Genomic DNA, 119,965 nt, shown 5'->3' on the forward strand with positions numbered 1-119,965 from the left:
GGATCTGCCACGTGGCGCGACGCGGCACGACGCGGGACGGACGCGCGGTCTGCGGCGTCCCTCCCGCGTCGCCGCGTCCCGCCGCGTCCGTGCATCCCAGCTTATGACACTCGCCCCACTCCAGCCAGTTGATACTCACCACTCAGTCAATATTGTAGCAGTTGCAGAGTTAAGATGTGGGCTGCTATTAGTTGCAGTAGTCAGTTAAATTAGGTGCAGAATGAGTTATGGCTTTTTTCCTTTGACAAGTAAGTTATGGCTTTTTTTCTAACAATTACTTTTGGCTTTTTCCTCCCACGCGTTTTCTTAATATACGTTTTAAATACCAATAGTTTTCAGATCATATGCTGAATTATTCTTCTGCATTTAAGTCTCTCTTCGTTTTTATCTTTGTTTTCTGCTTCTTCTGGTTCTGTACTTACTGCTTCTGTGATTCAAACCTCTGTAAACTTTCAATAGGATCCATGGATTATATGTCAGTTTCACAACAAAATGCCAGAGAAGCGCATAAACAGATGTCTTAATTACTTAGATGCTAGATAAGAACTAGCTATGATGGTCAATCCATTCCCATTAAAGAAAATACAGAAAAAGCTTATTAGTTTAGCTTTAAAGCACTCAAGCAAGTAGCAACTATGACCCCCCAAATGGTACATTTACTTCTAACAGCAAAAAAGATGCCAAAGACTCTAATCCCAAACACACCCCTTAAACCCAAATTGATAAAAGTATAACTTTTACATATAACTCCTCAGTAAGCTATTTATGAATTCCTATCTGGCTTCCGGCATAGTTATAGTCACCACATTTTCTATGCTGGATTCTTCATTTCTTGATGTTGTACCTGCATTGCTAGAACTTCTCTCTATGAAGAAACCAGGCTGCTTTGGCTCAGGTAGAATCACTTCTGCATTTGTTAACATAGAAAGCACACAAGACATTGTCGGCCTGTCTTCAGGGAACTTTTGAACACATAGTAAGCCAACTTGAATATATCTTGTAAGGTTGAATTCATTCAACCATCTAATTGGCTTTATTCCATGCCAAATTTGCTTGTAATTCAGCATTTAGTAACCCTGTATTTAGGTGGGTTTGTTGTAAGGGTAGTGAGTGAGATAGAGTGAAGATTGCTCAAGAGTGTGCAAGAAAACAGAGTGTCGCGGCTGGGACTCGCGGGTGGACTCGCGGCTTCAAACCGCCAGAAGCTGCACACGTGCCAAGCATGCTGGAAAATGAACAGTCATGCTAGCTGGAGCACTACAGGACAAAACAAGACAACTGGCCATACGGTTATCTCGCGACTGGATCTCGCGACTTGGTCAAGCCGCGAGGTCAAGCCGCGAGCCACCCCTGTTTTACCAAAACCTGACGTTTCACATTCCTCTCCACTCTAGTATAAATACCCCTTTAACCCACGATTAAAAGGGAGCTTCCAGAGAGAATTTTGAGAGAAAAACCAGATTGTTTCACCCACAATCTATACCTTAGAGTCTCTTCAAATTCCCTCACTCTCTTCCTCTCCATTGTCAAAACCTTGAGAGGCATTATACCAAACCTGGTTCTCACCATCATCATCTCTGTGAGACAGTCGTTTGGAGTTCTGGGAAGCAGTTAGGAAGGAGCCAATCTTCATTGGTTGATGCTACGGTCTAGTAGCGGAATCCGGGAAGCTAGAAAAGAAAAAGGTTCGGCGCAACCTCGTTGGAGCAAGAAGCTTGGAGGGCTTAGGTGCACTGGGTAGATTAGGCTTGGAGGGTCTATTGCTGTCCTTGTATCCCAACTGTATTTTCTAGTGGATTGATTACCGCTTGGAGGGCGGCGGAGAGGTTTTTCGCCGAGGACTTCGGTTTCCTCTTCGATAACACATCGCGTGTTGTCTTTGTGTTTGCATCTTCCTTCCTCTCTATCTTTGCCTTTATATTATCTACTGTGGATTTTATTCTGTTATGGCTTAGATAGTATTTAACCTATTTCACATTATAGCATATGTTAAGTTTCCGCACACTTGTTGTTTGACATATTGCTTGTGTTGGTTAAGTTAATTTTTGGGGGTCTAAACGTTCAAAGGTGTTTTGTACACGTTTTTGAACTTTCAATTGGTATCAGAGCGGGTACACTTCTGTTGGTTTCATTACCATTGTGTGATCCTTGACTCCCTTTTTGAGATGGATAGGTCTCAATCCCTAAATGCCCCTCCGTATTTTGATGGTAGTAATTATGCTTTTTGGAAGGTTCGTATGAGAGCTTTTCTGTGTTCTATTGATGAATCCGTTTGGGATGCTGTTGAGATTGGTTGGACCAAACCTGAGGCAGCCAAATCCACATGAGATAAGGCAGCACTTGCTGGATCTAATGCTAACAGTAAAGCACTCAATGCTATTTTCTGTGGTGTGTCTCCAGATGAATTTCACAGGATTTCTCACATTACCATTGCCAAAGAAGCATGGGAGATTCTGGAAACCACTTGTGAAGGCACGAAGAAAGTGAAAGACACCAAGTTACAAATGCTGACCACTTGGTTTGAGGAGCTTAAAATGAGTGAGGATGAGTCTTTTGACTCTTTCTATGGGAAACTAAATGAGGTGGTTGTCAGTAAGTTTAACTTGGGGGAGAAAACGGAGGACTCAAAGATTGTAAGGAAGATCCTTCGATCATTGCCGAAAAGTTTTCGTGCTAAAGTGACAGCCATTGAAGAGAGCAAGGATCTTGACGACATCAAAGTACAGGAGCTGGTTGGTTCTCTGCAGACTTATGAGATGTCGCTGCCCAATCAACGGAAGAGTAAATCCCTTGCTCTAAAGACCATTAATGAGAAGGTGGAAGATCAAGACTCATCGGGAGAAGATGTGGTTGACAAAGATGTAGCCTATCTTGTTAAAAATTTCAGAAAGTTTTTGAAATTCAAAAATAATGGCAAATTTGATGATAAGAGAAAATTCCAAAATTCTGGAAGGGAGAAGAGGGATTTCAAAAAGAAAGATGGAAAAGAATCCCAATCCACACAAGGTGTCACTTGTTTTGAATGCAACGGGCATGGACACTTTAAGAAGGAATGTCCGAATTATTTGAAATCGAAAGGCAAAGTGTATGCCACGACCTTGAGTGACTCAGATTCGTCTGACTCAGAATCTGAAGAGAGCTGTGATGGAGAGGGGAACTATTCAGCTTTTATGACTATTGCTCATGTTGAGTCGTCGGATGAGTTGAATTTGCTTGTACGAGACCTTGGAGAACATAGTGATGATGAATCACTAGGAATTGTTGAAGAATCAGAAGCTGAAGAAGAAGAAAGCACAGCAAATCTTCAAGAGAATTATAACTCACTCTTGGAGAAGTCGGGTGAATACACAAGGGTGGCCAAGGCTGCTGTGAGAAAAATGAAGAAGGCTGAGGAGGACTACAAAAGTCTCCTAATTCGATACAGGGAAGCCAAATGTGAGATAGAAACACTGAATGGTGAGTTGTCCGAAGCTTACACTAAAGTGAGATTTCTTGAGAATGAGGTTGTGCAAGCAAATGCTAAAATAGAGAGGGTCACCACCAAGAAGCTAGATGATGTTATATCTTCTCAAAAGAGTTTTTCAGACAAATCCGGACTGGGATATACCGGAGGAAGTAGTTCATCTGGAAATTTCACTAAAGAAGTGAAGTTTGTAAAGGCCAAAGATCCAGTTGTAGCTGACCTTACTGGTGTGAAGCTCGAGGTGGAGGAGAAGAAGAATGTGGTGGACCAACGGATGCTGAATCATCGTAATCAGTCTGTGGGCAGGTCTGAATCTCGTGCCAAGTCACGTCCACGACCACAAAGAGGTCCTAGAGGAACGTATGTGTGCCATTATTGCGGACTTCAAGGGCACACTCGACCAAATTGCCAAAAGCTGAGAGCAAAGAACAGTGCAACTCCTCAAAGGTCAGGAGGACCCAGAAATGATAGAAGAATTTGGGCAGGTGATCAATCTAGAGGTCAAAATGGAGATCCCGGAATGATGAACGTTATGAAAATGATTGGTGCATTCACCAACTGCTTGGAAAGCTTCTCACGAAGGTTTGAAAGCCCTAACTCCCGTACCCAATCCTATAAGGAAATCACCCCAAACGCAAGTGACGTGCGGGTGAATAAGGGTACTCATGCATAAGCATTACAACATGTCCATGTATTAATACTTCCTATGCTTTGTGACTATGTTTGTTTGGTATGCTTGTTGTTTTTGATTTTGGTTGTTTGATTATTCTCTTGTGAATATTTCTTAATTTTGCTTTATCATTCTTTTTGTTTCTTGTGTCAAAAATCCAAAAATCGCATAAAAATTAGAAAATCAAAAAGCTTGATTGACTTTGTTGAGTTTTGTCTCAAAACTTGTTTTGCCTTGTACCTTTGTGCTAATGGCTTTGTGCATTTTTGAGCATTGCTTGTTTTCATGCACTCATATCACTGTGGGAAAAATCTTGAAATCTATGTGATTGTTGTAAATAGATCTTCAAACTTGTCATGAATGATTAGTGAATGGTTATGTTGATCTTGAGACATGCATAGACTTGTGTCTATATATCTTCCCACTTTTTATTTTTGTTTTGCTAAAAAGAGCTCACCAAATGTAAATCTCCAAATGAAAAGAGATATTGAGCTGCAAAAGCCTGTCGCACATTCTAGTATTTGACTAGGAAAAAGGGTAAGCGACCTTATATTAAAAGTGAATGTTCATTCAAAAAGGCCAAAGGCCTGTTCTTCAAAGAGAAATGTTATATATCCCTCTCACAATGAGAGATGATTGCCTCAAAAGATCAAAAAGATCAGTTGTTATGATTGAAAGTGGAGTCAAATGAAAAGCTCCAAGTTATGTTATCAAGATGTGTGGGAGGTCATATATTCATATTTCTATAATTGAGATTGGTCACATGATCTAGTGCTAATTGTGTATGCCTTGGTTGAATTGATCATTGAAGCTTCACATTAGACAAAGGAATATCTCATTGTTGATATCCACACACAACACACAAGTTTATGTTCAATAAATGCCATATTCATTTGTGTGATTGTACTTGATAAAATGCGTTTTCACATGCTCAATATTTGTTAATTCAAGCACAAAAAGATTTTTGAGTGTTTTAGGTGTTTTTGGAAAGTATTTTGTTTGAAAAATCTGAAAATTTCAAAAATACTGTTTTGCCCTGTTTTGGCGGCTCAGTCACGGGTATGTCAAGTCGCGAGCCTCAGTCGCATCTTCGCTAGTCACTTTTGGCGACTTGTTCGCGAGTGGAAGGCCCAGTCGCGAGGTTCACTCAGAGATTTTCGCGGCTCAGCTCGCGACTCACTCGCGGGTAGACCTTCCAGTCGCGAAAAACACTTAGAAAAATTTTTCAAAATTTTGTTCTTGAGTGCTTTGGCGGCTTGAGCTGGCGACTATGTGGCGACTTAATCAAGTCGCGAAAATCGCGTGTTTTGCAGAAACAGGAGCAGTTTTTAAACCTCTTTCAGTTTTCCCTCGAACTTTTGTAACTGTTCATCTTCCCTTTAAACTGTTTTTCCTTCCAAACACTTCGTGAATCCATTTTTAGAACCTCATTGGTGCTTCATTTCTTATCCAACTCATCAAGAAAAGGTATGGGTTTTGCTTTCTCAATTTTTTTCTTTTTCTTGCATATTTCTGTTTCTGTTTGGACTGGTATTGTATTCGTTATACTTATCTCTATGTGTAATGGGTATGGAGTGTCTTGTTTGATATTGTTCTCACCTGTTTTCATGCTGAGCAGTCACAATGTGTCTTTCATTGTTCTGATTTTTGCCTATTATTGAATCTGAGAATCTTTTCTGAAATGGGTTTGGTGTCTATTTGACTTACTCATTACACTTGCCTGAATATTGATGTTGGTGTTTGGTTTTGGTTTCTGAGTTATTATGATAACATAATGTATGTTTCTCAACCACGTGCTCCAGTGTGGATGTTTGGTTTCTTCATGTTGAAATATTTTCCCCTTGTTCATGTCTCTGATGGAGTGATTTTTGTTATCTACTCTAAATGTTCAAATGCTGTATTTGATTCATATCATGGTCATGTTAACCTGTCTAAATGACAGTGTTGTCAGTTGTACTTTCTTTCTATGTTTTGTTGCAATATCACCATTGTTGCTGCACACGTATTCGTTTGTGCATCTGTGTATTGTTGGAAGTTTTGGTTGGGTCTGTACTATCTTCAGTTTGTGGTTATATATTGAAATATTATTCACACTGAACCTTGTTGACAATCATCTTGTGGGGTATTGTTGTTTGGTTCTTTGCTGTTGGCCTGTTCTCTTGCAGATGTCTCGTCGATCTTCCAGGGGTAAAGATATTGTTGCTGACGAACCAGCAACACCAGTTGCTAAAAGGACTCGTCTATCATCTCAGGCATCTCAAGATCCCAATGAGGATAGATTCAGAGTTCCCCTTAACTCACACGCCTACTCAAATGTGTTTGACAAGTCAACCACTATAGTGGAACGAGTAGTAGAGTTCAACACCTTAGGGACTACATTCATCCCTCGAATCTTTGAGAAACGAGACTGAGCAAACTTGTTCGGAAACTTTGATGATCCAATGGATGAGCTGGTCAAAGAATGCTTCTCCAATGCAACTGATCTTGGACCTCACCTCATTTTCTGGGTCAGAGGAACAGAGTTTTGTGTTACCCCAGACTCCATCACAGATCTTCTCAGCATCACCAGACCTCAGAATGTGAATTTAACTCCCTATGATGAACGAAATCCAGAGGTTGGTGAAATTTTACAAATCCTAGGACACGATCATGAGGTATCCAGTGCAGGAACTTCCATCAGCACCGCAAAGTTTGCACCTGAGCTGACCACACTGAAGTTGATCATGTTCACCAATCTCTACCCACTGTCCAACACTACATTCATCAATCTTGGGAGAGCTATATTTCTGTGTGACCTCATTACAGGAGCCCCCATTGATATATGTGCTCACATCTACTACAACTTGAGGAAGACCGCGTGTCGATCTACAGCTCGAGGAATCATTCCATTTTGCAGTCTCGTCATGAAACTCATTCTTAGTGCAGGCATTATTCCTCCTGCAGATGGTAAAATGTTGACTCGTCAACGTCCCATTTCCTTGTTCACTCTTCAAGCGAGCAGAAGTCACTCCTCTAAATCACCAAGAAGTGCTCACATCTCTCTGGTTACTCCATCTGCCCCTAACTCAGAGACACCTGCACATACCACATCTGCATCACGTGCTGTTCCTGAAGCTTCACCGGCTGGTATTCCGCAAGCACAAACTGCTCCTCATACTGACAGAGTCGGCAGTGTACTTGAGCACATTCAGAAACGCGTTGATGAACTTGTGGCACTTCTCTACTCCACAAACAACCATGTCCAGATGTGCCTCGAGACTATGGAGAATCAGCTAGATGAGATTCAACGGAAGTTGGACGAGAGTCTTTAGCTATTCGTGACAAAAAGGGGGAGAGCATTCAGTAAGGGGGAGAAAAGTTCAAATGGAAGTATGCATAGTGATAGGGGGAGTACACACATACTTTTGTCATACTTTTGGTTTTAGTCTTATCTTTTAAACTTATGGTTTTAGGTTTATGTTTGTTGGGTATTTTTTAGTGTTTTTATGGTTTTTGATACACTGTGTTTTGGTGTATAGCTGTTTCTAACTCTAAACTTATACTCTTGGTTTAAACTTTAATATATGTTGTTGATGTTATTCAGGATATTGTGTGTTTGTACCCATGTGCTTTTGTAAGCTTTTAGGGTTATTGTTTTATGCATAGTTTGTAGGCTTTATGGTGTGTACCTTGCTTAAGTGCAGCCTTTATGCTATGTTGAAATCAGTACTTTAATCTAAATGTTCTGCATTTTGGTTTATGTACTGTCACTCTTGTGCCCTTGTAGGATTGTTCCTAGATGCATATGCCTTGTGTGCTATGCATTGGTTGAGTGTTGAGCATACAAGTGTCTTGCCTTGTGCTTGTTAACTTGTATGTCCTTGTGTTCATTCCAAGTGTGAATGAGCACTGTGATCACTACCTTGTGGTGTTCACTTGGTTGATCAAACCATGGTTTGTTTATTAACTCCATCTTTGCTTGATCTCATATTGCCTGTTTCATATGCATTTATAATTTTCTGCTTACAATGATCATGGTGTATTGTTGTGTTTCAGGAGTTTATGTTCATATGATTCAAGTGCTTCACAGCTTCTAGAGTTAGGTGTGAGTGAGTTTTGTTCAACTGTTCCCAACTCACATGTTAAGTCTAGAGTCTGTTTTAGGGTTTTGTCACGGAATAGCCAAAGGGGGAGATTGTAAGGTTGAATTCATTCAACCATCTAATTGGCTTTATTCCGTGCCAAATTTGCTTGTAATTCAGCATTTAGTAACCCTGTATTTAGGTGGGTTTGTTGTAAGGGTAGTGAGTGAGATAGAGTGAAGATTGCTCAAGAGTGTGCAAGAAAACAGAGTGTCGCGGCTGGGACTCGCGGGTGGACTCGCGGCTTCAAACCGCCAGAAGCTGCACACGTGCCAAGCATGCTGGAAGATGAACAGTCATGCTAGCTGGAGCACTACAGGACAAAACAAGACAACTGGCCATACGGTTATCTCGCGACTGGATCTCGCGACTTGGTCAAGCCGCGAGGTCAAGCCGCGAGCCACCCCTGTTTTGCCAAAACCTGACGTTTCACATTCCTCTCCACTCTAGTATAAATACCCCTTTAACCCACGATTGAAAGGGAGCTTCCAGAGAGAATTTTGAGAGAGAAACCCTAAAGAAAAACCAGATTGTTTCACCCACAATCTATACCTTAGAGTCTCTTCAAATTCCCTCACTCTCTTCCTCTCCATTGTCAAAACCTTGAGAGGCATTATACCAAACCTGGTTCTCACCATCATCATCTCTGTGAGACAGTCGTTTGGAGTTCTGGGAAGCAGTTAGGAAGGAGCCAATCTTCATTGGTTGATGCTACGGTCTAGTAGCGGAATCCGGGAAGCTAGAAAAGAAAAAGGTTCGGCGCAACCTCGTTGGAGCAAGAAGCTTGGAGGGCTTAGGTGCACTGGGTAGATTAGGCTTGGAGGGTCTATTGCTGTCCTTGTATCCCAACTGTATTTTCTAGTGGATTGATTACCGCTTGGAGGGCGGCGGAGAGGTTTTTCGCCGAGGACTTCGGTTTCCTCTTCGATAACACATCGCGTGTTGTCTTTGTGTTTGCATCTTCCTTCCTCTCTATCTTTGCCTTTATATTATCTGCTGTGGATTTTATTCTGTTATGGCTTAGATAGTATTTAACCTATTTCACATTATAGCATATGTTAAGTTTCCGCACACTTGTTGTTTGACATATTGCTTGTGTTGGTTAAGTTAATTTTTGGGGGTCTAAACGTTCAAAGGTGTTTTGTACACGTTTTTGAACTTTCATATCTTAGTACTTGAGATATGGAATCTGAATCCTCTAAACAGGTAAACAGTAGTTCCAACGCCCTGCCCTCCTTCCACAGCAACCATGCCTGGAACAATTTCAATCCAGATACTCACATAATTCACCAAGAGAGAGAGAGAGAGAGAGAGAGAGAGAGATAATTTTCCACTTACATGTCCCAAAAGGTTATGGCGGTGATCTGGATGAAAAAACTTTCTGTTTTTCTTGCCACTCATTATCTCTAACATAAGCACACCCAAGCTAAACACATCAGATTTCACTGAAAATGTTCCATCAACTGCATATTCAGGAGATATGTAGCCGCTGCATGAAACCATCAAATATAAGTTTTATTATCTTTATTGTTGTTGTTGTTATTGATAAGTTGCATGTCAATACATCTTTAACACATGACCTTACCCTTCACACCATGTTTATGAGGAAAGGAAGGTCATTTGAGTCAGAGCACATTGATGAAATATTTGCTATAGTATGACAAACAAGAATCTAGTTCCATTTTTACATTACTTACTATGTTCCAACAACTCTATCTGTCTTCACTTCACTTTCATCTCCTCCAAAAGTTCTTGCTAAGCCAAAATCTGATATTTTTGGGTTCAAGTTGATATCTAATAAAATATTTCTTGCTTTCAGATCCCTATGGATGACTTGAAGTCTAGAGTCCTGGTGGAGATAGAGAAGTCCTCGCACAATCCCAACAACAATCTCATAACGCTTTGGCCATGCCAGCATTGCACTTTCATTTTGTTCTGCATATAATTTTGTCCCTTGTTACCATGACTTCATCTATGACTATTTTTAGTTCTTTTTGTTTGTGAAAATCAATTGGAAGACTATCAGATACATAATAGGCAATAAACACAGGTACACAACATATAAAAGAGGGAAAGTAATTATAACACATAAAGGGTCAGGAGAATTGTACCAAAAATGAAATAATTCAAGCTTTTGTTGGGCATGTACTCATAGATTAACATCCTTTCATCTCCTTGAATGCAGTAGCCTAAAAGGCTGATAAGATTCCTATGTTGAAGTTTGGCAATGAGAACAACTTCATTCTTGAACTCTTTGAGACCTTGTCTTGAATCCTTTGACAGCCTCTTCACAGCAATATCTTGTCCATTACATAGATTTCCCTGCAAATCATCACATAAAGATGCATGTTTTTTCCTTTTGAATTTGCATAATATCACCATACAATTTGTGACCTGTATAACAAATTCAGAATCCTTTTTACCTTATAAACAGGACCAAATCCACCAGCTCCAATCACATTTGCTTGAGAGAATTTGTTTGTTGCGGTAGCAATTGTTGTAAAATCAAATAAAGGTACCTCTACGTCTTCTTTCTTTCTTTCACCTATTGAATCCATATATTACCTTGTCAGGAACTGCTTTTTAATTTTAGTCTAAGCACCCTTTATTATGCCCTCTTTAATTGATCTTGCTTTGATGGATGAGTGTATATATATATAGGAAAAATGGATGAGTATACTTACATCTTATATTTGTTGTTTTCCAAATACAACTAAAAACCAACCCCAAAGTAAGCAATCCAGAAATGATTGATACCATTAGGATGACCACCAGCCTTTTCTTCGTATTAGATTTGTGGATTGATCCTAGAACGGACAGCAGTTAAGAATTTGTTCATTTTGCTTGATCATTGATTACACTCGTCAGGATTTATTATAAGTCAGTTGAGAATGCTTATGAAAGCATGAACAAAACTATAACCTGGGAACTTAAACTGAACTGTATTCTACTACAGATTATAAGACTTTCTGCACCATGTTGGCCAAGGCTTTTACAAAGCCTAAATAAGCTAACATGTGAGAAGCTGTGTTATAGAGCAGATAAGTGCACTTACTAAGTTCTGAAGCAGGCAGTCGAATATAGATGTCTTGCCCAGGATTTTCATCTGAATACCCACTAATATCATTTTCTTCGCTGTACCCCATAATATCAATCAAATCCCCAAACCAGATCAAACAACCGTTGCCTCCTCCTCTAATATCTGAATTTGCATATGCTGTACAGGAACAGTTCTTCAAGCACTCCGCCTCGCATTCCTTGGTGCTCATACTCTTGTTTAACCAAAACTCCAACAAGTCAGGCAATTTCACCCACGCAAGCTTTATGAAACCATCTTTCCTCTGGCATTCCAGTGGAGTTCTCCTCACACATCCACTCGACCAAATGAGCTGTTTCCATTCTTCTGGTGATTTGGGGATGAAACCTTCCAAACACTTGCAGATTGATGATTTGTAACTTGTGCAAACACTATTGGCACCACACTGCCCATAATTGTCACACAAGTCATTTGGAATTGCATTCATAATGGTCCATTCACTGCTTCCTTCCTTCAATAAAATGCCTTGCAGGATGCCGGACTGACTCAATGTTATCCTCATATTATTCAACTTGTCTTTAGGTTCATATAAATTTCCCACCACGTCCTTTTGAAGTCCTAATATGGGAACAAAATATTGATTAACAGGCACAGGAAGACCACCAAATCGAACTCCATTCCATAGTCCAGTGCGGAATTTTTTTACTGACCCCCTTCTAAGAATTATTTGAGGCAACCCCTTATAATCAAATTTGTATGTAAAATCTCCAGGAGATGCAATATCTGAGTCTCTGCAAGATGTCAAAAATCGGTCTACTCCATTGTTCATGTCCTTTCCTAATGTCATGCCTGGTAACCATGTGTTAAGTGGGTAATCAAAGCTCTTCCACAGATAGCTTTTAGAGCTAGATGTAACAGTGTCTTCAAGAACAAGGTTACCAGAATCTAAAAGCTGAGCAACTGGTGTCTGTGCGACCCTGGACAAGTTGGAATACCAGATAGTGTGGTTTCTTTGGTTGAGAAGAGTAAGCGTTCCATTGTTGCTGATAGTGAAAACTCCAGATGCATCTGTGAGTGGATTGTTCTGGTTCGCTATCCACACAAGTATCCCTGGGGTCTTCTTGTACCATATGCCCAAGTATCTGCTCTTGTTGTTGCCTGAAGAGAAGAAGCCCAGCTCAAAAACTTGGCCTGAGGAAACTAGAGTCTGGTTACCGCTAATTGATTGCCCAGAACTAATGGTGTCAGCTGCAATGCAGAATTGCAAGAAGGTTGAGAAAGCAATGAGACAATAAAAGAGTGAGGGAAGAGCAAGTGTCTCCATTAATTTAGGCTCTTTTCCTTTTAGTTTCGCTGAAAAAAAAAATATTTATTTATTCAGCCAAAAGCAGTAGCAAACTGCTGCTTTCTGTAGAGAACTGCAAAACTATAAGCAACTCATCACTGCCTAAAAAAGGACTTTATATTTCCAGTGATATTTATTTTTGTGTCCACTGCTTATGTGGAGCCATGTCTTCTTATTCCTTTTTTTTGTTTTTTTTTTTTTTGCCCCACTTTTTGGATAAATTTAAACAAGGGAACCTAGTTTCTCTGCCCATACATCATGGTTCTAGATATAGAAGGACTTGGAAAAGAAGTTGTGCCTGCTTTCAATTGTGTTGATGTGAGAGTAACCTACAAGACTGAGGCACTGACATTGACTAATGATGATAAGAAGAATGTGGACTAGTATTGTTAAGATTGTGAATATAATTCCGTATGGCTTGAGCCTTGAGGAAAACCTTGGCTTTTTGGCAGTGACCAATATACATGTTATAGTACCACTTTAGTCTAAATGAATATTACGGTCTTTTGTAATATATATGATGAATTTTAATATTAATTGATAAAGGAAATGTAATTTTTTATTATTATTTCGATTAAAGTGGGTTGGGAGATGAAAATGTGTAGAAATTTGAATTTGTTGTTGGAGAGTTAGAAAATATATATATATATATATATATATATATATATATATATATATGTGTGTGTGTGTTAATACTCTATGAATGCAATAATAATTTACCCTATCATTTTACATAGTGGTGGTCTCACTACCTAAATTCATAGTGGAATCTACTATTCATGTGAGATGAGGAAGTGTGCCATTATTTTACCCCTAGGTATCTAATAATATAACATTAATGTGAATTCATAAGTAATAATTTTGATTTAATTTTGTGTGAATACATGTCAGCCTATAAATTCACATTTTGCACCAGGACTAATCACAACAATATAATTTTTATTTTGATAAGTTCACAACAATATAATTTTTATATTAATATATCAACTAACTTACCTATAAATAGATGCATATTTGAGAATATTTGAGCAAAGAGAGTTTTTTTTTTTTCTTTTGGTGGAGTTTTGGGCTACGTTATTAGTGTAGAGTTAGCTTAACCCACATGACGATTCATTTGGGATATTAGATCCTCAAGGACAAATCAAATGAAAATCTATTGCATCGGTTTGTAAGTTTTGCCAATTGCAAATGGCTTGAATCTCTTTTGGAGTTCCAAATTGTCACAAATGAGTCATTGGTGGGAAGATTGTGTAGAATTCCAAAAATTCTACAATCGTTGTGTTGTAAGCGGGGTGTTTGATGTAGGAGGAATCAAACCCCAAATCTCTTATTTGATAGTAAAAGATTTTATCAATTAAGCTAACTGAAACTTATAAGTGAGTTACTTGCCTAATTACATATAATTGAGCTATGAAGTTTTGAAAGTAAGACTGGTAACAACTTACAACATGTAAGTTGTTTGCTTGATTATGTATAATCGAGCTATAAAGTTTTGAAAATAAGACTGTAACAACCTCTTTTATTGTGGATTTTCTCCAGTGATAGTTTACCACTTTACCTTGGAGTAGTTTTTCTTTTGAAGAAGTTCTTCAAAACTTTTTAAATACTTGTGTTTTTTATTATTTACTTTTATTGTTATATGAATTGTGGTGATATATGTGTGTTTGATTTACAATTGTGAATTCCAGGCTTTTTTTATTGATCTTGTACGAACTTGATAATCAAAATTGATTATTTAAACAGTTAGCAGTCAAACCTGATTTATTTCTTTAAAGAAAATAAAATTTTCATTTAACATATTTAGAACCCAAAAGAAAAAAAGAGAAAGAAACACTTCCTTTTTCTATAAGAAAGGGGTAAGTTGTGAGTTCCAGTTAGCTCAATTGGTAAAGGCTCTGATAATTATATAAGAGATCTGGAGTTCAATTCTCATCTACACCAAAACTGATTGGTGTCTTGATATGATAATAGAGCTATTATTAGGAGCGGCATGTGTATATATATATATATATATATATATATATATATATATATATATATATATATATATATTAACTGTTTCTCAAAAAAAAAAAAAAAAAAAAAAAAAAAAAAAAAAAAAAAGAATAGACTAATAGGTTAATCTTAATTTGGCTGATATTTTCATGAAAATTGTATGCCGCAGTTCTTTGATTTTCAACTTGCGATCAGCCAATCACGCTCTCATTGCCTTCTCTCTCAAAAAACCTATTACTTTTCTCTTTGATTTGAAAAATCAAATTAGAAAAAGAAAAGAAGTGATGAAAATGCCGAAATGGAAGCTACGGTGAAATGTGTTGAATTGAAACGTCTAGGGGAAAAGCGACGGAACCAAGGATTTCTACAAAGAAATGTTCTGTAGTTGTATTAATGTGAAAATGAATGTCAAGACTCAACTAATGTAATCATAATTCCAACTTCCAAGTCATCCAGCTAAAAAAAAAACAAAAAATCAAAATCATAAGTCCAAATAAACTCCATTAAACACTTCAAAAGTAAATGCCTCAATTGAAACAAATGAAAATGCGATATAAAGAGCCAAAACATACATTGCATTTTCCAGCCGAGGAAAATGATATGAGCCTGTTTTTTCTAGCATAACCCATATATTGAGTTTTTGACTCAGAAACTACCAAGAAAATGCTGTGCTCTCGCGAGCTTTATCTGTATAAGACTGTATCTCACTACAATGCCTATTTACGTAACTGATTATATATGCACTCAAATTTCCACAACCAAAATTGTATTGTTCATTTTTTTTTTCTCCTCAACAAATTGACTTCCCTGACACTACAGCGACAAAGCTGTGATTTTTCTCCACAACGGGTGCAAACTCTAATTAAATAAGAAAATTTAAATGAATTGTTTTGATATTATTTTGTAAAACAAAGGTAATTGCTTCAATAATCATTCTTTGATAACTTTTTGGTTCTTCTAGGACCACAAGTATTACCACAACATAATATTATATGCGACTGTGAGTGATAAACTATTACTTTTACATAGACTCATAATTTTTTCTTTGTCATTTGCGGCTGCACATGTCAAGGTTGTGGTAAGAGTTGTGTTGATAGTCCATACTCCATAGACTTTCTCTAACAGTTTATATTTTGAATGTGTAGCACATGTAATATAAATTTTTTTTTTTTTTTTTTTTTACAAAAATTGATTATAGAAATAGAATAATATGAGGGCATTTTAGTTGAATTGCTTTTCAAACCCTTAGGAATGTAGGCTGTGTTTGGTTCTTCCATAGACTTTCTCTAACAGTTTATATTTTGAATGTGTAGCATATGTAATATAATTTTTTTTTTTCTTTTTTACAAAAATTGATTATAGAAATAGAATAATATGAGGGCATTTTAGTTGAATTGCTTTTCAAACCCTTAGGAATGTAGGCTGTGTTTGGTTCTATGTTAATGTTTTCCAAGTGTAAAATATTTTCAGGTGAAAATATTTTTCGGAAAAGAAAATATTTTCAGGTGTTTGGTAGTATTTTAAAAAATACTTCAAAAAATATTTTTTAGTGTTTGGTTGTGTTCTTGAAATTACTATAGAAAACACATTTTCTACTTGTTGCTCACATTTTCTCACATTTTCTTAGCTTCCAAACAAATATATAATATCATTTCTCAGTCCACAAACACAAAAGAAACTAAACCCAAAAAAAAAAAAAAATTCATCAAATCCAATAAAATTAAGAGAAGAAGGAAGAGAGAGAGGCAACTGGGTTCGATCTAGAGGCAAGATCGCGCAGCGGAGGCTAGATCACGCGGCATTGAATTCAATCTTAGCTTGATCGGCGCGGTGCAATCGGTGCGGTGCTACGATCGACGAGACCGGTGCGATCTAGTGTGATCAGTGTAGTGCTGCGATCGACGAGACTGGTGGAGTGTGGGTCGTCAGACTGGAGCTCAGTCTATTCTTGCTCATCGTTTTTTCTCTCTCTCTCTCTCTCTCTCTCTCTCTTTGCGCATCTGAAGCTCGGTCCGAAAATGGTTTGAAGTGAAAATAGAAATGTAAAATAATTTCTGAGTTAAAGGCTTCTTTTTACGGTCAAATGAATTGTAAATCCGGAAAATTCTATTTTCCATGTGCAACCAAACACAAGGTTTTACGGAAAATGATTTCCTGAAATGGTTTGAAGCCAAAACAAACGCACCCGTAATCTATGAATCTACCTATGTCGGTACTCCTTGCTTACCATATCTACTTAACCACACTTATAAATATTATTTCGGATATTGTCTCTACTTGGTTAGGAGAATATGACGTAGAACAAAAAGTGTGATAGGGGTTAGATGTTGTTCTAACTTTATGAAACCCTTAAATCCATACAGAGTTCTTTGAATCCATGCGAAAACATGAAATCCACCAAAAAATGAGAAAAACCTCACTAAAATTTTATTAATGAAATTCTGATCTTTGATTTTTTTTGTTTTATATATTGCATAACTATTTAAGAGCATTCTCGTCAAGACTTCTAAAAATTTTAGCATTTAACATCTAAAAACCTAACTTTATAGCATTTATTACTGTACCCTTAATGACAATGTCAAAACTTTTTTTTTTTTTTTATCATTTCATTTAAATATTCTTTTTTTTTTCATTTTTTTATTCTTCCTCTCTCTCCCATAGAAGAAAAAAAAAACATTAAAAATTTATAAGATCTTGCTAGAGTGCGCTCTCAAAAATGAAAGCTCACTGTAACAAGATGTCAAATTTTTTAACATATGGCATTTTTGATGGAGTAGGTTTTTGTGGTTATAAATGCTAAAAATAGCATTTTAGCATTTATAACACTCTTGATAAGAATGCTCTAAAGGCTCAAAAAATAAACCTAGTTTTTCAAGTAAAAATATTCCTAAAGTGATCTTATTTGATGCCTGACCGAAATAGGACTCTAATTTGAATATGAAAATCTTATATACACTTAAAATCAATGAATAAAACTCTAAATGATAAAATAACGAACATGACATAAATAAAATAAAAAAAATTTTAAAATTAACAAACAATATAAATTATCTTTCATATTTTGTCCTACATCATAATGGAATATTTATAAAATTAAAATTGACTTCATCAAACCCATCATTATATTATATTATATATATATATATATATATATATATATATATATATATATATATAACATATCTTTTCAATTCAAAAAACCCAAAACGTATGATTTTGTTATATGCCTTTCGTTTCTCCAGTAAGACTTTGTCATTTCTTCTACTTTGTTATTTAATCTTTCTTAAGGACTAGGTAAAAAAAACTCTCCCTAGGAATTCTGAAACGGCAAATAATGTTCTTTCAAACAAAGCTTCTAACGTTCCACTCGGTAATTTTTGCCAATGGCTCTGCTTCCACCCATTTGGTAAAATAATCGATCCTTACCACCAAGAACTTCATTTGTCTCGTCATCATGGGAAAGGGACCAAGGATGTCCAACCCCAACTAAGCAAAGGGCCAAGGGACCACCATTGGAGTAAGGTACTCTAATGGTCGCTTAGGTATATTACTGTAGCGTTAACACTTTTCATACACTTTGACATAGGCTTTGGCATTTGCTTGCATGGATGGCCAATGGTATCCTACATTGACTATCTTTTGGACAAGGAATCTAGGTCCTGAATGATTTCCACAGGCTCCTTCATGGACGTCCCTCAAGAAGCATTGGGACTCATTTAGAGTTAAACACCTTAAATAGGGCTGAGAGAAACTCCTTTTATATAACACCTTGTCCATAAGGACGAACTTCGTTGCTCTTACCCTTAGCTTTCTTGCTTCTTCTTTATCCTCTGGAGGAGCCCGTCTTAGAGATAAGATACGATTGGGGTGGTCCAGTTGGCAACTCCGTCTACCTGATTTACTTATAGAATGTCAATACTTGGGATGTACTGGATTTTCATTCGATGACCTACTATCTCGTCTACAGATGCCATCTTGGTTAAGATGTCCTCTTCTGCATTTTCCTCCCTTAGTATCTGTTGAAACTGAGTCATATTGAAGCCTTTAATACATTGTCTAACTTTGCTCAAGTACCTCGTCATCCATTCCTCCTTAGCTTCACCTTCCATTCACTTGGCCTATCACCAAATGTGAGTTTCCTTGGATGAGGACTAAATCTGCACCAAGTGATTTAACTAACTCCAAGCCCAAAAGTAGAGCTTCATATTCTGCTTCATTATTGGTTGTTTGGAACTGTAGACGGATGGCATACTCTAGATAATCCCTTTCTAGTGGCTATAAAACTATCCAAATTCCTCCTGCATGCTGCGTGGACAAACCATCCACACAAACGACCCACTGTTTTTCCCCCTAGTCTTTATTTTGCTAGTCACTGGTAGGAGTGAATTCGGCAATGACGTTTATATCAATCATCCAGCGACCTCCAACTTATTCATGGCCTTCTTTAACGAGTGATCTGTTAGGATGTTGATTATATGAGCTTGAAAATAAGGCCTGAGCTTTCTTGCTACTGTCACCAAAGAAAATGCAAGCTTTTCCATGGGCGAATATCGTCCTTCAGCTCTCCTTAAAGCTTTGCTGGTGTAGTAAACAGGCTTATGTACCTTTCCTTCTTCCTTAATCAAGGTCGAACTCACTGCATGAGGGGACACCGCTAGGTTGAGATACAACTCTTCACATAGTTTGGACGGGCTCAGCAACAGAGTTGAAGTGAGATAAGCCTTTAAGCCTTCAAATGCTTGTTGGCACTCTTCCATCCATTTGAATAATTTTCTTAATACTTTGAAAAACAGTAAACACTTGTTAGTAGCTTTTGAAACAAACCTGTTAAGGGCAGCTTCTCATCTAGTGAGGCTCTGAACATCCTTGACATTTTTCAGGGCCTCCATATTCAAGATTGCTTGGATTCAGCTTCATCTTGTAGCGTCTAAGTGTGTCAAAAGTTTCTTGAAGGTCATCCAAATGTTGTGTCTCCCTTGCGCTCTTTACTAGCATATCGTCCATATACACTTCAACATTTCACCCAATTTGTGGACAAAACATGTGATTAACTAGTCTCTGATAGGTAGCTCCTGCATTTTTCAGACCAAATAGCATTACTTTGTAACAAAACAAATATTGGCTTGTGACGAAGGATGGTTTCTCCTGATCTACCTCGTCCATCTTAATCTGGTTATATCTTGAGAATGCATCCATGAAACTCAGCAGTTGGTGTCCTGCTATTGAGTCCACTAGCGGTCAATGCATGGAAGAGGATAGCTATCCTTGGGGCACACCTTGTTTAAATCTATGAAGTCTACGCACATCCTTCATTTGCCATTAGCTTTTTTGACCATCACTACATTAGCTAGCCAATCAAGGTAGTAGATTTCGCGGACGAACTCTATAGTTACCTATTTTTGAACTTCTTCTTTGATGGAATTATCTCATTCTAAGGCAAACACTTGTCCGAATCATGTCCATGTTCTCAATGAAAATGAAAGTACTTGCTTTTGTTCTGCTTGCTATGATCTCCTTTCATCCTCTCAGGCCATTTCAAGGACAGGTCGTCATTAATCTGCATCAATACTTGCTCAAGTGAAGTATTTAGGGAAGTGTAGTTGGAGTATTACCTCAAGGACGACCCTGCTTTCTTGCCATCACAATCCTTTTTCTCCCCTACTTTGGCTTTCTTTGGACGAGAATTCTACTCTAGATGGTGTACATAACCATTTTCTAGTCGTTCACCTTTCTTCTTTTTCTTAGCAATAATCGTGTCTTCTGCATTCATGAAACTTTAGGCTGAATGTATCAACTCTGCCATCGTTTGTGGCTCCTAATCATACGGCTTATGGATGAACAAATCTAAGCTGACTCCATTGTAGAAGGTTGCTAAAAAGATTTTATCATCCATCTTATCCACCAACAAGGCTTCTCTGTTAAAACAACTAATAAAAAAATGTAGACTCTCATTCTCTCCTTGCTCTATGCTTAACAAACTAAATGAGGAACACTTTTGCCTCTGACCTCCAACAAAGTTGTTGATGAACAACTTACTTAACTTCTAGAATGAAGTTATGGTATTTGGTGGTAGTTTACCAAACCATACTCTGGCCGGGCCTTTCAACGTGGTAGGAAAGGTTTTATACATGATTTCATCTAGTACACCTTGAAGATGCATGGTTGTCTTGAACGTGGCAATGTGATCACAAGGGCATCCCATCATATGAGTCCAGGGTAGGCATTTTAAACTTAAAAGGCAGGGGGTGACTAATGATGGACACAATAAAGGGGGAATCAGTCCTGTGGACAAGGTCATCCATATGATTTTCTCTCCTCATGGAATCCTTCATCTCTTCCAAGGCTCTTTTCATCTGATCCATCTCCCTCTCCAAATGTGGCACCCTACGAGTAACAGTAGTTCTAGACTGATCTCCTTCAACATTATTCTCAGCCCCTTCATTCTCTGAATTTTGTCCCCGTTCTTCACCACATCACTGTTGACGCTATCTATTAACTTCTCTAGTTAATTCCTAGTTCTGTTGTGTCAATTCTGCCATCGCAGTTGCCATAGACTGCAACTCTTGTTGGACAGTCATCAGGGGTGCTAATGCACGGTTTGGGTCACTGGAGGCATTTCCACTCTCTTGATGTCCTGGACTAGTGGTCATCGACCTAATCCGAACCATGTAGCCTTTTTGTCTTAAAAAGCAAAGAAGTTAACACTTAGAAACTTTTTTATTGTACATTCCCATAAATGGCGTCAACTGATGATACACGAAAATCAATAGGCTAAAATGCTTCAGGCTATGGTGATGATTGTAGGTCTTGAAAAGAAATAAAGAACTGTCAAGGGTGATCGATGTAACCTGGCCAAGGACCTTCCGACGATTAAGTTAGTTTTCTCTCTAGAACACATGGAAGGGAAATAGTGAATGGTAGAACTCACCCTGAGTAAATAAGACTTGCTCCTTTTATAGAGAGTCAGAAGTGGGTCTACTTATTCGGATCCACCACCATCATAGGTGATGTGTGTGGTTAATGGAGAAAATGGGGTACGTGGAGCGGATTATGGGGAATCCCCTCCACATTGTAGAAGTAGTGCTTCATGGTCTGATTATACAAAGCTTTTGGAGAACTTTCTCGTAGAATTCACTAAGTGTCCTCTAGTCGTCCATGCTTTTGGGTCATGGACGACCTTCTTGAAATTGGATGACTTTGTTATCTATGAATGAGTTGTATTTCCACCTATGATGCTCATCCTAAAGTTCCTTTTCTCCACAAAGCTTTCTGGACATGGTCTAGTTATGGATGACCACTATGGACGAGTTGACCTTAGATTGATCCCCATCAATATTCATACCCAATAACACTTATGATTTTTTTTTTTTTTTTTTTAATGAAAGGTTAGAACAAGGGATGTCATTGTAGAAGTTGAGATGTAGTCACCGTCGGAGTTGACAGAGAGAATCTAAGGTGGCAGTTGTCAATGGAGCACTTCATGCTGCAGCGGATCTCGTTGGTGGATATGAGGCCATTTTATCCTGGTCGTAGTCGTAGAGGAGCTCGTAGATTTCGTCGTCTCGAGAGCCAGCGTTGCAGCTGGCAATTTGGCTTCTCTTAGGTGAATGCGGTTGCTCTGATGGGATAATGTGTTCACACAAAATCACAGATTGAGATAGCAGTAGTTTTTGTTTTTTTTAATAAACATTGAATCATATTGGTTTTCGGGGGATGTTATTCATTGAATCAGGAATCGTGTTTTTATGCGAAAGAATTTTTTTTTTGAGAATCTTATGTGAAAGAATCTAATGTGTCAACAATGTCTGATTTGAGCAGGTATATGGTGTACCCAGCATATATGCCGGGTCACTCATAGACTGGCAAGTCCCACACACTGTGGGGCCCGCCTATGTGTGAGAGACCCAGCATATATGCTGGGTACAACATATAATTTTCGGTCTGATTGGAGGGAGTAAATAAGAATTTAATCTCAAACATGTTCTATATCATAATGGGACACATCCATGGATTATAAATCATTGTCAAGTAAATCGTACTCCCTCCGTCCCACTTTGTTTGTCCTCTATTCCATTTTGAGATGTCCCAAAATACTGTCATGTTTCTAAAAATAAAAGTTATTAATTTACTAATATTCCTATTATACCCCTATTAATTTACTAATTCAATTTTTTGATAAATTTATTTAAGGGTAGTTTTGAAAATTTATATATTTTTAAAAGATAGACAAAACAATAAATGATGTTCCCTTAAAAAGTTTGATTTTTCAAATAGGACAAATAAAGTGGGACGGGAGGAGTAGTTATTAAAACTTGGAAATTTTTTCTCAATAAAAAAAAATCCTTGGAAATTGATCCAATGTAAGCTTTGAGTAACTAGTTGAACTCGTGAATCACTAGTCAAATGTGTATTATTAATTTTTTTTTTTTTTTTTGATAGCTAGTCAAATGTGTATTTGATTAAAATTTAAATAAAAATTAACAATAGGATAAAAATGTACCAAACTCTAAAAGCCATCCATAAAGGAGAGTATGACATAGCCTACTTTGTAATCCACAGTACATCGACATAGGGTAATGGGAAGTCATCTTTGGAATAAACTTTGTTCAAGTCTCAGAAATCAATGCACATGCGAATTTTCCCATTTTTCTAGGCACATGGACGACATTAGCTCGCCACTCAGAGTAATATACTACATGAAGAAACTAGACTCTGTATTATTTCTCAACCTCTTCTTTGATCTTCAAAGTCCACTTGGGTTTCATTCTTCTCATTTCTTTACTAGCTTCATCTCTAGAAAACGGTTGTCTTGTGCTTGACTATATTAGATATCAATAAGACCATGCCAAGAATTAGGCATCCCCCAAAGAGATCTCTTCATATTTATTAGTTCATGGCGTGAAATGTAATCTAAGAAGTACAGATAAAGGTAACGGTACATTTGTGGGCACAACAATTTTTGAAAAATAGGACACTGGAATAGCAGGAATCGTTAATTAAATAATCATTAAATATATTTTTTTTATAAATTATTAAACATTTATTCATATAATGTTAAATATATATATATATATATATATATATATATATATATATATCTCTCAAATTAAGGGTAATAATGGATAATAAAACGAATCCATAACTATTACTATTTAGAGCATGCTCTCTTTGTTTTCTAAAAGGATATTCAATTCATCTTATTATCGTATCCCAGTGGTATCTTACATTTAAATAATTAAAAAAGACATGGCTAGAACTCGCATGCAAAAGCGTACTAGACGTGTCAAGTGTCTGATGCGAATACAGCACCATGAAGTATTTGTACATATAACCTCACATTCATCTAGAACAAACAGACGAAAATGAAAGTTGGGTAAATTGCAATTTTTTGGTCCTCAAATATATGTAGTGCCTTTGATTTTAGTCCCTAAATTTAAAGATATTTTCACTGCACCTGCAAAAGTGGAATATTTTAGTCCATGCTTGTGCTTTTCGTCCAATTATTTATGATATGACTTGAGTGAACTGTTGATGTATTATTTATTAGTTGCTTTTTGGTTACTTTATCCGTTAAAAAAAATTGATTAGTATCTTAGTTTGATGATAAAAAATACAATCATTAGAAATGGGCGCCATTTGTTGAAACTCTATCAAAAAATAAATAAATAAAAATTGCAAAGAGCAATTGGTTTCTAGAACTCCCTTTCTCTATTTTCCCAACAGTTACAAAATGCTTGTTATATAGTTACTTAACAATTATTAACTATTGTTTTTCAAAAAGGAAAAATGTTACCTATCACTAGAACTCCCTTGCTCACACACCAATTGTTTGATGCTCAATTACTCAGGCACCCACATTTTCTCACATTTAGCATTCATTATTTGGTCAAATGCTAATATTTTGTAAGAAAATTAGTATTGGTGGTGCTAAAAAACCATATTGCTATTTTTAGCTCCACCAATCACTACCAATTACAACGTTAAAGTCATATAAATGGAAATAAGTCATTTCAGCTACTCCTGTGGATTGCTACCATTCTCTTATAACTGCTTCGCCATTCCCTTCAAGAAGAATATACCATATCATTGTTTGACCAACTTGTCTTGCACGTCAAAGAAACTCGGTTTTAAAAGTTCAAAACTTTAATTCGTCCAAGTTAAGGACCCATCTTTTAATAATATTTTGATATTTTCCCCTTTTTGAGTTTTTCCACGCGGAAAACATGATTTCCACTCCAGCTGTAACTTTAGATAAATAAATGAATGAATGATTAATATTATACTATACGCTCTTTTCACAATGTTGGTCCCAATATCTTAAAGGAATAGTCCCTAATCATTCTATAGTTTGTGCATAATGATCAATCTCAATAATTGAACCAGTACAGCACCATGATAATACCAAACTTTTCATCATAACATCCAGCTTTCCTGGAAGGCTTTTTTCAGCTTCCAATCACAATTAAGATTCAAGTGCAATGATTTGGTACTATTTATGCTCGCAGTTTGACACTGAGGATGTTATCAAGCACAAAATATATACAAGAACCAAAATCTAGGATGGTAGGTGGCAAATTTGTACCTGTTTTGCTCAATACCAATTACACCTTATACAATGTACCTGTTTTGCTCCAAGGAAGAGAGTTAATTCAAAGCCTAACACCACAAATATAGTACCAAATTCCAAAATATGATGGTAGGTGGCAAATTTAGGTACCGTTCTCCCAAAAACAAAAACAAAAACATTTAGGTACCGCAATGGTTCCATTTTTAACTTCTTTTTTTGTCAAGAAGCAATGTTTTAAATTTTCCTACTTTCCTATATAAAATTGGGAGTAGTAGAAAGCTCAACGTCAAACAACTATTTTCGATAATTAAGTATTTTGGATCTTAAACTATATATCATATTGGACTTTTTACCCATAAATTATCAATGGAGTGAATTTAATCCTTAACATTGTGAAACTGATCAAATGTTACTATTGTCTCCACTTCCCATTGTGAGGGGCCTTTTTTGAAAGGTTCCCTAGGCCCAAGTCCAATGTAAAGCTATGGGTCCATTTAAAAAGGCAGAGTATAATATGAGATGAATAAATTTTCTCTCCAAACTAGTATAGAGAATATCCCTACAAACTTGTCATATATATCTATATTAAGTGTGAATTTTGAAAATCTAACAATTAGATTGCATGTTCTTATTACATCCTTCATGCTTACAAAATTTCAAGAAAATTAAAGATCAATTGCTATGTTATCAAATAAATGTCATAATTTCAAGTTTTTGTAATCTAAAATTGTATATAAAAAATAAGTTAACTGATTAAATAGTAAATAATATCCGATTTGAATGAAATTTGATATGCATGTTAAGAACATAAGGAACATGAAATTCAACGATTAGATTTTTAAAATTCACACTTAAAAAAGAAATATATGAGAAGTTTGAAGAGTTTCTCTCCAAACTAATTTGAAGAGAAACTTTGTTCATATGAGATGCTGAGTTACGGAACTGGGATTGGTCCAACAGCCCAAAATATATGATCTTAGATTCCCTATATAACCTCTACAAACGCCTCGCTTGCCCTGCTATCACATAACCCTAGAACCTCTGGAATACTTCTCTAGTGATTTTCCTCATGAATGACACATTTGCATGGACTAGAAACTCCAACACTCCAAAGACTTGCTTTGCAGGGAATTGACTAGCAATATATCAACTTTTTTTTTTTTTTTTGTAAAAAACAAAAATCCCACGAACACTCTTTGTGGGGTCGCTAATTTTCTTGATTATATTAATCTAAACAATTTACTTACACTATCTTCCTAATGACATGTAATATAATTGAAATTAATTCCCCAAATATTATAAAGCATACTTATTAGACATGGGTCATAAATGTAAATTTTTATGGAATATTTTAAAATAAACCTATATATATATATATATATATATATATACACACATATGGGAGTTGGTGAACTGCACCATTGCTTGGCAGGAACAAGGGATTATCAATGAATTTTATTGTTCTACCCTAGAGTATTCCAAAATTGTATTTTTCTACCAAATTTGTATTTTTCTACTACTTTTTCTACCATAAGAGAATTAGCATTAGGAGTGTAAAACCCCACAAGTTGTTATTTTACAACTCAAATTATTAAAAACCTGCAACATCCGAGCATGTTGATGTAAAATTTATACCCTCTAGCTATAGTAAGTTGCTAGTTATACAACTTATTGTTCAAAGGTTGGGAAATTAAATTTTCTTATTTTATTACTCTTCACTCTCTCTGCTAGTTTGCTAGAGAGATAGAGACAAACAGGAGAGATAGCAACAGAGGAAGAGAGGAAAGAGAGAGATGAGAAAGGAAAGAGAAATGAGATTTTTATATTATTTTGTTGGTTTGTATGTAAAATTAAAACCTAGGATGTAAGGTAAGTTGTAAAATGGGTTGGTAAAGTAGATGAAGTGGTATTTGAGAATGCAAAATATGTTTTTTTTTTTTTTTTTTTTTTTTTTTTTTGCATCCTCGGATGTTGATGCTCTAAGAACAATCGCACTAGTCCGTGTAAAATATTCAACCTACCTTTTTTTATTTTACACAACCATTTTTCCAAAACACCCACATCAGTTTATCTATTATACACTCTCTTTTCTTTAAATAATCATTTTATATTCTTTTTTTATTATTTCATCCACCAATGTCAAAATACACACACACTCTCTCTCTCTCTCTCTCTCTCTCTCTCTCTCTCTGACTTTGAAATTTCTTTCGTTTTCTTCTTCTTCCCCTCTTTCTTCATTGAAAAACCCTATAAACAAACCAGAAAACTCCATAAACAAACCTCCAATCTTCACATTGACACAAACACATATCAATCAAGTCGACATGGTAAAACAAGTCAGAATTTGATGACTCGACCCGACCAACTCGAAAAATACCTGACCTGAACCCAAATTTTTTGACCCAAAGCAAAAATGGATTGACCTGTGACCCAACCCGATGTTTTGCGAGTCAACCCGACCCGACCTGACCTGGATAACCTGTGACTTGACTTGTTAAAAAAAAATTCACTAAAAAAATATTTAGACTACGTCCTAATACTAGGTGCATAAAGCACAAAAGCATTGAAGCCAGCCAATAGTCAATAGATTATAGATGTTCACACTTCACATAAGACAAGAAAAGACAAACACTAAGAGCTTCACATTCAATTTGAGCTTCACAAGTCACAACCACTAAGAGCTTCACAGAGATGAGACAAGACAACACAATCATTAAAAAAAATCCCATTCAATTTGATACGATCACACTTCACAGCTCACACACTAGACTCACTAGTAGTTTGTAGTCTAGTACACTAAGTCACTACTCATTATTTACTAACACACTAAATGGCTAGACTTAGCTTGTAGTAGCTGACTAGCTATAGTCCACAAAGGCACAAATGTGACAAACCACAAAGCTTCCTCTACTCTTGCACCTCTACCCTTTTGGCCTTTTCATACTTTCACACAAAGCTTGAAGTGTTTCAGTTTCACTCTTGCCCCTCTATTCTTTTCTCTTTGTGCCTCTACTCTTTTCTTTTATATTTTTCTTTTATCTTCTCTTCTTAGTTCTTTCGGTCCTTAAATCTTCAGACCAAGCTTCCTCTTATAAAATATTTGCTTATTCTTCTTTACTTCATATGTTATGTTTATTTTTAAATCTTTTTTTGTTTAGTTTATCTTTCTAAATAATCTAACTTTACTATTATTTAAATGCAATAGGAACATGGTGCACTTAAGAAGGCCAATAACTTGATATAGTCCATGACATGTAGTTTTTTTTTTTTTTTTTTTTTTGTGTGGGAATGATATTATTAGTGATGTAAACATAAAATATACTTTTTAGTACTCCTTAAGATCTATCTCTTTTTAAGGTTATAAACTTGTAATTATATGCATTTTGATAGTGAACTATTAACATTAAAGACTTTTTCCATCATGAATTTATGACTATAAATAATTTTTGTCATGCTCAAAACTGTCAGAATTGGAAGGATATTAACAAGTGGCATTAAGTGCAATTCATTTCCTTAATTGATTTTATTCATTCTCTCTAAACAAGTTGTCATTGATTTGTTTTTATAATTGAAAAAAAAAATCTTGTTTGAAAAATATGGGTCAACCCAACCCGACCCGCAACCTGATTGACCCATTTAAAAATGACATGTTTTGATCCACGACCCGATTTACCTGCAAACCCGATTGACTCAACTCGAACCCAACCCAACCTACTCGTTTTGCCACGTCTACAATCAACTAACCAACCGCGAGGCCAAGCACAACAACCATGAACACCCCAATGTTAAACAACATGACAACGAGCATAAGTAAGGATTTGATCCCGGAGTTGAGCCCAAACAGGGCAGCTCCGATAAACCTCACGATGGACCACTTGGATCCAACGGTCTTTTCGTCGCCTTGCTGTAGCAAAGGAGCCTTGATTTGGGGCTTAGAATTGGAGGCTTTAGTGGCGGAGACAAGCTTGAAGCGAACACACTTATGGTATTGGTAAAAGGCAGAGACGATGAAGGGAATAACTAATTTTGTTTTTATTTGATTTTGAGTTGGATTTGTTTTTCAAATTTGTTTGTTTTGGATTGTTTTAAATTGATTCTCTTCTGCCTCCTTTTTCTATATTGAATTGAGTCAGGGAAGAGAGAAAGAGAGTTAGGGCAGAGAGAGTAGCAGTGAGAGAGGAGAGACAAGATATATTTAAATAATCAAATAGAAAGTTACAGTTACTGTGCATATTTACACTGTTACTGTAACATTTTTGTATATGTACATAATTATAGACCACTAATATGGGTAATTTTTTAGCAAAAATATGTAAAAATGAGCACTTTTTCTATTTTGCAATGATTGATGCAATTGCTCTGAGGACCATAACCAAAGTTTCTTTTTTCTCGTGATTGATCTGTCTAGACTGGCGCCTGGCCGCCTTATTCTATGCTGAAAAGTTGTGCATAGTATGATTTTATAAATAAAGGTGCACAAGTAGGTTAAAAGAAACAAGCACGAATCCTTCTCCAAACCAATTAGATTTCTGTATAATTTGGACGATCTAGCTTGAGTGAGCCTTGAACGAGTGACATACCAAATTCTCAGATTCCTTTAATGTTTCACTTACACTAGTGAAATCGATTTTGCTTAAGCAAAATTAAACTGCTTCAATTCTTTGATCAGCCCCAATAGTAACTGAATAAAAAGTAATGTGTCTTGGAATTAGCGAAAACTTAAAAACATAACAGATTAAAATATAAAACTTGTTGAGAAAAACTGTAATGAGATATTTGTTTGAGAGATCTTTTTCATACAAAATATTATTAGATAATGTATTTAAGTGTTCTGTATTCAGTTAGGGATTTCATTTCGTTGTGAAAAATATTATCGCTCGGTTACTGTCAAGGTCCAGTAAGATGAAAATCTTGAGAGTGGTTGTACTCGTAGATATAACACAATAATTGACCCTTATGATAAATTAATAAATAATTAAAAGAAAGAAAGAAGAAGACAATTTTGGTTGGAAATTATGAGCGTAGAAAAATGCAATTTTGGAATAAGTTTGATGGCAGCCTCAAGTTACCACCTTCCTCTAAGCAATAAGTTATTATCAGATAACAAAAGAAAATATTTTCCTAACCAAATAATCTTGTGTGAGATAATTTATCTAATTTTTTGCTGAAAAGTTTTAGTGAAACTGCATTATTGGTCTCTAAAATTCATTCTATCAATGCAATTAGTCTCTCAAGTTTCAAGTGAGCAATTTTGGAATAAATTTGATGGCAGCCTCAAGTTACCACCTTCCTCTAAGCAATAAGTTATCATCAGATAACATAAGAAAATATTTTCCTGACCTAATAATCTTGTGTAGGATAACATATTTAATATTTTGCTGAAAAGTTTTAGTGAAACTGCATTATTGGTCTCTAAAATTCACTCTTTCAATACAATTAATCTCTCAAGTTTCAAATGAACACTATTGGTCGCTCAAGTTTTAAAAGTGAGTGGTACTAGTCCATTTATTAACTGTAGTTAGTAGTGTTACTTATATGACTAACAAATTAGTGACTTGACATATTTTTAATGAAAAAATTTTTAAAATTATTTTTGCATCACGATTTGAGTTGTCAAACAATTAAACTTCTTCTAATCCCAAAACAACCCGAGTCCCCCCAACCACTATCTTCAGCCGACCTCCATACCAAAACCAAATACCACATTGCTACAAATACCATCACAAAATCCAAATCTTCTTGAACCGTTTGATTTGTCAAAATTTGTGGAGTCAGAGCCATTGACCTCAAAATTGGAGACCATGATGGGGCAATTGTTCTTGCAAGCCAAGTTGCCTTCATAAGAAATGAGAGAGTCCTAGTCAGACTTGGAAGCCTTTGGAGACTTTGGGACCATGAGCCTTCGATCTTAACAAGGACATGAGAATTGCCCAAGATGGTGGCCAACACTTTAGAGAGCAATTGCACTTACAAGACAAACTTCAAGGACCAATAGTTTAGTTTTGTCAAAGAAGAATTTAGTATAATGATTTCTCAATCTAATAATTATCAGAAGAGAAGCTTATATACAGCTCGAGTACAACACAGAGAAGCAAAAGTTGTGCAACTAACTTAAAAAACAAAACAGAAAATCTTACTAACTCAAGCACGTGAGGCACGTGTAAACACTAAAGGAAAATTACAATGAACTAAACTGTAAGTCGTTTCTGTGCAAAGTAAGGAGAATTGAATTAGGGTCTGTTTGGATACAGCTAAAAACTGAAACTAAAACTGAAAACTAAAAAACACTGTATCAAAATAATTTTTAAATGTGTGAATAGTACCATAGGACCCATCCACTGATGTGTCTAAAAATTGTTTGATAAGTCAAATATTGCAGTTACTGTTTATGAACAGTGCATAAACAGTAACCGTAACAGTAAAATTTGTCCCTAAAACACGTAAAAAAAAACGTCAGACGCAAACGCTTTCAGCCAAATCCAAACGTACACTTAAACTACTGTCGTTTTTGTACTTCCTTTATTCTATTGATTCTGCAGCTAGAACATCAACTACTGAAGCTTGTTCTGACTGTTCTTGTTCAATGACTGCTTGTTCAAACTGCTTTTTACTTAATTTCCGTTTATCATGATGACCTTGATAAGTTTCTCCAAAATATTTTTAAAAAAAATGCTAAAATATATTTGTATGTTGAAAACTTAAAAAAAATAATAATAATAAATAAAAATTTAAAACGTTGTACAAAATTAAAAAGTAAAGCTTAAATTTAAAACTTAAAACTGACTCATTCAAACAAAAAATTGATATTCGTGAAAAATCTAAGAGGTGTATGGTATATCCACTCAACCACACATTTTCAGTTTTTAAATAATATTACACACTTTTTTATATATTTTTTTTACCCACACATATTTTCACACTTATTTTTAAACAATAAAATACATATTTTCAATCACTAAGTACCAAACATCCCTATAATTGTACCATCGTGGTGATGGGTCCAGTTAAAAATTCCATTGTTTTAATGAGTGGACAAAAAACACTGCCGAAAGTTGTATCATGGTTGACCTAAGAGTACGTTTGGATTGTGCTGATTTCCAGCGCGTCTGCGTTTTTCCCTTTCTTTTTTTTTTTTTTTTCACATGTTTTTGAGACTTGTGGCTACTGTTCATGTACTGTTCAATGAACAGTAGCTGCAAAGTTTGACTTTTCTAACTTTTTTTCAGCCAATCAGTGCATATCGTGTACTGTTCACGAATCCACAAATTTCACTTTTCAGTAACTTTTTCATTAAAAATGGATCCCACGGTATTATTCATACATTTAAAAATTATTTTGCTACAGTGTTTTTCAGTTTTTAGTTTCAATTTTCAATTTTCAGCTGTATTCAAACGAACCCAAAGTCTCCATCCTCAATCCAACAACATGACTTTAGAGTCTCCTTCCTGGTTGCACTGCAAATTGCGAATTGGCATAGCTGCCTGACACAAACATGATTAGTAGAATTTCACCTCTTATTGCTTTCCTGCTGCTTCTTTTCTGCATTCGTTTTCAGTCCACCAACACTACCACCAATGATACTGTCACAAATACCATCCAACCTGGCCATTCCCTGAATACCTCCGAGACCATTGTATCCACTAATGGAATCTTCGAACTTGGTTTCTTCACTCCAGGAAATTCAACAAAGTATTACTTGGGAATACGATTCAAGAAAGTTTCTAAGCAGAATGTTGTTTGGGTTGCAAACAGAGAGTACCCATTCCCAAATTCCTCTGCAGCTCTTTGTCTTAATTCGGATGGAAATCTTGTAATATCCGATGGCAGAATGACATACATGGTGGCCAACACTTCAGCTGGAAACGGTACCTATGCCATGCTATTGGATACAGGTAATCTGATGGTCACAAACAAGGTCTTGGAGGTTTTGTGGCAAAGCTTTGACTATCCTACTGATACTATTTTTCCCGGAATGATACTTGAATCAGATTTTGTGGCAACATCATGGAAAAGTACAGAAGACCCAGCTCCTGGTCTCTTCTCCCTACAGCTGAGTTCTTTGGATCAGCTAACTATAAGGGAGGGGTCTAAAGTATACTGGACTAGTTCAATCTATACTTTTGGGGTTTTATCCCACAGTGATTGGTACGGGTACGGTATTACTTGGCCTACTAATTACACTTCTGGAATTTCAAAAATGGTGTTGGATGTGTCCGGACAGCTTAAACTGCAGTCGTGGTCAGAAGATGATCAAAGGTGGCATTCGTTGCAGTCATCTAGGTGTGGGGATGCTTTATGTGGAGCTTTTAGCGTATGCAATGAAACTGCCGAAGTACCATGTGGCTGTTTGACAGGTTTCAAACCTGTTTCTGCTGATGCTTGGAGCAATGGGAACTCATCCAGTACTGGCTGTTTGAGGGAAACTGCTCTGCAGTGCACTAAGAATATTGATGTTCAGAAAGATGGGTTTTTTCGCATGTTAATAGTTGATTGGCCTGATAATCCGCAGCATCGGGAGACAGCCAATCCTACTGACTGCCAATCGGCTTGCTTGAACAACTGTTCTTGTGTTGCTTATGCTTATTATTACATAAAGCGAGATCGCAAAGATCCCAAGCTTCAATGCTTTGTATGGCATGGTGCTCTATTGAACCTGAAACAACACTCAGCCGATGACATAAATGGAATTGATTTCTATCTGAAACTTGCTACTTCGGATTTGGTCAAGCTAGGTAAGAAATTTAAAGACTTGTTAGTAATTAGTTATTAGTATCGCGGTAGTGTTTTCTTCCTAGCACAATTATTTATCTTCTGTTCTTTAAAGAACTTTGAGGAGATACCTATAGTAATGATGCATACATTATTTATTTCTCTGATTTCCTTTTTCAGATGCAAACTCAAGGAATCAAACCTCAATAGACACAGTAAATAACAATTCAATCTCTGGTACGAATTTCAAATTCGGAGTATTGCAAATTTTGGTACTGACCATGTCTACTCCCTTTGCAATGCTTACATTGGGCCTTTTGTTTTATTATGTGAGGAGAAAGCTCAGAAAGAAGGGTGAGTAAAAAATTGCTCAAATAGCTATTTAAGCAATAAAAATTTACATCCTTAATTAACACCGTATAAATTTGTTGTTCACTATTCAGGCGAGGATTTGTTACAGTTAGATGTGGGCATGACCCAAACAACAGAAAATTCTGAGCTTTCTGAAGTAAGTAAGCCTGGAGATGGTAAGAAAAAGGAAGTCAAAATGCCATTGTTCAGTTTAAAAAGTGTTTCTGCTGCAACTGATAATTTCTCAGATGCAAACAAGCTAGGAGAGGGTGGTTTTGGGCCCGTTTATAAGGTATGATTCAATATCCTCAAACGCAATGCTTAGGGGGAGGGTACATAAAAGACTAAACTTTGCCATCTTAATAAGGGCAAAAATGGCCCATTACCATCAATTTTCAAAATAATTTGCCCAGAAACACTGTTTCCAAACTATATAGGTATATACCACTTTTTTAGGTACTCGAGCTTGCCAAGCTCGAGTATCATGTTTTTTTAATCCACTGTCGCCTCATATTCAAGGAGCCCTATAGTGGCGTTTTTAAGCCCTATAGTGACGTTTTCGGACCCTATAGCGGCGTTTTTAAGCCCCCATACCAGGTTAAGGGGCCCTATAGTGACGTTTTCGGGCCCTATAGCGGCGTTTTCCTGCAAAAATTTTTTTATAAGTCCATAACAGGTTCAAGGGGCCCTATAGTGGCGTTTTTAAGCCCTATAGTGACGTTTTTGGGCCCTATAGCGGCGTTTTCCTGCAAAATTTTTTTATAAGTCCCCATAACAGGTTCAAGGGGCCTTATAGTGGCGTTTTTTGGCCCGAAAACGTCACTATAGGGCTTAAAAACGCCACTATAGGGCTCTTTGAATATGGGGCGATAGTGGATTAAAAAAACATGGTACTCGAGCTTGCCAAGCTCGAGTACCTAAAAAAGTGGTATATTGCTATATAGTTTGGAAACAGTGTTTCTGGGCAAATTATTTTGAAAATTGATGGTAATGGGCCATTTTTGCCCTTAATAAGTGTTAACAAGCACAAACAGGCACATGCCAGTTTTGTTTCTGACTATGATATTAAATCCTACAAAGTATATCTCTTCAGATTTAAGTGATGAGCTAACGTTCTCCCTAGTAGTAATGGGAACTAATTAAGTTTAAGCACAAGAATTTCAGGGAATTTTACAGAAAGGGGATGAGGTGGCTGTGAAAAGGCTTTCAAAAAGATCTGGGCAAGGTTGGGAGGAACTAAAAAATGAGGCAATGCTCATTGCCAAGCTCCAACACAAGAATCTTGTCAGACTTTTGGGCTGCTGCATTGAACGGGATGAAAAGATACTTGTTTATGAGTATATGTCCAACAAAAGCTTGGATTTCTTCCTTTTTGGTTTGTAGTTTCTCCTATTTTGAAGTTTTCATAAAATTGTGTATAGAAAGGGGAAAGATGCGCTCAATCCGTTGCTTGTTGTTCCAACTTGTCCTTTGAACGTGTGCTACTAATTGTGCATTGCAATTTACTCATTTTATGTAAATCAGATCCAGAAAAGCGCAAGATTTTAGATTGGGGAACACGACTCCGAGTCATTGAAGGAGTTGCTCAAGGGCTTCTTTATCTTCATCAATATTCCCGATTCAGGATTATTCATAGAGACCTTAAGGCCAGTAATATTTTGTTGGATAGTGACATGAATCCAAAAATATCAGATTTTGGAATGGCAAGAATATTTGGAGGAAACGACTCTCAAGCAAATACCAATAGGATTGTTGGCACTTAGTAAGTATAATAAATAGAAACTTTTGAATCATAATAACAAGCATGAATGTATTCATGTGCCCATACATTTAAAAAAAAAATTGAAACTACTAATTCTTTTTACTTGATAATGGTTTCTAGTGGCTATATGTCCCCTGAATATGCTCTTGAAGGCCTCTTCTCGATCAAATTAGATGTTTTTAGCTTTGGCGTCTTATTGTTAGAGATTGTGAGTGGTCAAAAGAACACTGGTTTTTATCTAACCGACTCTCGCCATCTTCTTGGATATGTAAGTATCCTATTTGCACTTTCACTTGTAAAAACTTCCAATCACTTTTAAATTCTGGTTTTTTAGTTTGGATTTGCTGAAAAAAATATTTAATCACTATTAATGAAATGAAAACTATCTAGTAATCCTTAGGGGGGAAAATGTGTCATACATATGAAGTCCCTTGCTTTGGAGAGGGTATTATACGATTATGTGTAATGGTTACATATGAAAGAGGTTACTTACACATGTACCGGTTACATAAATTATAAATTCCTTGTTCTAAATACCTTAGAATCCTGACCAAATTTCCTCTGACTTTCAATTGATTATTCTTTTCTTTTTTCTTCTTTTTTTTTTTTCCTCCTGATTTTAAGGCATGGGAATTATGGACAAGTGAGAGGGGATCGGACTTGGTGGATCCTCTACTTGATGATGTATCTTATATGCATGTGGCCCTCAGATACATTAACATAGCTCTCCTTTGTGTTCAAGAAAGTGCAGCAGATAGACCTGCCATGTCTGAAGTTGTCACAATGCTAAGCAATGAAAGTGTAGCTCTACCTTGTCCCAAGCAACCAGGTTTCTTAAATGTGGGAACTGTCGTGAAGGAAAACCCAATTAATAGCATGACTGAAATTTGTTCTGTGAATCATGCATCGATTTCAATTGTGCAAGGCCGGTAACATTTCAAATTCCGTAACTTTTAAGTTTAAAACACTCAAATTCTTTGCTTATGGAATGATCCATAACTTTTATTTGGACGTTATATTTTTCATTTTATGTACATTTCAAAATCCACTTAATAAAGTTTGTTGTGCTTTGGATCATGCACGCTATATAAAAGTTTGCAATTTGAAGACAATATTAGAATTGGTGCAAGCTGTGATCTTTAACAATGGTGATGAAGAATTGAGAGAAACAATGTGAATGAGAAAATTGTGTATCTTGTATATTGCCAATAGATTACAAGCTGTCTTTATATACATAGATCAGAGTAGTAACTAACAGAATTATCCAAACTATAAGCCACCAATACAAAGAGAACACGTGTAAAACAAACTGTAACTGATTAACTAATAAATACTGATATGCGACTTGTAGCTTTGTAACACTAATGCCAAAACGACATGTAGCATTACTGGTCTTCTTCCTTTTCTTCTTTATACCAACTGTTGCAGTCTTAATATCTTCTAATAGACAAGAAGAAAAGCAAAAGTCAAAGAGAAGTAAAATTATTAGTTTACATTATACTGTCAATATAACATTTACATTGTAAACTAAACAAATATGCACAGAGCTCTAATCCAATTTCATAATTAATGTCCAATACTAAATTACTTTCACAAATTCTATATGCTTCTTTAGCTCCACTGGTAATTGATATTCAAAAGAATAAGATCCACTTGACACATTAGTCAGACGAGACAAAGAAAACGTACCTGAAATGAAATTTGAAGCCTATATCCTAAAAGCTGACTGCATGAACTGTGATGTATACCATACCATGTCATCTTGGGACCATGACTGCTGTTTAAGCTTCCCCGAAATGTCCAACACCATTCTTGAAATTTCAAAAGTTCAGTTTGCAACCCCAACTCTGATTGGCCTAGTTGGATACTCTATTATATGGGTGGTAGCATTGGTGGACTGCAAGCCCACGCAGAAAAGAATGAGGCAGCTATATATTTTGCACAGATTACACTTTGCACAAGTCTGGAGTTCTCGGATTTAGGAAAGAGATTTAGATTATTAGAAACTGGACCATTCAAAAGAGCCACAGTTTTTGGCCCATTCAACGCACGACTTTGAAAAAGCTAGATCAATGGGCAAAAAGATCCACATATCCTGGGCCTTTGACCCAAACCAATTTCCTGAGGCCCTTGAAAGTGCTCTAGGACTAGGGGTAGATAAACTAGATATACCTCTTTTCAAGCAAAGAAATATCCACGTCTCTGATAAAACAGTGGAACTTCTCACGAAAAGTCTGAAACTAGTACATAGTGTTTTTGACTAATTTAGTCCAAAACATGAGCTCAAAAAAAATTTTTAATCCAAAAGGACCAAAAAGCACTGAAATACCTTCTTTTTATTCTTTTTTTTTTTTTTCTAAGATAGGAAAAAAATTTAATTCATGATATTCACTCCATGATTATTGTTATTTATTATTCGGCCAAAATATCATTTGAGTTTTTGGTATTGACAATGTTTGAATTCTAGATCTCTTATTTGAAAATAAGAGGTTTTTCGGTTGAATTAACTTGAATCTACCAACATAAAAGTCTTGAAGCAATCTCTAGCATCTGATAAACAAAATATAATATGATAGTTGGTAGAGTCAATATTTTCTTTGGAGAGAGCCAAACCATTTACTTCTTATTATCTCTCCTCAAATAAAGTATATACTTTGTCCCTTCTATATCATAGAAAGGACAATTATAGATTATAAATCATTGTTAAAAAAATCATAGTTGTTGAACCCAAAGTAAAATTTGACCTAATGTAAGCTTTGAGTCACTAGTTGAATTAGTAAATTACGTGTTGAATAGTGGCAAAATATACAAGTTGAAATATTCATATATATATATATATATATATATATATATATTGTAGTAGTTGCATACCATGTTAGCTTTCCATCAAGACGTGTAGGATTAAAACCAATTGATATAGACAAAAGGACATAGAGTCAAGAGTCAAGACGTGTAGGATTAAAACTAATTGATATAGACAAAAGGACATAGAGTCAAGAGTCAAGACGTGTAGGATTAAAACTAATTGATATAGACAAAAGGACATAGAGTCAAGAGTCAAGACGTGTAGGATTAAAACTAATTGATATAGACAAAAGGACATAGAGTAAAACATTTGCAGAAGTTTATAGATAAAAAAACACAAACTTTTTAAAGTTTAAAGATTAAAAATTAACTTTTAAAAAATTTTGGTACGAAAACAATATTTTTAGTATAATTTTTTTTTTTTTTTGAGAAAATAGTCTAAAATATATTTAACTGTTGGTCAAAACTCATAACCCATTTTCCAATTGGTCTATCTGCGGATGAAAAGTCTAGGATCCTTCAAAACCCTATACCATGTCAAGCATCCGAATTTGCTTTCTCATGCACAATCAATTGTAAGAGAAATTCGTTCTAGACCACCCTCCACACTCCTCTATTTCCTCAACAGCCAAAAAATGCTTCGTACACAGTTACTTAACAATTGTTACCTTTCACTAGAACTCCCTTGCCCACACACCAATAGTTTTATGTTTGCTCATTACTCAGGCACTTTCTACACAATTTGCATACGTTATTTGTAGACATGGCAAAACAGGTCAGAATTTTCTAACCCGATCCGACTCGAACCCGATTTTTTTGACTCGAAACAAAAACGGATTGACCCGTGACCCAACTTGACTTGTTAAAAAAAATTCTCTAAAAAAATATTTAAATTACGATCTGATACTAGGTGCATAAAGCACAAAGCACCAGAACCAAACCAGCAGTTAATAAATTACAAGACAAGACAATAGCTTCAGCCTTCACATGCAATTTGACTATTTGAGGGCTTCACAACCAATAAAGCTTCAGCTCCACTGCCTCCACAGACATAACATGAAAGAATGAGACAAGACTTAGACAACACAACACAACCATTAAAAAAAAAAAGAAAAAAAATCTAATTCAATTGACTAGCTTAGCTGTAGTCCAAAGCCAAAGACACGATTCACAAACATTGAAGAGTGAAACACTAAAAAATGTGACCAAAATAAATGAATTGTACAGCAGTAAATCAAAATGAATGAATGGAGGATCTAGAGACTAAGCGCACAAATTGTGCTTTTGATGAGTTCACATCAACACCGTAGTGTCCTTTGGCTTTGGTGAGAAGCAAGGGAAATCCCAATTCTTTAATATTAGTGTACAATGCATGTGCATGTTATACGTGTTGGTAAATTACTAAATTAGAGGTATACATCAACTGATTGTACTTTATTATAGTTTGTCATTCTTTACTTACCACCTTCATTTTCTCTTCCTACTTTAAACAAATCGAAGATTATACCAAGATTAGTTTCTAGAAAGCTGGAACAAGAGTTGCACCAAATTTGGGTATCAAGTGTTTAGTGGTAATTGGTAACAATATCACCAGTGAGAATCTATCAATCTAATCACAGTTGAGGAACTCATAAACAAACAGATTGCATCTATTTCAAAAAATAAAAATAAAAATAAAAATTGTTTGAAAAATACAAGTCAACCCGACCTAACCCAACCCAACCCAACTTGACCCGCAACCTGATTGACCCATTTAAAAATAATTTGTTTTGACCCACAACCCGATTGACCCGATCTGACTGCCAACCCACCTGTTTTGCCACGTCTAGTTATTTGATCAAATGCTAATTGTAACAACGTTGAAGCCATAAACAAAATTATAAAATGGTTATTTCCCGTACTCCTTTGGATTGCTAATTACCGCATATCATTGTTCGAATAACTTGCCAGTAGCCATAGCCAAGAGAGAATTCCTTAAACGCAGGCCCATTTTTCTCCCTTACATGATTCAAGCAATTGTTTTTGGTTGGTATTTAAAAAAAATAAAATTAAATAATAAATAAATTAAATAAATAAATAAACTTCATATTGACCTGGTAGGAAGAACCATCTTCGCTACAATACATTTTAAATTGCACTTGGAGCTTGGATTCCATTTTTGCTCTTAAATGATGCAAGAAAAATGTTTGATAACCCATTTACCCAAAGGTGAAATGTTTTCCTAATGGATCTTTAACTGGATTTGCACACTGGGGAGACAGGACAGTATTTTGATACCGTCCTTGTCAAAATTCTAAAGTTCAATTGGGCAGTTTTGCACGTTAAGGAAACTCAGTTTTAAAAGTTAAAAACTTGCATCCAAGTTAGATAAATAAATGAATGAATAATAGTATATTATATAGGGATAGCAATGGGGCGGGGTGATTCTGAAAGATGGGGTCTTCGCCCCCGCCCCGCATAACAGAAAAAATTTTCTTACCTCATCTCTGCCTCTTGGGGCCCCGCGAAGCCTTGCCTCACCCTGTAAAATTCTACTTCTTGTTAATTTGCCCACAACTATTACAATTATTTTTAATAAAACATGTTTCGTTAATAAAAATATACTTGAAATTACAAATAAATTTATTCCATCAAATCAAACTAATTTATAACAAAAATTGAATAATATTATTAAAGTATTTTTTTTTTTGAAACAATATTATTAAAGTGTTTAACAAGACAATATCACAACAAAAACAAAAAAAAAAAAAAACTCTTAATACAAAATCAATGATTCAATAGTATATAAATTTATTAATAATAAAGACAAAAGAAAATGTTAAAATTGGTATCTTATTTCCAATCTTGCTAGAGAAAATAATAATAATAATAATAATAATAATAATAATAATAATAATAATAAAAGAGGCAGAAAGCCTCGTTGGGCAGAATAAAATAAACTAATGATATATTTGTTTAAATAGTAAGGTTTTAAGGTATGAAAAATTTACAATTTAACCTTTATTAATGCGGGTTAGGCAGGGCGAGGATGGGCCAGGGTGGGGTGAGGCAGGTTAGGACGAAAATGTCTAAACTCATCCCTGCCCCACCACCTTTGTGGGGTGGAGAAAACCTGTATGGGGCGAAGTATGGAGGAGCAAGCCAAAATTGTCATCCCTAATATTATACATTTTTTTCACATTGTCGGTCCCACTATCCCAATGTAATGGTCCTAATCATTCTAATTCTAGTTTTTGCATAAAATGATCACTCAATAATTGAACCAGACCAGCTTCATGACAATACCAAACTTTTTATCATAACATCAAGCCTTTCCTAACCAAAAGAAAAGGGGAAGGCTTCTTTCAATTTCCAATCACAATGAGGAACTAAATGTGCGTAAATACCATGCTCTATATACAATAAATAAGTGTAATGATTTGGTACTATTTCTACTGGCAGTTTGACACTAAGGATTTTATCAAGCACAAAAGTGGTGGGGCAGGGATGTGAAAAAACATTTTCACCCTTAGTGATCATTTTTCGATTCTCCCTTGTGGCCCTGTTCATCTCGATGGGTTTGGTCATGGCGGGTTTATATCGTGTGGATCTTGGGTTTAGATTGATGCTTCTGTGGTTTCTAGGTTTGAATTGATGCTATCGTTGCCGTTTTCGGTGGTGGTTTCTTGGACGTTCTGGGTTTTGAAGATCGGTCTTGGGTCGTGGTGTTTGATTGGCAATGATGGCTGGTGATTTGACGGTGGGTATGAATCACGGTGGGTATGGTAATGGCGGTGGGTTTGGGTTTGAATGGATGGCTTTGGTGGTGGGTGGTGGGTGGTGTGATTAAGTTGCTCGGCAATGATAGAGGTGTGGGTCATATGGTGGCAGTGGCGACAACTCGGCATGAGTGGTGGAGGCAACGTGGGCTTCGACTAGGTTTTGGGGTTTCTGCTTGGTTTTGGGGCTTCTGCTTTTTGTGGGTTTCTACTGGGTTTTGGGGTGGTGCAGTGGTTGTGGTGGTGATGTGGAAGAGAGAAATAGATGGTGGCCAAGATTTGGGTTTATGATCTGGGTTTGGGTTTAGCTAAATGAAATGGGTTTGTGATCTGGATTCGCTTTGTTGGTGGATGTAGCTTCGGTTGTGAGTGTTGGTTCGGTGGTGGATGGTGGTTCAATGGTGGCTAGTTTTTCCGTGGTGGGGAAGGGTGGTTTAATGGTGTTTTTGGTTGTTGTGGACAGAGAAATAGAGAGGGAAGAGGGAAGAGAGAGAAAGAGTAGTTTTTTATATTATTTAATGTTGTAATTTATATTATTTTAATCATTTGTATCCAAAAATAGAAACTGAGACGTTAAATGAGTTGTAAAATAAAGTGAGCGTTTGGTTTCAGTTGAAACCAACGTTTACGTTTTCATTTCACGTTTTCGTCTTTTTTTTTTTTTTTTTTTTTCAGTGCATGAACAGTGAATTTATTGTGCAGAGACAAAAATCACTGATCATATACTGTAACAGCACTGTTCATATACTGTAGCAGTACTGTTCACGCATTAAAAATATTAAAAATGGGTTTTACGGTACTTTTCACACATTTAAAAATTATTTTGCTACAGTATTTTCAGTTTTCAATTTCAGTAACAATAAGTTCAATCCAAACTAACCTAAAATGGAAAAATAGATAAGGTAGAACCTAAAATGGAAAAATAGATAAGGTAGATTTTGAGGATGCAAAATAGAACTTTTTTACATCCCCGAATGCGAATGCTCTTAACACCACATATATAGGACCAAATTCCAAAATATGAAGTATCGATTATTTAGGTACTGCAATGATTCAATTGTTTACCTTGTGCTTGTCAAGATGCAATGTTTTAAATTTGTAATAAATTTCATTATATTGTTTTCTCTTCCCCTTTGTCTTTCTCTTTGTTTCTCTTTTTTTAATTGCTCCACTGCCTTTATAAAAGTGGACAATGCATCTTTAAATCTCTCATGTTATAGATTTCTCTTATCTTCATTTGTTCATTTTTCTAAGCTAGGCTCATGACACTCTTGAGTGAGCAGATGTTTAAGCTCTAAATTGGGAGAAATGGAAAGTTATAGCACTAAACCAAAAAAAAAAAAGTCTTATCACACGTGCAAAGTGCGTGTGATAAGGTTAGTTTCCTTAATCATTTGAAAAGTTCATTTTTGAAAAGGGGTGGCTTTGGAAGCCTTCTAAGAAACTCATTTAACCAAAATAAATAAATAAATAAAGAACACATTTTTAGAGAGTTTGCTTAAATCAAGCCTCTCATTTTTTGGTGGGATAAGGTTTATGGTGCTAGCTAAAATGCTAGCAACATTAAATCTTTATACCCACTACCGCACGCTTATGGCGTGATGGTTACTCCAAAAGTATAAGTGCTTGTGGGGTAGGGGGCAAAGGTTAGAGTTTAATTTTTCAAGAGAGAGTGTCACATACATATACACTTAGATTAAAGCAGAGTAAAATTTTTATCTAAGCTAAAAAAAGAAAAAAAAAAAAAAATATATATATATATATATATATATATGTGTGTATATATATATATATATGTGTGTGTGTGTGTGTGTATATATATATATATATTTATACCCATGAGAAATCAACGAGGATAACAAATAAATAAAATTAAAATATATGCAATAAATGAAATAAAGCATTTATTTAAATAAGGTTCAATATATATATATATATATATATATATATATATATATATATATATATATATATTTTAAATGTGTGTGTATGTGTACTTTTGTATTACCTTAGATAGATGGATATTCCAATTTCAAGAACAAGGAATTTAAAGTGTCACGCCCCGAACCCAAGTAAGAGCTAGGCACGTGATAACAGCCACACACTTATAAAGTTTGCATCTTACAAATGTGAAAGGCCTTCTTAGCAACTAAAGAATTATCCTCGAAGAAAGTTTCATCAATAAATCCAAAAAATCTTCAATAGTGCAATTCTCAAAGGATCTCCAAAATAACAATCTTCCAACATCATTAAAGAAAAAAAAAAACTAAATCTTTGAGACTAAAGTCTGAACAAAAGACAATATTAAACCTAAAAGTCCAAATTTTATTCCAATAATTCCTAAACTTCACTCATACGCACATTCCAATGGAAGTCCAATTACATGATACTCTTCTTGATAAGAATCTGAAAGAAGAAAGAGGGGGGTGAGTTGACAATTCAATAAATAACCAAAGTCCTAAAAAGCTCTATCAAGCAAATAGATCTGTAAAAAATAAGTTGTATATAGATCAAATATTTTAAATATTACAAATATATCATAGATGAATTAGAAATTAATCAGTTTTCCATATATATCAAAGCTATAATTTACAGTAGGTTCCAAAAACAGATAAGCAGTTTCAAGGACTTTAAACAATTCAAATATTCAACATAATTCATATTCTTAACAATCTTTATAACTATGGTCACACTATATCCCTGTGATTGGGCATCAAATTCAGATGAAACTAGTTCGGTGCTAATGTAAATCCCTCATTAGCTAGGTCTAGAAACACTTTAGGCTCGTGATGCCCTAAATAGAACTAGTTTCAAGGACAAAATGGGCTTCTGTCCTTTTTGGGTAAATTAATTAGCCTTTTACCCTTTTTCCCAAACTAAATAGGAAAATGCCACTCTTTTGGAAATCAAGTTTCTCAAAATTGAGTTAAAAAAAAAAAAAAAAAAAAAAAAAAAAAAAAATCTAAACACCTATAGTGACATTTTTAAAGACCTATAGTGACGTTTTAAAAACCTATAGTAACGTTTTATAACTTGATATCCATGAAATCAAGTTATAGGCAATTTTAGTTATAGACAATAAAATTGCCTATAACTCGATTTCATGGATATCAAGTTACAAAATGCCACTATAAATCCTTATAAACGTCACTATAAGTCCTTGAAAACATCTTTATAGGGCTTAAATCTATTTTGAAAAACTCGGTTTTCAAAAGAGAAGCATTTCCCTATTTAGTTTGGGAAGAAAGGTAAAAGACTAATTAATTTGCCCGAAAAGGGTAGAAGCCCATTTTGTCCCTAGTTTCAGTACCAATGAATAACCCTCATTAGCTAGGTATCAGAGTCAAAACATAATTAGATTGTCTAAAATCATATATAACAAATCATAGTTCAAACAAAAATATATTTCATTCAAATACATATATAAAATCATATATTTAGTAATCAAATATATTTGTGATAATTTTTTATTCTTTACTTAAAATCAATATAGCTAAAACAATTAAAATAAAATTCTAACACTTGTAAATAATTTTCAGTAGTTAAAATATGCAAAATAAAACCAATTAGGATAAGGTTATTTATCTCAGTTAGTTCACTACCAAAGAACTTCTTCCTAACACTTCCTCTAAAATCCTTAGATATCACCTAAACAATTTTCAGGCACCATTTACTCAATAATCAAATAATTTAAGAAGTACTTATTACCACCCGACTAGAAGAAAAACTACTAAAAATATCCAATAATGTTCCACTAATATCTCATACCCAAAAATCCTTATATTCTTAATATATCTTCTTTTTTTTCTGCCACCATTAATGCCCTAGGGACAAAGCTAAAACTCTTAGTACTATATCATGCTAGAAGAAAAACAAAGACTTCTGAACACTATTACGCTAACACCTTTCCTTCCTCTCTCTTCATTTTTTTTTATTTTGTATTTTTTTTTCTTGCCACCTGTGCCATCATTATCATTTCAAAATCTCATGCCACCTACCACCATTATCATCTTTTGAGACGATGATAACTCCAGTTAGGCACATGACCTTACGGAAAAACAACCATTATTTTATTTTTCCTTTTTTCGTGATGGCATGTCAAAACTCAAAGCCAAAGCACAATAGGTTTTTTTTTTTTTTCCATCAAGTCCCCCACTTCAGCACTGTTACTTAAAGAAAATATGTGCAAAACACCTAACCCCTTAAAAGAAAATTTTGCAGCTTCCATCTACCTTTAACGCACAAAGGTATAGAAAAAAATTAAGGGGGTGTTTGGATTTTCAGTTTCCATCACCCATAACTCAAAATATGTGAGTCCCATGACTGAATGGTTTGTTTGGAGATGTTTTCAGTTTTTGTTTCAATCAATCAATTCTCTGATTTTTGAGTAATGAGTTATGGAAATTAAAAACACATTTTAGGTGTTTTCAAGTTATAAAAACAGAGTTATGATGTCATTTTGGTAAATACACACACATTGAGGGACCCACGGTCAGAGGTCCAATAGTAACTTTTGACTTTTTTTTTTCACTGGGTTCGGCGAGTTTGGGTGGTCTTCTTCTTCTTCTTTTCTTTTTCCTTTCACACTGGTCTTCTTCTTCTTCTTTTCTTTTCCCTTTCACATTGGGTCTGATTTGGTCTTCTTTATCTTTTTTTTTTTTTTTCTTTCTTTTTTTTACTATGGATTTCTGGGTTTGGTTGCATTCTTTTTTCTTTTCTTTTTTTCCATTCCTTTTCACTGGATTTCTGGGTTCTCTTCTATTTTCATTTTTTTCTTTTTTCTTCTTTTTCTTTCTTTCTTTCTTCACTTCTCACAATCTTTTCTCTAATATACAAACACAAACCCACAAACATGTGCATCCACACAAAAAAAAAAAAAAAAAAAAACAGATGATTTCAAAGACTCCATACTAATCCAAATCCACACAAAAATGACCAAATTATCAATTATTAAGCTATAAATGCAAGTGAGTTTTTATTGAAACTTTGATTTGGGTACCTAAATTTTGGCTATTGTTGCGGTGAAGGAGATGGGTGTGTGGAGGCTTTGATCAAATGGAGTTTTGGGAAATGGGGTTTTGGAGATGGGGTTTTGGGTTTGATGGAGAAGAAGGAGGAGATAGATGAAGAAGAAGAACAAGAATAATCACCTCCTCACTAGTCACTGATCGAAGCTTACCCAACCCGCGCCACCCTAACCTCGAAAAAAAAACCCTTCCCGCGTTGCTGCAATGATCGTCGAAGGTTTGCTGAGATGGGTCTAGGTTGAAAGGGATGTTCTTGGTAGAGAAGAGGTTGGAGTATGTTGGGTTGTTATGGCGAGCCTCATCACAGATGTTTTCGTCGAGTGGGTGGCAAGGTTTGGAGACTGAGATGGGTTTTGGCTGTTGTTGCGATGGAGGAGATGGGTTTGTGGAGGCTTTGATGAAATGGGATTTTGGGAAATGGGGTTTTGGAGACAGGGTTTTGGGTTTGATGGAGAAGAAGGAGGAGGTAGATAAAGAAGAAGAACAAGAATAAACAGGGCTGAAGGGGGAAAAGGAAATGAGAAGTGAAGAAAATATGTGAGGTTCTGAGGGTTCCACGGGTAAGCTAACAGAAATCACTGAATGAGCAGTCAGGCATGGGTCCCACAAAAAGTAGAAAAAATTGAGTAATGAGAAGCTAAAAAATTGTGCCAAACGGGTGGGTATAAGAAATTGGGGTATTTTAAGCGATGAGTGATGAGTAATGAAAAAAAAAAACCAAATAGCCCCTAAGTTACTGAACATAGAAAAATCTGCAGGTATAGCGTCCAACTTATTGAAAATAATCCAAACTTTTCTTCGTTTGCATCATTAAAACTCTTGAATAATTAAATATTTTCACTACTAGCCAAAATACTCACATAAAAAAAAAAATACTTTAATTCCAAATAAAGCTTAGATTTGACAAGAAATAGATTTTTAGGCTCTTACCTCAATTGTGTAGTCAAACCTTCTCTACTTGAGTATTTTCGGTAGCCTCTTCTCTCAAAATATCTATCAGTATACGCTGACTTAAATTAACTTATATATAGCTAGTGTTTCAAACTTATTTTCTAAAAACCCCCTTAGTAAAATTGACCCCCACAAACATATTTACTTAAATACCCCTCCTTTTAAATCTTTTTCTCTCTTTTCTTTCGGGTATCACATAAAGGCATAGAGCAATATATATATAAATAAAAGACAAAACAAGTATTTACTGACTGCATCTTTTTTCTTTTCTTATGTCTTTTCTAAAACAAGAGGGTGAAATGAATGGAAGAATAAAATATAATTAATATCCCATGACCTTTGCTTATTACTATTTAAATAATACAATTAAAAGTAAATAACACAATAGACAGTAAAAGTATTTAACAAATTTGTTTTAAGTTATCTGGCGACAAATGCATAAATCTTTTATCTACATATAAAATATTATAGCTAATTATAAAAAATTTAAAATAAATAATTATACGCTTTTAAATATCTTGAATTTTTTATAATTATTAAGGACACATTTCAAGTGGGTGAGAGGTTATTGAGCAATGTCTACATTGAAAATATCAAGAAACAACATTTGACAAAGATGTTATTGGCAAAAAATTTTACAATTGAGTTTTAATTGGTGTCATATTTTAACTTTTTTCTTAAATTTGGAAATATAGCTTCACTTAAGCTAAAATATGTAAATAATTTTAATCTACTTATTATGAGTCACATTATGAAATTATACTGTAAAACTTGTAAAACTTATATTGATTTTGTTAGGTTCTAAAATTTTAGAATAATTAGAAAAACGTGAATACAAACTTGTCTAGATATAGATCCTAATGTCTATAGGTATTATTAGACAATACTCAAGTTAATATAAGTCAAGATTCAAGAATATACAAGCTGCATGAAGAAGATTTCATAATCTGCCTGGTTCGACTGATCGAAAGACAAGCTCGACCGATCGAGAGTCGTATATGTAGAATTTTAATTAAGCCCAAACAACAATTCAAGCCCAAAAAGGATTAGAGTTTCAGATCTACTTCTCCTAGTATATAAAAGATACCCTAAGCATGTTTTTAATAAGGCATTTCAAAGAGAAAAAAGTGTGCCTCCTTTCCAAAAAGCTCTCTAAAGTCTTCTACCAGTGTTATTCCTTTAAGAATCTTAAGATCCAATGTTGTAGAAGTTGATGCATACAAGATCAACGTCTAAGGAGATCCAAAACCTTTAAGTGGAGTCTCAAAGTCACAAGCAGGTGAGCTTGTGTTGGTGTAAAGGCCTAATGGAGAAGGAGTCCGTGGATTCGGAGCTTGCACGTGGTCGTGTCAGTAAGTTCTACATGTGGTAGCAATAGGATGTTAGTGGTCTACGTCATTTTGTAAACTTTTGATTCTCTACAGTGGATTTGCTTTTTATCTTGAGAATAGTTAGGTTAAATCCTCCCCAGGTTTTTTACCGGTTTGGCTTTCCTGGGTCATCAAATCATTGTGTTATTTACTTTTCTGCTGCTTTGCATGATATGATTGTTTTATTTTAACCTAGATCTGAATAATAAACCTAAGTATTCACTTGGTTAATTAATTAGGTTAAACAATCTACTTTATAAGGATCTAAAAACCTAACAGATTTGCATAATACGAATACAATGCGTACTCCACAACTTTCAATATTAAATCAGAACATAAGATAGATTACGAAAATAATATATAACTAACAACTTCTATTCAATTCTTGAAAGCTCTTGGTAGAAGAATTTTAATTGAAGTAATTTTTTTTAGTTTATAAAATTTTGACAGTAGAATTTCTTAGAACAAACATGTTAATAAATTTAATAAACATATTTTTTATCACATAACATACTGAAGAAAAAAATAAATTAAAAAGTTTTAAAATTATGGAGTTTAATTTGAAATCCTATCAAACTATAGAGGAATTATGTAATTTATACTAGTCTTATTAAAAAGGTAACCATTTGGCACAAAGATGATATCACTTAGGGATGATAATTTTACAACGCCCAGCCTTGACCCACCACTTCTTGCTTCATCTCGTGCAGGTTTTCCCGCCTTGCAATAGATGGTGAGGCGGGGATGGGTTTAGACATTTTAGCCCCGCCCTACCCCGCATTGATAAGATCTATAATTGTAAATTTTGAGATTTCATTTAGAGTCTCTCCAAGGTATTATCTCCCTAACAAGTGATATCATAGCCCATGATAGTGTGCCAAGATGGCAAGGTTATCATGCTCCCTTTCAGAGATGAAGTAGGGATAGATTCCTTTCGCAATTGGAGTACAGACAAGGTGCGTGTACTTGGGACTCACATAAGGCAACTCTACAAAAGCCCACACAACTAATCAATGAAAATGGCCCACAAAATAGTAATGTCAATGCTGCTAGTTCAAAAAGAATAGTAAGGTATAAGGTTCCCATGGAAATATGGAAGCATTGAGTTCTCATAGATGAGTGTGTAGGATTTAAACGTGATTCTCGTGGATGGCATACAAGAGGCTCATAGTGACAAGTTGTTAGATATATAAAAGCCATAGACAAGGAAGAGCAACTAGAACTTATTTATACCCCACTAGGAGGCTCAAAGCTCACAAAGAGACAATGACTCACATGTGATGAGAGGATTGTTGGGTGTATACATATGTGTGGGAGTACTGCATTAAGGGAAAAAAAAAATAAAGGAATTAGGGAATTACTATGACATAACTAGGTCTAAGTATTTAGCTTTAAGCTTTTCATTTAATTAGCATCCAATGTGTTATATTAATGAATCAATTAAAAACTTTCCTAGGTATTATTTCCCAACTAACGCGCTTATGACAGAGCAAGTTAACATACATTAAGCTGACCCATTCAAGATGGGACATATATTGGACGAAGTCTAGAGAAATTAGGTAGCTGAAATATTGGGGGCTGCACTACGCAAGGAACTATGGCAATATGGTGGCCCACAAAGTGACATGATATGCATAGAATATGGAGGATGTGAGGACGTTGCTTGTAGTGTTGGTTTGCGTTAAATGGGGGAAAAGATTCCTTGAAACAAAATGGAGGCAAGTAGTGTTGACTACTTGAAGTTGCAGCGCTGACACCTAAGTCTCCTTCCACGAAAAACTCTATTATGTTTCTAGTGCATGTTACTTCTTCCTCACATGAGAGAGAAGTAACATGCTAAGGAAATATAATATAACTTTCTCCTCCTTCCTCAATCCAGCATACATCTGCAAAGTGCAATTTGTCCTTGCATAGCTGCCTGATAAATATGAGTAGCAGAATTTCCCCTCTCATAGTTATTGCTTTGTTCCTGAATGTTTTCTGCATTGGTTTGCAGTCCACCAATGATATTGTCACGAATACCATCCAACCTGGCCATTCCCTGAATACCTCGGAAACCCTTGTATCCACTAATGGAATCTTCGAACTCGGTTTTTTCACTCCAGGAAATTCAACAAAGTATTACTTGGGAGTACAATTCAAGAAAGTTTCTGAGCAGAATGTTGTTTGGGTTGCAAACAGAGAGTACCCATTCCCAAATTCCATTGCAGCTCTTACTCTTAATTCAGATGGAAATCTTGTAATATCCGATGGCAGAATGACATACATGGTGGCCAACACTTCAGCTGGAAACGGTGCCTATGCCATGTTATTGGATACAGGTAATCTGATAGTCACAGACAAGGTCTTGGAGGTTTTTTGGCAAAGCTTTGACTATCCAACTGATACTATTTTTCCCGGAATGATGCTTGAATTAGATTTTGTGGCAACATCATGGAAGAGTACAGAAGACCCAGCTCCTGGCCTTTTCTCCCTACAGCTGAGTTCTTCGGATCAGCTAACTCTAATGGAGGGGTCTAAAGTATACTGGTCTAGTTCAATCTATACTTTTGGGGTTTTATCCCACAGTAATTGGTACGGGTACGGTATTATTTGGCCTATGAATTACACATCTGAAATTTCAAAAATGGTGTTGGATGTGTACGGGCAGCTTAAACTGCAGTCGTGGTCAGAAGATGATCAAAGGTGGCATTCGTTACAGTCATCTAGGTGTGGGGATTATGCTTTATGTGGAGCTTTTAGCATATGCAATGAAACTGCTGAAGTACCATGTGGCTGTTTGACAGGTTTTAGACCTGTTTCTGCCGATTCTTGGAGCAAAGGGAACTCGTCCAGTGGCTGTGTGAGGGAAACTGATCTGCAGTGCACTAAGAATAATGATGTTCAGAATGATGGGTTTCTTCACATGTCTAAAGTTGACTGGCCTGATAATCCGCGGTATTTGGACTTTGGCAGTGCTAACGAGTGCCAATCAGCTTGCTTGAACAACTGTTCTTGTACTGCTTATGCTTATAGTTATAATGATTCCAAATCGCGAGATGTCAAGCCTCCATGCTTACTATGGGGTGGTTCTCTATTGAATCTAAAACAACTCTCAGCCGATGACATATATGGGATGGATTTCAATCTGAAACTTGCTACTTCGGATTTGGTCAACCAAGGTAAGAAAATTTGAAAACTTGGTATTATTAAGAGTACGTAAATCCTTTTTTTTTTTTTTTTGGCTGTTGTGTTTCCTTCTTAGCACAATTATCTATTTTCTGTTTGAAATAACTTTGAGGAGCAGTAGGGGTTTTAGGATTTTTTTAGGATGATCACTAAGAAATTTAAATTATACAAAATCTAATAAAGAGATAAATTGAATAATTGCTACAACTACGAGTTGAGTCACTAAGAAAAGCAAAATTGTTGCGACTACAGAGCCAAATAAATTATAATTGTAGTCACTATCAAGCAGAACTCACAACCACAATATTTTTATTAGTACCATTTTTTAAGAAAAAATGAAATTAGAAATTATTTTTATCGAATAAGTTAAACAAGCTGAAGCTACAAATTTGAATAATTAGCAATTTTTATCTTTTTGTTGAATAATTTGTTCACTTGTTGTTGTTTGGTCTTGTCTTATTTTTCTTTGATTTATGTTTGTTATTATTTGGGCTAATATTTATTGTTATTATTTAAGCTTTTTTTAAAAAAAATTATAAAAGAGATTAAGGATTATATTTGGGAGGCGGAATTAATTTTGGAGTAATGCTACTTTTTCAATAAATCTTAGTCAAACAGTTGTGATTGGTGGATCAAAAAAATAATACCAACATTGGACCCAAATTAGAATCAGTAATAGCTTATCACATTGGATTTGTTATAAAATTATTTTCAATATGTTGTGAATGTAGTAGTATTAGTTTTATTTTTGTTGAGCTCAAATTTTTATATTCTCAAGTTAGGGTGTTTAACATTTTTATTAGGGTGGTTACAATAGGTTAGTTTAGCATATAATATTTTTTTAGTAAGTGTATATATACATTGTTGGGTTAAGATAGATTAACCTCAATTAATTAATTCAATTACTCAAGTTGATTAATTAGGTTAAATTACACGCAAATTATGGAGGCACCAACAAATTACCAAATAAACTAAATGCAGCAGAAATTAAATTGACACAGTGATTTGTTGACAAATAGGGAAAATCTCTTGCAAAGCAAAAACTCCAGCGAGTAAATTTAAGGTCACCACTCTTAAGAATTCACTAATCAATAATCAAGCGGTTACAAAAATGAGGAATCTTACCACTACCCTGGCCTATCCTAAAATACCAACCTACTGTTGAACCTTCACTTCAATACCCAATTGAACTTGATATTGTAGTAGCCTTCTCCAATCTTGTGACTAACTCCTTTGCACGGATCTCAGTACGTGACTAACTCTAGCAAATTGAATGATCGTTGTTAGCTGTAAAATTCTTCACTTTATCAACAATAAAGATCAAGAAGCACCTAGTTACAAAATCCTAAGGCGTATAAACACAGTAGTTTCACACAGAGTATATGAGCTCTAGGTCTTTGTTTTCGTGCTTTTTGACTTTTAAAATAAGTTTTATATATGACTAGGGTTGTGAAAAAAGAAATCATAATCAAACAAGTCATCATGGGACGAATTTTAGATCTGAAAATTATGAAATCGTAGATCTCGATAGACCGAGCTTATGTCGAGTTTCTCCGTTAAACTTCGATACTAGCATCTGTTGAGATTTAATGAGATAGTTTTTCTTCACCTTCTTCTTAGATCAATCTTCATGTCTTTAACAATACCACTTGATATGTTTGAACAACATACTCCTTGATATATTAAACCCAACTTAGATTCATTCAATTACAAATAAAGTATATTTTATCAAATAATTAACCAATTACATAGAAAATACGACCCTAACATACATTTTTTTGCAAGTCAGGGTGGAGCCACCAGTGGAGGAGATATCTATAGTAATGATGCATAGATTATTTATTTCTTTTATTTCCTCTTACAGACACAAACTCAAGGAATCAAACAGCAACAGACGCAGTAAATAACAATTCAATCTCTGGAACGAATAATAAGAAATTGGGTGCATTGCAAATTTTGGTACTGACCATGTCTACTCCGTTAGCAATGCTTACATTGGGCCTTATGTTTTATTATGTGAGGAGAAAGCTTAGAAAGAAGGGTGAGTAAAGAATTGCTTGAAACGCAATTTAAGCAATAAAAATTTACATCCTTAATTAACACCGTATAAATTTGTTGTTCACTATTCAGGGGAGGATTTGTTACAGTTAGATTTAGGCATGACCCAAACAACAGAAAATTCTGAGCTTTCTGAAGTAAATAAGCCTGGAGATGGTAAGAAAAAGGAAGTCAAAATGCCATTGTTCAGTTTAAAAAGTGTTTCTGCTGCAACTGATAATTTCTCAGATGCAAATAAGCTAGGAGAGGGTGGTTTTGGGCCTGTTTATAAGGTATGATTCAATATCCTTAAACGCAATTAATGCTTAGGATAAGAAGTGAACATAAAAGACTAAACTTTACCATGTTTAGTATGAACAAGCACAACAGGCACATGCCAGTTTTGTTGCTGCTTATGATATTAAAGCCTACTAAGTATATCTTTTCAGATTCAAAGTGGGCTAACGTTCTCCCTGGTGGTAATCGAACTAATTAAGTTTAAGCAAAAGAGTTTCAGGGAATTTTACTGAAAGGGGGTGAGGTAGCTGTGAAAAGGCTTTCAAGAAGATCTGGGCAAGGTTGGGAGGAACTAAAAAATGAGGCAATGCTCATTGCCAAGCTCCAACACAAGAATCTTGTCAGACTTTTGGGCTGTTGCATTGAACGGGATGAAAAGATATTAATTTATGAGTATATGTCCAATAAAAGCTTGGATTTCTTCCTTTTTGGTTTGTAGTTTCTCATATTTTCAAGTTTTCATAAAATTGGGTTTTCTGTTATTGTCCTTTGAATGTGTGCTACTAATTGTGCATTGCAATTTGCTCATTTTATGTAAATCAGATCCAGAAAAGCGCAAGATTTTAAATTGGGGAACACGGCTTCGAATCATAGAAGGAGTTTCTCAAGGGCTTCTTTATCTTCATCAATATTCTCGGTTCAGGATTATTCATAGAGACCTCAAGGCCAGCAACATTTTATTGGATAGTGACATGAATTCAAAAATATCAGATTTTGGAATGGCGAGAATATTTGGAGGAAACGAGTCTCAAGCAAATACCAATAGGATTGTTGGCACTTAGTAAGTAAAATAAATAGAAACTTCTTAATCATAATTACAAATATGAATGTATTCATGCGCACATACTTTTGTTTTTAAATGAAGCTAATAAGTTTTAATCGATAATGGTTTCTAGTGGCTATATGTCCCCTGAATATGCTCTGGAAGGCCTCTTCTCAATCAAATCAGATATTTTTAGCTTTGGCGTCTTACTGTTAGAGATTGTGAGTGGTCAAAAGAACACTGGTTTTTATCTAACCGATTCTCGCCATCTTCTTGGATATGTAAGTATCCTAGTTACACTTTCACTTGTAAAAACTTCCAATCACTTTTAAATTCTGATTTTTTTGTTGGGATTTGTTGAAAAAATATTTAATCACTATTGAAAGCTCACTAGTATAAATACTAGAGCTAGATTAGACCCCCAATTTTTTAAATTTTGGCTTAATTGCTTTTAATCTACTCAATTAGATGCAGAATAAGAGTAATCAAATGCGCAATTAACCAGGACTACTACCTAGTACATGGGCATACATAATTGACAATTAAGTATAAACACAAGGAGTAATGGGAAAAGAGAAGCAAACACAAGATAACACCACGATGTGTTATCGAAGCGGGAAACTGAAGTGCTCGATATATAAACCTCTTTGCGGCCTTCCAAGCCGAATCGATCTACCAGTAAATAAGTTGGAGTACAAGAATTACAATATAAACCCTTTAAGCTTAGACTACCCTCTATACTTAGACCCTCCAAGTCTCAACTACCAACGGGCTTCACTGAGCCTTGTCTACTAGCTTTTCGAATCCCACAATTATCACCAATTGCATCCATTATAGAATGGCATGACCCAATGCTTCCCAAAAGCTCCCAAGCAACTCACAACACTCAAAATGGGTGTGGTTTGTGTTTTGGCTGAGAATTTCTCAAAGAATATGGAATTAGAGAGGGAAGAGAGTGAAGAAAACTACGAGAAATGTGTAGAGGATTGTAGGTTTGCAATCTCTAACTCTTAAATGGATTTTTAGGGTTTTCTCTCTGAAACTTTTATAGTATGGGTGAAGAAATGAGGAAAACACTTAGAAAACAGCATGTCACCCAATATAGCAAGCCTCTCACGAAATGCCTCTAACACTTGAGTCTTTTGAACTTCCAACATGTGCTACTCACATGACATTTCGCAGGTTGCACCACTCACAAGTCAGTCACGAGATGCTCTGTCTTCACAGTTCTTCACCAATATTCTGCACTGAACCTATTACATTTAATCTCACAAACATACAGGAAAATGATTGAAGAAATACAATCAAATTTGACACGAAATTAATGCCAACAAAACAGAATTGAAAATTACAACTTTACAACTAACTATTAATGAAATGAAAACCATCTACTAATTCTTTGGAGGGAGAGGGGGAAATGTGCCATACATATTAAGTCCCTTGTTTTTGAGAGGGTATTTATGTGTAATAGTTACATGCGAGAGGGGTTACTTACACATGTACGGGTTACATAAAAATCAAATAGAAATTCCTTGTTCTAAATATCTTAGAACCCTGATCAAATTTCCTCTGATTTTAAATTGATTATTGTTTTTTTCCGGATTTTAAGGCATGGGAATTATGGACAAGTGAGAGGGGATCGGACTTGGTGGATCCTCTACTAGATGATGTATCCTCTATGCATGTGGCACTCAGATACATTAACATAGCTCTTCTCTGTGTTCAAGAAAGTGCAGCAGATAGACCTACCATGTCTGAAGTTGTCGCAATGCTAAGCAACGAAAGTGCAGCTCTACCTTATCCCAAGGAACCAGCTTTCTTGAATGTGAGAACTGTCGTGAGAGAAAATCCAATTAATAGCATCACCGAAATATGTTCTGTGAATAATGCATCGGTTTCAATTGTGCAAGGCCGGTAACATTTCAAAGGGTTATATTTCAAATTTAGTGCTTAGTTCCATACTTTTATTCAGACCTTATATTTTTCGTTTTCTGTTCATTTCAAAATCCACCTAATAAAGTCAGTTGTGCACTAGTCTTATATAATAAAAGTTCACAAGCTGAAGACAAGAAGAAAAGGAACAGTAAAAGACCAAGACCAGAAATCAAAGAGAAGAAGAAAAAACGACTACAGTAGCTTAAAGTATTAGTCTCTTATACTACATGTCGTATTCTAATGTATTATCTGCTTGATGTATAATACTCTTGAATATCACGTAACTAGTGGTTGTACAGATATCCTATTTTACATTGATAGTACAATATAAACCAATGATTTTCTTGAATCTAACTAATTCTGTTCGGTTATTTCATTCCTCCCTGTTTCGTTCCTATATAAACATAGCTGTAATCCAATTTCATAATCAACGAGAAATACTCAATTGCTTTCACAAATTCTATATGCTTCTTTAGCTCCTCTCGTAATTGATTTTCAGAAGATTAAGATCCAACGTACGTACCTGATATGAAATTTGAAGTCTATCCTAAAAGCTCTCTTCATAAACTGTAACGAATACCATGGCATCTTTAGTCCTCTTTGTTCGACCATGACTGCCGTTTAAGCTGTCCTGACACGTCCGACACCGTTCTGGAAATTTCAGAAGTTCCCGTTTGCAATTAATTTGTTTTTATTAATAAATAGTTCTATTTTAATTTTGCTTCAACAATGGTTTATATTATCACTAATTTCTAGCCAACTTTACTCTACTCCCACTTAGAAATAGTCGTGGGTAGGATATGGGTAGGGTATACCGATACTCGACCCAATTAATTTGTCCATAGATACCTAATTACCTACTCAATTAGTATCCATATCCAATTGTTATCCCGGTTTGTTTACCCATGGATATCCACACCTTACCCAAACCCGATTTCTATAAAACCACCAAGTATGCTAAAAAACCACTAAAATGTCGAAAATGTCCTAAAAATCTCTAAACTGAGCAAAATACCCATGAAACCTCTAAAATGACCAAAATACCCCCGAAATCACTAAATATGTTCAAAAGCCACTTAAAATTACCAAAATATCCCTTAAACCTAAAAAATGACTAAAATACCACTAAAACCTTAAAAATGACAAAAGTACCCACAAAACCTAAAAAATGTCCAAAATACCCCTTGAAACCCAAAAATTACCAAAATACCTCCCTAAACCTAAAAAATAACCAGAATACTCTCGAAACCTAAAATTTCATTGAAATACCCCCGAAACATAAAATTACCAAAATACTCCCTAAACCTAAAAAAATGATCGAAATACCTCCAAAACCTAAAAACTGACTGAAATACCCCCCAAAACTTGCAAATTACCAAAATACCCCTAAAATTTTAAAAATACTGATATAGCCCCGAAACCTATAAAATGACAAAAATTCCCCTAAAAACTATATGATGATAAAAATACACCCAATTTTTCTTTAGACTATACTTAGAACTTTATTCGAGGGTATTTTCATCAAATTAAAGGTTCTAAGAATATTTCAGTCATTTTGTAGGTTTTGAGGAATTTCGGTAATTTTTTAGTTTTGGGGGTTATTTTGGTCATTTTTTATATTCTAAGGGTATTTTGGTCATTTTTTAGATTACGGTGGCATTTTTGTCATTTTTTAGGTTTTAGAGGTATTTTAATAATTATTATATTTTGGGGCTATTTTGGCAATTTTCTAGGTTTCTGAGGTATTTTGGCAATTTTAAGGTTTCGGGGGTATTTTGGTAATTTTAAGGTTTCAAGGGTATTTCGGTAATTTTTTAGGTTTCAGGGTATTTTGGTCATTTTTAGTTTTGGGGGGTATTTCAATTATTTTTTAAGATTTGGGGGTATTTCTGTCATTGTTTAGGTTTCAATGTTATTTTGGTCATTTTTTAGGTTTAAGTATATTTTTATCATCTTATAGGTTTTAGGGGCATTTTTGTCACTTTATAGGTTTTCGGGGTATTTTGGTCATTTTATAGGTTTTGGGGGTATTTCTGTAATTTCATAGGTTTTAGAGATATTTTTGTCAATTTATATGTTTAGGGGGTATTTTGGTAATTTTTAGGTTTGAGGGGTATTTCAATCATTTTTTAGGTTTTTGGGGTATTTTGACTATTTTTTAGGTTTAAGGGGTATTTTGGTAATTTTGAGTTTTTAATTTGGATCATTTTTTAGGTTTTAGGGATATTTCGGTAATTTTTTAAGCTTAGGGAGTATTTTAGTAATTTTTAGGTTCAGGGAGTATTTTGGTCATTTTTAGGTTTCAGTGGTCTTTTAGTCAATTTTTAGGTTTAGGGATTATTTTGAATATTTTTAGATTTAGGGGGTATTTTGGTCATTTTTTTAGGTTTAGCGGGTATTTTGGTAATTTTCAGGTTTCAGGGGTATTTTGGTCATTTTTAGGTTTAGGGAGTATTTTGGTAATTTTTAGGATTTGGAGGTGTTTTGGACATTTTTTAGGTTTAGGGTGCATTTTAGTAATTTTAGAGGATTTAAGGAGTACTTTGGTCATTTTCAAGTTTTAGGGACATTTTGGTAATTTTGATTATTGGGTAATTGAGTGGGTTTAGGTTTGCCCATAATAATTTGATTGAGTTGGATTTGAGTTAGATTTAATCAGTTAAATGGGTAATAATGGGTAAAAATTCAAACCCTACCTAAAAATTTTGGTAATATCCAAACCCTATTCAATTACCTTCCACCCATTAAAAACTGGGTACTACTTAGAATATTTAGATTGGGTAGGGCTGGATATCCATTACCCAATGGGTATGGCCATCCCTACTCCCACTCAATCCAAATTATTCATTAGTGATTAGCATGGTTGGATGGATAGATACCATTATGGGTTGTAGCAATGATGAACTGCAAACCTAGGGGGGAAAAAAGAGCAAGGGAAATTCTTCCACTACTCAATTCTAAATGAGGCAGCAAGCAAAGATTACACTTTACACAAGTATGGAGTTATCAAATTTAGGAAGGAGAATTAGTTTATTATAGCATATTCATTAATACTTATATAATAGAAAAAATATCACATTTTAGTTAATCAAGCCCAAAATTCATCCACATTAGTTTATGCAAAATTGTGTAAAAATACATAGTTACTTTAGTAGCTGTATAAAATTTACACTGACACTATTCGTTTTATATTTAGTTTTTTAATTCTTTCTTTATGTATCTCAATGATGAAGAAAGTGAAAAGGTTTTTCTCCAAAGTAGTTTACAAAAAAAAAAAAAAAAAAAAAAAAAAAAAAAAAAAAAAAAAAAACTCTTTAAACTATTCCTATATCTTTTTATTGTATATGAATTTTTAAAATCTAATCATTGAATTGCATGTTTTTATTATATTTTCCATGCTTGCAAAATTTTAGTAATATCAAAAATCGATAGTTATGTCATCAATTAAAAGTTTAAATTTCAAAATTTTGTAGTCTAAAATTATGTATAAAAAATAAGTTTACTAATCAATTAGTAAATAACATCCAATTTAAACGAAATTTGACATGTGTGTTAAGAATATAAAGAAAATGCAATTCAACGGTTGGATCTTCAAAATTTACATCCAATAAAAAGATATAGGAGGAGTTTAAAGGGTTTTTCTCCAAACTAGTTTAAAGAAAAACCTTGTCCCGAAAGAAGAGAGTATATAATGGTTGTTGTGTGTAAAAAAAGTAATAATAATAATAATAAATTGATATTTTAATGAAATATAATATAAAATAAATAATCTTTTTAGAGAAAGTTTCAACCTATGACGTTTGCTCTTGATGATAGTTCTTTATCATCAGACCAAGACACCAATTAACTTTTTATGTATGTGAGGATTGAACATCAAATCTCTTATTCAACCATCAAAGATTAAGGGACTTTATCAGCTAATCTATGGTATTTTAAAAAATAAGTATGTAAAAAAAAAGAAATTTATATTAAAATAAATAGAAATTTTTGCACTAATTGGTACAAATGCTCTAAGAAGCCACCTATCTGGTGTCCTGGGCCACTCAAACAACCAAAGTTGTAGGCCCATTCAACGCACGTCTTTGGAAGAGCTAGATCATTGGGCAAAAAGATCCACGTATCCTGGGCCTTTGACCCTCTCTTTTCAACCAAAGAAAGATCCAGGTCTCGATAAATAAAAAAATAAAAAATAAAACAGTGGAACTTCTCACTAAAAGTCTAAAATTAGTTAAGTAGTGTTCAAGTCTAATTTAAACTTCAATCCTGAAATATCAAAAACAACATGGAAATAAATTTTTTTTTATAGAGATATGATAGAATTTTAACTTATGACATCCACTTTTTAATTATTATAATTTATTATTGGGTCAAGACATCAATTGAATTTTTAGTATAAATAAAGTTCGAATCTCAAATCTCTTATTCTAAGATAAGAAATTTTACCAGTTGAACTAATTAAAATTTATCAATATAAAAGTTTTGAAGTGTCTCTAGGATCTGATAAAACATTCTACATTTCAAAATTTTGCATGGATCAATCATTAGCATTATATAAATTTTGCATGGATCAATCATTAGCATTATATCCTAAGATAGTGAACCAAAACAAAAAAAAAAATCCACAAAACTAAATATGATATGATAATTGGTAGGGTAAATTTTTTCTTTGGAGGGAGGCAAACCATTAACTTCTGATTATCTATCCTCAAATAAAGTATGTGTTTCTCCATTCTACATCATAAAAGGACATTTATTGATTATAAATCATTGTTAAAAAAATCTAGTTATTAAACCCAAAGTAAAATTTGACCCATGTAAGCTTTGACTCACTAGTTCAACCAATAAATCACAATTTGAATAATGTCAAAATATACAGAGTTGAATCTCACAATTTCTTAATTTCTAAAATGAGATAATTAGATATTCATATAAAATATTGTAAGAGTTGGATACCAAGTTAGCTTTCAGCCCTCACTCTAAAAAAAAAAAGTTAGCTTTCCGTCAAGATGATTAGGATTAAAACTAAAAGATATAGAAAGAAAATATTTGAGTAAAACGTTTACAGAAATTTTTGGACCCAAAAAAAAAAACTTTTTAAAGTTTAGGAATTAAAACTGAACTTTTAATAAAGTTATGAATGAAAAAAATATTTTAGCTTAAAACATATTTAATTGATGGTCAGAACTCAGATACCATTTTCTAATTGGCCTGTCTGCGGATGGAAAGTCTAGGATCCTTCAAAACCCCATATCATGTCAAGCATCCGAACTTGCTTTCACATGCACAATCAATTGTAACTAAGAGCAATTCGTTCTAGACCTCCTTTCACACACCTCTGTTTCCTCAAAATACTTATTATATAGTTACTTAACAATTGTTACCTTTCACTAGAACTCCCCTGCCGACACACCAATAGTTTTATATATGCTCATTAGTCAGGCACTTTCTACACAATTAACATTCGTTATTTGATCAAAGCTAATTGTAACAACGTTGAAGCCATAAACAAAATTATAAAATGTTATTTCACCTACTCCTGTGGATTGCTAACCGCATATCATTGTTTGATTAACTTGCCAGTCGCCATTTTCTCCACAAAATATATATATATATATATATATATATATATATATATATATATATGTATATATATATATATACCATACGCTCTTTTCACCCTAATCACTCTAGTTTTTGCATAAATGTTCACTCTCAATAATTGAACCAGTGAAGCTTCATGACAATACCAAACTTTTTATCATAACATCAAGCCTTTCCTAGCCAAAAGGTTTTTCTCAGTTTCCAAATCACAATGATGAACTAAACGTGCATCGATGCCATTCTCTTTATACAAGAATCAAAGCGTAGTGATTTGGTACTATTTCTGTTGGTAGTTTGACACTGAGGATATTATCAAGCACAAAATATACAATAACCAAAATCAAGGATGGTACGTGGCAAATCTGTACCTGTTTTGCACAATACCAAAAACAAGCGTTGGCTTACACCTTATAAACCTAAAATGTACCTCTTTTGCTCCAAGGAAGAGTGCTAATTCAAACCTTAACACCACAAATATAGTACCAAACTCCAAACTATGAAGTATCAATTATTTAGGTACCGCAATGGTTCAATCGTTTACCTTGTGCTTGACAAGAAGCAATGTTTTAAATTTGTAACAAATTTCATTATATTGCTTTATAGTTTTCTTTGTCTCTCTTTTTCCAATTGCTCCACCATGTTCATAAAAGTTGGCAATGCATCTTTAAATCTCTCATATTATAGGTTAACCGCGACAGTACAACAATAAAAACTATAAAAACTTGTATACAAGTTGAGTGCAAGATTGGATCTTGTTGTTGAACAAAGGAGGAGCCAAAAAGAGAAGAAAAAAAAAAAAAAAAAAAAAGAATAGTTGTACAATTTTTCAGTAGTTGATAGCAATGTACTAAACTGTCCATTTTCTCTAGTTGGTCGGTGAAAATAAAGTTCCTCTGTATAAAAAATAAAAAAATGTGAACAATTCCTCCCCTTAAATAGAGAAGTACTACATTCACAATATTTTCAAAATAAATTTTATATGGTAATAAGTTGTTACTAGTTTTAATTTGAATCCACTGCTAAATTACATTGTCGCCCACCAATAACAGCCGCTAACAACCTGTAACTTAAAATTTTGTTGTGAAAGTACTGTGACAATATTGTGTATATATCATTTTTCATTACAAAAATACTAGAACCACAATTAAAGTCACAACTTACCTAAGTAATAAGTTATGAATGATGAAGTAAAAGTAGTAAAATTACAAATCCACCACTTATAACTCACCACATGTATAAATTATAGCAAAATTGTTATTTTAGTTGTAGTCATATTGATTCTTAAATAATATCCCGTTTGAATTGCATCGCAAGTCACAACCATTCATCCCATTAGTCCCATCCGACTACGGTCCACTAACTCCAACCATGTTATAATTTTTTACAATGTGGAATTATTTGCTAATGCGCTTTCTTTTCTTTTTTTTTTCTTTCTTTCCAGAATCACGTGTTTGTTTATACATAATGAAAACATGTGTTTATAACCTTATTACTTTTATCATTCTGAGTTTCTGACCTAAGGTATGAGTAATCATTTAGTCACTTATTCGTTTTTTTTTTTTTTTTTTTTTTTTTTTTTTTTTTGGGTAGAATTTATTCATTTACTTCTAATATTCAGGAAAGAAAAAATATTTTATCGCTTTCCAAAACGGAATCGAAATATTTTGATGTCCACACAAGCTTAATAATATCATTGATGAAGAACTGACGTTTTTTTTTTTTTTCCTCATTAAGAAATGACGGTTAGAGGTAGGAGATTAGAAAGTACAGTACAGAGTTCTTGTAGTTCTGGATAAGAGGTATGGAACAGTTCTATGAGAATGAGATCATTTTATTTCTTTCATAGAGATGGGATTCACAAATATGAGGGTTTTTATATGTATCCAAATATATATATATCACAATGAAACCCATTATCGAACTTTTTTTTTTTTTTTTTTTTTGAGAATAACCCTTTATCGAACTTTTTTTTTTTTTTTTTTTTTGAGAATAACCCATTATCGAACTTGATATAAATACTATCAAATTTGAAAAAATAAAATAAAAAACATTAAGATTATGAAATTATTCCTAGCTATTTTGTTTCTGCTTATTATTGGACAGACTTTGTAATTCAGTCCACATCAGGGGTCTGCCTAAAGATGTAGTTGCACCCCCCCCTCCCCCCAAATGCCATTCTATTTGTTTGGCCATACTTGTAAACAATAGAGTTTATTTTAATAAAATTTTAACCTTTTGCTCAAAAAAAAAAAAATTTATTGCTTATTAGTGTTATTTGAGTTTTTTTTTAATAGAAAAAATTTAAAAATTAAAAAAAAAAAAAAAAAAAAAAAAAAAAAAAAAAAAAACCTACTGTCATGTATATCCTTTCCCCCCCCCCCCCCCCGGGGAAATTAATGTTGCTAAGCTTTTTTTTTTTTTTTAACCAAAAAAGCTTAGCAACATTAATAAAAAAATAAAAAATAAAAAAAAAGCTTAGCAACATTAATTAAAATTTGTTATGTAGAATTTCCTGTATAAAAATTCTTGATGGGAAACATCATGTCCACAATGTGTCGTTTAATTGGGGAAGGAAAGGGATGAAGGAAACTGCACTGAAACTTCCTTTTGTCTGAGAGATAAAACCAAGATGATTGAAAAGTGAGAACTTTACCCCCATTGCAGATCACCATCATATCCTTTAATTTAACTAACAAGACCCCATTGTCGAATCAGTCCTTTTTGAAGATGAAAATATCGATAAATTTATTTTGATTTTTGGCCACAAAAGTAATAGATTACTTAAACCTCGAAAACCTTATCAAAGTCTAACGAAAAGATAGTTGACGAATGAAAACTTATTGAGAAAACAAAGATATCATTGATTTCATCAAAGAAAATACACGAATATAATACTGAATTCAATCTAACACTGAATTCAAAATGATAGAAGAACAAAGAAAATTGGCATTTAATTCATGCCCGTATCATTGTGATTTCAGCATTTTGTAGGACTAGAACAATAAAGCATAGGAACGAAATCATTTTACATTTGGTAATACAAATTCTCTATTCCACTTTTTGTGTTTCACTCTATTGTTTTACCAATTATGGTATGCTGTGGTTGATTTTTTTTTTTTTTTTTTCATTTTGAACTTTGATTATTTTATATAAAAAATCAAATGAATACGTAATAAATTATGATAAGTGAAGCACAAAAAGTGGATAGAAGGATTCTATGCAATAAAAAAGGAGTACTAGCTGACAATGAATATGGCATTTGGTTTATGTTACAGATTAACTGATTTAATAGCTGACAAGTTCGTCTTTCTGCTTTCATTTAGACCCATTTCAGGCTTAGTTTCAGGACCTGATTTTAAACAACCATAGGTTGATAAGATGGTATTCTTTGGTGTTCAAATTTTTTGACTTTGAGGTCCCTAACTTTAGTCAGTGCGGCAATTATTGAAACAAGCTCGGCTCCATCACACTGGTACACAATTCAAATTAATGTGAGGTGAGAAGAGACATGCACTGGAAGGACAATGAAGTACATGAAAGGACACCAGGCATACGAATCTATGACCTAACGCCAACACACCAACAATTGCAATGGTTTTTTCCTGCTTTTGAAATTTCTTGAATTAAATAGCAAAGTTGTCCAAATTGAGGTGTAAATTATACTCTTGTTAGCAAGTGTCCCAAGGTCAAAGAATATTTGAATATTTGAATTACTTTTTTGTGTACATAAAATTCAAAATGATTGTGTGTATAATTTAAATTTGTACAAAGTTGGATTCTATTTTTTAAATTAGCAAAATTTAGGTACAGTATTTAAGGGGTGTTCCTTATATTCTCCTCTTAAAATTCTATCATGTGTCTTTTTTCTCATGAGACGAATGTATATTTTTCTAATTAAATAGTTACATAACTGAATTTTAAAATGAGAAACTTAAAAAACAGCACTTAAGATACTATATATAAGTTTTATCCTTTTTAAAATAAGTAAAGGAAGACAATCATTGATAGAGTACTAAAAATAATCTTATGAATGTCCTCAGAGCACTTCTTAACAAAATCTACAAAGCACAAAATAAAATATTGTTTGGGTTATAAATTTTGTTTGGATTATAAGTTTTAGCAATATCAAGAAGTCATATGGATTTGAGTTGGCCTAGGCAAAAATAACATTTTTTTCCCACACAAACAAGTCATAAATTTGGACCAATCATTTTCTCTCCTTATTTCTTGTAAGTAATTAAATTTGGACCACAGAGGCTCATGCCACCCAACTAAACTATTCATTTGCACAACCATGAGTGATTTTTAAGCTTCATGGCACCCAATAAGACTGGAAAAAAAAATAGTAGCTAAGCTATCTCTTTCATAATGCAATGGTTTGTCTTCTAATTAATAACCGTATGCTCAAGGTACATAATGATCAAGAGAATAATAATCACATGTTGAAGCAGTAATTTATGTCTTAATGTCAACAAGGCTAAAAACACAAACACATGTTGCTATAAATGCCATGTATATAGAAGTTAGCCACACATATATGCAACTTCCAGGAAGGAGAAGCAAAGCGCTCCATTAGAACCAAAGATAAAGAAAACAGGTTTCTTCCGATGAAGCCTGCAAGAAGCTCCCCAATACAACCATAAACATTTATCCTCCCCATATTATGTACCTTCCTTCATTGGCTTTTAGAACCCTTGCCCTTTTTCCACGAACGCCACCATCTCTTTCCTTTCTTCACTTATATAATACACCTCTCACTCCCTCACTCTCCATCACTCCTATTCACAACCTTGTTACCATTACAACCCATCACTCCAATCCTACTCCTTTTCTTCCTTTTTGTTCACGTACAAATTCACGTACAAGTTCGAGTCTAGCTAAGAATGGCACAATTGGCACTAGACAACTCGGTTGAGTTCGAGGACTACTTCCCATCCATGATTGCGAGGTTGGGTGCAGAAGGGTTTATCGGGGAACTCTGCAGCGGGTTTCGTTTGCTGATGGATTGCGAGAAGGGACTCATCACGTTTGAGAGCTTGAAGAGGAACAGTTTTCTGCTGGGGTTGAATGACATGGGAGATGAAGAGATTGTTTTAATGCTGATGGAAGGTGATCTTGATGGAGATGGAGCTCTGAGTCAAATGGAGTTTTGCATTCTCATGTTTAGGTTGAGCCCAGGTTTGATGGATGGATCTAAAAGGTGCTGGATGGATGATTTCGAAAGTATCTGAAATGTAGGCTTATTATTATTGTTTAGTTGTTCTTTTTCAATAGCAATCTCATTCATCCAGGAAAAAAAAAATAAAAACAAAATAAAAAATATATATTTCTGGGCTTCAATTAATTTTATCAAATGCTTTGTTTTTTCTGGATGAATTCAATGTTTATTTCGAATAAAGAGATTATTTTCATTATATAATGCTGTTATTGAACTCAAATATTTATTTATTTATTTACTGGTAGAACAACTTTTTATTTTCACAAATATCTTATCCACAATTGATCGAATCCTAAAGTACATATTCCATAAATAGAAGAATCGATGGAAGGATTCCATAATATTCTCACAAATCCCGAAATCCCTCATCCACTATCGATCAAATCCTACCATTATTAGGCTATAAAACCATTGGTAAAAACAAAATTACATCATATCCACAGATCTCTCACCAAATTTAATACAACTACTTGTGGGGGTACTTACATATGAACATACTTAAGGTTTCACCATCGTCCAAAGAGCATTGTGATCTGAAACATATTAAGCTCTATTCTTTAATTAAAGTGATATACACTTAATCAAATTATATTGCCTACATATGGATTTGAGAGACTCGTTTTCTGCGCTAGCTAGTCCAAGAGCATGTCAAAGTTAAGAACCTCTTCAATCTAATTGATTCTATCTTCATTTGGCTATTTTCTAGTCTACTTCAATCGGCACCAACCCAAGAAAATTATACATTCTCAGTATCTTACATGTGAGGGGAAATTGTTATAATGGCAGAAGTTCTTATACTAATTTATTATGGCCGAAAAAGAGTCTTCAAATAGCACTTTCACTTTAATTTTAAAAATATTATGGGCATGAAAAAAATCTCCAAAACAAATGATAGGAACGTAGAAAACTAGAAAAAAAAAATATATATATATATATATATATATATCTAACTACACAAGATGATACCAATGATTAAAATTGCTTGGCAATAGTCTCTATTCAAGAATATGTAGTAAATATGAATTAACTATATCAAAGAGATAGAACAAAGTGTTTATACACTCAAAGAACACTCACAAATAACAAAATCTTTCTAAGACTTTCTCAAATAAATTCAAAGTCTCTTCCCATATGGGAAGACCTTTCACCAAAGCCACCAAACTTTTAATAGATTGTCTATTTATAAGACTTCAAGACCTATTCTTCGATGCAAAAAAGATACATTTCTTGAGAAATAAGAAATGCTTTTCTTTATAGAAAATGAATATTGTTTTGTAGTGGATAAGAAATATAGATTTTTCTTTCATAACCAAGAAAATCAAAATGAAGTCAAATCTGAAATTTTAAGCAATTTCTAAACAAAGATTGTTAGTATGCACAATGAGGATTAAGCGTTTCATTTAAGTAGCAACCATACAAATTATAATTAAGTCTCAATTGGAGTTTCCATTTTTTTCCAACAAAACTTAATGTTATAGTTTTCAAAAGATTCAAGTTGCTACCTTTAATCAGCATTGTTTATGTCCCTCGAAATTAAGTTCAATCATATAACAATTAAAATGAAACAAATTAACAAATATCATTTTGTAACTATTCTGCATTAATATCACACTTAATCTCTATTCTTTTGTGCTTGCACGAAGGAAAATATCAAGTTTTTGCTGAAATTCAGGTAGTTAAATATCAGAATATTTGAATAGCCAACTCTAGTTGTAACATCAATTTTTTCCCATCCCTTTTATGCCCCATTGGAGGGGGTGTTTGTCAAGAAATGGTTCGTCTATGAAGATCAATGCATGTGGCTAACATCATGACCAAAAGCAACATCACTACAAATTTGGTTGCAATCACAGTAGTGTGGCTTTAATTAATTATATATTAACCTTCCAGAGCAATAAGAAAACCTTAATAAAAGAAAATCATTACTTTTCCAAAATTTATCTAGAAGCAGCAAAAAATAAAACTGTCTACAGAGGTTCATTTATTCAAAAATATATATTAAGCTCACAAAATATTGAACTCACAATCCTTGCCTAGATAGGTCTCCATTTTTCAAGTCATAGTGCAAGCGAAATTACTTCATCCTCTCGTCGTACCTTTTCAAATTCATAATGCTTCAAACTTTGACAAATAGTGCAGGAATTTGTCTGACAAGCGAGGAACTCTCTAAGTCTTGATCCTTTTTCAATGATCGTTTTGTCAAGTTCTTTGCATAGTGTAGTGGAAATGTAGAGTCTCGAAATACGAACTCGCAGTGACATATATTCAACACTTCCAAATGTTTTAAGCCCTCCAGTATACAGATCAAAATTTCCTTATTGAACACTATTGTGGCCCGAAGACTGAGCACCTTAAGCTTCGGCACATACTTAACAATAGCATTAGCATAATCTAGGTTGAAATTGCATGTAAGTTTAAGTTCTGAGAAGTTCTTGCAATTTGTGCCAATCGCTTTCATCAGTTTTATGGGACTCTTGAAGTCAGGAACAGTTAAAGACTCACGCCCTTTCCAATATTTGAAAGCCTTTCGCATTCTACTTACTGTTAATCGACTCCAAATTGGTAAACCAAGTCGTTTTAGATTACGATTCCTACCAAGAAAAAGGTCTCAGTGTAAGTCTACCAATTTAGCATGCAAGTAAATTAAGGAAAGAAACATGGTACGTACCTTTTAGCTGCATAGACCAAGTGCTCATCTTCTACATATTCAAAGAAGTTAAAAATCAAGCAAGTCACATTTCCCTGGCTGAGATTTGAAGTTGTCTTCAAGATGTTCATTAGCCTATTGTTGTTTGATACGCTATAAGACCAAGCATCTGATTGTAGGGGAGCATAAATGCAAGAGTCAGAAATCTGAATACTTTAGTCAAGCTTCTTCCATAGAATAGGATCACAACAAGCCGAGCGCCATGAGCTGCATACTTGAGAAACAACAGAAATTAAATCCATAACATTAAGACTCATGAATATCTTAACAAGGATATCATAGTCCATGTTATTCCAGCGATGAACACTTGAGCTTTTGTTCCTCATTTGCTCAAAACAAATTTTCCCTTCAACACAAAATCAGAAAACATTGTGAGAAGCAATTCATGTTCTCAGATTTAAGCAAGAAAGCGTGAAGCAAACAAAGGGAACACATTAAAAAAAAAAAAAAAATGAATCTCATATTATAAATTTCTATCCCATGAAACTCAAAACTCAAGTGTTTAATTTTTTTAAGAATGAAATAATTAAGAGTGAACTTTAATCATTTTTTTTTTAAATACAACATAAGTTATATTAGCATAAACTAGCTAATAAACATATGGTTCAATTGGTACCTTTCACTATTTCCAACGGAAATATCTACAATTGAAATCCCTCAATGCCTAATTATTGATGTATAAAAATAAAAAGTATAAGTAAACTTCTACCCAAGATTCAAGTGCACTAATTAATTCTATGATGGTGTTGTTGGCTTAATTCTTAAATAGAAGATTAAATCTTAAAAAAAAAAAAAAAATCTATAGAATAGAAAATTATAGGATTACATTATGTGAAGGTTAATACACCTATATGAATGATACCAAAAGTGACCTTTTTGCACTTAAACCATGCCCCTAAGTCTAGAAATGTTTTACTATGCTACACGCATCAAATAATGAGCAAGCTTATATTTAGTTGATTGGGAATATATCTTTTACAAAGCCTATCTCCCATCCCGAGAATTGTCAAATATAATTGTGGAGGAAATCCTTAACAATGTATCTTTGAGATCACCACACTATTTACATGTATGTGGTAAAACTATTCTACAATAAGCGTGTGGTAACTGTATTCCCAGTAAGAGATTTAAGGTCTTTCTCCCAAGTTTCTATTATCTTTTGCATAAATAAATATTTTTAATACATTATACGTCACAAAATCAAGGAATTACTTGAAGAATAAAGGATCAGTATCCTATGCTATAGTCATTACATACAAAATTATCAAATTCAATTGTAGCAAACAATTACAACAACAAATTTGGATAGTCCGCAATTGGAGGACATGAAAATGAGTGGATTTGTCTATTATTGATTCCCAATACATATCCCATTAATTCTTTGTAGATTTTAAATTCTCTTCTTGCTCCTTATGCAACATAAAAATAAATAAATAAATAAACTGAGATCTAGTTCATATATTAATGGCATTGCTAAGAAAGCGGAAAAACAAGGACAATATTAATACAAATGTCACGTTTAAGCAATTTTTTTAAAACTTTTGAAAATTTAGCTTAATTAAGAACATGCAAACCTTCGTGAAGGTATTTATAATAAAAAAAATTATTTCAATTATGATAACTCTCTTTCATTTTGGATTATCATACATATTAAGAAATTCGTTAAGTGCTTACAGAATTTTAGAATCCCATATTAAGAAATTCGTTAAGTGCTTACAAAATTTTAGAATCTCCTTAACGAAAAACGAGCTACTATAAAAGCTATAGCTTGTCGTACATGTTGAAGTTGAATAGTTTGGACAAAAATTGAGTCCAAGGCTGTTGTTATTAGAGACTCAAATGGTCAAGTAGTGGCTGCTCTGTGCTTGCCGCTTCAGTCCTATTTTTCTGCAGAGCTTTCGGAAGTTTTTGCTTTGGAGCAAGGTGTCCTTTTTGCTCAAGAGCTTCAGCTGCCTCGGATTATTGTTGAATCTGATGCTCTGACAGTCATCCAAGCGGTTAACGATAAAGCTACAGGGAGCATTTTCGGCCACCTCATTCAGGGAATTCATCAAGTTTGTGAGTCTTTTGAATCTTGCCATTTCAAGTACTTGAGCAGAAGTTATAATTTAGTGGCCCATGAGCTCGCACAGCATGCTAGAAGAACTGGAAATTGTCAAATATGGAAGGGCGTTGCCCCTCCCTTTATTCTGTCTTTTCTGCAATCTGATATGCCATCTAATATGTGTAGCTAATGTCCTTTGTCCTGCTCTGCAGACACTTTGTATGTTTTCCTGGTTGGTTTAATGAATATATTTCCATTTCAAAAAAAAAAAAATTGAGTCCAAGGCTTCTGGTACTGGACCTATTAGGAAGTGGACATTTGACAAGATTGTAACAAATGTTGGCACTCCAAATTTCAAACGGATCCAATGCACATAAGCATTAGACCCAAACTGGTTTCGTAAAGTTTTTGGTTTTGTAATATGTTTTTGCTTCTTTTAAAGAGTCGTGCTAACAGTAGCACATTAATGTATTATTCATAGAAATAATAGAATTACAGGAAGTGTATCAAACTGCTTGAATAAATGAATTTTTGCTTCTTTCTTCTTCTTCTTTTTTTAAAAAGTATGTTTTTTTTTTTTTTTTCCTCATGAATTTGAATTTCTTGACTAAAACATTTTATGTGTCTAATATATATATATATATATATATATATATATATATATCCATTCTTCAAGCTAAACGGGCAACCTAAAATTCTAGAGCTTTTTGTTTTAATTGTTTGTTTACTTGTATTTAACTTGCTTGTTGATTCATTGTGAAAAAATTCATCCAGAAATAATTACTAGAAACACATCAGGGGATTTTTTAAAAAAAAATAATAACTTTAAATTAAAAATCAAGTTTCACAATGTATTATTTTCCCAAAGAACACTTTTCAGGCGCTGCAATAAACAGAAGATTTTGAACTAACATAAATGAATATATAGCACTATAAATCGATTACTCTATAAAAATGAAAGTCCAAGCCCTTTTATGCAATCTAAGAATCTAAAAATATGGTTTTTATCAGATTTTGATTATTATAAGCTTTTTTTAGGCCTCGTCAATGGGTTGGGCCGGCCGGCCGGCCCGACCCGCTTTTACTTGGCCCATGGGTTTAATGGCCTGGGCTTAACGGGCTGTTGACTAGTCAATGGGCTGGGTCGGGCCGGGCTGGATGGAAAAACCCTAGCCCATGGCCCTACCCATGGGCAATGCCCATTTGGGTTTTAGCGGGCTGGGCTAGTGAGGTGGGTTTAATGGGCTACTCATGGGCATTTTTAACAGGTCTTCAATGGGGTTATAAAAATTTAACCAAAAAAATTATAATTATATATTAATACAAACTATCAAATTGAACAATTAAATCTACTAAAAATATTCTATTAAAAAAAAATACTAAGACATACCTCTCAAAAATGTACTAAAATAAGATTAATTAACTTTTATTGATAAGAATAAATAAGTACATTGAATTAAATATCGACTCTTAAAGGAAATATTTGAAGAATAAAATATCAATTCTTAAAGGAAATATATGAAAAATCAAATATCAACTCATTAAGAAAAGAATTTCTTCCAACCAACAGTAAGCTTTTTTTTTTTTTAAGGAATTTCTTCTATAATTGTAACTTGTAAGGAAAGAATTGGAATTTATCAAAGGAAAGAATGGCTTTCTTTCCAAAGGCACAGAGGTAGGGCAACAATCATCTTAGTAACTTTGTTTTAAAAATCAAAGCTACTAGACTAATACCAAAATATATATTTATTATGCATATTGTATCACAATCATTCCAAGTATTTAGTGGTTAGGTGTGTGGTCTTTAAGTTTTTATAATGTCTAAAGTTCAATCCCTCACCCACCCAACCCCTAAATTATTTTGTTATAAATTTTGGGCAATGAGTCAGGCTAACGGGTCGGGCTACTGGGCTGGGCTAACGGGCCGGCCCACCGGGTGCCCATGGGTAAAGAACTCAACCCATAGCCTGTCCCACTGGGCTACTAGGCTGCCCACGGGCTTCAATATTACCGGGCTAGGCTGCCCATTAGCCTGGTGGGCTAGCGGGCTACTGGACCAGCCCATGGATCATGGGCTATTTGATGACCCTTAGCTTTTTTTTTCTCCTATCCAATCGTAGTAGATTTTTTACTTTTTAAGCTTATATATACTGTCCAAATCACAAAAACAAAACTACTCAAAAAAAGATATATATATATATATATATTTTTTTTTTTTTTTTTTTTTGAGAATCAAATTAAGATATAAAATAAATCACTTGATAAGTTTTTCTTTTTTGCATGTTGACAAATGTAAGCTATTTTACATTGTTATTGACCTCCTCTTCTTCTTCCTTTTTATGATAACATGCAGGAGAATAAAATTTTTCTCTTTAGTAGAAAAATTCTAACACACATAAGAAAATGAAGGAAGCAAGATATGAAAAAAGATAGATGTACTTGTGAAGAAATAGGCTCACCTTAAGCGAAGGTATTGTTTGGATCTTTTCTTTATCTCGTAGATTTTGAGGCATGAAAGAAACAAGATAAGTGTTTTCATATACAGAGATGCATGGCTTGAAATTACTAAGTTCTCCTTTCCATTTGTAACGCATGGAAACAACTCAGATTCTCAAAGTCTAAGAAAAGACTTCAATGCAAAGCAGTGAGACCAACATAGTCACATGAAATACAACCAATAAGAATGAGACACGTGATATTAAAGGTTCCTTTTGTCATTTAAGGTAATTGGAGTAGAGTGCTCTAATGCACAAACCTGCTTTTATAAGTTAAACGAAATTAATAATTTTCTTAAGCAAAAAAAAAAAAAAAAAAAAAAAAAAAAAAAAAAAAAAAAAAAAAAAACCGAAATTAATAATTTTCATGTTGCAATGATGTGTCACAAAGCAATTAGTAATTGCTGATGTGTCAATTGACACCTGACTAAACTGGTTCTTGGCAGGCTACTTGATTAAAATTTAATTATTACTATTTTACCAAATGTATGGTGAATGACCAACCTTAAAATTTAAAGGGAGTGCTTGGTACACGATTTCAAACAAAAATTTTTAATTTTTAAACAACATTATACTTATTTTCACACATTCTTTCACTCATACATATTTCTATACATGTTTTCAAATAACAAAACACATGTTTATAAGTATATGTACCAAACAGCCCCAAAACTTCCTCACCCACCAAACCCACGAAAATAACAAGTTCATTACTTTCTTACTTTGTCTTCTTTTTTTTCTTTACTTAGTATTATTATTTTTTTGAATTTTGTTCGTAAGCTAATGTTTTTTTTTTTTTTTTTTTTGAACACATATATATAGTATTTGAGCTAGAACTTGTATATGTGTGGAAATTCCCTTTTAGAAACTTGAATCTCGACTCTTGTTCCGCAAAAATTTTATACTTACATAATATGCAGTGGTGTGAAATTTTTTTAATTATTACAGACTTTTAAGTATAATTAATGTTTCAAACACTAAAAAAATTACAATTAATTTGACAAACTATATAACTTTGCTTTTTCTTTTTCTCTTTTGGACATTATTGCCACCTTTCAATAGCTTTGATTTGCTTATGGTCTCGGTGTCCAAGTGTTCAAGATGCACTTAAATCTTATTCAAGACTTAATTGTTTCAACTTAAATAATTACTTATTTTTACCTTTGTTTATGTTTATATTTTTGAAATTTCTAGCTTATTTATCTATGTATGATACAACTATATTTTTATTCAACATATTTTTAAATAACTAAACTAATGAAAAAATTCATACAAATATACTCTAATAAGAAATAAGACATCAGGCAAAAGCTATAATTGATATATTTTCTTCTCCATGCACCATGTTTGATCATTCTCACCTTTGCAGTGCCCTAATCTCAGAGTGTAGGTACCTGTTCGAGCCTTTTGAGGTTGCACACCTCTCCATCACACCTACTGAGAAGGGAATTAATATGCAAATCTTTTGGCAAAGGAAGGAAACATCTCTAGTGATAGTTTTGTTTTGTATTCTACTCCTCCTTTTATGTATTTTGTTACAACTATTTTCAGATGTTTGGGATGTTTCATATCCTTGATTTTGTAATATTTAATTTTTCTTAAAGCATATCCTCTTTACCACCAAAAAAGAAAAAAAAAATTGGAATTATAAGTACAATATTTTAATATTAAAATTTTAATTAGAAAATTCCACTCTAATAGTAGGATTAAATTAGGTGGATAATAGCTTTTGGATCAAATCACCAAACCAATACTAGTTAAGGATTTTAAATTTACCATATTAGTTTACTTTTAATAATATATTTTACTTCTTTATTTTTTATGTTAAGTTAACCTCCTACTAACCTCAATAAATTGATCTGAATTGCCTCCCTCTCTCTCTCTCTCAATGGGGTATGAAAAATTATCGCTTCTACGGTGCTTTAACATTTTCCATTTTTTTTTTTTTTCCTGTAGTAATATTTACAAATATTTAATTTAAACTTATGTTGATCCCTTATAGATTTAGTGTTTTTGGATTACCGAAATAAAAAATAAAAATAAATAGATGGGTTTAAGTTATACCTTATGTTATTTCACAAGAATTACACATTTTTTAAACTATTGATTTCAATTAAATCTAACGGTTCAAAATAACTAGTGGCCAAGTCATTAAAATGCTTTATTCTCACTTATCCTAAAAAGGCAATGTCTATTATTTTAGTCTTTTTAACTAAATCAAGTCATAATTTCAGTTCAAAAAATAATTTGTACTTAAAAAACATTTTAGGAAAAAATGCAAATCTGACTTTCTAACTTTTAGCTTTTGTCATTTCAGTCCTCTAAATTTCAGTTTTGTCATTTCAGTCTTCTAAGTTTCAAGTTTTGTCAATGTAGTATTCTGTTAGGTATCAGTTACTCCTCAGTTAAGTTTGGCCTTTTTTTTTTTTTTTTAATAATTTTCGTAATTAAAAGAAAAAAAAACTGTAAAAAAAAAAAAAAATGTAAGGGGAACGACGTTGTTCCCCTTCCCCTGAAATCAAAACCGGAAAACAGAAAAATCTCAATCTCTCTCTCAAGATCAGTCTCTCTCTCAAATCCACCATCATATATGCATATGCTTTAAAGCAGACAACCACCAAACCTCAAAATTTCAACAAACCAACCCATAACACATAAACAAACCCCAAAGCAAATACCACACCAAAGAGAGCCGCAATCCCATCGACGGTCGCGATCTGGCAAAGCACCACCAAGCCCATCGACCCATGCTCACAGAAGGTAACCTAATACAGCACTATTTGAGTTACCCACCTTCTTTAGCTTGTGAAGATGATCCTAACCGGCCCATCTTAAAAACAAAACCTAGACCCAACCAAAAACAAAAAACCAACTCAGTTTTTTTACCTAACCTAGACCCAGCCTAAAACCATCTACAGTTCGGCCAGAAAAAACCCCACCGGTGGTGGTCGATGTGAGAGGCTGGATTCGAGAAGCTGCGGAATCTGTTCAGGGCTTTTTAGCTGAGGGGTGAGGATATTACTTTGTCGTGGGTTTAATTAGAGCCGGGTTAAGTTTTATCAGGGTTAAAGTTTACTCGGTTTTGGTCACGGGTATTTTTGGTATGCTACAGAGAGAGAGAGAGATAGAGTAGAGAACGGGGAGGCAGGAGGCTGAGGATGGAAACTGAAGGGGCGGACCTTCCATGTTTTCTTTTTTCTTTTTCTTTTTTCAGCTTTTTTCTTTCTTTTAATTACAAAAAAAAAAATTTTTAAAAAATGGTCAAACTTAACGACAAAATAACTGAGATCTAACAGAATACTACATTGACAAAAATTAAAACTTAGAGGACTGAAATGAAAAAACTGAAAGTTAGAGGATGAAATGACAAAAGCTAAAAGTTAGAGGGTCAGTTTTGCATTTTTGCCAACATTGTAATATCCTAAAATTATTCATCTCTCTCTTAATAACTCTTAGATACCACATATAAAATAGTTTTTTTTATCTTGTTTTAATCATACACATGAATAGTTGTACATAGTTTCTCTCTTAAGTCTCCATATCGTGAACATGTTAGAGCTCACCTCATCCTTTGTCCTTTCCACCACCCTTGCCACCAGCTAGGTCACATAGGCCATAAACCCAAGAATAAATCTAATATTACAATTATTTTCACAACTTTGTCACATGACGACTTATGAGTTGTAGAATTGTAGACCGACAAGGACCACCATTTTTTTCAACACTTCAACCTGTCATGCAGGTGAGTTGTGCCTGAAGTTGTGAAAAATATTCTAGTAGTAAACTTACTCTAAACCCATGGTTGGGTCCAGTGTAAAAGAAACCCTTCAAATATATCGCCATGAGGCCCATGACCCACAACATCAGCTCCACGGTAGAGGTGGTCGTGGCCTTGGTATCCATAGTGGCCTCGAAGGTCACCGCTAGGATGACGACATCAACATGGTGCTCACTAGATGGTTTGTTTTCAGAATTTGAAAATGGTAGTTGAGCTAAGGATGGCCATGGGTAGGGTATGGATCAGGTATACCAATACCTTACCCGAAAAGTTTGTCCATGGATACTCGAATATCAATACCCATTAATACCCATACCCAAATCTTACCCATATTTATTATCCATGGATATTCATACCCTACCCGAAACCCATTTAATTTTTTTTTTTAATCCAAAACATTTTAACTTAAAAACTAACCAAGAGCTTTATCTTAAAAAAGAAAAAACTAATCAATAAAAAAATTTTAAAAAAATTATTGATTAGTTTGTATTTGCTTTTCTTTTATTTTTTTCCTTTTTTTTTTTTTTTTTTGAGATAGAGATTGAAACTTTATTAGATAAAAAATTAAAAAAATAAATAAAATAAAATAAATTTACATAACCTCTTCTTCTGCAACATCAAGAGTATCGTAGTTGTAGTCGTAGTTGTTCAAAGAGTCTCAAAAGAGCTTCATTCTCTTCGGCATCAATGCCCTCCCTCACATCAGCCTCATCGCTCCGCACTAGTCCCCCAAGCAATCAAAGCAAATGGACCAAGGCGATTTCACGCGACTCGCCAAGTCGATGGCCGATTTCGTCCAAACCAAAACCAAGCTTATTGTCGATCCGATTCACCGGCCTCCATTCGTCTCCACCAGGCAATTGGGCTTCATCTTGGTCGTGACCCTAATATGGATCTCCTTCGCAATCAAGAAGATCGTGAAAGGCTTGCTTCACAATCCGAAGCTCTGGCTCGCCGACTCAGTTTCCGTTTACTTCTTCAACATTTTAGGCACTATGCACAACATAGGTGAGTGAGAGAGGTTTAGGTTTTTTTTTTTCTAATATGGGTCGGGTTTGGATAATATCCATACCCTACCCGGTTAAGCTCTACCCATGAAGAACCGAGTATTACCCGGAACATTTGGATCGGGTAGGGTTGGATATCCATTACCCATTGGGTATGGCCATCCCTAAGTTGAGCAAGAGGAATCAATTGGGCAATGGTTTCAACACCCAACATTGCTTTGTGAGCCTCATTTAGTGTTAGTCTATCATCAATGTCTTGGCCTAAATCATACTGAGATGAGAATTTATGATGTTCTTTTAGAATTACCCTTAAGAGTTAAGACCATAACTGAAAAGAGAGGGTCTAATGGGAATGGAATTGACTACATTTTCACCTTCACAGTTTAAAGGTGAGGGCTAAGGCAGTGGTTTGTCCATAGAAAATGCCTTAATTTTAAGGGTGAGAAGCAACTAGAGAGAATCAAAGACAGGTTCACGGGTCATATTACAATGTTATATTGGTAAGTTTGTTTCTCTTTGGATGTTTCTCACAATTTGGGTGGTGGGTGTTGCTTTGGAAGAGACCTGAAAGAACAGAAATAATTGATTGGTTTGTTCTTTTTGGGCTATGTAGGCTATCATATACAAAGAGAAGATAATGGCTTCACTAGGAGAGAAATTGGTTTTACTAATGTATCAAGTAACATCATAATTCGATCCTCAAAGAAAAATCCTTGGTTCCTTCACTGTAACATACATAATGTAGTGCAGCAAATAGCCAAATAGACCCTATATATGAAAATGAGACTCCCAAATATTTTCTGAACGAGGCAAGAATTCTATATAGAATTAGAGAACTTTGTTCTTGTCTACAAATCAGAGTCATTTCTCATAGGATGCTTGCCTTATTTTTCATCACATACCAAAACATGTTCATTACTTGCCATAAAAGTGTAAATTTTGCAACCAATCATAAAGCGCCACATGCTATTTAGTGGGTTCTACTGACATTATTTAGAGACCAATGAAAATATTCCAAATGTTTCTAAATAAAAATTGCAAATAATACTTGATGAAGCATAAGTTCGTCAAACAGAGATGGCAGATGGAACCGATCTTCAGTCTGGGTGATAGTGTCCTCAAAGTGGTCACCGGTGTGGTGTCTGCCACAAAATCTCCGATGCCAAAGTCAATATCAAGAAGTTACCGATGAAAGAATAATGTAATATGACAGAGCAAGAAAAATATAGCTGAGAGTGTCTAAGTACCTCATGTTGGTGATGTGAGAGCCTTATATATATGTTGCCTTGGATTCTAACCGTTGTGGTTAATAATGGGACGTTAATGCCTTTCTTTGTAACGCCTCCTACTTAATAATGGGGTTTTAACGTGCCTTCAACGGTCTGCATAGCTGTTGTTGTAACCGTCCGAGGTGTTACTAGCGGTATTGAATGGTCCTAATACCTTCGTCAGTGATGGAGGCATTTGTTTCGATTCGTCCACGAGGATGATCTCGTCTGTAACGTTAGGTTCGTCTGTATTTGATTTCGTTAGTCCCATCAATACTTAAGGGTCAATCACACGTCAACACGTGTTGATATTTTAATTTTAAATGACATAAGCAGTCAAATTAAATACTGTAATGTGTTATTTTGGCTAATTATATAATGTCATGAGTCCCTTGGAGGACAAGACATAAGTCCCTTCATTTAAATTATGTGTCACTGCTCATAACTAATCAAGTGTGATCACTCCTTTCCAAGACTCCTATAAATAAAGACCCTCCTCAATCTTATGGGAGGAATTCAGAAACATTTAAAGGTTTCGAAACTCTGCCAGAATTAAGCTCTAAAGCCTCCAAGAACTTCACCTTCGAAAATGAAGAACATTCGAAGCAAAAGCATTCAAGTCATCCTTCTAGATCTCACAGCTAAGGGTGTGCATGGGTCGGGTTGGGTCGGGTTAAGGGGATTTTTTGACCCAACCCACCATGGTGGGTCAAAAAAATTCAACCCAACCCAACCCATTACATAAGTCCAACCCAATCCACATGGGTCGGGTTGAGTCAGGTTGGACAAATTTTTTATTATTATTATTATTAAATTGAGTAGAAAAAAATATAAATATAAATATATTAAAAAAAACCCAAAAATTAGTATCAATATAACTCCTTAAAGACAAACAACACTAATGACTAAACAACAATAGTAATTTATTAGGATTTGTGTGAACTAATCGGCTTTTATATAGGATAAGAAGAGCTAGTTATTTTTAAAATTTTATTAATTATATAATATATTTTAAATATATATATATTAAATATATGGGTGGGTCGGGTTGGGTTTGGCGGGTTTGGAATTTTATGACCAAAACCCAACCCGACCTGCTATTAAAAAAAAAAAAAAAAAATTGTAACCCAACCCAACCCACCAAACCCCAAAAACCGACCCAACCCGGCAGGTTGGGTTAGGTCGGGCCGGTTTTGGCGGGTTGGCTGCACATCCCTACTCACAGCTCATTGGAATCAAGCTCAAAAGCCTCTATAGACACCAAGAGTCTATAAATTAATAAAACTCAACGGATCTAAGCCTCCAAAACCCCAAAGAACTTTCACTACAAATCTTCAAAGACGAAGAACATTCATCTAAATCATTCTTCCAAGTTTCAAAGTTCTACATGAATCAAACTCCAAAGCATCTAGAAACTTCAAAAACTTTTCTCCATTGAAGTTTCATCGAATTCAAGCTCTAAAGCCCTGAAGAACTTCCGCCACAATTTTCGAAGATCAAGAAAATTCAAAGAACCACGAAGAACACAAAAAATAAAAAATAAAAAATAAATCTCTAGCAAGCACACAGCCAATGATTCATCACAATTTCATTCAAAACATCTTTCAATCCACTTTCCAATCCAAATAGAGGACATCTTGTAGTCGAGTCAAGACTACATCAAAAAAAATACTTGAATTGAAGGCTTTTTTAAGGAAATCGAATTGGAGGATTATTCTATCGTATTATAATTTAAATATAAAAAATTATATCTACAACCTCATTAATACAAATTTACCCCTTAGATTTTGTGTTACAATCTTTCAAGATTTATCACTACCTTTTTCATTCAATCTCAATTCATGACGCTTCACAAGCTCTGTGCTACTGCCTACTGAATCCTTTAATTTTTATTTTTTACTGTTCACCTCTTTCATATAGCAATGTGATAACTACTATGATGCTGACAGCTGACCTTTAACTTGCTTTCAGTGTTCTAAATGTACTTTTTTATCATGCACACATCAATTTGTGCAGTGATAAAGAACGAGGGAGGCCATCTTCTCTCGGATCTCCCATGCTTTTACACTACATTTTTTGAAAAAATGAACTTGGCATTGGATCACGCACCATTAATTACAACGAACTTTAAGATTATCCAATTCAAAATGCCAACAGTTCTACCCAGTTAACACCAGACTCAGGTGAAATATTTGAAATCTAAAATGTAGAACATGCATGAACAGTAAAAATGTGCTCTTCAGAGATGATACCAAAATATTGCAACATCATCACAGTATATTAAAGTGTGAACCCACGAAATAAAATATAATAAAATTGTACCTGACCCATCACAACTTAAAAGAAGAAAAGTGCTGTGAAAATGTTGTAAGATTTTTTTCTTGTCTCAAAATTTTCAACAATGAAAATTTGGCAAAATTTTGAGTTTTGTTACTTGGAAAAATATTTTGGAAATAATGTAGTGATTATCCTAGCTGCCTAGATTAATCCAACATATTTTGTGATTTTCCAGTCTTTTCTTTTCTCAAGAAATCAAATCCCAATTTTTTTTCTTCTTCTCACTGATCACCTTGCTGTTCTCCTTTTCTGCATTTCAAGTTGGCTTCTATTTACTCTCCCCTTCCTTTTTTTCTTTAACTTCCTGTTACAATCTTGCAGTACTTTTCTATGGTTGTTGGTTTTCTCTATTTTGTAATGGCTTAATGAAAAACTCTCTTTAGTCTCCATGGTGCTTTTTTTTAGTTTTTTTTTTTTAATTTCTCTCTCTGAACTGATATTGATATAAATAAATGTAAATCTACACGTTTATCTTATCCAAAAAAAAAAAAAACTACACGTTTATGGTTGAGAAGTAATTTTCTACTTTTCCCTCGTACACTTATCAAATCAGCCCATGTGAACTACAATTTCTTCATATAATTAATTAGTTTTTAACTTTTCCTTTTGCACTGTTTTTAACTTTAGTAAATAGTAGGCCGAAGTTTGTTTTTATTTTGCCAGTAGATTTGTCTTTAATTCAACCCATGTGCATTTTGCTTTTGGAGTAAAATACACATTTAATTTGTACAAATATTATTGTGAGGACAGAATTTGGATTGGATCCAATATAGGATTGGGTTTTAACTCAATAAGTCCAAATAATGAATTTGTAGAGCGTGGGTAAAAGAAATAGTTCTATTTGGTAAAAAAGACAATAACAATTGTGTATTTAAGAGAATCAAACACAAATAAAATGAGAAAATCTGTCATCGGCACAGTCCGAGGAGTTATATTATGATATCCAGTTAATGATCAATGTTATAAGAGTTCAAAGGATTATTACAAAGATTTCTTCACTTTTCCATCTCCTGCTTTAGGCCACCTCTCCATGCTATATACTATAATTTTGGTCTCATCCCTACCATACACGTGTAGGTTAGTTTCTAGAAACTCCTTCTTGTCTCATCCAACACCTTCCAGAACCTTCAACTAGCAGTTGTAAGACTGCTTAACCACTGTTTAGGTATCACCTCCACATTAAAGCGGCCAGAGAGTTAGCTGAGATGCATTTAATGTGGAGGTAGCAGCTTTTGAAGATATTTGTTGCCTCCCTTTACTCCTCCCTTGTCCAATGTTCGACTTCTAATCGTGATGCAACCTTAAACGATGTTCAGGATGATAAGACATTCTTACTGACCTCGGATCTCTATTTCCAAGATGACTTTTCTCCTCAGACATATTTTGAACTATCATATACAATCTTTATTTCTTCTTCTTATACCATTCCCATAATAACCTTATTTGACCATCCTCGGATTGGGCCATAAGCCCAATTCGTACAGTTTTAATAGTACATTCTGACTAATTGGCCCCCATAATTATCCTACTTCTTTTTTAATAATAGATTAGTTACTAAAGATAAACATATAAATTTAGAATAATTTACTTAGTACTAATATTAATTTATTGAATTATCAATTATCCAATAAATATATTTTACTAACAATATCTGTTACAGTTGAATTTGCAGGAAAAAAGTTTTTTTTTTAAGAATTGAAATTGATAAAACTCTATTTAAGATCTACCATGCCACAAGAAATATTAAGTGATTATCAATAAATAAATAAAAAATGAAATATTAACAGAACTCGAATATAAAAACTTAATTAGTAATTTTGGATTTCAAAAATAATAAAAATATATTTTAAATATATATAAAAAAAAAATAACTCATTTAAAATTATGGTCTTACGCCCCAAAATGTAGGAATTGCAAAATTTGTCTGACCCGCAAGTACCCGACCCGCGAAGCAAATGGGGAAGGTGTGGGTTTTAAAAACCCCACCCATAGTGGGTTCGGGGCAGGTTCGAGTATTAGACAAACCCACCCAAACCCGACCTACACACGCACATATTAAAAAATAAATAAATAAATAAATAAACCCTAACTATAAGTATCTAACTTTCTAATTCTAACCCTAATCACTCTCTCGCACTCTCACTATCACTCTCTCAACCGCCCTCCCTCTCCCTCTCCCTCTCCCTCTCCCTCACTCCCACTCTCACCCTCACTCTCTCAGTAGCCGGACCCTCCTTCACATCACCAGTCCCTCACCCTCACCACTCCATCCTCGCCGCTCCCTTCTCCACTTCTCCTCCCCATCTGTCACCATGGTATTTCTAACCAAACTTGATCTCTTTTTTTTTTTCCTTTCTCAAGGCCTTAAAGCTTTAGAATTTTTTTTTAAAAAAAATAGATTGGGCCACGGTTTAGGGCCTTCCAATTGGGCCCTGAAAGGGCATGGTAGGGCGAGGCAAGTATGGGGACAAAAAAAAACCCATTTAGTTAACGGGCAAGTTCGGGAAACCAGGGGCAGGTGACGAGGTAGGGGTGGGGATAAAGAAACCCACCCCGAACTTTACCCATTGTCATTCCTACCAAAATGCATTAACCTAGCCCTACTCCTACAGAGCACGAAGCTTGGCCAAACAAACCCATGAGAAACCCACCACAAGTCACTATGCTAAGCTCATGAGAAACCCATGGCCACCAAAGTCATCTAACAAATCAACCTTTGCCATGCTAAGCTCACTTAACTATGGTTAAGCTACACACAACTCTAAATAATTGAGCCATACACAACCTAAATAGAAACCCTGATCAATTCTTGGCCAAATGGTTTCCTCTCTCCCATTTGTAGGTCTCAATTCATACCTCCAACAAGTGCCCAAACAAACCCCATGCCCATTTTAGACCATCAAAGAGTAGAGAGTAATAAGAGCTTAGTGAGAGATGATTAGATATTTAGGAAAGTAAGAGATGATTTAGATTTAATTCATCTTTCTATTGTTTTCTAATTATTTTATTTTTTATTTATATAATTTTTTAGATTTTAAAGAATTGGTTTTCTTTTCACTCCTTCTCTTCACACACAATCACATATTAATTTTTTTTTTTTTTTTTTTTTTTTACAACCTATGAACAGTAAGGTTGCATATATGCAACCTTACTATTCATAGGTTGCAAATTTTTTTAAGTTTACAAACCCGGATGTAGTGAGTTTTTGGTGACTTAAGTTGTAAAATAGCAATTGGGTGGTGTTTACACTTTACACCCTAATGCTAGTGCTCTTAGAGCAACCACATCAATGGTTGCAAAATCTTACAAAATACAAAAAGTAGCTTATTTTACACATTTTGATCAAAAAAAAAAAACACTCACATCAGTGAATGTAAAATTGTGCATAAATGCACAAATGCTACAATAACCGTGCATATATGCACTATAACTCTTCTATACATTATTTTAATATTATTTCTCTCCCCTCACATTCTCTCTTCCCCTGACTCTCTCTCTTCAACTCATAATCTCTACAACTGATAACCCCCACCGCCAACCACACAGACCCAACACCACCACCCACATCACCACAACTCAGCACCACCAAACACCACCACCACAACCCAGTACTGCCAACCACCACTACCACAACTCGGACACACCACAAAATCAACCAAAAAGTAAACAAACCCACACATGGTCACACCACAAAATGAATCAAAAATCAAACACACCCACACCCATAGACGAACACACCAACAGAGACAAAGACAGAGATAGAGAGCATTTTTGTGAACCTGTGGTTATGGGTCGACTAGAACGGTGCTTGTGGTGCTTTGATTGTGGATTGTTGCTTGTGGATCATTGATCGGTGTTCATGGATCAGTGAATCGTGGATTGGAGAGGCGATTTCATCATTGTTGCCATCACCGCAGCTGCATGTGGGTTGGTGATGTGGATCGATGCTGGCGGTGTAGATAGGTGCTTGTGGGTCGACGGAGATCGGTGGTGCTTGTGGGTTTTGATGGTTGTGGTGCTTGAGATGGAGTGTTGATCTAACCGTGAGAGAAAGAAGAAGAAAGAAGAGGAAGAAAAAGAAATAGGAAATGGTAGAGAGATAAGAAAAAAGAAAAAAATATATTAAAAAAAAGAATATAAAAATATTATTTATATAAAACATAGTGTATAATAGATGGACTGAAGTTGGTGTTTTGTAAAAGTGATGGTATAAAAAAAATAAAAAAATAAAAAAAGTAGATCTTTTTGTAAAATATATGGAATCTTTTAAAAGAACCGATGTCGTTGCTTTTACATCACAATCTTGGATGGTATTTATCACATCTAGGCATGAAGCAGGATAAAAATGTGCAACTTACATTTATACTCTTTTGACTTACATTTATACTCTTTTGTTGTAAGGGTACAGCTGCTATAATGCTCTCAATAGTCAATTCAAGTGCCTTCTTGACAAAAGTTTGTTACAATTCTGTACTAATCATACAGCTATTGAAATACAAGTTGATATAAGATGTTATCAGTTTTCATTTAGACTTATTTTATGCATAATTTTTTTAATTACTGTTAATAACTTGTCATTTAAGCTTTATTATAAAAATATTGTGCCATAACTTTATTATAATTATATGCAATTTCTTTAAAACTTTCTCTTCTCTCCTCATGTGTGTTAAAATATTTAGGATCTGTTTGGTAAGAGATTTCTAGTAACGTTATTTAAATGTTATGGAAATACATGTGGGTGAAAAAGTATCGTAAAAATACATTTTGTAATGTTTAAACAACGAAAACTGTTGTTTAAACAACAATACCAAACTGGCTCTTAGTATTCTAAAAAAAAAAATATATATATATATATATATGCAGTTTTTAATTTTATTTATTTTGTTTTTTATATGGAGAAAAATGGAATCAGAAATTTATTAACCACGAGATAAAGCAGACTTCTCCGAAGCCACAGCCTCATTTCCAAGCTACATGTGGGGCTCATAAGCAGCCACCACACATCAGTATTCTCTCTGCTTGGGGGAATTGGACTTTGACTGTGACACTACAAAAAAAAAAAAAAAAAACAGAACACGCACCAACGGACCAAACCCTACCCTACCCCGCCTGTCTCTGACAAGTCTTGATGCACCGAACCTCATATCATCCTCCTCCACCACACAAAAAAAAAAAATTCAATTCAAAATTTGCTTTGCTTTTCTACCACACAACTCCACGTCCTCAATCAAAGATTTCCTAACACCAATTCGCATCCCCACGTAGGACAACCCACGTGAAGAAATTGCCACATCACCCTATCCCAATCATAGCTTCTTCTATTCCATACTACCTTTTTTTTTTATTTACTTTTTATCATATCACCTTGTTATGGTTGCAGTTGCACCACATCTCACCAGACCTACTGCACCTTTCCCGGCCCATACATTTTTTTCGGGACCTATATATTATTATATGTATATTCCCAATGTTTTTTAGGGTAATAGAAATAATACTATCCGCTAATTCAATCGGACAAAAAACTAATTTAAAAATAATAAAATAAAGAAAGAAATATATCTACACCGAAAAAGGCGCGTGGATAAACGTAGAGGGTGGGACCCCTATTGATTTTTCACGATTGCGTATAAAATCACAATCAGAGCCCAGGTGAGCGTCACGTGGCTTGTGACCCAGTTGTGGATGGGAAACGTCCACGTAGGATATATCAGAATCTCAAACCCCAACAGTAAGGCTGACACGTCATCGCGTAATCCCAGGGAAAAAAAATATCTCGTTGAGAGAGAGAGAGAGAGAGAGAGGCGACGAGACCAGGCGATCTATCTATCTAACTAACCAAAAAATAAATAAAATAAAAGAGTACAGTAAAATATTTTCAACACGCAAAGCTCTTGCTACCATGACTGCGCGACACGTGTCATTAATTCACCTCGCATTTTGTGGTGGTCTTTGGAATTGCACGGTACTCAGTACCCCCAAATAGCCGTCATCCACTACGCATCGTCTCACAGTTCCCGAATTGAACTCCCCAATAGTTCGTTGCCATGACAGTTTTATAATGACGTGTCCGTTTACTATTGAGTGTCAGATTACAGATATTAATTCTTTTTGCGCAGGGAATTGGAGTTGAATCGCTTTGAAGAAGCAACTACTTGGAGGGGGGGAACTGGTACAGATATTTAGTTGCTCGCTACAATAGTGAAATGACTAAAGTACCCCTCGATCTTAACCCAATTTAGTGGAGAATATCTCGTAATTAATCCCTAGAAACAAGGGCAGTTTCCATAAATCTCTACAACTTGCACTTTCCCTTCTTTCTTTTTCTATTATTTCTTGCTCTTCTACGAGAGACAGAGAGAGAGAGAGAGAGAGAGAAAAAAATGGCGAAGGGTTGCGAGCTGTGCGGGAAAGCGGCGAGGATGTACTGTGAGTCAGACGAGGCGAGCTTATGCTGGGACTGCGATGAGAAAGTTCACGGTGCCAACTTTCTTGTGGCGAGGCACGAGAGGACCTTGCTTTGCCAAGTCTGTCGGTCTTTGACTCCATGGAAATCCTCTGGCCCTAAGCTCTGTCCTACAGTTTCTGTGTGTGAAGCCTGCGTTAACAACAACAACAACGAATGCCAGCGTGGCCAGGTCGCTGAGAGTCAAGAAAGTATCAACGATCATGATGAGGATGATGATGATGATGATGATTCTGAATCTGATGATGAGGATGGAGATTATAGTTCTGATGAGGATGAGGAACATGAGGTGGAGGAGGAGGGAGAGAATCAGGTGGTTCCGTGGTCCTGTGCTTTATCGCCGCCACAGCCACCGCCGCCGCCGAGTTCCACGAGTAGCGACGAGGAGGAGAAAGAGGAGTTGTCGAGTACGGCTTTTTCGACATTGAAGCGAGCGCGTGTGAATGCAGATCTCGATTCTGATGTATGTGTTTTTTCTTTTTCTTTTCTCTAATTTGTGTTTCTGTTATTTTTAGAATTTGGTTCGTTACATTTCGCAACGAAACCGTTAGGAAATTTTTATTTTAGGATCGATTTTAATTTTAATTCTTTTTCTGTTGCGTTTCTATTATCATTTCCTAGAATTTCTCGGCAACCAAACAGATATTTGTTAGGTTTTACTTGGGAGTCCAAAAATTCAAGGCTGTGATTGGTTTGTACAGGATTATATCGGGTGCTCTACATCTCTAAGGGCCACTGGAGCTTTAGCCAATGAGGAAGCGAGCTCTTTGGGCTCATTGAGGGCACGGAAGCAGCGAAAAATAACCACCGAAGCGAACCAATCAAAAAAAGGTCAAGAAGAGCCAAGATCGACGACGGCGATCATAAACTCGCTCAAGAGACTCCAAAACGACATTGCCATTGACGGTCAAGATGCCGCCGCTACTGTCCTCAAGCTGAGCAGAGATCAGAGCCGTTAATTTTGGAATTTTATTTTATTTTTGTTTACTAACTCTTTTTTTCATTTTTTTTTTTTTTTACCACAAGTTTTAAGGGTTTTTTTTTTTTTTTTTTATTAATCTATATTATATGGTATGAATTAATTTTTCTGCGACTCCAAATTTGTACTGGCTTGTATATAAATTAGTGCGGATTTTTCACCTAATATTCCTTTTTAAAGTTTTTATTATGTTTATTGGCATTCTTTGCAAGAGTAATAGATTATTTGTATATACATTAGAAAAAGTCGTTGAACTAGAAAATTTGTTTAAAACCCCATTAAAGATGAGGGATTGGGCATTTGATTTGGGTTGCTTTGACCTTATTTTTTGGGATAAAATAAAATGTCACATATAACCTGTTCCAAAACTAAAAGCAAACCCCCCCATTGGGTTCGTTGAGTAGATATATTGATTTGTTTCTCTTATGTGGGGCATAATTATTATTGGTGTCACGTTGATGATTAAAAAAAAATATTGGTGGGTGTTAGCTCATAAAATTGTCATCATGGCCCTGTATAAATTGTTATCATGGCATGCTTTATAATATTCACAAAAGAAATAAACTTAATGATATTTGTGCTATTATAAGGAAGCATATCCTATTTTCAAGAGCCAATGTTTCAGTTGGCTCAATTAGTGAAAATTTTTATAATTGAAAGCTTTTATAATTGAATAAGATATAAAATCTTTTATAATTGAATAAGAATCTTGATGTTTAATTCTCATCTATATCAAAAATTGATTAATGTCTTGGTTAGATGATAAAATCATCAAGAACAAATATTATAAATTGAAACTATATTAAAAAATCCAAAAAAGAAAAATGAATTGTACTTGGGGTTCTTCATTATTTAAGGCAATTGTTAACCAATTATTTTAGAAAAATTTTAACACTATTTTTATAGAAAATATAAAAAATTATCAAAAAAATTAATTATCTTTTTTATAAAAATTTTCTTAAAATAGATTAAGAAAGGTTTTAAAGTAAAGGTAAAAGACAAATTTAATTAGAGCTTTGTTAATATTTCTCTTTAATTTATTTTAAAATTTTTAATATAATGATTACTTATGGGTCATAAATTGTATTTGTTATATTCGAATTTCATGCGTTATTATTATTATTATTGAATCATTTTTTAAAAAAAAGAATATTATTATTGAATTTTTGTGGTCAATCCAGATTAATATTTTAAGAGAAGGATATTAAGGTCAATGACTATGAACGATAAAATTGAAGTTGTTTAATAGAGTTCAGCTTTGACAGGTTTTGGACTTTGGAGCTCCTCTATTTGTCCTTGAAAGGTTAGCAGATATTTTAGAGAAGGTGAAGGAATACAGATCACAGAAGACGTAAGGTGCGGAAAATTGTGTGGACTACATTTAGCGGTTCGAAACTTGTGGCTCTTTCTTGCTTGTAGGAGGCATATATTTAACATGGTCTTTATATGGAGTGGGAAAGGAATGTTAAATGTATGGTCAATAATAAAAAGCCATTTTAAAAAGCAATTGCGTCACTCAACGTGGCTCCGTTTTACTGTCTTCTTTCAATTGGTCAGGGATTTGGATGTCTTTTTCTTAGGGTGTCACTTTGTTTATGTCGACAATAATATTTTAAAAAAATGACTTATTTTTTAAAGTATTTTTTATAAAAATATTTTATTTTATTATGTTTAATAGTAATTTTAAATGATTTAAACAAAATGGTCTTTCTTATTTAGTTTGCTTTTCTTATTTAGTTTGCTTTGAGATACAGCAAGTGGAAAACAATTTCTAGAATATATGCCATATTTTTTATATTAACTAAAAATAATTTTTCTTTGATTCATTTATTCTATATTATCAAACACTAAAATATATATATATATCTTTGCACAATGTTTTCATCGAAACAAACAAAGCATTACATTTAATATTTAGTATTTACATTAGTTCGAAAGATATTTATTGATTTAATAATTAGTATTTACTTGTAAATTGTGACGGTATGAATTTATTGATCTGTAACATTGATAAAAGGTGGTGAAGGAAAAAGATCTTTAGGAGCACCATTTTATTAATAGATGTTTATGGAATTATGTGGTGACACCTTTACATACTTTGAATTCTATATCAAGGGACCTCCCAACACCAATCCTTTTGATTTGATCCCATCAGTTGTCTTGTTGTGCCTCTGCTTTATAATTTCAAATTTTCAAAACTAGGAAGCTGCAAAGAGAGAGGTGGTCCTCCCATAAAAGATCAAGACAAACTGTAATGGTCAACCTGAAATTGCAGGGATAACAATAACAATGGTATGCTATGCGTGATAAATGCGATATTCACAATATTTTCAGAATAAATTATAAATGATAAATTGTTATTAGTTATTATGAATGGATAAAAAAGTAATTTAAGTTTCAAATTCAATTTAGAATCAATAATAACATTTATTGTAAAAATGTTATAGATGTAGTGCTCCCATAATAATAGCTATAGTATTGCATGATAGCTATATATTGCATGTGGCTATCTATATCTGTGGACATACGGGGTTTCTCTTTTTGGCCAGACCAGATAACTGTATATGCCCGGATGTGCGTGATAAATGCGTGATAAATGCGATGTTCATAATATTTATATGCGTGATAAATCGCATTTATATACGTGATAAATGCGATGTTCACAATATTTTCAGAATAAATTATAAATGATAAGTTGTTATTAGTTATTATGAATGGATAAAAAAGTAATTTAAGTTTCAAATTCAATTTAGAATCAATAATAACATTTATTATAAAAATGTTATAGACGTAGTGCTCTCATAATAATAGCTATAGTATTGCATGATAGCTATATATTGCATGTGGCTATCTATATCTGTGGACATATGGGGTTTCTCTTTTTGGCCAGACCAGATAAGTGTATATGCCCGGATAGAGCACTTTTTTGTTTTTGCCTTTTCTTTTTCATTAAATACCACAAAGGAAAGCCAATTATATACGGTATTATCACAAGACCCAATTATATTCATAAAAGTTTTTTCAGCAGCCAGGGATGCAAGCAACTTAGAGCATGTTTGTGATGTGTTTTTAAAATGTGTTTTTAAATTTTTTCAAGAGTTCTATAACTTAATTGACATTTTTTTTATGTTTTCAATTAAAATATTTATGATTCAAATTCTCTTCTCTTGAAACTATTGAATTTATAATAAATAAATAATGTGTTTTCAAATTTCAGCACTTAAAATTAAATTCTTGTGAGACGTACCCAAAAAACTTGTTTGATTCATTTTTTTTGAAAATTCATCTTTAAAATCATGTCTCAAATACATTGTGCAAATGAATTTTTAGAGAACAAATTTTTGGTGTTTTCAATATCAACTATTTGTTTTAAATGAGATAGTGGAAAACTTGTAATAAGAAACCCAAAAAACCAAAAACAAAAACACATTACCAGACATGTTTGATATTAAAAATTATCAAAACACAATTTTAAGTGTATTTTAAAACTTTATCTAAAAAAAGTGTATTTCAAAACTGTTTTTAAACCCTAACTTCGTACAAAATGGTTAGAGACACTGCAATGAATCAAACGTGTGGATCTTATCATTTTAACTTTTTGGAAATAAATAAAATAAAAAAAAGAGAGACAAAAGTACAAATTACACCCTATTAGTTTGATCACTTGTCATCTTGGTCATGTAAGTTTCATTTTGGTTATAAATTGAGTTCACTTTGGGGATCTCAAGTTAAAAGAATCCCCAATAAAATATTAATGTTACAATTATAAGAAATCTTATCATATCCCGAAATACCTGTCTACAATAGAACCTACTAATCTATCCAAACTCAACTCCAACTCAATTGGACTACTCTTTCTAGCAAATTTCTTCTATGCAAGAATCTCCACAATCCGTGATTGACTCCTACAACAATGCTTGATTGGCGCAGATTGGTGCAAAGATCTTCGTAGCAACACACTCCAATATGAATCGATAGCAGCTTAGTGCAAAAACCTAGGTGCACAAAGTTGCAACAACTTCTCAAAACAAATGTCTTCTCTTTGTGTTTTGATGACAACCATAAATTATGGCTTATGTCTTTGAACCCTAGTACATAGATTCCAAGCTAGGCCAAGTCATCATGGGCAAGAACATACATATCTATTTTGATATCTCATAGCTCAATTAATCAAGAGATGTCAATCTAGGTATTAAGTTTCATTAAGTTTTGATTGATCAACAAGTATTGAGAGATCTGTTTCAACAGTTTTCTTAAGCAGTTTCGTGAGATGTTTTCAAGCGTCTTTAACTTAGATCTTCATCCTACTCTAAACACTAAAATATTATGACTCAAAATACTATAAAGTACATTTTGGAACATGTTTGCCAACATCTAAATAATATGACCCTAACAATTACAATATTTTGTACTCACAAAACCTTTATACATCTAAAGAGCTAGCTTTTGTACAGTAGCCTTTATTGCCTCTAAAATTTCAAAAAAAAAAAAAGTGATTTATAAAGGTGCATAAAGTAGGGTTAAAACTTTGCAAAAGTCGGATTGTGAATCCTAGAAATCGCTTGAGCAAAAAAAATTTCGCTTAAGCATAGCTCTCAAAAACAACACATATGATTGTGCTAATTTCAAAAGATTATATGGCACTCATTTCAAATCCAAATTAGATTAAATTTGTATCCCTTTTGAAGTTCCAAATGTCTATTTTCCAATGGAACAAGCTTCACTTAGAAATTCATAATTGTGCAAAAGACATGAGAAAAATATTGTTGAGGACAAATTTTTCACACCACATGGCTTCATTTCATTGGCGACCCACCACGTCAACACTATCATGGATTTTGGGAAAATCTCTTCTAAAGCCCAAAAGAGTCCATATTTACACACAAAAAAGGCGTCAAAGCCCATGGTTCAAGCTCATAGCACATCATCTCATTTTTTGCTCACAATCCAAGCTCATGAGTCTTATCGAGGGAATTTTGGGAGTTATGGTTTGGAGGACCAAGAAGTATGTTCAATAAAACTTCAGTGGTTCAAAGTTGATAAAGGAAAGCATGTTGTTTGACATGTCTTCCCCAATTCCCTGAACTCTGACGGGTCAGTGTGCAATAAGTAACATTTGGTAAGATTTTCATATCACATAACACTTAAAATGATAAAACTCTCCATGCTCTTTACATAAAAATTAATGTTCATCATATAATATAAGTTTAAAAAATGTAATTATAGTATTTCATATAAATTATATTATTATCATCTAAATCAATTCCAAGCACATGGCTAAATATATATATATTAATATCTCATATCTAGCATTAAATGCTCTACTTACTCTCCAAGATTTGGTTAAAATATAAAAAGACCATAATTACATCTCTAAAACTTCATCAAATATCAACCAACTAGTCTATTACTTACCAAAATTATATATGGACTAAGCATATAATTTTCCAAAAGAAGAAACTTAACCAAAAATACCAACAGCAGCTCCAGCAGAAGCTGTTTGCAACTTCTACAAAAGCTGCAATAGCTCCAACACATTCTGCAGTGGCTCCAACTGTGATACCAGAAATAGAAGTAAGGATCCCATAAAGATTATCTTACCTTTTTAGCCAAATCATAAATTTAATGTCAAATATTTTCCCTCCAAGCAAAAGATATTATTCAAATGGCATCATTTGACAGCTGTAGCAGCAGCCCCAACACCATTAAAGTCTCTAACTTTCTTCTTTTGGCTAAAAAAGAAAATCTCACTAATAAGACCACTTACTTTGTCAAAGATTTTTCCTTATTTGCTGAATTTCCCTTCAACTAGTTCTAATCTAGTTACATGCTTGGCTCTATATAAAGAAGATCAAGCCACACACCAAGGGAATCCCTCTCTCTGATCCTCAATGTTCTGAAACTTGATTCAGCTTGCTGCACATATCTCTAAACTTCTCCGCACTTCTCCATCTCCCTTACAAAGATATCTCTTCTTAGATAACACCATTACATTACACCTTTTACGCCACACCATTACACACTATCCATTTCTCTCACCCCTTATTCTGAAACTTCATTCATTTGGCTGCCATATACACATTTTCATACTTCTCCATCTATCTTACAAAATCCCTCTTCATAGATAACAACACAACACACATATTACAACACCATTATCCATTACCCATCTTTCCCACACTCCATTATTCTGAAATATCATCATTTTGCTGCTCATAAACACTTCTCCATCTCTTTCTCTATTTCTCTTGCAATACCTCACTTCTTAGAAAGCAACATAGCCAATGTTATAACACAAAAAACAACTCCAACAGCAGCTTTTACTACACTAAACCTTCATATCATTTTATCTCATACTTCCATGCATCTTACAAATACATTCCTCACAAAATACCCATACATACTTCTCATATATCTTTAAACAACATGTCTCACTAAGTATATATATAAGATCCATGTCCAGCAAAGTTTCTACATATAATTCTTATACATATTACAAACACCATATCTCACAAAATATATATATTTCTCACCATCTCCACACATCTTAAAACATTTCAAACACTCTTCCAATAACACATTACAAAAACCCTTTCTCATGGAAGACATATGTTTATAATGCTAAAAGCCCTTCTTATGAAAGACAAAAATTTATAGTACTAAAAGTCATTCTTATGGAAGGCAACATCACTCATATTTGACTAAAAAACTAAAAAAGCATTACATGGGGAAAATCATTTAAGTGCATGATTAAGGGGACAAACTTAACCAATCGATGCACACGGCTGGACATGCTCTCTCCCTCCAGTTGCACCCATTTTTCCCTTTTAAACATGAAGTCACCATAAAAGGATTCACTTCATCATGCTGCTGAAATGTTAAGTCCATTGGTGTCATATGGCCAGAGCTGCAAAATATGAAGATAAGTCATTATATTTTATCCTCAAATTTATATTATTAAATATATTTTATTCATTATCATTTTACCGCTAGATGCAAGCTATTTTAATATCATCTCACTATTTAATGAACATGATCTCACTAATACTTCATTAATGAGCATACATATTAATAAATCGATCTACCACCGTTGCACATATATTATTTGGACATAAACCACCCTTGGACACATATTATTTGGACATGAACTACCATTGGACATATATTATTTGGACATGGACCATTGCTAGATATACCTTATTATGTTGAACATGAACCATGAACCGCAACTAGACATGGACATTACTTAATATACATAATAATAACGTATCAAATCACCATTTAATCAAAGCTATCATGCTAAGCATATTATTTATTTATTTCAACTATTATCATGATTCTAAGACTTTGGGTTTCATCTACTTTGTAGGCTTAAAAATACACCGGAAGCCATTGGTCTATGTGGCCCAATGTCCAGTTCCGGATTGAACTCCCTAAAACAAATCCGGGCTTAGCAAAGCCACACCTCCAATGAAAGACACGTGGCTACGCGCAAAAACCACCCCCGACAAATATCAACTCATCATCTTTGAGAAGATCAAAACCATGTCATCTTTGAGCAACTAAAATGATACTCAACCCTAAAACACTTTTATTGATACAACACAATCTTAAAAGCACTCACAGTAGTGAAGCTAAATAACTATATAGCTATTTCAGTTTCACCAAAATACAAAAATGACTCTACAACAGTGGAGGTATAGCTAAAAATTTTAGCTTCAGAGCTACAGTACACAGCTATTTTTGGCTGCGTACTGTAGCTTGAAGCTTTAAAAAAATAAATAAATAAAAATAAAAATTACACTTCTCTCTCTTCTCTCATTAAACAAACATTTCTTATTTTCTTTCTCTCTCTCTCCGGCTTCTCTTCTTTCTTCTTTCTTCCTCAATTTTTTTCTCTTACTTCTATATTTCTTCGTCTCCAATTGAAACATTTTGTATAGTATAATTCTCAATTTCATTAGTCTTTGAGAGAAACCCAATTTTCTCTCCAACCAAACACAAACAAAATCAAAGAAACCAAAAAAGAAGAAGCAAAACCGGGATCCGAAATGGTGGATCCGATTCCAGCACAAGCGCAACCGAGATCCGCGAGGGACTTCTTCTCATACTCGCGGGACTCTCACCCGCTATGGTTCAAGCCCTCACTTTTCCTCTCCCCGAACTTCGACTCCAAATCCTACATTTCGGAGCTCCGCACCTTCGTCCCCTTTGACACGCTCCAATCCGAGCTCGAGTCGCACCACGGCGCGCTCAACCACGAGCTTATTGACCTCATGAACTGCGACTACGCCAACTTCATCAACCTCAACACCAAGCTCATCGACGTCGACGCCTCCGTCATGCGAATGCTGGTGTTTTTTTTTTTTTTTTGTGGATGTTTTTATTATTATTTCAATGAGTTATTTGTATTATTTTAATCAAATAGCTAAAAATATAGGTCCCTTGTTGCGGGGTGTGAAGAGATAAAATAGAAAAAGTGACTTTTGTAGGTGTTAAATAGCTATATTTTTTGCTCCACTACTATGGATACTCTAACATATTTGATTCTAGTATTTGTCAACACATGTATGAACCCTAATACTTTGGAACATCTTCCAATACTAGATACATGTCATGGTATTGCTTTGTTTCCATTCCAATAGTTTTTCATATTTTTTATCCAAAATAGCACTATTATTTTTTGAAATCCCTATCTCTAGACTCTAGTATCGCTTCTCTTGCCACTATTTGTTTCCATTTCAGTCTTTCAAATTTATTATCCAAATTAGCACAATTATTTTTTGAAATCCCATCTCTAGTATCACTTCTCTTGCCACAACAAACAACTTGCTCTTATATCATAATGCATATGGCTAATGCACTCTGCCAAAGTACCTGGTCTTGTCTTGATTTGTCAATAAAACTGAGTATTTCCCCACTTGTATGATGTATCTAAACTTAGCAAATGGATTCAAGCCGAGTTAATCAAGTTACAGACCGAATCAAGCTTAGGTCTCAAATGGGTCGTTCTAAACGGGTGGCGAGCAACTTGTGTCATTTGCGTTACGAGTTGACCCATATTTTTTCACATGCAGATACAAATAATAATATTGTCTTTGACTTCCTTTCAATACAAATAAGAAAACAAATAACTAAAAATTAAAGTTAAATAATACATAAATTCTTAATTTTACAAAATTCATAGTTCCTTACTAATATCATCACCATTAGGGCAAAGTATGGAACCTGCCCAACCTGATAACCCACTCGACCCGATCAGAACCAAAGGGCTTTAGGCGGGTTAGGTGAACTCTCAGGTCAGGTTCAGGTCTTGCTCTCTTATATTTTTTATTTTCGAGTTAAACTCGGGTTTAACCCAACCCGCTCAATCCTAGTTTTTTTGAAATTATATATTTTTATTTCCAATTATAAATAATATTCCTATTATAAATTTCATTTTTTTCAATTTAAAACTTGACCTAATCTACTCATTTAAGACTCTATCATCTTTTATACTTTCCATACTTTATTTTCAATTCAAATTTTAAATAAACCTTAAAAAGAAATCTCTTGACATCAATGACCCAACTTATTTGAAAAAATATTTAATCACTTATTAAAAACTTTCCCAATAGAAATGTCAACTTAAATTTGAATTTAAAAACTTAATTCTAATGGAAAGATTTTATCTATAGTCTCCTCATTAAAGCCTCTGCAATTTTCAAATTGACAACTTAGGGACTTTTGCAGATTTGGTAAGTTTGATCAGACTGCATAAAAAAAATCTGAAGCTTTTTGCCACGATGGGCTGGATGGTGTGGACGAGAAGGAACAAACTCAGAACTAGGGAATCTGCTCTACAAGCACAGAAAATTCCAGAAGCTGCGAGGCTATTCTTAGCCGAGTTTCAACAGAAGTTCACTCGCGTGGGTGATAGACCAACTCGGGCTCGGGTAAAATGGAAACCTCCTGATGATGCTTCCTTTAAGACAAATTTTGATGGGCAGTATTTGCTGAGACAAATGAAGCCAACATTGGGGTAGTGATAAGGAATGAAATGGGAAAGGTATTGGGAGCCTTATCAGAAAAACTTGCCCTCCCAGCCTCGGTGGAATTACTTGAAACCTTGGCTGCTAGGAGAGCCACTTTGTTTGTGGTCAAATTGGGACTTCATGATTCCATCTTTAAGGGTGACTCGGAAGTTGTTATGCAAGCTCTCTCCCAGGGGTTTCCCTTCTTTCTCCCACAAGTCACTATGGGTCCATTTGGATACAGTTTATTTTTACTGAAATTGAAAACTGAAACTGAAAACACTTTAGTGAAATAATTTTTAAATGTGTAAATAGTGCTGTGAGACCCATTTTTAATGAAAAAGTTGCTGAAAAGTGTAATTTGTGAGACCCGTGAACAGTGCACGGATGCACTGTTCACAATTGACTTGTCAACAATTGCAAGTTGAAAAAAAAATACATAAATAAAAATAAAAAAGAGAAAACGCGTGAAACGCAAAACGCAGCCGTAGACATAGAATCCAAATACATACTATATTAAAGACATCCTATCCTTATCAAAAAAAAAAAAAAAGACATCCTATCTATTTTGGGTTCCCTCAAAACTCACTCTCTCTCATGTAAGGCGACAGGGCAATTTTGTAGCCCATGTTCTAGCTAGGAGAGCAAAACAATCGAATCTTTTGTTAGTTTGGATGGAGTGTGTTCCTCCAGACATTTCTTTTCTTGTAACTGCTGATTTTCCATCCATTTAAAAGACTGATTGCTGTTGTTCCTAAAAAAAAAAAAAATTAATTAATTAATTAATTCAACATTGACTAACCCGATTATATTTGGAAATACAATATGAATTTACCAATTTCCTTGTTATGAATTTTCACCACATTGAATTTAAATTGAACATTAAGAACGAAAATCATGCATTGGAATGAAATAATGTGTTTAGACTTTTTTGATATTATTGACAATACATTATATAAATAGAATTGTCACATTTGGAAATGGCGTGACATGATAAATATTAGATTTAACTATAATTAGTTTAGACTTTTTGATATTATTGCAAGTTATATATTGGTGATACATTACATAAATAGATTTATCACATTTGGAAATAGCATGACATAATAGATATTAAATTTAACTATAATTAATCAGTTTAGACTAACTATATTAAATTTCGCTTTGATCAATATTAAATAGATTTTGATTAATACCCTACCCAAATGATGATACTAATTTTAAAATTTTAAAAATTAAAATATATAAAAATAAAATTAAGAAGAAGAGAATGAGACCCACCTCGAGACCTGATTCACTTGTTTAGTAACCGATCCAACCCGGGTAATTCAGGCCTCGAGTTGGGACTCATTCTCTTCTTCTTTTTTCTTCTTTTTTTTTTAATTTTTTAATTTTTAAAATTAGTATCATCATTTGGGTCAGATATTAATCAAAATCTGTTTAATATTGATCAAAGTGAAATTTAATATAGTTAGCCTAAACTAATTAATTATAGTTAAATTTAATATCTATCATGTCATGCTATTTCCAAATGTGACAAATCTATTTAAAAATACAACTTTAAAAAAAATATATAAAATACAGCATCTCATCGAGATAAAATACTAAGGGTCCGTTTGGATACAGCTGAAAACTGAAAACTGAAACTGAAAACTGAAAAACACTGTAGCAAAATAATTTTTAAATGTGTAAATAGTATCGTGGGATCCATTTTTAATATTTTTTTCTGAATAAAGTGATTGTGGGTCCCATGAACAGTGCTCAAACAGTGCACAAACAGTAAAAATTGTCTCCCGCACAGTACATGAACAGTATTTTACTGTTCATTCGCGAAAAAAAAAAAAAAAAAAAAATTCTTAAACGCAGACGTGCGTTTGGGAAGCGCAAAACGCGCTACCCAAACGCACTCTAAATGTGCTTGTGAAATTGTGAAGAATTAATATATTGTACTAACCCATTTGAATTTAATAGGGGGGAATCGTTTTTAAAACAGGTCAGTCAACCCATTTTTATCCAGGTCCAAAATTTTCAGATGGGTCGAATATTTTTATTTTGGTTCAAATCCAATTTTTCGAGGTCTCCTTGTATTTTTTTTTTTTTTTTTTTTTAGGGAAAAGACAAATATATTAATAAACACGAGGGAGAGTACACAGTAAAAACCCAGAGCATAACCTTGAGTGGATAGTGATTTACCAATCATGTGTCTCTTTTTTGCATGATGCTTTTACATATCTTAGCCCGCGCAGAAGCCACCTGTTGAAGCTCAATAAATGACTTACTAAACCTACCAATCAAAGCGTAAACATTAGTAAGGTTTCGGTCACAGATAGATGTTTGCCCTCATGAGCAACCTAATTTCTATGAATCCACATGGTCCATAAAGCTGTCAACAAAGTCATAATTAGTAAATAAATAAGTTCAGTGGAAGCAGGGATTCCAAGAGCTATTCTGTCGGCAAAAGATTTAAATCAGGAAAAAGTTTTACTCCAAATTGATTTGGAGTTTTCCTTTAACCTACGGAAAAATATAAGGTGATTCAGATGCATGCATCCTTCTATTCACATGAAGGTGGGTCTCATATTTGCCCTCATGAACAACCTAATTTCTATGAATCCACATGGTCGATAAAGCTGTCAACAAAGTCATCATTAGTAAATGAATAAGTTCAATGGAAGCAGGGATTCCAAGATCTATTCTATCGGCAAAAGATTTAAATCAGGAAAAAGTTTTACTCCAAATTGATTTGGAGTTTTCCTTTAACCCACGGAAAAATATAAGGTGTTTCAGATGCATGCATCCTCCCACTCACATGAAAGTGGGTCTCATATTTGTGGGACCCACTCTCATGTGAGTGTGAAGATGCATACATTTAAAACACCTAATACCATCTCCTAACCCACAAGATAGTGAATGAAGAAATCATTCATATGTAATTTTAGTTACAAAATTTTTTTAACGAGTAATGTAACTTATTTTAATAATATAGACATTGATAGTTTTATAAATCGCAAAGGCATTTGTTATGAGGGATAAATCTGATACTAAACAGGTTGATCTGGACAAGGGGCAAACACTCTAGATGGAGGATTTTGAGAGGCAGAGCATCATGGAGGATTTTCCAAGCGAATAAAATAAATGTTAAAAAAGGCATTTGCAGCTTCCACAGCGTCCCCAAACCTCCTTAGTAATAGGGAAATTGTATTTTCTCCCCCACATTTCTTCTCTCAAGACTTAATCCCTTGCTGTTCCATTTGTTGAATAAGGAATATCAAGGGAACCAAGCCTACATTTTTGCCTTAAGGCTTGAGGAACAATGAGCATCAAGCTTAATAGCGAACCAAGTCCTTATGACTTGGCGTTGTTGCTCAAATCTTCGCTCAATGTGTAGAAAGCTATGAAATATTCACGATGATCTATAATTCAAGAGGTGAAAGGGCTAAAAAATTGGTCATTCAAAACGCCCGAAGTGTTCCTCACGACCATGAAATTTATGGAAAAAATCTAAAAAATTTGTACTTTGAAGAAGACCCATCCAAATAAAAATCAACTTTATGAACCTACTGCCCATCAGAATTCCTTAATCTTGGCTCAATGAGTTCACCCTCTCTTAAAAATTACTATGGTTTTTGAGTGGAGTTATAGTGTGCCTTTATATTAAAAGTCATTTTCTTCTCCCTTATGTGTGTATGTGTGTGTTTGTTTCTAAAAAAAAAATCCTTAATCAAAATTTGGGGAGTGGGGATAGTAACTTGGCATATGCTAAGTGATATTTAAGGGGAAATGTAAAGAGATTAAAAGATTAGAAGTAGTTATAAGAAGTAAAAAACTTAAACACATTGTTTTGAGAAATAGTTACATGGTAAAATAAATAAATAATAATAATAATAGTGTTTTAAATTTTAAATAAAATAAAATAAAAAACAATAAAAATAAATAAATAAATAAACCTCTCATATTATGGAGTGCTTACATGGAGAAACAAAAAACAAAACAAAATAAACTTGCTCTTCTATCCGTAAAAGGAGGACTATTCCTAACCACAAATCATCAAATTACCCTTTAAATAGCCTAAGAGTTGTTTGACTTGGTCACTTAGGAGTAGACTTAACCCTTTTGAGGTAGGATAACTTAGGAATTTCACTCATTTGAATAATACTTTGATAAAGACTACTCTCAAGGTCTTCTACATTTGATAATTACTTATCATCTTTGATCAATGCAAGTAAGTGCTTGGTATTCATTTACATTTATTGACTTGTATTTAATTATTTATATATATATATATATATATATATATATATTTTTTTTTTTTTTGTTATTTGAACACAACAAGAGACATAAAAAAATAAAAAATAAATAAATAAAAGAAAAAATATATACTATATGATAGGGGGTCACTCTGTCTAAGATCCTCAAGGGCAAAAAGATTTTTGAAGGGCTTCCAGTTATTAAAATCTTGAATGAGACAGATACCCATTTGTTGCTTAAGCCCATTTTAATCAGAATAGCCTCAAGGAAATTCCGACCCATTCCCTTGTGCTCATATCTAAAAGTTTAAATACCCCCAAAAAAAAGCCCCTTTTCCTTTCTTCTTATCTCTCAAGAAGTCAAAAATCACATGCAATAGAGACCAATTAAAAGCAATAAAAGATTTGTTTAAAACTTTGAAGAGATTACCTGAGTGGAAGAATGTTTGGACCATGAAAGCCGCCTCCGTGAAGAAATGGTCATAGAAGATGGCTGCGATTCCATCTGGGCCAATAGCCTTTGTAGGACCCGTTTGACAGACTACTTCAAACAAGATGGTCTAGCAAGCAAGGACATTCCTCTATTCTTCTGTCAGCCGTTGAACAATGCTCTCCACTTGAAGAAAATCTCCAAAGATACCAGAGAAATATTGCAAAAAATCTTCGCTCAATTTGCTCTTTAAGTCATCGATCCACTGCCCATCTTCCCCTAAGTTAAATAATTCTATTTGCTGGCTGCTCGCTAACTAGAGTTTAGAAATATCTCGCGTGCAGTCTGCATAAACAAGTTGCTACTTAAGGACATCCTGTTCACACTGCAAATTCTCCTGAATACATTCTATTTCGGCCTTCTTTTCAGTAATTTTCATTTCCTAGTGACCCAAATACTTCTTTATTCCAACTCTGACCTTAGCTCTAAACTGGTAGACCACATGTATTGGCATGTCATGCATTGTAGTTAGCAAGGCAATGTAATACCAAGCCTACGTCTTCCTTTTCCTTGTCATGAGCAATTATGGTTTTCTAGGGTTTGTGACAACTTTGTGTGTGTGCGCGTGTGGGGCATGCAGGCGCCAACAGCTAACTCAGTTGCCAGAAAGAATATTAGAATTTTCAATTCTACCAAATTTTAACTGGTTTAAGGATATCACTATTCCAAATTTTGAGCCTAAAGGATATAAAGAATATGGAACACAATCTGGAACTTCAATCTGACCCTCCAAACATTTGACCCGCCCAAAAAATTGTCTATGCCTAATCTTTTTCAGCCCCATTTTGACTCAGGCGCACATCAACCCTTCGACCTAGTACCAACATTTCTTAAAACAGAAAAGTTAGAAAATAACAAGCTAATTATTATAACAAAATAGGCTCCATCACAATGCAGTGACATTTTTTTTTTTCTTAAAGCATAAGTTCATAACAAAAATCCACAAAGACTTCAACAGCCATACAAATATCATTCACAAATCTTCTCAAAGTTCATACATGCGAGAATCTTTTGACAAAAGGTACAGACAGAGAAACCACTCTACAATCTGCCTTTGTAGCAAAGGTTTCAGCAACCAAGAACATTCACGAACTTCTCAGTGTGTCAACTAATGCCAGTTGAATCAGATGCCTTCATGCTATCTGCAACACAAAAGTAGGCTGAGATGCAAACAAGGATCAACAGGACAAAAGAGCAGCTAGCACATTCAGAAAAATAAGCAACAAAACAAAAGGTTGCAATGTTTATGCTTCACGTCCATGATATTAGTTATTTATAAGTGCAGAAGGCATGCAGAGAGTAAGAAACACAATTATATAAACCAGCTCTGACCAAAAAAAGAAAATGAAATTACAAAGAAGACAATCTTTGCTGAAAAGAATAATGAATGACAAACAGATAAGAGTTTAGGTGCCTACATTCATACCTGCGGTAGAGAAAATCACCCCATGACTTGAAGTTCCTTCTAAGCATCTGACTCAAAGTAAGCAACATACATGTTAGTGATACAAGTAATAAATGGGAAGTTCAAAATAGAAAACCAAGCTGGCTAACTATTCCAGGGTTCAACCATCTTAGTGCACCCAGTTTTAAAGTATACTTTATTGAATTAAAGAATCACTTGTAAGAAAAAGATACATAAATCTATGGCTGCAGCATTACAAAGTTTCAGAGACGCACAAAAAACACTAAAAAGTCAGTTTGACAGTATATCTCTGAAGGGTGTCACAGTAAAATTTTCAAGTGTTACATGTAGTAGTATGGACATTGTTAAATGCATAATGCAAATAACTAGCCCAATGTGACACTATATAAATCCTCACTGTGAACCACAATAGCGATAATAGCCCAATCTTTATGCATTAGTAATGAAAAGAAGCTATACAATCTTCATAGAATCTTTATTTGGATAATGGGAAAATCACAATTAAACAAAGCTTGGTTTAAATCTTAACTAAGGTAAACATTTAGGCATTTTCCCAATTCTGTTCCTTTTATCATTATCGTTATAATAGTTCATCACAATATTTGTAATTGGTCAAAAGAGGGATATACTTAATAGGTTTATATACTAAATCAGCTATACTAATAAATCAGAGAATTTAATACAGAAGCAAGCAGCTGCATTGACAAAAATTGGCCTTGCCATAAACTAATGAACAAAACAATTCAGTCTCGCTAGTGATGCTACTAAGCTTCATAAAATCATAAATAAACAATTATATAAAAATCATTTCCCAGAACTCTACAAACTATGCCTAATTGAAACTTAACCCATATTTTCACAAATCTGAAGGTGGTCAAAACTTGCTGCACACTGAACTATGGAATCATGACAAGCAGTGCAAACCCAAGGAAAAGACGCCACCGATAAAGAATTCTAATAACAAAGACATCTATACTATACACCTAATAGTATATAAAAAAATCATTAAAGTGAAAAACCAGAAGCCTAATAAAGGATGGTAAAAACCCACAAATCTCCAAGGATTCCCATAATTTAACAAGAATGAACATGCCAAAAAAAAAAAAAAAACCAAATCAATATCGAAACTAGAAATTCCAAAGTTCTCAAAGATCTATTTGTTGTGCTGCTCACAAGAAGTTGAATTAAACTTAGCCATCCCCATTACCCGCAGCGACTACTCCTCCTCCATACCTGATGCAAAAGTCTCCAGGTCACGAAATAAAAAATTATTATTAGGTAGCTCAACAGATCCCCAAAATTACAAAAACCAAACTTATCAAGCAATACACAGCCTATTAACCACGAACACAAATTGGCTGTGAATTTGGTTGTACTAATTTTTTTTTTTTTTTGTAAAAAAAAAAAAAGGCACAAGCTCACTAGCCTGAAACCTAGTTTTATGCATCAGATATTTTTAGAATGTTTTCAGTTGTTAATATGATAATATCTAACAAATTACTAAACTTAATGTTCATGATTCACGATGTGGACCACAAACATCATCATGTACCTTAATCCGTAATTCTTGGATAAGTAAATTTACCTATAAAATAAAATAAAATAAAAAATTGAAGGCCAAATATAACATACGTTGGATCTACCCAACACTGAAAGAAGGGATTACTAAAAAAAAACTATTCGCTCTAAATGGCAACCTTTGCCACAATATGAACTCTCACTCAGTTTGGTTCAATCATCAATCACACAAAAATAGTATCAGCTTGGTTTAAGCATCAAAACCAATCCATCACCAATCACAAAGTTCCATTCAATCAATTCACATCAAAGCCATAAATAAATAAAAACTCTTCAAACTCACACACAGATATGAAACAATAACCAAAATTTCCACTCAATCAATCACATGATCTGAATAAAGAAATGGCAGTTCAAGTAATTGATTAACCTTTCTCATGGACAGCTTCAATGGGGACAGTCTTGATCACAGCCTCACCGTCCTCCTCCCCTTCCTTGACGGAGAGGACAGCTTCGGCGACGGCGTCCTTATCTTCGGGATAGCGGACGACGACGACGGGACAGACGCAGTGGTGGACGCAGTAATCGCTGACGCTGCCGAGCCTGCCGTCGTCGTTGCCGCGGCGAACGGCGCCGAATCCCCGGCTTCCCATGATGACAGCACTGAGTCCGAGCCTCTCGACCTCGAGGCAAAGCCTCTCCTTCATGTCGTGATCCTTCACGATGTGGATCTTGTAGGGGATCTGCGCCTCCTTGAGCGGCCTCGCCAGATCGGCGGATTTGGAAGCGGTGAAGGCGTCGAAATCGTCCTCCAACTTCTTCTGATTGTTGGAGGAAGAAGACGACGTGGTGGTGGTGGTGGCGGTGGCGGTTACTTCATCGGGGTGGCGGTCGAAGTCGGAAGGGGAAATGGAGAGGTCGATGGAGCCCCAGTCGGCGCCGAAGAGGACGGAGGTGGGGCTGACGTGGAGGAGGATGACGGCGTCACCGGGTCGGAGGTAGTGGTGGACGGCCCAGCGTACAGCGTAAGCAGACTCGTCGGAGAGATCGACGGCGACGCCGATCTTGCGGCGGGCACCGGCGGTAGGGGTGGGAGTGGCCCCCACGCCGGAGGAATGGTGGCGTGGAGAAGCAGGGTGGTGGATTCTGATGGCTGGGAGCTGAGGGTCGGATTCTAATGAGGAGTCTTGTTGTTGGTGTTGGTGATGCATTTGGAAAAGGTGAACGAGAGAGGTTTCTACTTCTTTCTAGAGTGTTGTATTGTATTGTTCTTCGAAGTGGGTAGTGAGAAAGGTAGCTTCCTTGTTTTTTTGCGAATGTTATGGGAGTGAAGTACTGTGATATGGAAATGGATGTATTTATTGATGTTGAGACTTGAGACTTGGATAGCGTTTGAATGGGCTGTGTTTATGTGCATGGGATTTGGGAACTTAGATTGGGATGGATGGATGGGTGGGTGGGTTGATTGTGCTTCACGGCCCACAATAGAATATTTTATTTATCTTGGTTATTCTCACGGTTGCAGCTATAGACCTAAATTTAGGTCTATGAAGTGGGTTTCAGTTAGTTCAACTGATAAAATAAATATAAATTCTTATGAAATTGAAGGGCAAGAGTCAGGATTTAAGTTTTTAGAAGAAATTTCACACACATATACACTTAGATAGATTTGGCTTATCTTCAGTACTTTTTTATTTGGACATCTCATATTGTTTTAAATATACAATGGCAAATGATAATAGGTTTTAATCTTTACCTTTTTATTTAGTTAGTGTGTGATGTGGTAGTTTTTCATTAAAATAAAAAGGAAATTCCAATTTAAAAGGTACTGGAGGTAAGTCAAACCCCACTTAGATTATGCTAGAATAGATTTCTATACCATATAAAAAAATTGATTTTATTTATTTCTCAAAAATTAAATATTAGGTCATACACTCATATAAAGAAAAACACATAAAACCATTGAATTTCTTAATTGAATATTTATCATTCATTAATAGTTACCCTGAAAATACTTATTAAACAAGACCTTTCTTCAAATTGTTCATTAACAAAAAAACAAAAAAAAAAAAACAAAAAAATGTTGTAAGAAAACAAAAAAGAAAAGCAAATAAGGAGCTAAGGACATTGAACAAAAAAAAAAAGTAAAAAAACTTGTATTTTTTGAATGTTAGTTTGATCTATTTAAATTTCGGATACTTTAATCTGCGGACAAGCTTTTCATTTTTGGATATTTAATTTGAAAATTTTTCAATTATTACGAATTTCTTTTTGTGTTTTATTAATAATTGCACATTTCTTAATTGACCATTTTAAGAAAGTTTTAATATAAAACATTTTCCTAAAATACAAAACCTATTGAGGTAGCCGTTAACTTTTCTAAAATATAAAAAACTTTCCTAAAATGCAAAACTAATTAAAATTTTAAAAAATATAAATGAAAAATATTTTAAAAACTATTTAAAAAGCAATTTGTAAGGACTCAATTTGTAACGATCCCAAATAGGTATTGTGTTCGAACGTTAAAGGCCCAAACAATAAATTTGTAGAGAGTTGGCTAAAAGGCTAGGCCTTGGTAAACAGACAGTCATTAGTCATGGTGTTCATGATGATCGCACAGAGGTGAACTGAGCGTATCCAAGAAAACTTTCTCCTCGGCACGGTCTGAGTGGCTCCAGTTCTTGGACCTTGTCCGAAGAGCTTAATATTCTTATTCTTCCTTTTTACACTAGGTTTCAATGGTCCTCCTTTCATACATCATGCTCTTATCCCCCTTTTATACTAGCTTTTTCCCCTCCCTCGAACGTTCACGTGTAGGTTCAGCTTTATAGGGCTGATACTTGTCCCATCAGCCCATACCCAAAGTGGTTGGGGGTGACTGTGAAAGCTGAAAGGCATGGCTCTGTCTGGCGCAGAGTACTTAATTACAATAAGGGCAGCCTTTCCCTGGCTCTTTTGTCGTCACACTGTTCAAGGGTCCTTTCCCCATTAATGCTGCCAAGACGTTTATTGGCACATTCAATGCGGAAGTGACAGCTTTTCCTTGAACCGCTCCTACACTGTACCCCCGTGCGTGTCCTACTGCACTCGCCATTTCTTTTGGGAGCACTTTGGGATGCCGAGGACAGGATCGTCCTCGGCTATATCTCTAGGCCATTTGGACTTTCGTTACATGTCCTCGACAACGTCTTTCCTCAGTGCGGACCTTGGGCCCTAATGTAAAGTGGGCCGGGATCACAAATTCTCTAACCCCATAATAACCCCTCAAAATCCTGCTGTCCAGCTCCTCGAATGGAGAGGAGGGTTTTGGTGACATCGGGCCTATGTCATGGCTTGCCAAGTCTTGTCTTTCATCAATACCGGAGCCTCTTCGTTTGCCTGGGACACGCTCCTAGTTGTGAGACATTCTTTTAGTTTACCCACGCCACATTCCTGCCGTTTCGGTACACGAGGCGTGCCTTTAATAAGGTCTCTTTACGAGGCAACGTAAATCCAATAGCTGCAGATTGCTTTGAGAATTGAGCAAGACTTATCTCGCTTGTAGTTTTTCTTGGAGATTTGTACAGATTAAATGCCGCCAGGCTTGCCCCCCATATAAGAAGCACGGTGGGAGGTTATTTCCTTTATTTGCACACCCTTTAAGCTTTTCAAATCCCTAACCCTCCAATTGTGCCCAAAGTCCCCATTACCAGTGTGACTGAGCCTTAGGGGGTGACGAGGTCAAGGCCAGGATGAGGGTGAAAGGACCACACCCTCTTCAAAAGCCTTGGGTATCTTCGAGATCCAAAATGGCCCAGTTAGGGCAAGGGAGGCAAAGACTTAAGACATTTCTTCTCCTCGATGAGGCAAGAAAGGAGCCTATTCTTCCTTCAGCCAAAATCCGAAGCAGGTGGAGGTCGCATCAGATTTTTGGTGCGACAGCACTGAGATTTCTCATCGTCGGTACCAGCCGTTCTCGCTCGATTGCTGCTAATATGACACTTGCTCGATTGCTGTTAGAGCTGGTACGGGGATTTTGCATCCCCGCTTCTTCCTCTCTTCCATCACTGGTGCTACCCAGGTGCCTCCGCTTCTTCTTCTCTTCCATCACTGGTGCCACCCGAGTGCCTCTGCTTCTTCTTCTCTTCCATCACTGGTGCCATCCGGACTTGCTTAGTCGCTGCTAGAACAAAATTGAAGGATTTATCGTTCCCGTGTATCTCCTTTTTTTTTTTTTTTTTTTTTTTTTCTGTAGTTAGCTTCTGGTATAGGCTTGTTTAAGCCCCTTTTTTGTACGCCATACTACTTCTTTGTCTAATAAAAGATGACTTTATCCCATTTTGCGTGTTCTTTTTTTTTTTTTTTGCAATAATTATTTTGTGAATGACTGTGCTGGTGTCCTTTTCTTTCGAACAGTACTTAGGGCTGATGCCCTTGTTAGCAAAGAGTTATTACTTTGAACTTATTAAAACTAACGAGCACAACAATGCCGATTTCAAGTAGGTTAACCATATGAGACTAACCGGGATAATATCTGAATGTTCTGTATTGCATATGGGGTGATCACCCGAGGACGTGTAACCTAAAATGGACTGTCCGAGGGGGTCGCCGGGCACTAGGGTGCTTTGGCGCGTTTTAGACGATATTCATAGCCTTAACTTGTTTTGAGCATCCGGTCCGAGGACCGAGGTATGACTGTACCTAGTCTAAACACTCAGTTGTGTTAGTTTCCTTAGAGCTGAGGGTCCGAGGACCGCGCAGGATTCCCATTCTGTCTAGGACTTAAGCCTTTCTTGATGTAGTTAGTTTCCCGTAGGTTTAAGTCCGAGGACCATGCAAGCCCTTGGTTCTATCTAACACTTGTATTTTCTTGAAATAGCTGGTTTCCCCATAGGTTTGAGTCCGAGGACCATGCAAGACCTTGGTTCTGTCCAACACTTGTATTTTTTAGTGACTAGTTTTCCCATAGGTTTGAGTCCGAGGACCATGCAAGACCTTGGTTCTGTCTAGCACTTATATTTTCTCGAAATAGCTGGTTTCCCCATATGTTTGAGTCCAAGGACCATGCAAGACCTTGGTTTTGTCTAGCACTTATATTTTCTCGAAGTAGCTGGTTTCCCCATATGTTTGAGTCTGAGGACCATGCAAGACCTTAGTTCTGTCCAACACTTATAGTTTCTCGAAGTAGCTGGTTTCCCTATAAGTTTGAGTCCGAGGATCATGTAAAACCTTGGTTCTGTCCAACACTTATAGTTTCTCGAAGTAGCTGGTTTCCCCATAAGTTTGAGTCCAAGGACCATGCAAGACCTTAATTCTGTCCAACACTTGTATTTTCTAGTAACTAGTTTTCCTATAAGTTTGAGTCCGAGGACCATGCAAGACCTTAGTTCTGTCTAACACTTTCTTTTTGAAGTAGTTGGTTTCCCCATAGGTTTGAGTCCGAGGACCATGCAAGACCTTGGTTCTGTCTAGCACTTTCTTTTTGAAGTAGTTGGTTTCCCCATAGGTTTGAGTCCGAGGACCATGCAAGACCTTGGTTCTGTCTAACACTTATATTTTCTAGTGACTAGTTTTCCCATAAGTTTGAGTCCGAGGACCATGCAAGACCTTGGTTCTGTCTAGAACTTTCTTTTTGAAGTAGTTAGTTTCCCCATAGGTTTGAGTCCGAGGACCATGCAAGATCTTGATTCTATCCAACACTTATATTTTCTAGTGACTAGTTTCCCCATAGGTTTGAGTCCGAGGATCATGCAAGACCTTAGTTCTGTCTAGCACTTTCTTTTTAAAGTAGTTGGTTTCCCCATAGGTTTGAGTCCGAGGACCATGCAAGACCTTGGTTCTGTCCAACACTTATATTTTCTAGTGACTAGTTTCCCCATAGGTTTGAGTCCGAGAACCATGAAAGACCTTGGTTCTGTCTATCACTTTCTTTTTAAAGTAGTTGGTTTCCCCATAGGTTTGAGTCCGAGGACCATACAAGACCTTGATTCTGTCCAGCACTTATATTTTCTAGTGACTAGTTTTCCCATAGGTTTGAGTCCGAAGACCATACAAAACCTTGGTTCTGTCTAGCACTTATGGGAGTTCGGTGAATCGGGCTACTGGGCCCGCGAGGATCAGCCCCTTGGTAAATGTGTGGGGCGTAGACTTGATGTTAGAAGCCCCTAGAACTGCCCGTGCCAGTGGCACTTCGAAGTGTAGCCCTGAGTGGGAACTAAGTCAGAGAAACGATCGCGTGCTGCTGAAAATGATGGAGACGCTTTCGCATAGCTTGCACCACCAAAATTATTTCTTTCGAGGGACCCTTGTTGACAGGGGCTTGATCCTACCATGACTAACCGCCACCTGCGCCAACGCACAAGCCTCCCCACAGACGGTGCCAATTGTAAGGACTCAATTTGTAACGATCCCAAATTGGTATTGGGTTCGAACGTTAAAGGTCCAAACAATAAATTTGTAGAGAGTGGGCTAAAAGGCTAGGCCTTGGTGAACGGACAGTCGTTAGTCATGGTGTTCATGATGATCGCACAGAGGTGAACTGAGCGTATCCAAGAAGACTTTCTCCTCGGCACGGCCTAGGTGGCTCCAGTCCTTGGACCTTGTCCGAGGAGCTTAATGTTCTTATTCTTCCTTTTTACACTAGGTTTCAATGGTCCTCCTTTCATACATCATGCTCTTCTCCCCCTTTTATACTAGCTTTTCCCCTCCCTCGAACGTCCACGTATGGGTTTTGCATTATAGGGCTGATACTTGTCCCATCAGCCTATACCCAAAGTGGTTAGGGGTGGCTGTGAAAGCCGAAAGGCATGGCTCTGTCTGGCGCAGAGTACTTAATTGCAGTAAGGGCAGCCTTTCCATGGCTCTTTTGTCGCCACACTATTCAGGGGTCCTTTCCCCATTAATGCTGCCAGGACGTTTGTTGGCACATTCAATGCGGAGGTGACAGCTTTTCCTTGAACCGCTCCTACACTGTACCCCCGTGCGTGTCCTACTGCACTCGCCCTTTCTTCTGGAAGCACTTTGGAATGCCGAGGACAGGATCGTCCTCAGCTATATCTCTAGGCCATTTGGACTTTCGTTGCATGTCCTCAGCAACGTCTTTCCTCGGGGAGGGCCTTGGGCCCTAATGTAAAGTAGGCCGGGATCACAAATTCTCTGGCCCCACACAACTATTTTTTTCTTTTGGAATCAAAAATTTCTAAAAATAATTTTCTAAATCAATGCCGTTAACTTTCCCTTTTTTTAATGAGAAATGATATATTCACAACATTTTTACAACAAATCATAAATGGTAGATTGTTACCGTTTGAGCAAAAAAATAATCTTAGTGTTAGATTCAAATTTGAACCAATAACAACTAACCACCTATGATTTGTGGTGAAAATGTTGTAAAAATATTGTGGACGTAGCATCTCTCTTTTTTAATAGCTTATCTCTCTTTCATCAAAAACTCACTATTTACGTTGTTAAAACTTAAAAACACAATGTCAACCGTGAACCGTTGGCCATTTCTCTATAATTCCACCACATAATTTTGTTTTTCATTATATTACAGCAAAGTTACTGATGCCGAAATAAAGAACAATATCAAAGTGGCTTTGGGTGTTCCGAAAACAATGCAATGTGAAAAATATCTAGGTCTTCCATCTTTTGTTGGAAAAGGAAAAAAGGCTAGCTTCAATTATACCAAGGAGTGGGTGTGGCGAAAACTCCAAGGTTGGGAAGGGAAATTACTTTCTCAAGTAAGTAGAGAAGTGTTGGTAAAGTCAATTATTCAAGCGATCCCAACATACACAATGGGATGCTTTAAAATTCCCATAGGTTTATGTAATGAGATCGAGGCTCTAATCAAGAAATTTTAGTGGGGACAAAAAGGTGACCGAAGAAAAATTCATTGGGTTAGATGGGATGAGGTGACCAAATAAAAAACGGTGGGCAGAATGGGCTTTAGAGATCTGGCTTTGTTCAACGATTCTCTACTGGCAAATCAAGTGTGGCAATTATTGCACAATAAAAGTTCTATCTTCTACAAAGTCTTCAAAGCTCAGTTTTTCCCAAACACCACTATAATGGAGGCTACGGATTCAAGAATGGGCTCTTATGCATGGAGGAATATCCTTAAAGGTAGTGATGTCATCAAACGAGGAGATAGATGACGAGTTGGTAATGGGCAGAAAAATCAAGATTTGGCAACACCATTGGCTGCCAAAGAAACATCCTCCACAACTACTCGAATGTCCAATTGAAGATTCAATTGTGGATACTCCAATTGATCTACACAGCAGACAATGGATTGCCAAGTTGTTTGATGGTTTATTTACACAAGAGGAAGCTGAGTTGATAAAAAAAAAAATCCCACTAGGCCATGCTACATTCGAGGACACTCTGTTTTGGCCTCACTTAAGCAGTGGTACCACAAAGTCGGGACAAGCATGTTTGGAGTGGAATTTGGTCCATGTGAGTGCCACAAAAGGTGAAGACCTTACTATGGCGGGCTTGTTGTGATGCCATGCCAACCAAGTAGTCTTTATATCGTCGCACAATAATTGAGGATCCGCTATGTGACCAATGCCGTGCTTATTCAGAAAACTCTCTACATGCGATATGGTCATGTCCTGAGCTTGAATCGGTGTGGGCCAATCTAGAGTTGTGGAGCTTTCAAAGTACAATACAGTTTCTGGACTTCAAAGAGTTATTATCATGGAAAATTTTGCATGGGAAAAATCTAGAATTGTTTGCAATAACGGCATGGTTGGTTTGGAACATACGCAACCGAGTCCGACTCCATCAACCCGCCGATGCCCTTCACCAAGTTACTCAACACTCCAGAGCTTGGTTAGAGGATTTCCAGGGTAGATAGGTCGCTCATGATACCTAGATACTGTTAGTATAGAGTGAATAAGAAATTGACTCCTAATGTGACCACTTGAACATGATATTAAAGTGGTGAAAATCCTTGAGTCACACATTTGAAATGATAGAGAGTATGAGTTTTGGGCTAGATATTGGGTTGGGCTTTAGGCACGTGTGGACTAGGCCCACTTATCTAATTAATAATAATATTTTATTATTTATTTTTGAGTCAGTAAGTCTGTATACAACAGTTATCTCTGAAACAGTGTTTCTGTTTTTAAGTTACATATAATTTCATAGTTCCCCATTCATGAAAAATAACTTTTAGAGAAATTCTCCTAGAAAGAATATTTTTGTGCATTCGTATGAGTCATAGAGAGAGAAAGAGACATAGAGTAGTTCGCAGAGTACGGATCTTGTGTGCTTCTTCTCCGTGCTGTAGATCATTTTATCCTAGAAGACAGACGTCCGTGAGTCTCAAAGTACCACAGATTGTGTAAGGGGCGAAATTTACTTTAAGGAGATTGTGTCAAACACAATACTTGATCTGAATCTTTCATCTTTCTCGCATTTGGTCTGTGAGTTTTAATTATTTGCAGATTTCTTTTTATATATATTCAGTGTTTATTTATTATTGTTACCTATCATATCTATTTGTGTTTTTGCTTATTTTTAGATTTCTGTATTGTTTCTTTTGCTTTATCACAAAGTAAATTGTTACATATATCCAACAGATACATCAAACTCGACAAACCAATTGTTACTGGAAGCCCCCAATGCCTAAGTTATTAAAAATAAACTTCGACTGAGTGGTTTTTCCAAAAGAAAACAAATCAGGGATCAACATAGTTATTAGGGACAATAGAGGCTTGGTGATCACTTCTTGCTCAAAGAAATTGCATCAGGCATACAACAGTGGTGATATTTAAGCTATGGCAACAGCTTCAGCTCTTTCTTTTGCATCAGATATTGGTATTCAGCGAACTATATTAGAGGGTGACTCTTTGGCCGTGTTTAAAGCTTTAGAGGATGATGTTGATTTCTTGGCTCCATTTGGTTTGTTAGTCGAGGATGCAAAGGTTTTGCCACAACAATTTGATCAAATGCTTTACTCTCATACAAAGAGAGAAAGTAATTCTTTAGCTCATAGCTAGTCTAGTTAGATATGCCATTGGCATTCTATAATTTTTAGTGTGGATAAAGGATGTTCCACCACAGCTTCATTCTGTTTCACAAGCCAATTCTATAGGCTTACTTTAATAAAAATTCGATGTTTTCCCCTTCAAAAAAAAAAAAACTTTTACATGATTGTAACAACTACAACATTGAAGTCTTTCTCAGATAGAGATTTGATGGTCATAAGGGTATCTTATTATCTGTACCCGTTTATATACCCCTGCCAACTCCAAGC

General features: G+C 34.8%; 5 protein-coding genes across 16 annotated transcripts; 3 read left to right on the top strand and 2 right to left on the bottom strand.

Moving 5' to 3' along the window:
* Positions 1–773: 773 nt before the first annotated feature.
* Positions 774–12,832, bottom strand: LOC126695971 (G-type lectin S-receptor-like serine/threonine-protein kinase At4g27290). Its single transcript, XM_050392760.1, has 8 exons — positions 11,310–12,832; positions 10,939–11,061; positions 10,678–10,799; positions 10,366–10,576; positions 9,952–10,189; positions 9,593–9,743; positions 9,414–9,507; positions 774–907 (listed from the first exon to the last, which is right to left on the bottom strand). The coding sequence occupies exons 1-8, from the start codon at positions 12,613–12,615 to the stop codon at positions 774–776; spliced, it is 2,379 nt and encodes a 792-aa protein (XP_050248717.1). The 5' UTR covers positions 12,616–12,832.
* A 19,741-nt stretch (positions 12,833–32,573) lies between these two features.
* On the top strand, positions 32,574–58,485 carry LOC126694844 (G-type lectin S-receptor-like serine/threonine-protein kinase At1g11300). Of its 4 annotated transcripts, none has more exons than XM_050391354.1 (8): positions 32,574–33,090; positions 52,253–53,092; positions 54,964–55,140; positions 55,230–55,429; positions 55,654–55,864; positions 55,977–56,214; positions 56,330–56,477; positions 57,806–58,485. In XM_050391354.1, exons 1-8 carry the CDS (start codon positions 32,691–32,693, stop codon positions 58,112–58,114), a joined length of 2,523 nt encoding a protein of 840 aa, XP_050247311.1. In that variant the 5' UTR covers positions 32,574–32,690; the 3' UTR covers positions 58,115–58,485. The 4 variants fall into 4 exon arrangements, with proteins under 4 accessions (XP_050247311.1, XP_050247314.1, XP_050247313.1 ...); XM_050391357.1 differs by lacking the exons at positions 52,253–53,092; positions 54,964–55,140; positions 55,230–55,429; ... (2 more) ...; positions 56,330–56,477; positions 57,806–58,485 and adding exons at positions 33,187–33,930; positions 34,088–34,261; positions 34,351–34,550; ... (2 more) ...; positions 36,141–36,288; positions 36,645–37,097; XM_050391358.1 differs by lacking the exon at positions 32,574–33,090 and adding an exon at positions 51,645–52,252 and having other exon boundaries at positions 52,349–53,092.
* A 9,779-nt stretch (positions 58,486–68,264) lies between these two features.
* On the top strand, positions 68,265–69,086 carry LOC126694845 (calcium-binding protein KRP1-like). Its single transcript, XM_050391359.1, has one exon. The coding sequence runs from the start codon at positions 68,616–68,618 to the stop codon at positions 68,961–68,963; it is 348 nt and encodes a 115-aa protein (XP_050247316.1). The 5' UTR covers positions 68,265–68,615; the 3' UTR covers positions 68,964–69,086.
* Positions 69,087–90,733: 21,647 nt separating this feature from the next.
* On the top strand, positions 90,734–92,193 carry LOC126694846 (zinc finger protein CONSTANS-LIKE 2). 2 transcript variants are annotated; one of them, XM_050391361.1, is made up of 2 exons: positions 90,734–91,512; positions 91,671–92,193. In XM_050391361.1, exons 1-2 carry the CDS (start codon positions 90,967–90,969, stop codon positions 91,776–91,778), a joined length of 654 nt encoding a protein of 217 aa, XP_050247318.1. In that variant the 5' UTR covers positions 90,734–90,966; the 3' UTR covers positions 91,779–92,193. The 2 variants fall into 2 exon arrangements, with proteins under 2 accessions (XP_050247318.1, XP_050247317.1); XM_050391360.1 differs by having other exon boundaries at positions 90,783–91,512; positions 91,751–92,193.
* Positions 92,194–107,660: 15,467 nt separating this feature from the next.
* LOC126694847 (universal stress protein PHOS32-like) lies at positions 107,661–111,073 on the bottom strand. 8 transcript variants are annotated; one of them, XR_007645904.1, is made up of 4 exons: positions 110,153–111,073; positions 109,378–109,450; positions 108,205–108,251; positions 107,661–107,920 (listed from the first exon to the last, which is right to left on the bottom strand). XR_007645904.1 is itself a non-coding variant. In XM_050391364.1 (3 exons), the coding sequence occupies exons 1-2, from the start codon at positions 110,931–110,933 to the stop codon at positions 108,244–108,246; spliced, it is 789 nt and encodes a 262-aa protein (XP_050247321.1). In that variant the 5' UTR covers positions 110,934–111,071; the 3' UTR covers positions 107,661–107,938; positions 108,205–108,243. The 8 variants fall into 8 exon arrangements, 3 of the variants coding, with proteins under 3 accessions (XP_050247321.1, XP_050247320.1, XP_050247319.1); XR_007645906.1 differs by having other exon boundaries at positions 107,661–107,938; XR_007645905.1 differs by having other exon boundaries at positions 108,197–108,251.
* Between the last annotated feature and the right edge of the window lie 8,892 nt (positions 111,074–119,965).

This window comes from Quercus robur, chromosome 8 (genome assembly GCF_932294415.1).
Source record: "Quercus robur chromosome 8, dhQueRobu3.1, whole genome shotgun sequence".
Taxonomy (NCBI): domain Eukaryota; kingdom Viridiplantae; phylum Streptophyta; class Magnoliopsida; order Fagales; family Fagaceae; genus Quercus; species Quercus robur.

Bases quoted from the DNA above. Each gene is read 5' to 3' on its own strand.
- LOC126694847 (XM_050391364.1), bottom strand. From the start codon at position 110,933: ATGCATCACCAACACCAACAACAAGACTCCTCATTAGAATCCGACCCT.
- LOC126694844 (XM_050391354.1), top strand. From the start codon at position 32,691: ATGATTAGTAGAATTTCACCTCTTATTGCTTTCCTGCTGCTTCTTTTC. The intron at 53,093-54,963 runs GTAAGAAAATTT...TTCCTCTTACAG, and splicing joins TTCGGATTTGGTCAACCAAG to ACACAAACTCAAGGAATCAA. The intron at 56,215-56,329 runs GTAAGTAAAATA...AATGGTTTCTAG, and splicing joins AATAGGATTGTTGGCACTTA to TGGCTATATGTCCCCTGAAT.
- LOC126694846 (XM_050391360.1), top strand. From the start codon at position 90,967: ATGGCGAAGGGTTGCGAGCTGTGCGGGAAAGCGGCGAGGATGTACTGT. The intron at 91,513-91,750 runs GTATGTGTTTTT...TGGTTTGTACAG, and splicing joins ATGCAGATCTCGATTCTGAT to GATTATATCGGGTGCTCTAC.
- LOC126695971 (XM_050392760.1), bottom strand. From the start codon at position 12,615: ATGGAGACACTTGCTCTTCCCTCACTCTTTTATTGTCTCATTGCTTTC. The intron at 10,800-10,938 runs GTAAGTATACTC...TGGATTCAATAG, and splicing joins GAAAACAACAAATATAAGAT to GTGAAAGAAAGAAAGAAGAC. The intron at 10,577-10,677 runs GTAAAAAGGATT...GATGATTTGCAG, and splicing joins GATTTGGTCCTGTTTATAAG to GGAAATCTATGTAATGGACA.
- LOC126694845 (XM_050391359.1), top strand. From the start codon at position 68,616: ATGGCACAATTGGCACTAGACAACTCGGTTGAGTTCGAGGACTACTTC.